The sequence below is a fragment of the Camelina sativa genome, chromosome 17 (genome assembly GCF_030686135.1).
Source record: "Camelina sativa cultivar CO46 ecotype springtype chromosome 17, ASM3068613v1".
Lineage (NCBI taxonomy): Eukaryota > Viridiplantae > Streptophyta > Magnoliopsida > Brassicales > Brassicaceae > Camelina > Camelina sativa.
The window spans coordinates 9,760,356-9,882,610 of record NC_141896.1 but is presented as its reverse complement, the minus strand read 5'-3'; the positions used below and the strand labels follow the sequence as shown (position 1 = coordinate 9,882,610).

General features: G+C 33.4%; 17 protein-coding genes, 2 long non-coding RNA genes and 4 pseudogenes across 29 annotated transcripts; 12 read left to right on the top strand and 11 right to left on the bottom strand.

Moving 5' to 3' along the window:
• Positions 1–931: 931 nt before the first annotated feature.
• LOC104759345 (phosphatidylinositol 4-phosphate 5-kinase 1) lies at positions 932–5,653 on the bottom strand. Its single transcript, XM_010482287.2, has 8 exons — positions 3,570–5,653; positions 3,303–3,467; positions 2,970–3,135; positions 2,644–2,754; positions 2,365–2,558; positions 2,146–2,276; positions 1,966–2,059; positions 932–1,687 (listed from the first exon to the last, which is right to left on the bottom strand). The coding sequence occupies exons 1-8, from the start codon at positions 4,730–4,732 to the stop codon at positions 1,387–1,389; spliced, it is 2,325 nt and encodes a 774-aa protein (XP_010480589.2). The 5' UTR covers positions 4,733–5,653; the 3' UTR covers positions 932–1,386.
• Positions 5,654–12,604: 6,951 nt separating this feature from the next.
• Positions 12,605–13,558, bottom strand: LOC147923454 (uncharacterized). The gene is made up of 2 exons (XM_087496450.1): positions 13,127–13,558; positions 12,605–13,003 (listed from the first exon to the last, which is right to left on the bottom strand). The coding sequence occupies exons 1-2, from the start codon at positions 13,556–13,558 to the stop codon at positions 12,605–12,607; spliced, it is 831 nt and encodes a 276-aa protein (XP_087352576.1).
• A 4,099-nt stretch (positions 13,559–17,657) lies between these two features.
• On the top strand, positions 17,658–19,821 carry LOC109124855 (uncharacterized). 5 transcript variants are annotated; one of them, XR_015587786.1, is made up of 5 exons: positions 17,658–18,044; positions 18,139–18,206; positions 18,322–18,379; positions 18,465–19,066; positions 19,529–19,821. It is a non-coding gene; the product is annotated as an uncharacterized LOC109124855 (long non-coding RNA). The 5 variants fall into 5 exon arrangements; XR_015587785.1 differs by having other exon boundaries at positions 18,322–18,384; XR_015587784.1 differs by having other exon boundaries at positions 17,671–18,044; positions 18,139–18,248.
• A 4,746-nt stretch (positions 19,822–24,567) lies between these two features.
• LOC104756541 (nuclear transcription factor Y subunit B-9-like) lies at positions 24,568–26,540 on the top strand. Of its 2 annotated transcripts, none has more exons than XM_010479147.3 (2): positions 24,568–24,750; positions 25,765–26,540. In XM_010479147.3, the coding sequence occupies exons 1-2, from the start codon at positions 24,699–24,701 to the stop codon at positions 26,430–26,432; spliced, it is 720 nt and encodes a 239-aa protein (XP_010477449.1). In that variant the 5' UTR covers positions 24,568–24,698; the 3' UTR covers positions 26,433–26,540. The 2 variants fall into 2 exon arrangements, with proteins under 2 accessions (XP_010477449.1, XP_010477450.1); XM_010479148.3 differs by having other exon boundaries at positions 24,630–25,044.
• A 3,726-nt stretch (positions 26,541–30,266) lies between these two features.
• LOC147923453 (uncharacterized) lies at positions 30,267–30,611 on the top strand. Its single transcript, XM_087496449.1, has one exon. The coding sequence runs from the start codon at positions 30,267–30,269 to the stop codon at positions 30,609–30,611; it is 345 nt and encodes a 114-aa protein (XP_087352575.1).
• A 735-nt stretch (positions 30,612–31,346) lies between these two features.
• On the top strand, positions 31,347–31,811 carry LOC104756540 (uncharacterized). The gene has a single exon (XM_010479146.2). It carries the CDS (start codon positions 31,347–31,349, stop codon positions 31,809–31,811), a length of 465 nt encoding a protein of 154 aa, XP_010477448.1.
• Positions 31,812–32,370: 559 nt separating this feature from the next.
• LOC104759344 (uncharacterized) lies at positions 32,371–33,052 on the top strand. Its single transcript, XM_019239368.2, has one exon. It carries the CDS (start codon positions 32,460–32,462, stop codon positions 32,844–32,846), a length of 387 nt encoding a protein of 128 aa, XP_019094913.1. The 5' UTR covers positions 32,371–32,459; the 3' UTR covers positions 32,847–33,052.
• A 958-nt stretch (positions 33,053–34,010) lies between these two features.
• On the bottom strand, positions 34,011–35,298 carry LOC104759343 (F-box protein At1g11270 pseudogene; annotated as a pseudogene).
• A 4,524-nt stretch (positions 35,299–39,822) lies between these two features.
• Positions 39,823–41,516, bottom strand: LOC104756538 (uncharacterized). Of its 3 annotated transcripts, XM_010479142.3 has the most exons (4): positions 41,391–41,461; positions 41,217–41,296; positions 40,774–40,837; positions 39,823–40,195 (listed from the first exon to the last, which is right to left on the bottom strand). In XM_010479142.3, coding segments are annotated over exons 2-4 (309 nt in total). In that variant the 5' UTR covers positions 41,218–41,296; positions 41,391–41,461; the 3' UTR covers positions 39,823–39,951. The 3 variants fall into 3 exon arrangements, with proteins under 3 accessions (XP_010477444.1, XP_010477446.1, XP_010477445.1); XM_010479144.2 differs by lacking the exon at positions 41,217–41,296 and having other exon boundaries at positions 41,422–41,516; XM_010479143.3 differs by lacking the exon at positions 41,217–41,296 and having other exon boundaries at positions 41,391–41,463.
• Positions 41,517–42,745: 1,229 nt separating this feature from the next.
• Positions 42,746–51,939, top strand: LOC104759342 (uncharacterized). Its single transcript, XM_087496448.1, is given in 7 exon segments — positions 42,746–43,006; positions 43,167–43,540; positions 43,542–43,579; positions 43,582–43,613; positions 43,698–43,878; positions 51,347–51,536; positions 51,849–51,939. Coding segments are annotated over 7 exon segments (1,167 nt in total).
• Positions 51,940–54,052: 2,113 nt separating this feature from the next.
• On the top strand, positions 54,053–56,097 carry LOC104756537 (uncharacterized). Its single transcript, XM_087494042.1, has 3 exons — positions 54,053–55,288; positions 55,400–55,628; positions 55,733–56,097. The coding sequence occupies exons 1-3, from the start codon at positions 54,387–54,389 to the stop codon at positions 55,889–55,891; spliced, it is 1,290 nt and encodes a 429-aa protein (XP_087350168.1). The 5' UTR covers positions 54,053–54,386; the 3' UTR covers positions 55,892–56,097.
• Positions 56,098–64,590: 8,493 nt separating this feature from the next.
• On the bottom strand, positions 64,591–65,746 carry LOC104756536 (ethylene-responsive transcription factor ERF012 pseudogene; annotated as a pseudogene). Its single transcript, XR_015585939.1, has one exon. The product of XR_015585939.1 is annotated as an ethylene-responsive transcription factor ERF012 pseudogene (transcript).
• Positions 65,747–69,911: 4,165 nt separating this feature from the next.
• LOC147923452 (uncharacterized) lies at positions 69,912–70,996 on the top strand. Its single transcript, XR_015585872.1, has 2 exons — positions 69,912–70,234; positions 70,705–70,996. It is a non-coding gene; the product is annotated as an uncharacterized LOC147923452 (long non-coding RNA).
• Positions 70,997–71,841: 845 nt separating this feature from the next.
• LOC104756535 (transmembrane emp24 domain-containing protein p24delta5) lies at positions 71,842–73,571 on the top strand. Its single transcript, XM_010479137.3, has 4 exons — positions 71,842–72,172; positions 72,657–72,869; positions 72,960–73,036; positions 73,148–73,571. The coding sequence occupies exons 1-4, from the start codon at positions 71,957–71,959 to the stop codon at positions 73,290–73,292; spliced, it is 651 nt and encodes a 216-aa protein (XP_010477439.1). The 5' UTR covers positions 71,842–71,956; the 3' UTR covers positions 73,293–73,571.
• Positions 73,572–77,842: 4,271 nt separating this feature from the next.
• LOC104756533 (WAT1-related protein At1g21890-like) lies at positions 77,843–80,554 on the top strand. Its single transcript, XM_010479136.3, has 7 exons — positions 77,843–78,360; positions 78,446–78,508; positions 78,676–78,792; positions 79,261–79,528; positions 79,620–79,778; positions 79,860–80,011; positions 80,104–80,554. Exons 1-7 carry the CDS (start codon positions 78,158–78,160, stop codon positions 80,321–80,323), a joined length of 1,182 nt encoding a protein of 393 aa, XP_010477438.2. The 5' UTR covers positions 77,843–78,157; the 3' UTR covers positions 80,324–80,554.
• Positions 80,555–80,584: 30 nt separating this feature from the next.
• LOC104756532 (lysM domain-containing GPI-anchored protein 1) lies at positions 80,585–83,048 on the bottom strand. The gene is made up of 5 exons (XM_010479135.3): positions 81,833–83,048; positions 81,374–81,491; positions 81,090–81,251; positions 80,960–80,991; positions 80,585–80,867 (listed from the first exon to the last, which is right to left on the bottom strand). The coding sequence occupies exons 1-5, from the start codon at positions 82,497–82,499 to the stop codon at positions 80,596–80,598; spliced, it is 1,251 nt and encodes a 416-aa protein (XP_010477437.1). The 5' UTR covers positions 82,500–83,048; the 3' UTR covers positions 80,585–80,595.
• A 477-nt stretch (positions 83,049–83,525) lies between these two features.
• On the bottom strand, positions 83,526–85,280 carry LOC104756531 (GDP-mannose transporter GONST5). Its single transcript, XM_010479134.2, has 5 exons — positions 85,038–85,280; positions 84,688–84,937; positions 84,387–84,594; positions 83,953–84,184; positions 83,526–83,874 (listed from the first exon to the last, which is right to left on the bottom strand). Exons 1-5 carry the CDS (start codon positions 85,152–85,154, stop codon positions 83,644–83,646), a joined length of 1,038 nt encoding a protein of 345 aa, XP_010477436.1. The 5' UTR covers positions 85,155–85,280; the 3' UTR covers positions 83,526–83,643.
• A 449-nt stretch (positions 85,281–85,729) lies between these two features.
• On the bottom strand, positions 85,730–86,011 carry LOC104756530 (uncharacterized). The gene has a single exon (XM_010479133.2). It carries the CDS (start codon positions 86,009–86,011, stop codon positions 85,730–85,732), a length of 282 nt encoding a protein of 93 aa, XP_010477435.2.
• A 2,228-nt stretch (positions 86,012–88,239) lies between these two features.
• Positions 88,240–88,941, bottom strand: LOC104756529 (S-protein homolog 21-like). Its single transcript, XM_010479132.2, has one exon. The coding sequence runs from the start codon at positions 88,903–88,905 to the stop codon at positions 88,495–88,497; it is 411 nt and encodes a 136-aa protein (XP_010477434.1). The 5' UTR covers positions 88,906–88,941; the 3' UTR covers positions 88,240–88,494.
• A 954-nt stretch (positions 88,942–89,895) lies between these two features.
• On the top strand, positions 89,896–103,180 carry LOC104759340 (L-ascorbate oxidase homolog; annotated as a pseudogene).
• On the top strand, positions 97,003–100,802 carry LOC104756528 (putative auxin response factor 14). The gene is made up of 15 exons (XM_010479130.3): positions 97,003–97,112; positions 97,488–97,622; positions 97,695–97,813; positions 97,895–97,990; positions 98,096–98,152; positions 98,246–98,389; positions 98,471–98,555; positions 98,633–98,723; positions 98,802–98,966; positions 99,072–99,185; positions 99,266–99,338; positions 99,430–99,568; positions 99,661–100,046; positions 100,172–100,359; positions 100,447–100,802. Exons 2-15 carry the CDS (start codon positions 97,574–97,576, stop codon positions 100,532–100,534), a joined length of 1,794 nt encoding a protein of 597 aa, XP_010477432.1. The 5' UTR covers positions 97,003–97,112; positions 97,488–97,573; the 3' UTR covers positions 100,535–100,802.
• A 4,923-nt stretch (positions 103,181–108,103) lies between the features above and the next one.
• Positions 108,104–110,103, bottom strand: LOC104756527 (urease accessory protein F). 2 transcript variants are annotated; one of them, XR_762309.3, is made up of 4 exons: positions 109,831–110,103; positions 108,579–109,364; positions 108,463–108,500; positions 108,104–108,343 (listed from the first exon to the last, which is right to left on the bottom strand). XR_762309.3 is itself a non-coding variant. In XM_087495267.1 (3 exons), the coding sequence occupies exon 2, from the start codon at positions 109,352–109,354 to the stop codon at positions 108,617–108,619; it is 738 nt and encodes a 245-aa protein (XP_087351393.1). In that variant the 5' UTR covers positions 109,355–109,364; positions 109,831–109,966; the 3' UTR covers positions 108,390–108,500; positions 108,579–108,616. The 2 variants fall into 2 exon arrangements, 1 of the variants encoding a protein (XP_087351393.1); XM_087495267.1 differs by lacking the exon at positions 108,104–108,343 and having other exon boundaries at positions 108,390–108,500; positions 109,831–109,966.
• A 9,363-nt stretch (positions 110,104–119,466) lies between these two features.
• LOC104756526 (vesicle-associated membrane protein 714-like) lies at positions 119,467–120,639 on the bottom strand (annotated as a pseudogene). The gene is made up of 3 exons (XR_015586762.1): positions 120,327–120,639; positions 119,981–120,171; positions 119,467–119,867 (listed from the first exon to the last, which is right to left on the bottom strand). The product of XR_015586762.1 is annotated as a vesicle-associated membrane protein 714-like (transcript).
• Between the last annotated feature and the right edge of the window lie 1,616 nt (positions 120,640–122,255).

Genomic DNA, 122,255 nt, shown 5'->3' with positions numbered 1-122,255 from the left:
TTTAAATGTTATTTTATAAGTTTTTATAATTGTAATATGTTTAAGAATATTATATTATTAAATCTTATGATCTTAAACATGTTCTCCCAATAACTATCTTTTAAACAAAAGATCTTAACTACTGATCTTACATTATTTTCATAATATTTTTACTTTAAGAACACCTAAAATAGTTCCCCCTAAAGATGCCCTAATGAGATTAATTACTTACTTTTGCTGATGTACATTTTTTTGTTTTTTGGGGGCAAATGCTGATGTACATTAACATGTTCTTTTGCAACAAGGCTTGTTTATTATTACCAATGAAAGCAATTATATGGACTGTAGAAAGTATTAAACTTAATGAAAACAAATAAAATATATTTTATTGGGAATAAAATACAATATTGTGTAAAAGCAACTTTGAGAAATTAAGAGAGAATTATAGATGATGGATGCAATGTGGATTGTAGATTAAGTTGGAAAAACAAATCCAAGTGTATTTAATTGAATTATATTGATAAAAAACAAGTTTTGAGCCTTCTCAGACTTTAATTTTGGTTAAATATCTTAGACATTAATTTGAAAAACAGTTACATACTTTGTGAAGCTAATCACATATGAAAACTAGACTAAAGAGATTTTAAGAGAACATTTTCCAAAAGAGTTTGTAAAAAGAATAAAGAATGCAAGGAAAAGACATGTGGTGTTCTGGTTTAGCTTTCTCTACTTTCCATGAAACCAACCCCATTTCAACTCTTCCTTCTTTGACCATTTTTTTCTTTCTTTTAGTTTACTAATTTAACTATTTCGTATTTACTGTTTACCATTTACATTGCTTTATGAACATAGATAGAGTATGTAAGTGGTAAAGTTGCTTTGAAACAAAATTAACAAAGAAAAACAATGGACCCCTTTAACTTTGGATATTTAAGAAGGGATCCTATGAGAATATTGGGATTAAGAGAAGTAGTTAATTGTATTACTTTCTTTTTTCCTTAAATCATTTTTTTCTGTGACTTATACACTTTATCTTATTCCACATTTGGAATTTAACCAAACACAACTTTTTTCTTTTTTACTTGTAATTTCTTGTCTGCCTATATGTACTAAAAAAACCTTCACAATCTATATTCACATATATAAATCATATATATAAACGGCTCACCACAAAAATAAATAAAGCCCCCCCCCCCCCCCCCCCCCCCCTCCCCAACCCACCCCAAAACTTAATTGATGTGATCATCTCAAAAATATACGTGAACAGAATCCCAAATCGCCTTTCTTCTATCTTTGAGATTACCTTTTTTTTTTTTTACCCTTCTCGAGTCAGCTTTTTATCACATTTCCGTTGAGCAAAAACAGCCGAGAATGTTAGTTAAAATATTCTTAGCCTTCTTATCTTTTTTACCCGTCTTCAATGAAGATCCTACTGATGAAGTCTCTGAACCTCTTGGAATAGAGTTTAGGATCAACCGCTGAGATGGAAGCAGGATCAGCTTGTAGTGACTTATATGCATGCTCGATCTTTTTGGTTATGTCGTAGTCTTGCAAGATGTCAATGACTCCAAAGTAGAGAACCACTTCGTACATCTCACCGTGAGATGGATAACTGGCTCCTCCTGATGAATACTGATCAAAATCGCTTCTCCGGACCATTCTTTCTGCTCTTGCTGGCATGTTTGCACCTAATCTGATCGATGGTTTCCTGTTAAAAACAGATTGTAAATTTTGAGCAAAGTTAATGAATCATGAATTGACTGATTCTTTATTAGTAAACAGGACCACATGCTTTGTTTTCACACTCCCCAAACAATATTGCCAAGCAAATGTAATCATTCCTACATTCATTAATATTAATCCGAAACTGAATCTCTCAACCACTCCATGTCTCTACAATAATCAATGGCTATGAATGCAAAAAAGCTTCTCCTGTGAAGTCAACTTCTTAACATTAAAAATTGCACCCGGATCAACGATTATTACCTGCCAGCTAAAATTCGGTCCATGTCTTGAAGCTCAGCCTCTAGGAAGCGACAACCGCGCATGAATTTCTCATTCTGATATGAATCTATCCTACCTGCAAAAGATATTGACATAAATCTCATGATAGGTCGACTTCAATGGGGGACACACACAGATAGAGAATGATGATGTCTACATTACCAGATCTCAAAACGAATGGAGAAAGCCCCATCTTTTCTCCTGTGTTGTCATCACGGAAGTGCACACCAACTAAAAGGCTATAATCCATTATTCTCTCAGCTTCTAAGAACTCACAGTCGCGTTTTATTTGCCTGATCATGAATACCGATAAGAATTAGACATATAAAGCCAAGAGGCCAGCATAAACCAAAAAAAAAAACTGAGAAGCATGGAGCTTACTTCATAAGCTCTTGATACCAGTTTCTCTGAAGACGGAAAGCAAAATTGAGATCAAGGTCCTTGAGTGTCGTGGTCTCATCAATTTCCCCTTCAGGCTTTGCAGTACTGCGTCCATGAGAAGACCCTTTGAGGTCAAACCGTCTCTGGATTCTATACTCAGAGCAGAACAAGTTGCCCATGACGATGAACCGAATCTGTTAAAAATAGGTAAGCAAAACAATGAATCTTCTGGACACTAATAGACTCATGAAGCTTTAGATGAACAAACAAACACAATACCTTTTGGCCACCAACAGGTTTGACACAATGAACACCATAGAATCTAGTCACAAGGGAGTTTTCGTATTGGCAGACATGTTTGTAGTAACTTGGAAGCATTCTTAGAAGAACCTGGATAGAAGAAGACAAACGCTTCAGGTCAAAATTTGATTAGCTAATCACAGACTTAGTGGGTTGAGAAAGTAATGTGAAAGCAAAGAAACAAACAAACAAAAGAGTGTCCAATCCGCTAATTAAGTAAATTAACTAGTACAGACAAGCATTTTCAAACAAGACAAAGAATAATAAGGTCAACAACAAGAAGAGGCAAACAAACAACTACCAACCTTGACTTCTGATTTCTTCACCGTCTTGATCATAAATTTATCATCTTGAGTTAGGTAAAAGAAGCTTCCACTCTTTCCAGGTGAAGACAGTTCGCGGAGAGCATCGTTTCCACAAATAGCTAACATATACTCAGCTGGATCCACTTGGAAAAGCTCTCTGAGACGTCTACATACAAAATTTCCCCAAAAAAGAAACACAAAGCATCACAAATATGTTCACAATCTTATCAAGTAAACCCAGATTTAGGTATAGCCACATCATCAAACCTCAACACATTCAGCAAGTTGCTAAATTAAAACACTTTTTCATAAAAAAGACTCAAAAAAGGTTACCTGAACACTAAAGGGCAATAATCCTTCCACCGGAAATCCACTGACTGATGGGGAGGTGTAGTTTTAGTCCCTTCCGGTGGAAACCTTGTCCAAAATTTCTCCTTTGGATCAAAATCAGTCTGTTTAAGCTCACGAACAATGGAAGCATGTTTGCCGACAGAATACCTAATCCAACCACACACACACAATAAAAAAACCTTCATTTAGAAACAACAGAGAAAAGCCATCACACACACACAAAAAAAAACAAATTAGAGAAAATCTCACCTGATTCCTAATTGCAAATTAAGCATCAAATCATATTTCTTATGCCCTTTAGAAATAGTCTCACCAGGTTTCTTAACCTCACCATTAAACCAACAAGGATTCTTCTTAAACTGCCTAAACCCATCACGTTCCACAGAGATCCTATCTCTATAAATCATGGAAGCTTCAACATTATCAATAATATCACAAGTGATATCACCAGCTTCACCATCAGATTCCCAAATACAAATCCTTGGGAAAACTTTCTCACCACCCAAACTCCCAGCTCCACTATCAACAGAAGACCTCTTCCTATTACCAGCCACAATCAAATCATTCTTCTCAACACCATTAAAGAAACTCCTCATAATATTACTCTCATTCCAAGCACCAACACAACAACTCCCATCACTCCAAGTAAACACACCACTTCCTTTAGGAATCCCATTCTCCCAAAAACCTTCGTATCTATTCCCATTAGGCCAACAAAGCAAACCTTTCCCAGATATCACACCGTTACGCCACTCTCCAGTGTACTGATTCTTCCCGTTTCTCCAAACGTAACGACCTCTACCATCCTGCAAATTCCTTCTCCAAGTACCTTCGTAGAAGTCTCCGTTAGCGTAACGTTTCTGACCATGTCCGTGTTTTCTATCAGCAACCCAAGTTCCTCTGTAAGTATCTCCATCAGCTCCAGTAAAAGTGCCAAAACCTTCCATTCTCCCGGATTTGAACTCGCCTTCGTATGTAGCTCCACTTGGCCACGAGAATTTGCCTTTACCTGAAGCTTTGCCTCGTTTCCAATCACCTTCGTACATGCACCCATCTTTCCAGAGGTACTTGCCGGATCCGTGTGGAAACCCGCCGGAGAAGCTTCCGATGTAGAGATCTCCGTTTGGAAGAGGCTTCTCAACGTCGACTAAAGGCGTGGGAGTCACGCGCCGTGTTGTTCCTTGAGATCTCGATCTCACCATTGGTGTAGATGACTGAGCTAACAAAACCAAACCGTTGTCTCGTCTCTCTACTTCTTCTTCTTCTTCTTCTTCTTCAACAAAACGCAGATTCTTCTTCTCTACAACAACCTTGTTTTTGTTGTTGTTGTTCTCAACGACGACGCTGCTGGTTAAAATCACTTCAGTAGCTGGTGATGCTTCTTCTTCTTCGTCTTCTTCTGATTCACTCATCAGTCATCAGAGAATCTTCACTCCACTCGACTCACAATCTTCCCCAATCTCAGAAAATGTCATTCGTCTTAAAATCTATAAGGGGTTATTTATAAAAATAATAACTGATTCCTCAGATTCCGGCTAAGATCCGCCGTCAAAAGAAAACAAAACCACCGGAGATTTTGAAATGGGTTTGGAAAAAAGGTTGAAACTTTATGAGAAGGGATTAGAGGGTTTGATCAGAGAGAGAGAGAGAGATTTCGCAAGTTTTTTCTAAAATCTGAGAAGAAAAACTTGTGAGATTTCGTACAAACGCTACAAGAACATCAAAAGAAGAAAGATGAAACCAAAAAAACAAAAGTGAGAACAGAGACAGAAGAGACGATACAGCAAACGAAAATAAAATAAAACAAAACACTGAATAAATTTTTAATTTATAAATAAAAAAAAAAAGGGGGAAGAGAGAGAAAGTATTGGGAAGCGGACATAAGAAGCCCACCACCAGCCCGAAAAAAGAAACCACAATATTTAATACAGTAATACTTAAAATTTTGAAAACGACACCGTATTGTATGTGAATACATATACTCGAGATGGTTTGGAATTTGTCTTTGTATAATTAAAAGCGACGATGATGATGATGTAGTTGTAGTAATGTAGTAGTATAGTATGGGATACTCAAATACAATACGTTGAAATATAAATTAAAAACCCACGTAGAAGAAGACCAAATGATTGGTTATGGTCTACATTTGTTTACTCCTTTTTTTTTTTTATAATAGAGAGAAATGATTAATGATTTGAGGATTATCGAGATATCTTGATTAGGAAGCGAGTTTCCAGGTGATTGTCTTTTGTTTGATGACTTGCTTAATTTAATTTATTACTATTTTTATAAATTCTAAAAAACTTTGTTCTCTTCTGTGATTAGAGATGATCGTTTGGCTTGGTGGGTTGGTTTTTAATATATAGTTGTTATCTTTTCGAGTTTTGATTCTCTTCCTACTTGCGATTGATTAATTTAGTTTATAAACTTATATTATTGATATTATTATTCTGATTTGTTAAATATTCGTTTTGAGTTATTTGAGTTCGCCTAATATTCCCATTTTGGATAGTGACAGTAGATACAAAGTGTATGTGTTGCGAATTTTTAAAAGTTGCGTATTGTGTCCGTCAATTTGTTTTTTACTTCGGATTTTTGTCTGTCCATTTGATATTTTTTTTAATCTATACATGAATACGAATATTCTATTTATAGATACATAAACAAATAAAAGTAAAACACACAAATGTTATGAAAATATGCATGTTGAGATATATGTGTATAATTCACTACTCAACCCAAGTATAAGAAAACACTATAAATTCCCCAAATGGTACCTGACTTTTCACTATAGTTTTCCCAAAATAAATAAGGTATCATTAATTCATTATATATTACATTTTTTTTTTTAAGTATTATAGCTAGTTTCCCAAAATAAATAAGGTATCATTATATATTACATTTTTTTTAAGTATCCAACACATGATTAACCCCTAATCTTATGATCTATAAAATAAAATGGTAAACTGTGATTTGCGATGCTAGAAGTAAATCAATTTGATAAAAATCAAATTTAAAAGTTCGGTAGTGTTTCACATAAATAGACATGTTCTATCCTATACGTTCGAGTACTTTGATTTTGAGGTGCCCAATATGATTGTGATTTAAAATAAACCACAACATCATAAAAACTAGGGTGCAACCGTGCAAGTAAACTTCATAATTTACACGTTCTTTTACATGTCATAAACATATAGTTAAGTATACTACCTAAATACACCACACCATTAATTAAGTATACTTCTAAAATTGTATTATACGTGCGAGTGGTCAGTGGACAGTGGTGATTATGGCTCTGGTGGTAGTTTGAACATCAAACGCATTTAGTCACCGTTTAATTAAAATCATTAGTATATAAAATAGTATGGTATAACCGCATTAACAAACATAAAAAAAAAATTTACAAGGGAGCGTAAGGTGTAATCTGAGGTTGAATTTTTTGAAAGAAAAAAAAAAGCATTTTAATCTCTATAACAATGTTTGAAAAATCCTTAAATTCACGATCGTGAATAATCATGTAACATTTGTTTAATTTTCTTGCGTTTGTTCTACGTGTGTTGGATCTATTCCACACTTATTATGTTCTTTTACTACACCGTTTTATTTTCTTTTGGTACTCGAAGTCGACGTTAATGTTGGGTTGGGGTGGATCCCCAGTTAAAACCTATAAACACTCATTAATTTTTGTCCACATCAATGAAAAATCTCACTCGATACATAATTATAAGATATTGGGAAAGAGAGAGAGAGAGAGAGTGTATGGTTGAATGTATTTTCCCCATTCATACGCCATGACGCGTTGGTACTCTACGCCATACCCATACTCCCTCTTTACATCCATATTCAAGGAATCTTCATAGCAAAAACATCAAGTCTTCGCTATACAATCTTATTCTTACTTAATAATCTGAAAGCTCTAGTTTACTCTAGACTACGCTTTCAAATCGCTAAAAACACCCATGATCGATGCCACGACCACGTACATTTAATTTGCGAGCAACAAAAAACACACGGTTATATACATACAGATTAGATACTTTTAGCATACTCAAAAATTTTTGATTCGAAATACTTCGAATCTGATGCTTTCTTTTTTTTTGGTCAACTACCAAATCAAGAGAATCTCTAGAATTAGTTTTCCACTAAACTTTACTTGACTACTGATTTCGAAAGAAACAGGTTTTAAGCTTTGGTTACTTCTTGTTTTGACGAAACTAAAATATTGGTTTTTATCGATTAACCTAACTGGCGGATTCAACCTCGAAGTTGTATGTAGTAGGAACGAGAAGGTGAAGCCAAACAGCTCCTTTTTTTTACAGTTGGACCAATTTAGAGCTGAGCTGGCATACAAAAGTAGGAACACGTATTTATGTTATTGGGCTGTCAAGGCCCATTCTAAAATAATGTCGTCGGTTTCGAAGCATCCACGAACATAAACGGTGCCACATGTTGAAAACAAAAAAAAAGAACATTTCGGCGGTCAAGATTATGTCCACGTCATTTATTCTTCTGAATACTCCACGTGTTAGACACAGTTGGCGTCAAAGATTGCGTTTTCGTAGCTTTGCGCGTTGTACACACGTGCAACGAGCTTTTTGTACGCGTGCGACGGTGAACACGTCGTATCTACTGTGTGGATGACTGATGATGATTCAGCGCGTGACTAAAAATATCAAAAGTTTGAGTTTACCCCATATAAAGTTTTTTGCTGCAAATGTAACCTCCAAATTTTATTTTTATTTTATCAATTTAGCCCAAAATTTAGGTTCAGATGTGGGATATTCATCTTGCTGAGATAAGATTTAAACTAATTTTCAGAGATATTTTATAAAAAGATGATGATGCTATTAAACTCCCCCAAAAAATAAAACTTACACAAAATAGTATTTAGAAGTTTGGTAGGGTTAATCATATAAAACAAAACTTGAGGGGAAAAACTGAAGAAAAAACAAGAAGAGAGACTGATTATGAGCGATGGCCGGTGAATCAGGTAGCCGTCCTACAACAACGTGTGGTTGATTTTTGCAAACTCATACATCTTCTACTCTTCACATTATTGAAATCCCAAATGTCACACTTCTCATTGTCTCCAATATAAAATGCAAAAATATATTACACAACTACACAAAATAATTTTGTAATGTCTATTTGGAGAAAAAAGTATATATATATATATATATATATATTTAATTTACCCCTTCTTCGGACATGTTTATAAGAGAAGAAATATAAAAAAAATCCCCTTTGTAATAAAATGGAAGTACACAATATTGTTTTGTATATTATATAATTTTAATAAGTTGTTACAAATATGTTATAAATTAATTGATATATTAATTGGTTATAAATTAAATAGTGGATGCAACTTTAATTTATTTTTGGAAGATTTTATTTCTAAAAAATTATTTTATATCATCTAACTTACCATATTAATTTCCTTTATTAAATTATCCATCAGATAAAATCTTTTGATATCTAACTTAACATATTAATTTGTTTAATTATCATTATACTTCACCTCTCATTTTTATATATAAGTCTATTTTGTGAAACAAATAAATTAACATATTATTTTAAAAATAGTTTTATTTCCGGATATACCATAAGTTGAATTTTTAAAAACAAATATAAATTGTTCAATCTATAAAATATTCAATCTTTAGTAATATTATTCTTTAAAAATAATATCTATTAAATTGAAATTTTTACTGATTAACGGATCAAAATTTGAATAATTAAATTCAATTTCATATTTTTTGTTGAATTTTATAATTTATATAATATAATAAATTTATAAATTTATAAATTTTAAATAATTTATTAATAAAATGGAAGTATACAACATTGTTTTGTAGACTATATAATTTTAATAAGTTTGTTACAAATAGGTTATAGATTAATTGATATATTAATTGGTTACAAGTTAAATTATGAGTGTAACCGAAATTTATTTTTAGAAGTACGTTGTTTTCAAAAAACTTAAAGAGAATATTCTAAATTTATTTTCGGCAGATTTTATTAGTAGACCACATTGTTAACAAACTTATTAAAGATAATAAAAGCATTAAAATGAATAAAATCTTGACAATTTATCACACTTAAATTTCCGAGATCTTGTTCTCCAATTGAAAATAAAATCTTAATGAGAATCTTCTAAACTTTCAATATAAATCATGCAAATATCTTTTCACCAGAATACATTACTCATATTCAGGGGCGGATCCACCTTGATTAAGGGTGGTGCATGTGCACCATATGATTTTATTGCATAATAATATATTTAAAAAATATTAAAAACAATCATATAAAAAGAATTTCAACTCATGCTCTCGCACGGATCTTAATCTAGTGTGTTATTATTATACCATTGTGTAATGTTTTAAAACGTTATTTTCGAAAATGCTCCAAGTTTTTACTGGTTCAAACATATCGCCGAGTACCAAGGTTTTAGATTTGATCCTACCATCATTGCGAAGAGGGTTGTTAGTTTAGAAGAAATTAAAAGATTTATGCAAATGGGTAATCATTGTGTTTGCTATTTTACTAGTAAGTAAATTATGATACTTGTTGAGGTGAACATAATAGTTTGCAAATATAAACAAAAGATACACGAGAGAAGCTCATATATTCACGTAACGATATGATGTTTATAGAAAAAATTTGTTTAAAAACATAAAATTATAAAGTATAATTCACTTTATTAGTTTAAGAAAACTAATTCAAAAAATCAAGCCCTCAATTTCTCTTTCTTACATAACCTTATAAATTGTATCACACCTCAACATAATCTTATATATAACTTTGCTAATCCTAATTCTAATAGGAATCACTCATATTTAGATATTTCTTAAATACATTTTGATCCTTATCTCTTTGAAATTTAATGTTCATCGTTACGTACAATTGCAAAATTAGCCTACCATTAAACATCTAACCCATTTATAGGTTTTAATATGTCATTCTCTTTTTTCATGGAAAATTAGTCTTTACGTGAATATGTATATAGACATAGTCATAGATGCATGAAATTTGTATTTGAACTTAAAACGTATAATCGATACACACCATAACACCAGAAAAAATATTACATTCGATGTAATTCTCTTCAATCAAAAAATTTCAATATGATTTTGCGTATATTTGACACCCAAAAAATAAATATGGAAGTTACATACGTATTATGCTGAAGATATTAAACAGATACATTATACATATGTATAATAGTGCCGAAAATAAAATAATGGAAGTTTCCATAATTCAGAACATGTGGCATCCGTTAAGCTAGTCCTTACAAAAAATGCTGATATAACCATCACCAGCACGAGGAACAAACTCTTCTTCCTTGTCGAGTAGTTGTTTGTACAGCCTGTTTTGCAAGTTTCTTCATATATTATAAGAGTAGGTTTTTTCGTCGATTTCGAGCACTGATGGATACAATGTTTCACACGTTTCTACATTGTTAGTTGAGCAATATGTACCGAAAACATCATCATCAATACAATTACAACCATGAAAATATTGCATATTTTTTTCAACATTTGAGTTGCCGTAACGTGAGATGATGATTACTACGAATGATATATGAGTATTTTGTAAGTTTAGAGAAAAAAGAATTATAGCTTAGGTCGCAAATGATGAGTAAGTTCAAGAAAGTGTAACAAGTGTAGAGATAAGAATCGAGAGAATGTAGAAGTGTAGAAGAGAATATTCTAAGTAGATGTTGTACACAATTACACATAATGATAGCGATATCCCTTCTTAAACTAAACATGTGATCTTTGGTTGACTTAAGCTTCCTACTTGTCTCAAACTCGCCAACGTCTCTTTGAGGAAGGATCTAGATGTTCCTTGACCGTTGGAGACTTCTCAACATAGGCTGGACTTGTTAATACACTAAATGGTACGGACGGCCCATCTCCTTGTACGGACGGTGTGGTACGGATGGTGTGTGTGTGAGTTCTCATACTCCCCCTCAAGCTTGATCGATTTGATGTCGATAGAGCTTGGACATCACGAACACCCACCTCATTAAAAACCTAAGTATAGAAAACCACTTGGGAAAAACTATACTTAAGGGAAAAAGAGTGTAGGTGTCATGTGAGGGTACTCATGGCCGAGTGAGGTCTCTAAGACCAAGTTTAGAATGAATATACTCACACACTTGTGGACTAGCCGCCTTGGTGAGAATGTCAGCAAGCTGTTCGGAGCTTTTGGTGTGGCAAGGGAGAGTGACACCAAGTTGAATTTGTTCTCGGACCTTATGGCAATCAACCCCGATGTGTTTTATCCTCTCGTGAAACACGGAGTTGGTGGCTATGTGTATGGCTGCCTCATTATCACAATGCATTGTGATAGGTTTCGGTGATTCAACTCCAAGATCCTTGAGTAGAGCTTTAAGCCACATAAGTTCGGTAGTAAGCTTCCTCATGGCCCTATACTCGGCTTCGGCGCTTGATAGTGATACCACCTTTTGCTTCTTGCTTTTCCATGTGACAAGGTTACCTCCAAGGAACGTGCAATATCCGGTGGTGGATCGACGGTCTTCACGGTCGCCGGCATAATCAGTATCACAATATCCCACCAGTTCCGTGTTCTCATTGCGTCCCATCCAAATTCCTTGTCCTGGTGCACCTTTGATGTATTTTAGGATCCGGTTCACCATGTTCCAATAATGGACAGTGGGGTTTTGCATATGCTGGCTAGCCTGGTTCACAGCAAAACAAATGTCAGGTCGAGTAATGGTAAGATATATAAGCTTACCCACTAGTCGCCTATATCGTGTGACATCTTCAAATGGAGCTGCCTCAAGCTCCCCCTTTCCTCCTGCCTTATAGTTTTATTCAAGTGGTGTTGTCACAGCTTTTGATCCAAGTTTTCCTGCTTCACTTAAGAAATCAAGGGCATATTTTCTTTGTGATAAGAATAACCCATCATTAGACCGATATACCTCTATCCCAAGAAAATATTTAGGCTCTCCAAGATCTTTAATGTCAAAGACTGATTTAAGAAAGTCTTTAGTATCTTTAATGCCTACCTTGTAATTTCCAGATATGATGATATCATCAACATATACTAGAATGACTACAATACCTTTGTCGTTTGGTAGTGTGAAAAGAGTATGATCAACTTCTGATTTGCGAAAGCCTCTCCTAAGCAAGGTGGTGCTTAGTTTGTGGTACCATGCTCTTGGTGACTGTTTTAGACCATAAATGGCCTTGTTGAGCTTGAAAAGTTTTCCCGGACTGATAGTCTCTTCTAAGCCAGGTGGAGGTCGCATGTACACTTCATTCCTCGAGTTTGCCTTGCAAGAATGCATTCTTGACATCCATTTGCCAAAGTTCCCAATCCAGGTTAGTAGCCAACGAGAGAACAACTCGGACCGTATGGAGTTTCACAACTAGGGCAAACGTATCAAGATAGTCCTCCCCATACGTTTGTGTAAATCCTCGTGCGACAAGTCTCGCCTTATAGCGTTCAATCTCCCCATCACTCTTGTATTTAATAGTAAAGATCCACCGAGAGGTGACTGTCTTCTTGCCTTTCGGTAAATCTGCCTCGTCCCACGTGTGGTTTTGCTCCATCGCCGTCTTTTCAGCGCTGACTGCATCACGCGACACCTTATGTTCCTTAGCTTCATCATAGGTTTGTGGTACCCAATGTTTGTCCACTTGGCCGAGGAATGCCTGGTGGTTCAAAGGAAAATGAGCAAGAGTACATACGGCTTAAATCGGATGGGCAACAACAACATTGTTGTAGTACACGCGGGGAACATGTTTTAGCCGTTGAATTCGCCGTAAGGGGATAACTTCCCCATGATCATGGGCTTCATTATCATCATCGTCATGTATAATTGGTTCATCAGGTTGACTCTCCTCCTCGAGTGGTTTTGGTTGCTCTTCATTGGACTCGGACGGATCACCGGAAGTAGGCTGAGTAAGGGCTGCCTCTGGACTATTGGGGTCGAGGTCAACAAGTGGAACAGAGTCTCCTGGTGAGTTTGGCCCGGCTGAATTGTCGGCGTCCCGATTGTTTTCGACCCCTAGCCTTTCAAGGATAATACGAAGGTTCTTGACGCGATCAGATGGTGAAATCGACAACACGCGAAGATCATCCCAATTCTTCTCGTCATAATACCCACTAGTTTCCACAAATTTCACATCACGAGACACCAACACTTGTCTAGTCTCAGGATCATAACATTTATAGCCCTTTTGAGTAGTAGAGTAACCAAGGAACATGCTCTTAGTTCTCTTGGCGTCAAGCTTGTCTCGTATTTCTCATGGTTTTAACACAAAACACATACACCCAAAAACACGTAAGTGATCAAAAATGGACTTTTCCTTGTTCAATATCTCAAATGGTGATACATCTTTGAGGATTTTTGTAGGTATATGGTTGATTAGGTAACACGCCGCAAGCACCGCGTCTCCCCAAAATCGTTTTGGAACGTTGGTGTAGAACATCATAGAGCGGGCCACTTCCATCAGGTGTCTATTCTTTCGTTCTGCTACACCATTTTGTTGTGGGGTGTATGGACAGCTTGTTTGATGAATAATGCCATGTTTGGTGAGGTGTTGTTTGAAAGCATGACTTGTGTACTCCCCACCATTATCTGATCTTAAAATCTTAATCTTTGCATTATAATGGTTAGTCACATAATTTTGAAAACTAATGAAAGCTTCAAGAACTCTATCTTTAGTAGGAAGCAAGGTAAGCCAAGTATATTTAGATTTTTCATCAATAAATGTAACAAAATATTTTTGATTTTCTCTAGATAAACATGGGGATGTCCACACATCAGAGCGAACCAAATCAAAACAATTTTCATAGATAGTCAATGACTTAGGAAAAACAGATTTACAATGTTTACCAAGGATACAAGCCTCACACTCATCATTTTTAAAAGAAATACTTAGAAATATTAATTCTAAAGCTCGAGAATGGAGATGTCCTAGTCTAGCATGCCACATAACATTGTTCTCTTTAACATTAATTGAGCTAAAACAAGACAAATTTGACGAAGATAGATTTAGGTCCTTAAGCAAGTAGAGGTCATCTTGGGTGACACCTTGGCCAAGAACTTTACTTGTCTCAATATCCTGAAAATAAACATCATTAGGACCAAATATTGCATATCAGTTTAAATCATTGGTAGCTCTTGTAACCGATAAAAGGTTTGAAGTGAAACTAGGCATATAAAATGCTTTGGATGATTTATCAAATAATTTCAAGTTTCCTATTCCCTCAACCGATACTTTCTCACCATTAGCTATAATCATATTTCCTATAGCAGATTTAATGTCACTAATCAACTTAGAATCACTAATCATATGATGTGATGCACTAGAATCAACAATGAGAGGTTTATTCGGTTTTAAAGCAAGAAAGGAGTTATCGGAGGCCTCCTTGAGGGCTTTGATGAGGGCGTCCAGATCTGACTTCCTTACTAGCTCCAAAGAGGAAGCTAGTGCAGTGTCATTCCCTTCAAGGACTCGATTGTTTGGCTTGGTGGTCACTGCTTCCCCCACCATGGTCGTTTGATGTGCTCTTGGTCCTCCTTGGTTTGTCATGGCTCGGTTGATTCGGAGGTGAGGGTGAAGAATCCAGCAACGGCTCTTGAAGTGGCCAGGTTTCTTACAATGGTCACAAATAGGTGGATTTTTGTCATCGTGTCGGTAGAACCCTATCGTCAATACAATTACAACCATGAAAACATTGCATGTTTTTTTCAATGTTTGAGTTGCCGTAACGTGAGATGATGATTACTACGAATGATATATGAGTATTTTGTAAGTTTAGAGAAGAAAGAATTATAGCTTAGGTCCCAAGTGATGAGTAAGTTCAAGAAAGTGTAACAAGTGTAGAGATAAGAATCGAGAGAGTGTAGAAGTGTAGAAGAAGAAATTATTATTTCTTACTTGATATGGTTCCTAGATACAAGCTAATTATAGACAATTACAAAGAGAATATTCTAAGTAGATGCTGTACACAATTACACATAATGATAGCGACATCCTTTCTTAAACTAAACATGTGATCTTTGGTTGACTTAAGCTTCCCACTTGTCTCAAACTCGCCAACGTCTCTTTGAGAAAGGATCTAGATGGTCCTTGACCGTTGGAGACTTCTCAACATAGGCTGGACTTGTTAAGACACTAAATGGTACGGACGACCCATCTCCTTGTACAGACGGTGTGTGTGTGAGTTCTCATATATTTTACTCTTTGTTTATGATTTGTGAAGAAAATGATTTGGTGGGTATTAATCTAGCTAGGTGAGTTATATAGTAAAACTAATGTTGTCCATTTTTAGCAATTGTTTTTAAATTGGTTTCTTGTTCTCTCTTATGGGATGGTTACAGCCAACAAATTGTATACAACTTAGTTTTGCTTTAATTGTTTAGTTGTCTAAACATATATTATTGGCATGGAATTGCAAATTTTGATATATATATATGGGATTTAGGTTTATTATGTAACCACATGTTGCTACAAATTTTGAAATATGTGTATAGCAAGAGTTTATAATTCATCAAGAAATTATCTTTTAAACACAAAAAACAAAGATTTAGAAACAAATAAAATAAGAAAAATTAATATATATGAAATTCAACTTTTTTAAAAAAATTAATACTAAATTATATTCAAAATAAAAGAAACATTTTTACAACTTGTGATACTGTTTTTGAAAAGAGAAAGTTAAAATTAATAAAATGACTTAAACAGACTTACAAAAAGTTGTCAAAGAAACATATAATCGTATAACATACTGTGAAATTCAACTTTACTCATTTAACATACCGCTTCTATCACTAATCACTTTGAATATTTTACTCATGCACAAATTATAGAACCGAACAAACAATGAAGATATGAATATAAATATGTTCTAGATTAATATGTGTGCACTTCTATGCGAACATGGTTTAATTAGTGGATTCTATTGCATGTATATAGCAATTACTTCTTCTTCTTATTATTCTATATAAGATGGTTCCAAACATATAAATTAAACCACTTAAGGTTTTGCCCAAAAAAAAAAGAAACCACTTTAGGCTTAATAATTTGAAAGAAAGCAAATGGGGTGCCCGTGTGGGTTCTTCAAACATCCAATATTTTGCTCATTTTAATTTTTTTTTTGTAATGGTGTTTATTACAAATACAGGAAGTAGAAATGCAAAGTGATGGCTCCAAATGAGAAGACTAGGCCAACTGGAGGAACAAAGCGGCGTGCTCGTATATATATATATATATATATATATATATATATATATATATCTTTTTTGGGTCAAAATGTTTCTTAAAGTATATATAGTCATTAATCTGGTTATCAACTTTTGGGTAAATACGTATCTGTATGTCCTAAGCATTGCATCACGAATCAATGTAAGTAAAACTGTTATAAAGGCAACAATTCTTTTTTTTATGAGAATGCAAAACCAGAGAGCTTCTTCCAAATTATAGCTACAGATACAAAATATAATACTTATAGGTTGTAAGAATAGAAACTTACAACTTAAATCCTCTTAGTTTTCTGCAAAAATAATAATTAAATATATATCTGCTATTTAGTAAGTAAATTATGATGCTTGTTGACGTGAACATATTAATTTGCAAAAAATAATCAAAGGATACATGAGAATAAATAATTAAGTTACATACATATTATGTCGGGACAATTGCATTTTTAGTACCTTTATTTGCATTTAAATGAGCTCGTAGACCCTATATTCGTTTTTCGAGAAACATAACTACTAAGAGTGCTGAAATTACAGTTGACACCCTTACGATCAAACAAAAAACAGAAGCCAAAATGACAGATTTAACCCGAGGAAGTCTGCAATAGATATCTTTAAGGTTGATTTCAAATTGACGTCAAACGGAAGACTTAAAAGTAAGTCTACTCTTTAATTATAGGTTAAATTTTAATTTTAAAAATTAGAAAAAATAATTTGGTAAACCTATTGACCAAATAATAACTACATAGACTTCCTACATTGTAATAAAATAAATTTACATATAAACTAGTCAAATTAAGGGAGGAATGGCTGATTAGGTTAAAATTATTTGCTTTAGGGTTTGCTTAAGTAGACTTCATCGTAAACTATTAGACTATTAGTGGTTGACTTTGTTATGTCATCAACTATTAATTTCTGGGCATTCGGTCAGAACCGAGAGAACCGAACCAACTAAATCGTAATATTCGGTTTTCGGCAGCATCTGTGAAAAGATTAACAAACCGATCGATAAAACTAATCTGATATTTCGGTTACCAGTTCGGTTCGGCGGGACATAACCGAACGGTTATAATTAACCAAGTTATATATAACTAATTTTCACAAACCCTAATCTCCCTCATTTCTTCCACTTTCACTTTCTGCCTCTCTATCTGGCGATAAGCGATTCTAAAACCAAAAAACCTCTAAATCGTATATTATTTTCTTCTTTACTCTTTTTTCTCTTCTTCATCTCCTTCACACCTTCTTCTTCTTCCTCCCTAGGGTTAAGAGTATTGCAACGACAGGAGAATCATGATACTGGCCGGATCTCTTCTACTCCTGCCACTGCCACGCCGCCTCCACCTCCGCACTCCTCTGACTACGCTCCTTACCCAAAACTCGACTCTACCGACGTCACTCCTCCTCCTTCCCAGCCCATCCCCGCCGCCGCCACCACCATGCCTCCGGAGTCCAATCCTTATATTTTTCCTGCCCCTGTTCCAAGAGTGAGTTCTTCTTCTCTCTATCCGATTTGTCGCATCTAATCCTATTTCTGCGTTTGATTTGTTTAATATTGATTGATCTTGGTTTTGGTGGTAGATACGATGGATTCGATTAAGGATACGCTAGGTAAATGGGGGAAGATGGCTGCCGAAGCTGGTGAACAGGTTTGTGCAGATATACTTGCCATTGTTGAGGCTGGTGAACAGGTTTGTTCTTGTTTTTTGTTCAGGAAGTATCAGTTAAACACTTGACTGGAGTTGTTATGTTCTTTGCTTTCAGACTGGTCTCTTTTCATGTCAGATTAGTTGGTCGGTGGCTCTCTTATCTTCGTCTGCAGGTTCTGTGAGTCTGGCTTCCTTGTCATTTGTGTGTTTTGGCCACAGTTTTGTCTTTTTGACGTTTATTTTTATTTTTTTGTCTAGGTTCTGCAATATCCAGAAACCAAAAGAGAAGCTCTTCTTTGAGCAAGAGCTTTCTATATCTAATATTCATGTCTTTGTCATTTAATTAAATGGGCCTCAGGAAAAAATTGAACAAGGTAGCTTAAGCTGCTTTGCATTACTCTGTTAATGATATAATCATGATATGGTCTATTTGTTAGGAATCTTATACGTAGAAGTGGTTGATATATATATTTTAGGCTACTATCGTCTTTGGTTTTCTTGTAAAAAGTATATTCTTTTTTTGCAAACAGAGACACCATACTAGAAAAGCGTCAGTTGAATTATCGTAATTTGGTAGTTTTATGAATGAAGTTTCCTTTGAGATATTTAGTCTCTGTTATGCTAGCTTATCTTACAATATGAATTTAGTCGGTGGTCCAACCGTGTCGGTGGTCCAACCGTGTCGGTGGTCCAACCCACCCTCTTCTCGCCGATAGTGCTCTCACCACTCTCATCGCCAAGCCCAATGGTTCCTCCCGTGATTTCTTGTCTTCTTCTCTCGGGAGGTGGCAGAACCGTAACTCCAACTCCGATCGTGGTTTGATTCAAGCCTTTAAAACTATCGCCACCATGTCTGAAAGGTAGTCCCATTTTCTGATTTTCGTTTATCACCCCCCTTCTGAGATATTGGATTTGGACTTTACAAAGCATTGAAAACGTTTAGATCACATGGTTTCTTAATGAGAGTACATGGTTTATGCAATGTTGTCTCCGCTTGGTGATTGGTCTTTGTATGTGCTTGCTTTGATTTATATCACGCATGCAATATGAATTTATGTCTGGAGGTATGGTGTCTTTGATTTATATCACGCATGCAATATACTCTCATGTATACAATATGAATTTAGTCTCTGTTAGATCCTTGGTGTAATAGTCATGTTGATCGCTGCAATAAATGCGAGAATTGTTTCATTAACAAGCATTATTACTCTTTCTAGCTGTACTTGCATTATGACAATGATTTAGCAGTTTCTATTCACGTACACTGGTTAAATAATTTTCATGAAATTTTTGTTTTTCTGCCTATCCCCAAATTCAACAAGAGGCCGTGATAAATCTCAATATGTTACTACAACATCAGCAAGCAAGTTGCCTACAGAACTCCCGGCAAAACAGTAACAACCAAAGTGCAAAGACAGTAAGCTCGTTCAAGCTACAGTGGGTGTGAGATGGAGAATGAGAAATTGTTACGAGTTTGTGTTCGATAGTTTGTGTTCACGAAGTTATGTATAAATAATCTGCTCATTTTAATACAACAAAAACAAACCGTCTCTCATGTATCTAAACTGAGTGATCAAGAAGGAACAAAATAAAAAGAGAGTTGTGGTTTTCAAAATGCTCTTCATTTATCATAGTTTGCCAAAAAAGAAACATCATTACACTTTACTTCTTCAACAGATCATCTATCACATTGAGCATTTAAAAAACTAAGAGGATCTGTTCAGGAACTTGTCGACTCTATGATTAGTTGAAGTTGAGAGAAATTTCATGCAAATAGGAGGTTTAACTCCAGCTATATCAAGCACTAAACTTGGCAAAGTCCAGATTCCATCTTCACATATCAAACCAGAAGCCACTGTTGTCGCAAAAGCTTCAGCCTTTGGCGCATCTAACCTCTCCCAGACAAACAAAATAAAACTCCTCACGCACATGTCAATCGCAAAGTTAGAGATAGAATTGTTGTAGAAAAAGTTTAACTTAAATATCAATAGAAAAAGAAAATGAATATAAATTTTTTATAAAAAATCAAAAAAAAATCAATTAAAGACTTTTTCAATTACACAGACTTCACACAGAACTCCACCACGTTGACTTCAAAAATAAGTCTAAGTTAATGACCTAACTGCCTAAGAAAACGAAAAACTTGATTTCTCCATATGTATTATATATAATCATGTCAAAAACATATAGAGGCAAGTAAATAACATATATCAAAGAATACAACAAGAAAATCTTAAAAATTATTCACCAATTTGCAATAATTTGGTTTTCAAATAATACTGACTTCATGTTCACATCAACGAGTAGACATAAAAAAGACTATACGAGGATAACTTCAAATGAAGTCTATTTCTTGGGGTCTATTTTTGCAATTACAATTTTACAAAGCAGACTGCGAATGAAGTCTACCATAACCGGTTGACTTCTTTTGTGGTCTTCCTTTGTTAATTTTTTGGTTAGTTTTGCAATTAAATAGATAAAACAAGGTAGACTTCAATGGAAAGTTCAACCGGTTAACTTCAAATATAGTCGACTATGGTTATTTTTGCAATTGACCAACCCATTGACTTTACAGTAGACTTCTGTCTACTAAGTAGACTTTAACTATCCATCAACCAGAAAAAGTAAACTTCGCCGTGGTTAGTTTTGCAATTGACCAAGTTTGACTTTCGCCAAGTAGACTTCGTATGAAGTCTACATTAATGATGACTTCGTTTGCAGTCTGCCGTGGTCATTTTTGCAATTGACCAACAATTGCATTTTTTTAATAGTAGACTTCTTTTGCAGTCAACTAATAATTTTAATATATTTTTAATATATTAATATTACGGTCACTGCTTAAATAGTTTGGTCAATTGCAAAAATAGTCACTATGGAAGTCTACTCGTTTATTATCGTAAGAAGACTTCGTCCGACAGTCATAACTAAAAAGTCAATAACTTGGTCAATTGCAAAAATACACCTTAGTAGATTGCAAATGAAGTATCTGACGGAAAGATTATAATGCAGTCTGAACCATATTTTTTTGTTTTCAAATGAAATTAAGGAGACTGAAATTGCAGTCTACGGGCTCGAAACTCGATACATTTTTAATTGCAAAACTGACCACAGAGTAGACTTTACATGATATTATGACGGTTAGACTAACAAATGAAGTCTACTTTCGCAAAAAAATCAAGGAAAATCATGAAATCTACCGGAAAATAACCTTATCGGTGGTTGTTTCGCAATGTCAAGCACCGAGGACGTCGTCTTTAGTCACCACAGAAGAAACCCAGCACCAATTTAATCACTATCCAAGAATCATGACATATAACAAGATAAATGCACTTGCAAATTTTCTTGGATTAAAATGGAGAGGAGATGGAAGAAAATGAAGTTCTCATAGCATTGGGTGTTATTTAAGCTCACAAATTTGGGTTGTTGAAGCATTAAGAGCTTCAAATTTGGTTGTTCATGGTGGTTGGAAAATTGATGGTGGTGACACAACCGTAAATAAAAGAAGAAGATGAGGATATGGATGTAATAAACATTTTCGCAAGAAATTCAAATAAATCAGAAATAATGGCATTTATGTGAATACATGGAATGACAGAGGATTTAGTAGGGAGAAAGTGACAAATGTTGGAGAGAGAAAAAGAGGAGTCTAATTTTGCAATTGACTCAGATCAGGGGTCTAATTTTGCAAGTGTCCCTATTATGTCAGTGATTTAAGGTATAATACATATCATGGTGATATCAAACAGATGCATACGTATAATAATGCCGAAAATAAAAATAACATGAGTTTCAGTTGAACGGCAACTTGCATCCGTTAAGATATTCGTCACAAAGATTATCGAGCCAATTTTCACCATCACGAGCATAAACGTTATCTTCATTACTGATTAATTGTTTGTTACAACCTTTTTTGCAAGTTTCTTCACATATTGTAGGAGTTGGTTTTTTTGCTGATTTCGAGCACTGATGGATGCAATGTTTCACACACATTTCTACATTGCTGGAATGAGCAATGTGTGCCGAAAACATCATCGTTAATATAACTACAACCATGAAAACACTGCATATTTTCTTCAACGTTTGAGTTGCCACAACGTTAGATGATGATTACTGCAAATGGTAAATGACTACTTTTACTCTTTGTTTATGATTTGTGAAGAAGATGATTTGGTGGGTAATTAATCTAGGTGAGTTATATAGTAAAACTAATTGTCAATTTTTAGCAATTGTAGTTTTAAAATTTGTTTCTTGTTTCTCTCTCATGGGATGTATACAACCAACAAATTGTATAAAGCTTAGTTGTGCTTTATTTTTTTAGTTGTCTAAACAGATATTATTGGCATGAATAGAAAATTTAGATATACTATTCATTCACTAATCATTTACGAAATTTTTAATACCATTTTACTAAAGTATTTGTAGCAAAAAGTATCTGTCATATAGTAACAACAACAGAAAAATAACTAATTAACAAAAAATAAAAACTGATATTTAGACTTTGAGAGTACTAGTGTTGCTAAATCTTTTGATTGTTATCATAAATTGTCGTTGTAAATGGGCTTGAGAGTGGGATCTTTCTCTTCAGTCGAGGGTGAATTATTAGGTTGTTTCATTCTTAGTTTAGAGATTTTGTAATGTGTCTACAAAATGAAGTTCTAGAAATAATCAGGAAGACTGGATGAGGAAAACCGGATTGGGTTTAAAATTTATTTCGAGCTAAGCTAACGATTTTTTTTCTTTCTTTCCATTAGTTATATAGAAAACTGGTGAGCAAATGCAAATGAAACCTTTGCAACACACAACACAATGCATGAAACAATTATGTTAGAAGTAATTTAACAAGGTATATGTTAGATTTAATGACATAAATCCTCATGAAATATATTTGCTCTTACATAGACATGTAATCAAACAAAAATAAACTTTGGGTAGAAGATATTCATTGAGATACATAATACCAATAATAACTATTAACTAGATTAAGACCCGTGCTAGAGCACTGGTTGAATTTTATTTTATTTATATTGTAAATTTTATATAAAATATAATTTATGTGATTGTTTTTAAAAGTTTTTTTTGGATAAAACATTATGCAATAAATCATATGCTAAATATGAAGACTTGAAAAAGACACATATTTTGTAAGTTTTATATTGTTAATGATTCTAGATAAGTTTCGTGCTATAATACTGGTTAAATTTTATTTAGTAATCTATCTTGTAACCCACTATTTAACTTGTAACCAATCAATCTATCAATTTTGTAATCTATCTTTGGTTAACGTTATGGTCTATCGATAAAATCTGGGGATAATATAAATTTGTAATATTGTGTTTAAAGATCTTTGGAAACAATGTCTGGTTATATAGAACTAAAATCTTCCAAAAATACAGTTTGAAATATCTATGATTTTATTTGTTACCATTAATATATCAATTATCAATTTGGAATATCTCTAATATTTATGTGTAACCAATTAATATTAATATTAATATATGGATTAATCTATAACCTATCTATAACATATTTGCAACTATTTGTAACCATTTATTAAAAATATAAAGTTTACAAAAATTATGTTGTGTACTTTCCTTTTATTAAAAAGGGGATTTTTGTAATGTCTGTAACTTTTCTTGAATTGTTTCTATCAAATTTATCAAAATATAAATGGATTGAAATTAATAAATACATAACAGTACATGAATCGTTCTTAACCATTGTATTGTTGTGGTGTTGGTTTTATAAGTTTATTGGTTCAGTATGTATTAGAAAATGTAAAGCAACATTCAAATGTAACATGCATCTACACCAATATCTTTTGCTACTAAAGTTTTGTAATCTTCCTTATAATATGTTGAATCGCTAATTTAAATAGAAATAAATTAAAATAGTATATATATTTTAAAAACAGTATATTTACAATGTATTTACAACTCATTTTCATAATACATATTTATATATAGTATACCAAAATTACATTTCAAAAAGAATCTTTTCAAAATAATTTTTAATTTCATTAATTACGAAACAATGTATTTACGGCGAAACGGCTATTTTCATTAATTACCGGTCAAATTTATATATAAATAGAACAACGCCACGTAAATCTTTCTCCGCCTTTCGATAAACTAATACTTTCTTGACTAATCATGTTTGTGAAAAATGTTAAAACAACATTTATCTACAAACAAAGAGAGCCTCATATGCATACAAATCTTCTTCTTATCCAATCATTCTTAAGAGTATTTTTACTTAATTAGTGAAACAAAGAACCAATGAGAGAAGAGCAGTGGGGTTAGTTTGACTGGTCACTAAGCCAATGAATTTAGCCAATGGGAAAGAGATATGGCGACCTCGTAAGAACCGCCTCCTTTGCCATTTGTATCATCTCTCTATAAAACCACTCAACCATCAACCTCTCTTGGCATGCAACAAATCACTCAAATAATTATTTTATAAAGAACAAAGAAAAAAAAAGACGGCAGAGAAACAATGGAACGTGGAGCTCCCTTCTCTCCCTATCAGCTACCCAAACCCAACTCTGGTAATCAATATAAGTGGTCGTTTATATATATTCATACTTGCCTCCTTCCATATACCTCTATGCTCATGAAAAATCGGAGACTTGCTTGATGATTTTTATGTGTCTTTCTAACCAAATGAAGTAGAGAGTTTCTCTGTCTTGAAAATTAGATTTTGTGTAGAGGTTTTAGGAATTGCTTGGAGAAGGTGATTATATACATGCATGCATGAGTCAATATTTTGAGCAGCGGATGATCTATGATAGTTCATGTATATGTGTTCATTGAATGTACTCGAGCATGCACTAGAAATATTTGTGAGTATCATTTTCCCCTGTTTTCAAAATTTATGTTTAGTTTTCTCATTGTAACGGCTGAGTTTTTCTCCTTTTGAAACAAAATTCTCGTTTTCTTGAAAACATCTACTCTAAATTAAAAATACATTTATATATTTTTATCAAACATTTATCTTTATGTCTTACTCGTCCCGAGTACTATATATTAGTCAGACTTCTAATTCAAAATATATTGGTATGGATTTTTGTCCATATTTTTTTTTTTACTATATGGATTTTCTTTTTACTGGTTGTCATTAGCTTAACTTTAATCTTGTGATTCTTTTAACGTTTACCATTGGGAACCTTCACATGAAATAAATGTCCACTTAACTGAGTCATACCTTTTTCTCTGTAAATTAATTGATGTTCTTCTCCAAATTTTGAGTTTTTGGTTTTCCTAACAAATTTTTCGGGAATACGCGATTATTTTGAAGTATTTCAAGAAGAGGAAACATCCTTTTGACATTTTCGTTCTAGTATAATTCACAAAACGTAACGGCAAGAATCTGAACTGTCTATTCAACCAAAATTAGACCCCACAATACTTATCTCTTATCTTATTGGTCCGTAACTAAGAACGTGTCCCTTGATTTGATACTTCTTGTTTTCTACTTGTATACAATTTGTATCCTATTCCTATAAATTTAATTTTCGTTTCTACTTTATTAATGAGATAAAATTTTCTTTAACTATGAACAGGATTGAATATGGACCAGCTCAGTAACCCAAACTCAATGACCAGCTCAGTCGTCACAGCCGGTGGCACCAGTGACAAGAACAAGGGTGTAGCGGTCCAGCAACAACCATGTATGGCTCGTGAGCAAGACCAATACATGCCAATCGCTAACGTGATAAGGATCATGCGTAAAAGCTTACCGGCGCACGCCAAAATCTCCGACGACGCTAAAGAAACGATTCAAGAATGCGTCTCCGAGTACATCAGCTTCGTGACCGGTGAAGCCAACGAGCGTTGCCAGCGCGAGCAGCGTAAGACCATAACTGCTGAAGATATCCTTTGGGCTATGAGCAAGCTTGGATTCGATAACTACGTGGATCCCCTCACTCTGTACATTAACCGGTACCGTGAGATAGAGACCGATCGTGGGTCGGCCCTTAGAGGTGAACCTGCAGTGTCGTTCAGACAAACCTATGGAGGAAGTGGTATTGGGTTTCACGGCCCACCACATAGCCTACCTCCTTCGGGTCCTTACGGTTATGGTATGGTTGATCCAACCATGGGTATGGGTGGTGGTCGGTACTACCAAAACGGGTCTGGTCAGGATGGATCCGGGTCTGGTACTGGTGGTTCTTCGTCTTCTATCAATGGAATGTCGTCAGTTTATGACCCATATGGTCAGTATAAGTGAAGATGCATGTAATCATTCTTCCTTTTTTCTATTCAAAGCATGTATTTGGATGAATATTATATTTTTATGTCTTATGAATAACATTTCTATATAATGTTGCTTCTTTAAGGAGAAGTGTTGAATTTCATCAATACTTTTTTTAGAACTGATTTATAAAAAAAAAAAAAAAAAAAAAAAAAAGTGTTTTTGGATTAAAACTCTATGCGACATTTCATGATCATCTTAAGGTTTTTTAATTTTAAAGCTGTCATATTACTTAGAAGAGAACTAAACATTGTGGGAACTATAAGTTTACTTTTTTATATCTGAACCACAGTACAAAACTAAACAAACCAAAAGGTTACAAAACCAAAATAAATGCATTGACCACGTAAACACTTTAATAACCAAAGATTCAAGAGATAATAATAATATGAAACTTTTTCTCCTTTGTGAGAGAGTATGCAACAAATATAACACAATAAAAGTGCTGTGGGCTCAGCCTAAATACCACTTCAGGTCCAAAAACAGAAATCAGAAATAGTCCAGCAGCCCACCAAGTTCATCCTCCTACTCAAACAAAAGGACAAAACTATCGTACAGAGGAAGGAGACCACGAAAGTGTGGAAACCAGCTGGAGAGAGCGGTGAGCTAGCTAGCTAGTACTATCAGACCGTTACGATTACTTCTCTATGTGAGTAGATAGCTGACACATGTTATGATTCTAGAGTGTTCCATATTCTAGAAAGTTCCTCTGTGTTGTATAAGAGGAGCCTCTAATGTAATCACCAAAATGAAACTTTTCAGTCTAAAGATCTCTCTTCGTTTATATATTCACAGTTTGCTCTCAAAGATTCAGTGAGACATGGATGTTCACCGTCGTCAAGTTGCAGCACTGGAGAATCGGATTCGATTGATGAGTCCAGCGCTGTTCATCGTCTCCATCACTGTCATGCTACATCTCTCCTCACCGGTCGGTCTCAACCCAACAAATCCAGCTCCGGGGATGACTCCGACGACGTTTCGAGCCATCAAGATAGCATCTCAGTGTTTATGGCCGTTGAACATTCTAGGCCTCGTCTCTTCTCTCGCGGCGTTGTACGTTCTGGTCAACGGAACTCCGTTGCCAGCTGGTAGGGTTCTACTCCGAGACGAGCGAGTGTCCATCGTCCTTATCAAGGTGGCTTACCTCTCAACGCTTCTATCGTTTTTGTGTCTGGTTCTCATTAGGCTGCTGAGTCCATCAGACACGTTTCTCGCTGGTCTCTTTTTCGTTGAAGCTGGAGTCATGTTTTTGTTCTTCCTCTACTCCTCCTTTCGCTCCGTCAAGCTTCATGCCTAGGCTTAGCTTAAGAGTCTTTGGTTAGTTGTGGTTTTCTGTTTCTGGTTTAAGTTTAATTTCCGGTTATTGTTTTGGTTCTCCTTTCGGTTTAAAAACTATGTTTTATTACTTTTAGTTATTTCTCTAGCAGTTCAAGTTCAATTCCCGGTTATTGTTTTGGTTCTCTTTTGGTTCTGAATAAATAATTGAAAAAGAGAATTTTTATTAGACACGAAAATATCAAATCAGGAGAATCTCGTATGCACAACGTTACATTGATCTTTCACTCTGTTTAAAGAGAAAAAAAGGAGATGCAGAAATATAATTTAGTTTCTTGAGTGTTAGGATAAATACACTACGGTAACGAAATTGAAGGGCGTAAACACAAGCTGGTTTGCGAGTCTCAAGGTATCAATACAAAGTGTCGTCAAAAGTGATTAGCTTAATTAAAAACACTACCTCTAGATATAACCCAAAATTGAGATAGAGGTAGTCATCTCAATCACTACCCCTTTAACTTGTACCTCATTATAGTATTAGTCATCTCTTGACATGGCAACTCGATCGAAACGATACAATGGACAAACATGATTGATCAAAAACCACTTCAATTCACAATGCAAACTATCGTCAAACTCATGTCCACAAGGTAAGGTCACGACTATTTCTCCGTTTTCAAACCCCTCCAAACAAATTGAGCACATGTTGTCATCAGAGTTGACGTCTTCTTCTTATTCTTCTTACATATTTTCCTTGCCAAACGACCAACCGAAAGCTTACATGCCGGTTTAACTAACCGGATGTTATTGGACTCAACTTGATTGGCCTCGCCATTCCTAGGAGGATCAATGACCGTACATGTAAATTAAATATGTAACCAAAACTTCAATAAACCAATCCTACACATGACTATTAAATAGTGCAAGTGGCACTCATATCTACAACATCCTCTTTATTAGCCAACATAGAACTTGTAAAGGCTCTGACAATGTAGAAACAAACTATTATGTTAGGAAACTATTACCCCCCAAAGTCAATTATGGCAGGTTAGATAAACTCATAAACCCCATTCCTCTTAACATACTACAAAATCTCACATTTTCTTCTTGAAATTTCCATTCTTTATATTTCCTTGAATTTTTTTTTGTTGATAAAAACTCAAGAAATGGATGGTGTTCGTCAGTACCGTCCTCGACCACTTCTTATTATGATGATAGCACTCAACGTCATGTTCAACACTCTCAGACCAATTCTCTATCCACCAAATGTCCTCAACGCATCGTGTCCAAAACCGGAGATGATGACAGAAGCGGAATTTCGAGTCAGACAAGTAGCTATAAAGAGTTTCTGGATGTTCAGTAACTCAGCGTTCGTGTTTGCTCTAGCGGCGGCATTAGTTCAAGCCTGGTCGCGTGCAGTTTACGTAGTGGATTGGACGCGGAGAGGCGAAAGAGCCTCCTTCACGCTAGGGATGGTCGCTATGCTCTGCATGTCGATTTCGGGCAAGTGCGCCATGTTTGTTAACTTGTGGCCGTCTTGGTTCCTTTATGGTTCCTCTCTCATTGAAGGGCTGTTACTTCTGCTAACTCTCTGTTTCTCTATGTGATCTCTGTTGTGTTAGGTGGATATCATCGTTGGATGAGATTATGAATCAATAATTTTATGTAATAAGTTCATTAATATCTGTATTTTTTTAATTCAATCTTTTGTGTTTGTGATGTGCTTTGCCTTATTGTACTATAATGTTAGCGTGTGGTCTCATCCGATGATATATATAGCTGTTGGTTTTAATTTATATGTTTTTAGTTTATAACTTGATCCTTAAATAGTTTCATGTAGCAAAAAGATTGAGAAAATGAAAAAAAATCACATATCGAACTAACTACACATGTTGTAGCTTAGATTGGTCGCTAAAACGTTATAATTAAATATATATTGGAGTCGACTGTGACGACATTATAATCCATCCAATAAAAATCTATCGTTTCACATGTCATGAGATGAGGCAATTTTGTTTGGTAAAAGGGGTTATGGGAATTTCAGATGCCAAATGACCTCATAATTTATAAGTGATTTAAAAATCAGTAAAAACAAAGTTTTCTTCTAAAATCACTTACATAAAATGTAGTTTTGATGAGTGAATATTCTTATATCAAATGATTTAGATATTACTAAATCATGTCCATATTTTTCCCTAATGGTAACGCAGAGATCATAAATTTACCCAAGCAAAGCAAGTATCGAATTTCCGGTTCAGCAACAAGGAATTGCCTAACCGGTATTTCATAAGATCCATTTTACTGTGACCAAAAGAGGTCCAGGTCATCACCACTCACGCCCGTCAGAAAACGTACGGTTATTATGACAACCACGGTTCACGGTCAAACTTTTAACCATGGTTAGATTTTCATAAACACTTTATTATGCTTATAAAACTCCAAAACTGGACGTCAAAAAGAAAACAAAAACTCCAAAACCCCTTCAACACAATCATCTTCTCAAATCTTGATTCTTCCTGCAAGATCTCGATCGCCATGAATGGAGGAGGAGTTGTTAATGAGACATGTGAAGCGACTCGTGATGAGGAACGTGAAGAGGTTCTTCGGATGGCCGGTCGTTTCGTCGTCGCGGGGTTGCTTGAGCTTTTGACAAAAGTATGCAAACAAGTAGCTCGTCCAGGTCCAAACCCGACGACGTATTCCTGGGCGTTAGAGTTCAACCTGTGGGCGCATCTGTGTTTCACGTTTGTGGTTTGCAGAATCCTTTGTGCTCCGCGGGCGCTTGAACGCATGAAGAAGACACGAGTAGAGTGCGACGCACAGCTTCTGTTGGGTGTTGTTTGTTTGATAGCCGCCTCGCTCCTTTTCTTCGCTTGTTAATCGTCCGGTGAGTGTTGAGTCATTACTGACTCTGAGTTCTTCCACCGTTCCACGTCATCCGAATCTCTTTTTTTCTCCTATGTGTAGTAACTGTGTCGTTTAGTGAGTGAAACCATCGCCGTTGCTTACGTGCGATCTTATCTCTATCTGCTTTTTTTTTCGTTGTGTTCTTTGCTTTGTGTTGTTGAACAATTATGGTTTCTTGATTGGACGTTTTGCTTAATATTAATGATCTCGTAATAGTAGGTTTAAATCGTATTAGCTCCAAATCGATTCAAGAAAAAAGGCATCATTGTAGTCTATTTGATCTGAACCATCAAAACGCTTCTTCTTTAGTATAAAATCTTACGCAATTTTAGAGTCAGACCGAAAAAGTAACTGCAACGTAATATTATAAGCCATCCGATTAATCAACATTCCACGTGACATAAGATGAGGCAGCTATTTTAAACTTTTAACTTACCATTGGTTAAAAAAGGGGAAGTTTAAACCTTTCGGTAAAATTTTTGTCATGTAACTTTATCGCATTAAGGTTTTTTACCCAAAGGTTCAACCCCAATGTTAGCTTTGACCAAAGAAAAAGGTCAGGTCTTTGCCAGGTCATCATCACCACTCACGCCAAACGCATAGTAAACTATAAACCATAGTCAATAGTTAAACCATGGTTAACAAACTCCAAAACAAAAACCTATTCTACGCTTTTCCTAATCTCTGCTCGCAAGATTCAGATCGCAAATGGATGGTGATGGAGGAGTTGTTGATGAGAGACGTGAAGAGCTACGTGAGAGACGTAAAGAGCATGGTAGATTGACCGCCCGTTTCTTCGTCGCTGTCTCGCTCAATCTTTCCGCCGGAGTCTGCAAACGAGTGACTGGTCTCGACGGTTCGGGAACAGAGAACGGAGACCACGTGGCGTTCTACTGGGCTAAGAAGTTTAACAGGATGGCGGAGATTTCTTGTATGATTGTGATCACACAGATCGTTTTCGCGACGGTGGTGATGGCACGACGGATGCGAAGTCTTAGACGAGACTGCGATGTTCAGCTCGTTGTGGGTTTCATCTGCTTGTCGGTCTCGCTCTGTTTCTCCGCTTACCTTCGCTGGTTCGCTGCTTTCCATCGTTTTCTCTTTGGAAGTTGGAACTGTGCTTTTTTTTCTTTTTCTTTGGGTTTTGTGTTTTTGAACATCACTGTTTCTTGATTCGATCGATGTTTGCATGACTTGATTCCATGTTAGTATGATCATGAATTGCTTAAAAATAAAGTAGATGAATTGACATCGGAGTTACTAGTTTGATCAAGAAAAAAGTTATCTTAGCGTATTTCCGATCAATACAACGTTCCACGTGTCGTTAGATGAGGCAACCTGCTTTAACTTTCCTTTATCAGACTAGTTACTAATTTTTAGATTTATGTAACAATATAATTAAACGATAGTGATAGTCGTATGGTTTATTAATGATATAAGCTGAATAAAATTTCTAGGAACCATCGATATTTTTGTTACCAGTAGTATTTTTTTATTTTATTTTGGGTTATGTAAGCAGTAGTATTTCAAGAAAACATAGTTTTACAGTAACCAAATATTCGTAAAGTCCATATTTAGAAAACTTGGCACGTACGGTTAATAAAACACAAACCACGGTTAGAAAACGTACGGTTAAAAATAAACCATGGTTCATGGTTAAAAATTTAACTATGGTTAGGTTAGATAAACCCCTCTTTTTCCCTCTCTTTAACAAACTCCAAAACCCATCAGACACAATTTTCTCACTTTTTCCCGATTCTGATCTTTTTTGTTTTTGTTTTTTCTCATCGTTTCAAAAGCTTTCGCAAGATTCTGATCGCAATGGAGGTTGATGATGACCATGATGGAGGTCGTGAGAGAAGAGAAGAGACTAGTCGAGTTAACGATCGTTTCTTCATAGCGGTTTCGCTCGTCATTTTCACCGGAATCTGCAAACGAGCTTCTGATTTCGACCTGTCAGATCCAACGGTGACGACGAAGAACAACCACGTGGCGTTTTACTGCGCGTCAGAGCTCAACAAGGTAGCCGGAATGTGTTTTACGTTTGTGATAGTCAGAATCTGTTTATCCATGCTCGGTCTGACTTTTGCGCCGGTGGTGATGCGAAGACTACGAGCAGAGTCGGACATGAAACTGATGATGGGTTCTGTCTGCCTAATGCTCTCGCTCTGTTTCTCCGTTTATCTCCGATGGTTCGTCGTCGGATGAGTTTGATTGAGTTCCCCTGAATCCTTCCTTCCTTCCTCTGTTTTCGATTTAGAACGGTGTCGTTTTAGTGATCGTTATAAACCTTTCATTCTGCTTTTTCTTTTTTTCTTTGGGTCTTCGTTAGTTTGAACATGGATATATTATAAAGGTTGAAACTTTGTTTCTTCGAACATGAGTTTTTGAATACCATTTGATATTGGAGTAAAGTTCTAAGATTACATCATGCATGGTACTCTTAACATATACTATATCTACCAAGTGAAAACAAAGCAGTGTAGTGGTTAAGCATGATGGTATGACCAGATAAAAACGACTAAGAGTGGGCTATGACTCATGAATCAATGAATGAACTATGAAGAATTGAACTTTTTCAACAATTTAATTAGAATGTTTCAATCTCAAGAACAACAACCAAACTGTTTAACACCATAAAGATACTATAGATACGATTATACGAATACTAGTGTTGGATGCTAAGGACCTAAGGTTACTCCTTATTTTCAAATCTAATCAAGTAGTGGTTAACCATGATGGTATGGACTATGGACAAGTGAAAATACTGACTAAGAGTGGACTATCAAACTTGATTAGAGAGGTTTGCCGAATATTAATTGATACTATCGCCATGTTTATCGATCGTAACAGTTTTTTTAAATCGTAGCTATTTAAGAATAGGCCTTAATGTAGTCTATTGAAGGATTCAGTGAAAACCCCTTTATGACAACTAATTTACAAAGAAATCGATATGTGTGGGGTTCTTAGTTTTAGGTTACTGAATCAGTGAATTATCCAAAAAAAGGTTTCTTACTTGAATTGTTCATAACACATATTATTAAAGTTGAATTATCCACAGCTTTAGTAAAGAGCCATCCTAATTTAGAGTAGGACAAAAGTAATAATAGCGTATTGTAAGCCATCCGATGAATCATAATTCCACGTGTCATAGGATGAGACTACTGCTTCAACTTTCGTTTGTTAAATATTAACCATGATTAGGTTTACAATTACATAACCCATCCTCTTTTAACAAATTCCAAAACACTCATAGCAAGTTTCTACTTTTTCCCGATTCTGATATCGACCACTCCTCTTCAAAGAATCGATAACAGGTTCAGCTTCAGAAGAGTCAACTACCCCAACTGTACCAGTATCCTCGTCATGCAAAATATAAGCATAGTTTAAAGACCGTTGTTAAATTCAAATGCAGAAAATGTTTTACATTGGTACAAAAGAAGCTAAATAAAACAAGTTGATTAGTTTGATGAAACAGAAAATAAACTTTGAAAATAAGAAACAGGATATTCAATAATGGGTTCAGGTTCTAAGAGTACTGAATCATAAGATTTGGTATGGAGATCATGCATCACCAAGGAACCACTATCTTGAAGCAATAACTTATTCTCCTCCAGAATTTCAATTGGTGCCAACGGGAGCATCGGGGGGAAGGGTTTCTCCCCAAACAAAGTTTTTACGTAATCTATGGAACACAGTTTCTTCCATGTCTTGTTGCCGCCTGAAGAATCTAACGACCATATCACATGGGTTGGCCCCTTGTTGTCGGATACGCACAAGCGATTGTCGAGGATGCACATGATGTAGTTTCGATAACTTAAAGGTTCACTTGAGCGGGGAAAGGGAGCTTTACAGATGACTTGAAAAGTTTCCGTGTGAAGATCGAAAAATAACACCTTAGTTTCTTCGCAAAGGGTGAGCCAGTATAGTGACCCATCTAAATGCACAGGAGAACTGTCATAATTTATCCTATAAGGAGAAGCAGGGACAACATACCTCCAAGCGTTTGTGCTAAAATCGAAAACTTCACAAGTTGTAACGTTTTCTTGTCCAAATTCGGATGAATTATACAACCATACCGGCTTGTAAGTTCCCCTGAACTTGTCTTTGCCAAATCCAAGATTATGCATTGGGTAGCCATACTGCTTTTTTTCGAACATGTCGATGCAGAGCTGTTGGTAGTTGGAAAGAGGAAAACTTCGTTGCCATCTCGTGGCGGGATTGATCACGACACTAGGAGTGTGAGAACAGTAACTGCATAGAAGACCGTCACAACTACCACGGCAGAGCATTATGTTTGAAATAGGGAGCCTGACCTTAGAAACTACGGAAGACCCCAACAAAACTGTATCCCTTGGAGCTGCTTCATAATAACCATTATTATTAATATTATAATAACCATCACCAATGGATACGCAAAGGACATCTGGACTTCGTGATTGCTTACGACGGAGAAACTGTTGGTCTTGGAAACACCGGGACTCGATTGTCGATTTCCACTTGTTGGACACAGATTTGAATCTTAGGAGAGATTTCACAGGAAGCCTCTCGAGGATGAGCTCTACAACATGGAGTGGTAGCAGCAATGCCTCACTGGAGCGACGATGTCTTTTTACTGTTTTGTTTTGATCACTCGAGCGATGTCTTTTTAACAACATTGTCTTCTTCTCGTTCTCTCTCTAATTTGATGATCAAATACAGAAGAGGACCTCCGAGGCCTTGATATAATATATACACACGAGTTAGGAATCGCAACAAACAAAAAAAATAAAAGGGAAAACGTAAGTCAAGTCGGTTTAAGGATATGGAAATTTAACACTTTTAGTTTTAGGTTTGCTGAATCAGTGAATCATCGAAAATTTTCCTTACTTAATAAATTGTTCTCTCTCACACACACATAACACATATATATATTATTATTATTATTAAGTTGAATTATCCATAACATTAGTAAAGCCATCTTAATTTAGAGGAGGAGGACAAAAGTAATTGTGGCCATCCGATGAATCATAGTTCCACGTGTCATAGGATGAGACTACTGCTTCAACTTTCGTTCGTTAAATTCAACATTAACCATGGTTAGGTTGTACATAAACCCATCTTTTAAACAAACTCCAAAACAGTCATTATTATTATTATAATCATCACCAATGGATACGCAAAAGGACATCTGGACCTCGTGATATCGATTGCTTACGACGGAGAAATTGGTCTTGGAAACACCGGGACTCGATTGTCGATTTCCACTTGTTGGATACAGACTTGAATCTTACGAGAGATTTCACAGGAAGCCTCACGAGGATGAGCTCTAGCAATGCCTCACTGGAGCGACGATGTCTTTTTGCGGTTTGGTTTTGATCACTCGAGCGATGTCTTTTCAACAACATTATTGTCTTCTTCTCGGTCTCTTTCTAATTCGATCAAATACATTGTCTTCTTCTCGGCCTCCCAGGGCTTCATATAATATACACACGAGCTGAGCATATCCGAATCAAGCTAGGAATGGCAACAAACAAACAAACAAAAAGGAAAACGCCAAGTCAAGTCGGTCTAAGGAAATGGAAATTTAACACTTTTAGTTTTAGGTTGCTGAGTCCGTGAATCATAAAATTTTCCTTACTTAAGTTGTTCTCTCACACATAACATATAGTATATTATTAAGTTGAATTATCCATAACATTAGTATTATTAGTAAAGCCATCCTAATTTAGAGTAGGACAAAAGTAATTGTAGCTTATTATAGTTCCACGTGTCATAGGATGAGACTACTACTGCTTCAACTTTCGTTTGTTAAATTAAATATTAACCATGGTTAGCTAGGTTTTATATAAACCCATCTTTTAAACAAACTCCAAAACTCTCATAGATAGATAATTTCTACTTTTCCCGATTCTGATTTTTATTTTTCTTCTCTCTCAATCTTCGTCCCAAATCTCCAATATAGATTCCCGGCGAGATTCCAATGACAAAGGAAGACGGAGCAGTGGAGATACAACGGGAAGAGCAACGTGTGAGACGTCGTGAAGAGATTCGTAGCGGTGGCGCTCGTTCTAGTAACCGGAGTATGCAAACGCGCAGCGGGTTTCGAAGGTTCATATCCGGATCAGGGAACAGAGAACAACGGAGACGCGGCGTTCTACTGGGCTTCGAAGTTGAATAGGATGGCTCATAACTTTTTTATCCTCGAGATTTCGTATTTCTCGTTGCCATGGTTGGTGTTGGCACCATGGATACCGATGCGAAGTGATCAGAGGCAGGTTGAATCCAGTATTCTGTTTTCATTGGGTTTTACCTTCATGATGATCTCTCTCTACCTTCGCTGGTTCGTGTGCGCTTAGTAGTAGTACTACTACTACTACTACTACTACTTCAAAACATTATTGTTTAGATGTTGCATTGAACATGATTTGCTATTAAAAAAAAATATATGAATCGACTTATCGACATGGGAGTAACAAGTTGTGTAACCATATGCAGATATATCCTAAATTGATTGAGCCAAGCTGAATAAAAATTCTCTAGTAACCAACCATATTTGTGTAACCTAAGTTATTGAAATTTTGTAACCAAAGAAGTCAGACCCCTTCGTTTAAGTCCATATCATTATCATGCATGAGTCATCATCAGTCATCCCACAGCAAGTACGGTTACGTAAACCATGGTTAAATTAGTTACAGTTAAGTACCATTGTACATGGTTAATAATTTAACGATGGTTAAGTTATATAAAACCCTCTTCCTCCCCTTCCCTCTTTAACAAACTCCAAAACCTTTCTCTCACATTTTTTTGTTAATCAATCATCGTTTCATAGTCTCAATCTTTTTCTTTTCTTGCAAGATTCCAAAAAAAGTGCAATGGATGCTGAAGATGGAGTTCGTGAGAGAAGAGAAGAGGCTAGTCGAGTTAACGATCGTTTCTTCATAGCGGTTTCGCTCGCCATTCTCACCGGAATCTGCAAACGAGCTTCTGATTTTGACGTTTCGGATCCGGCGGAGACGACCAAGAACGGCCACTTTGCGTTCTACTGCGCATCAGAGCTCAACAAGCTAGCCGATATGTGTTTTACGTTTGCGAGTATCAGAATCGCTATAGCCATGATCGGTGTCACGTTTGTGCCGGTGGCTAGAGCTGTCAAAGTGGGCGGGCTGACCATGGGCAGATCATGTCCAATTCATTATGGACCGGTCATGGACAAGCCCATAATTGAAACGGACTTATGTGGGCTTGGACAACAAAGTCCAAGAACAAAATGGGCGTGGACAGCCTGGACATTGGGCGGCCCATTGGACAAACAATTCTAGGTCAAAATTGATTTGGGGGAAATCGTAAAACACATTTTCATTTTCTTCTAACTTTCTCTGCGATTTCTCCGGCGATACCATCTTCTTCCCTTCAATCTCCATCAATTTCAGGTACGAAACTACGAAACTAAGAGACCCATCTGCTTCTCTTCTTCTCTTTCGATTTTGAGATCTAGGTTTAGCCGATTATGATCGACATAATAACTTTGATTTGTCATTGGTTTATGTATTAACTTTGATTTCGGTATTCAAAATATTAACTTTGATTTGTCATTGGTTTAGGTATGGAAAATTGAAACTTGGCTGAAAGCTCAAGAGTACTCTTATGACGATGTGATTTGTGAGATGGTGAAAGAGATGAAGGAGAAATTTGACAAGTATTGGGAGGATTACAGTGACGTACTTGCTTTAGCTGCTGTCTTTGATCCTAGATTGAAGTTTACTTATATAGAGTACTGCTTCAATACTCTTGATGCGTCAACTAGTAAAGCAAGGGTGGATCACTTGCGTAAGAAGCTGAAGAAGCTTTTTGATGTTTATAAGAAGAACCCGACAAAAACAGCAGCTGGAAGTTCAAAGTCAAACACAACAGTTGGTGCTGGATATGATGTAAGTATTCTGTTCAAATTACTTTGTTTTTGTATCGATTGTGTTTTGAGCTGTTTCAGTTTTGAATCATAATTTCAGGGCTTTTATGCTTACATCTCCCAAACAATTGGTGCTAATGGTAAGTCAGCATTAGACAAGTACTTGGATGAACCGGTTTTGGACATGATAGCATTTAAGAGCTTGGATATTTTGAAGTATTGGAAGGACAATGCAAACCGTTTTCAAGAACTGTCTTCTATGGCTTGTGACATCCTTAGCATCCCTATTACAACCGTAGCTGCAGAATCATCATTCAGCATTGGAAGCCGAGTTTTAAGTAAGTATCGGAGTTCACTCCTTCCTTCTAATGTCCAAGCTCTAATTTGCGCTAGAAATTGGCTTAGAGGTTTTGAAGAGATTGTTGATCCATTCGAAGAAGGCAAAGAAGGACAAGGAGAAGGAGAAGGAGAAGGAGTTTGAAATATGTGTGTCATTGTGTTTGCTTTATTGCTTTTGGATGTTGATCATTGTGTTTTGGATGTTTATCATTGTGTTTTGGATGTTTATCATTGTGTTTTGGATGTTGATCATTGTGTTTGGATGTTTATCATTGTGTTTGGATGTTTATCATTGCTTTTGGATCCATCTTTTATGTTTTATGTTTATGTTCTAAGCTAATTACACAATTTTTTCTCATTTTACAAAATCTGTTATATTTTTGTCCAATGGACACCCATGGAAAGCCCATAAAAAAATGGGCATAAAAAAATGGGCATAAGTGGGCATGGTCGTTAATGGACCGGACGTTAATGGACACGGACACCTATTTGTCCAAAATAAAAGTGGACAATATTGGACGGGTCAAAATGGACGTGGACGCCCATTTTGACAGCTCTACCGGTGGCGATGCGAAGACTACGAGAAGAGTCGGACATGAAACTGATGATTGGTTCTATTTGCCTAATGCTCTCGCTCTGTTTCTCGGCTTATCTCCGATGGTTCGTCGTCTGATGAGTTTGACTTCGCCAGAATCTTCCTTTAGTGAGATAGATGGTTTTCTTTTTTTGTTTCTTTGGTCTAAGCATGGTTTCTTGTTGCTTAAGGTTTGAACTTTGATCATGCCTTTTTTGTATACCATTTGATATTGGAGTTCAAGATTTGATCCATTCATAATATAGATGATCGTAACAGTTTCAGATGTATATCGTATTGTTTCAAATCATCTTTCAGTTTAATATGATCGTAACAGTTTCAGTTTCAGAGGGGTTATAAGTTCTTAGTTTTAGGTTGCGAAATCATCAAAAGCTTGCGTCTTTGTTTTGCTCAAAGCACATGGAATAATCACAATATCTTGAAACAAGTGTAACTTGTAAATGACATCAAAATTACATCATAGTACTCTTATTGAAACTAATGCAAGAAGATTAGGACATCGAAGAACTATCCTCAGTCTCTGTGCTGGTGATTGTTGTGGCATCTTGAGAGTCTTGGAGTAACTTCATTTGGTGTTCTGCATGTTCTCTCTCGCATTGACTCACACCAATGATGATGTCAAGCATTGTTCCGGTTGTGCCAAAGAAGACGAGTGGGCCTAGAGACTTGCGTTTGATGCCCACTGGGATTGCAACCAATGCTCCTAGGACTGAGAATACCCATGTCCCTAGTGCACTGCAGTCACACAAAAAAACCGAAACTTTTACAGTTTAGGATGTTTCAACTTGAAGAACAACAACCACAGTGTGTTTTTTACATTAGAAGATACTAGGTACCAATGTTGGATGCTAAGGTTACTTCTTTTATCAAATCAAAGCAGTGTAGTTGTTAAGCATGATGGCTTGACCAAGTGAAAACCACTAAGAGTGGGCTACTTATGACTCATTACTCAATGACAAAAACATGATTCCTAAATCACAGTTAAGAAACAAACACTTTATACACCACCAGAAGAATTGTACTTTTCAACACTTCAGAATGTTTCATCTTGAAGAACAACAACCTCACTGTTAAACACCATAAGATACACCAATACTAAGTTGGATGCTAAGGTTACTCCTTTTTCTAAATCAAAGCAAGTAATGGTTAAGCATGATGGTATGGAGAAGTGAAAATGACTGACTAAGAGTTGGCAACATAACTAATGACTCAATGACAAAACTATGATTCCCGGTACCACTAGACATATGTTCCTTTCTCTTTCTAATGACTAGCAAAACATTATTGATGCTAACGTGAAATAAGAAACTGACTTGGAAACAGTGCATTCCTCGAGGTGTTTCACATTCTCCTGACTTCCCATCTTTTGATCACCCACTGAAAAAGAAGCAATGCCCAGTTAAAGTATTTCACCAGACAACAGAAACTCAAATGGCATGAAGTACTTCTTGTAAACAGGCTATATATTCATGTGGAGCAAGAAAGCTATAATCTTGGGAACAACAGACTTAAAAGACTAGTGAGCTACAAGTATGCAGATTCATCTCCATGAAACCAAGAGAGTCAAATACAAAAAGCTATCTTGAGCACATTCGAACACAACCATTGGAGCAATCTCTTTGAAGAACGAATATGACAACAAGCAGCACTGAGAAGACAGCACAATAAGGAAAAAAAAAACTAGGAAATGCGAAGAATCATTAAGCAAATTTTCAAACTTTCTGGAATTCATAGCACGCAATGAGCTTAAACCAACTTGTTAAGATCCAGATTCGTGTAATAGAGTAGTGAAGCAAGTTTGCTCAATTAAGAATCAGCACCAAAGAAGATCAAATTCTGGGGAGAAAATAAGAACAAACACAATCACATAACGCGAACACAACGACAACAAAATCAAATACATAATGAATACTCAGAGAAGCGATCATACCCACAAGAGAAACGAAGATTGAGCAAAGTACCTTTCTCGATTTCTTGTGAGTTTGTGTGACTTAATCGATGAGTCGGGTCGGGTTAGGCCATCATGGAGGGAGTGACTTAATCGGGGAGAAGGATACATTATGGGCTTTAGTTGGGCCTTCTCAATTTTAAATCTTTCATGATCGATCACATTTTTTATGTTTGGCAGCCCGTTCTTTTTTTTCATCAAACCAGAACGACGGCGTTTTGGGTTAGGTTGTTTAACACTTACCCCCAAATCTTTCACTTAGAGCAAACCACACACTCACTGTGATAGGCGAGCGAGCGCAACACACGGAAAGTTCTCGAGATTCCGACAACAAGCCGGTAAGGGTTTTATCCAATCCAACCACGGAAATGCTAAGAAATTTTCGTTTCTTTTCAGCCCATCTCTTAATTTCTGAGCTTTACTTTTTTTATTCACAAGTTTGATTTTAGATAATCAAATTTTCATTAAAATATTTTGTTTTATTTTTCGTATTGTTTATGTTTTATAAAAGGGGATTTTCAAAAATACCTTTTTTCTATGTCATTTTTCAAAAATACCTTTTGATGGTATCCATTTTTAAAAATACCCCTTTAATATATAAAATAATAAAATTATAAATCCTAAACCCCAAATACTAAACTCTATTCCTTAAAAACTATACTCTAAATATAAATTGGGAACCCAAACCTAAGAAAACAAATTCTAAAAATTAATTTAACATAGGGTAATTGTGTAAAAGAGGGCAAAAATGAAAATGGTCAAAAAATGGACATTTTTGAAAAGGGGTATCCCAAAAAGGGCATTTCTAACAAATTCTCTTTATAAAACCACCTTTTTATTTCTTTATCTGAATTTCAATATATCCATAATAAACTACTTCATCATTATCTAAAATTTTCCAATATCTAATTTATAAACAGTGATTTTTTAAAATAATTTTCTAACATAAATTAATTTAATTATTTTTGTGTTTATTTTTTAACGTTTAATTAATTATTAATTAAGGGCATATTTTATTTATTTGATCTGAATTTAATCTTTTAGTTATTGATTAATATTATATATAATAAATTAATTCATTATTTTCTTAAAAAAAATTAGCAAAATTTCAAATATCTAGTTTGCACAATATTTTTAAAAATATTTTTTTCAAATGAATTAATTTAATTATATTGTATTTATTTTTAACTGAGAACAAAATAGTCATTTTGTGCAATACATAAGGTACATTTCAAAGACTGAAAAAAATTTAGTATAGATTTCAAATTTCCTATGAAGTTTAAGGTATGTATTCAAAATTTTCCATATGTTTTTATTTTTGTTTTTGTTTTTCAAGGATGGTTAATAGGAAAAAGAAAAATGTCCATCATATGGAAGAGGATCCCCCCTTACGGCCTATTGCTGGTCTTAGACAGCTTTCAAAAAAGTGTCTGACGCGCCTGAAACGGGTGGGAGTGAGTATAATACAGCCTAAACTCTTGAACCTGCTCATGACTGATTACTATTGTCAACGAGCAAAAAGCACTAACCGAAGAGGTCCTTTTTGGCTCAACGATGATGGTTTATTAACAATTTTGATCTGGAGAACGGCAAGAGCGGTATACATTCTTACTCTTGAACTTTAACATATTCATAAAGATTGTAATTCACAATTCACTTCTTCAAGATGTTTCTGCATTCCCAACAAATCATTCTTTAGAAAGCTGCAGATTTTGACCTTTTTGTTTTTTTTTTTTTTTTTTTTAAGCAATCACCTAGCGTTTGGGGAGGACTTCATGGAAATCCTTGGCTGGTTATATTCGAGATCAGCTCTTCTACATCATTTGCTGGGCATATGGACCTTCTGATCTAACCAGTATCATAAGGATTATCCGTGGTTGGGAAACTGAATACATTCCCCTATGTGCATGGTATCTATGCCGACATGTCGATCCAGACATGTTAGGGAAGGATACAGGCGCATATAAAGGTCATGTGTGCTATGGTTGTTCACTTCCTGAAGCTTTAGAGCATATTAAAACAGAAGGCATCCCAAAAGAACTCCCGGACTCCAATACCTTTTTTTGCGATACTGAACCTCCAAGTGTTGGTCTAATGAAGCACAAGATCAAATCTTATCTACATTTCAGCACTCGACAAAGCTCTTGATCACCTTCCCATTCAACCGATTGGTTTGTTTGCCCTCAATTGTGGACGTGTGGAAAGGTAAGATTAGTTTAAGGAGTTGTTTGGTGTTTCTCTTTTTTACTTAGCTCTAACATATTTTTCTTGTTTTTTTGTGTGGCACAGAATGTATACGAAGCCCTCTTGCTAGAGAATTCTTATTTCACGGGCTATCATAGAGTTGTGATTCTACAGGTAGAGATGTATAGGGGAATACAAGTTGCCTTGTGCAAATTGAGTAACGGGGTTAAGGTTGGTGATGATGGATACGTTCGGGTGTCCTTAGAAGTATTGTACATGGTGATTGGTGCTGTAAGACAAGGGGCAAAAACTGTTCGGGGATTCTTAGAATCTTCTTCATTAAGTGTATACACACAATCTTTTCTAAAAAATGCCTTGATTTGTTATTTTCCGTTAGAAACATAAAGAAATCACATCAGCTTAAAAAAAAAACTTGTGAACAGAAAATGGGTTTGATGTCTCATATCTTATATATATATATATATATATATATATATATATATATATATATATATATATATATTACAAATGTGTCCGTTTGCTCATCAAAAGCTTATCAATGGGAAATGGATTTAATATATTTTCTGATCAATTTGATCGAGTACGGTTCCGTGATGGAGAAGAAAGGAATAAAATTAAAGAAAATATCAAGTACGGTTCAATGATCAAGCTTATCACTGCTGAATTATTGAGTTATGTAAATAAAATGTGTGAAAGACAAAATGAATAAAAGTTGTTAATTTTATATTTTTTTTTTCTTTTTTTAATGTACAGTCATACAATCTCTATATTCGAGTAATAAAAGTGTGTTATTTTTTCACTCTCTCTAAGAATTAGCTAGTCCTACCGGAAATAACGTCCAGTTACCTCTCTAATTTTTTTATATTCAAAATCTTTCGGCAAAAGCTATATAGAGGCAACTATATATATAAAAGGCCGCTAAAGCTAAACTAATTAAGTGTAGTGAAAAAAACATTGGAGATATATTAAATTACTCATCCTACTATATTAATTGAGAAGTACAAATATGAAACTAACCTTAAATGTATAAAAAATTATATTCAATTACTATTAGAAAACTTAATTAAAATTAATAAATTAATTAAATAAAGATAAGTAATTAAAAAAACGAAAATTGGGGATATATTAAATAAAAGGAATTGTAGAAAAGTAACAAAAAAATCTATTATAATAAAAACTAATCCGTATTAGAAAAAAAAAATTTACAACTAAGATTTTAAAAATCTTATCAAATAAAATCTACAACTACAAATTTTATCCTACTATATTAGTTAGTGCAAATATGAAACTAACCTTAAAATGTGTAAAAATTACATTCAATTGCCATTAAAAACTTTAAGATTAATTAATTAATTAAATAAATAAAATTAATTAAAAATGAAAATCGGGGACACATCAAATAAAATAAATTGTAGAAAAATAAAAAAAAATCTATTAGAATCAAAACTAATTCATACTTAAAAAAATTAACAGGTAAGATTTTAAAAACCAAATCGAATAAAATATACAGCTATAAATTTTATCAAAAAAAATTTTCACCACAGGTTAAAATTATTACAAACAAGAAAATGAAGCCACAGAAAAATACAATAAATGTTGTTTTCAAAGAGACATTTTAAAACTTTTACTAGCTATATTTAGTTGCTCTTTTTTACATGTTAGTAAGGATTGTGTTTAGTTGACAAAGGTTTAAACAATTTTATTTATTATACACAAATGTTTTATTGACAGGTTTTCAATAAACATTTTTAAATACAAAAATTATAATATAAGCAAACCAAATTTTAATCACAAACTATTATAAATAACATTATAATAAAATAAATTATTACAAATTTTTATTAAAAAAATGTTCAGCCCGCGGTTCTCCGCGGGTTAGTACCTAGTTATATGATAATTATCTAGTATGGAGATATATTAAATTACTCATTATATATTAAATTACTCAGTATTTCAAATTTTGAGGAAAAATATACGTCATTCGTGTTTTATCAACACGCTTCATTATAACTACGGAGATATATTAAATTACTTATTATATAATAACTTGCTTTTTAAAAATTAAATTTATAAAATTATGTCTTATAATGACATTCAAGTTATGATGTAGAATATACATTGTTGAAATAACTTCACATATATAAACTAATATAACATATTAAAAATTTATTTTAAAATATAAAATATATAAAATTTTGTATAAAATAAAATTTAACCAGTGTTATAGCACGGGTACTTATCTAGAATCATCAACAATATAAAAATTATAAAATAAGTGTCTTTTTCAAGCTATCATATTTAGCATATGATTTTATTGTGAATGTTACATTAACTTCGGTCCAAATTTCCAAAACTCAAAAACTTACTAAACCTATTTCAAAAGGACGAGTTTATCTAAAACTTGTTCACAGTTCGTGTTAAATCATTTCTTATAGGTTTTAGACAGGAAAACTTTGAAAAGTCAACCAAAATTTTCCAAATCGATCCAAACAAACCCGTTGATCCTATAGTTCAAATAAGTTTTATAAACTTCTACACATATCATATATTTCAAAATATATAATTTAGAATTTAATTTTCAAAATTATTAAACTCAGTATACGACCAATGTTTTTTTTCCTCTTTTTTTTTAAAGCTTATCGAGGCTGATTTTATATAAATCGTATAGCATGATAATGTTGTTTTTAATGTTCAAAGTTATTAATTATCCGATTCTGGTAAAACTAGGACTATCGCCAATCTTGACTCACAGCTACCCATACACAACTTAAGATTTATCTATGACTGCATACAACGAACATTCGCTCGGATACTTGACCATATTGTAAGTTTGTAACTAATGAAGTTTGACAATCCGAAATTTCTAATTACCTTTCTGGAAGGACAATTCAAGATGGAGGCCATAAAGGACAATTTGTGAAATTACACTCAATTCGGTCTGAACTAATATATGTATATATGACTTATATTATGGCTATTTGATTTACATACAAAAATAAAAACAACAACAACAACAACAACAACAACAGAAAATATCATGCGAACAGGTGGGAGCCATGCATGCGTGTGTGTGCATGTGTAGTAATATAAGTATGTGTGATTCATGTTGATCAGATCAACTAGAAACAAAACAAATGAAACCTTCCACCAACAATAAAAGTAAATTAAATTTGATAAATGCTACTTTGTTTTGTTATTTTTTTTTGTATAAGTGATACTATAAAACGGCGAAACATAAGATAGATAGACATAAATATCAGTACGTTACGTATCTATAATCTATCACTTGGTCCCTCACTTAGCTATGAAATGAAAGTGAATTAATTTTTCCTTTGAACATTGACTTCTGCTATTTTAGAAAAAGAATAACAACAAACGACATGAGACAACAATGTTTAGTTGTTTCAGCCGTCAAAAGTGGCTACTATTCCACATAGAGCGCTCATATGTACCGGCCAGCATAGCCAACGATTTATAATTAAAGAAAGATAGAGGAGACTAAGTTTTAGCTATAAAAAGAGAAACTAAAGATCCATCAAAGAATATACCAAAACACACACACACAGTCTCTCTCTCTCTCTCTCTGATCAGTGTGATCACGTAGAGTGCCTTGAAGAAGAAGAAAAAAAAAAGAGAAATGGGATACCCTTTTGAAAAAACCTTAAGCTCTAACCCTTAAACCCCAATTGTAAATGATGATGGGTTTGATGGCCGTTAGACTTGCCAATGCTGCCGCCTTTCCGATGGTCCTCAAAGAATATTACTTAACATTTATTGGTTTCACACTGTTACACGTTTTCCCCGCCAAAAAGGGAATTTCGTGTTTTCCGCAAAAATGTGATTATACAGAAGTGAGACAAATCAACATTAAAATTGCATCCAATAAGTAAATGATACGTAGCATAACATGTCATATCGACTAGCATGAATCCACAAACCCCACAACATAAATGATATTTAATTTCGTGGTCCGCGAAAAATCTTTTAAGCTAGGTCAATCTTTCAGTTCAGGACCATTTCAAACGCAATCACATAACACGAACACAACGACAGCAAAATCAAATACATAACGAATACCTGATGAAAAAGACCAATCTAATTCATAGAAGCGATCATTCCCACACGAGAAACGAAGATTGAGCAAAGTACCTTTCTCGATTTCTTCTACTCAGAGAGAAATGGGGAAAAATAAAGTCAAGTTTCTTGTGACTTAATCGATGAGTCGGGTCGGGTTAGGCCATGGAGTGACTTAATCGGGTAGAATTAATTTTGTTAACCGGACACTAACCGAACCGAAATCGTATAATTAATTTGACGGTAGTTTTTAATTCCACTACGGTTTGGTCGTTCTCTGATTTTTTGGCTTAATACAACAAGTCAACAAGGAAGACCAAAAACACTACTGTGTAGATCACAGAGATGAAGAACCTCTAAAGATAGAAAACAAGAAACGAATTAAACCTTCAATTCAAAAAAAAAAAAAAACAAAAAAACAACCCAATTTTCTACAAATAGACAACATTTTCACTATATAAATCATCTAGACAAAACCTAACTAAATCATATTGTTTATCATAAATTGTAATCAATATCAATACATTTTAAAGTTTGTATACGTTATGATGGAGGCTCAAAGTTTGAAGAAAACATGCAGTGTTCTGATCATTACGGCTTTGTTGACGATGATGTTTTCGGGACAAATCTCTAATGCGGATTTGTGTATCAAACATTGTGTCTCAAAACAATGTGTTAAAGAGGTGATCAAAAACGCCACTCCTGCCATGTGCGAGGATGCTTGCAAAAAACTTTGCAATGAACAACATGTAGGTCAAGAAAATTACTTTAAACCGGGTCCAAGTCTGTATTGCAAATATTTTGCTAAATGCTCCTAATCTATAATCACAAAAGCTCTCATTGTTTGTTAATTATTTTTCCACCTGATATTAATCCACGCATCTTGTACATGTGTCTTGTTTTCTCAAGTAATAATAATTAATGTATTTTTTCTTGAAACAAATATGCATGTTGTCACTCATTTTGTATCTGATTTTTTTTTACATACATAGGAATCCAAATAATGTAATTTATAAGTTTTTATCGCGTATATATACTAAAGTGTACTTAAAAATCATTGCTACACGGTTTTATCTTTCGGAAATCTTAGATCCTATGCCAACAACTCATAGTACACACACACACAAAAACAAAATAAAATTATAAACTCCGTCAAACAATGTAACTGAAACTCGTTTGGTTATGTATAAACATTAACCTTAACTTCAAAATAATTATATTTATCGACAGGTGGATATTTTTTTAATGTTTGTGTTATTTAGATATTAGAATTTACTTACCAAAAAAAATCATAATTTTGAAGAAATTTGATGTGACAAATTTTCATGAAATATTCTCTGAGGTTACAAATATCCCATATATGGTTGGTAATGGAAAGGGAGAACAACTACCGAAGAAAAACTAGAATTGTAGAGAAGTAAAAAAAAGAAGAGCGACAGAGAGAGACTCATTCGAAAAACCACACCGGGTTGGTCGCATCAGGCTTCATATCGTACGTGGATGGGTGTTGTCCCTCCTTGTCCAAGATAAGAGTCGCAGTGTAGGAAGAATCATAAAACACTGCATGATTTAGCTACACAAAACCTAGCTAAATCATATTGTTTATCATAAATTGTACAATATCAATACATTTTAAATTTTGTATAAGTTATTATGGAGGCTCAAATTAGTTTGAAGAAAACATGCAGTGTTCTGATCATTACATGCAGATATGTGTATCAAACATTGTGTCTCAAAACAATGTGTTAAAGAGGTGATCAAAAACGCCACTCCTGCCATGTGTGAGGATGCTTGCAAAAAACTTTGCAATGAACAACATGTAGGTCAAGAAAATTACTTTAAACCGGGTTCAAGTCTGTATTGCACATATTTTGCTAAATGCTCCTAATTTATAATCACAAAAGCTCTCATTGTTTTGTTAATTAATTTTCCATTTATATATTATCAACATCTTGTACATGTGTCTTTTTTTCTCAAGTAATAATTAATTAATATTTTTCTTGAAACAAATATGCATGTTATCACTCATTTTGTATCTGACTTTTTTTCATTCATAGGAATTCAAATGATGTAATTTATAAGTTTATATTGTATAGTGTACAATCATTACTTCACGGTTTTATCTTTCGGAAATCTTAGATCCCATGCCAACAACTCATAGTTACCACACACACACAAAAACAAAAACAAAAATCTAAACTCCATCAAACAATGTAATTGAAACTCATTTGGTTCTGTATAGTCTTGACTCCTTCTCGTTTGACTTGACTCTCAAATCAAAATGTGACTCTTTGTTAAGACGAATTTCATTTGTTAAGGTTTTGGAATTCTAAATCGAAATATATTCACAACTAATAGAAAAAGAAAAAGAAAAAAAAAAACATCATATAAGCATACACGCGCGTATGATAAGAACTCATAACCTATAGAGGAACAATTATTTTCATTTTATCATTTACATCTCTCTCGGTCGTTCATGTTTCTCCACCCGCTAATCTTGATCACTAAGAGGTTCTGGCGTCTCTGCCTCAACTCCTTCTCTTCTCCATGTCTTTGATAAGTTCTTATTTATCACTCCTATATATCTAATCTACCTTTCAAATTCTCTGGGTTGTCCTTGTTGAGCGACGTAATTTGCATATAATCAGCCCCGGCGCTGACCCGGTGCCGGAAGTGCATTTGCACCATGTCAACCAATTTTTTTTCTTTTCTTTTATCTTTACCCTAATTATTATAAAATCTGAACTGAATCAATAAAACTATTTATACTTTAACCTAAATTTAAATATATTGTTTTCTTTTGGCAATCTATAGTTGTTTTTCTAGTTCTCATCAAAATCTGGTAAGTAATTCGAATTTTTAGTGGGTAAAACTTGTTTTTTCTCCAAAAAAATTCAAATATTCAGTGATCATCGCACCGGGTGTAGCTGATGTTTAAGCCGGCTCTGCATATAATCAACAACAACTCTTACTTCCTCGTTGATGAAAGATACATGGATCTGTTCTTCTTTGATCTAATGAAAGATTTGAAGGCAATGTATCATCATCATGGACTCCTAAATGAAAATCATGTAATTTCCAGCTATTTAACAAAACTCCAATTTGAATGCCTTGAAAAGTGAAAACACACATATATATATATATATATGGCCAAGAGTTTTTATTTATTTTCTATCTTGAGAAAATTAATATTACGCAACTACGCGTAATAGATATATCTTTTCTCACATGGACTGATGGACAAGCTTAGGGTCCAAAAGAATATTACGAGAGAGTTATTCAAAAATAGGTTTTCTTAACAACCCGTAAGAAAAATAAAACGGTCACTATGATATTGTTTATTTTGTTGGCTTGTAGCATATAGTTACGCAGATAGTCAAACCAATATAGCACCTAAGAATCTAAGATGTCCAAAAAAAGAAACCAAGAACAAATTAACCTCCAACAGTTAAATAACTTTTAAAACTGTTAAAATTTTGTTTATATAAATCTCCTAAAACCACCCATCATTTTCACCAAATCATCTCATTGAAAACTAGAACTACAGTAAAAGAAAAGTTTTTAGACTTATCAGAATACCAACGAGATGGCGGGTCAAATGTCAAAGAGAATATGCAATATCTTAATGATTATAACGTTATGTACGATGATGTTTTCAGCACAAGTCGCTCATTCGAACAAGATAGCGCTAGATGTATGTCTTAGAAACTGTGTTACGAACGTGTGCATGAAGACCGGCAAAAAAGCAACTCCAGCCAAATGTTCTGATGCTTGCAAGCAAGTTTGTGATGGAAACCCATACAATAATGAGGAATACTTCGTCCCTGGAGGTAAAAGTCCTGTGCAAAGGTTTTGCGAGCAATTTCCCCTGATATGTTAGTAAAATGGTAAGTACCAAATTAAGCATACAAAAAAAGTTGTTCCCTCATTTAATCTATAAACAATTTGTTTTTTTTTTTTCTTCATATCATTAGTTTTCGAAAAATAAAAAGTTGTCTTATTTTATTCATAAAATGATGTAAGTTATCAATCTTTTTTTTAATAATAAAAAATAGATAACTTAAATCATATGCTTATGGGCTTTGAATGGAATGGGCCGAATAAGCATATGAAGTCCACTAAAGCTTGTTCTGCTTCTTCTATTCTTGGTTTTCTTTGAAGCTTCGTGAATCGTGAGTCTTTGTTTGCGTGGAGCTCAGTTTCTTCCTTTGATATTGTTGCAAGTTGGTTACGTGAGTCGTTAAGGGAATAAGGCTTCGAAGTGTGAAGGTAACGGAAGAAGTACAATACATCATGATTGTGCTTTCTCTTCCATGATTTCAATCTTTAATTGTTTTATTGTACATGCTACGTAGGATGTGATCATGCCAACTACATTTATCCATGTAATTTACTAAACATATATAACATTTTTGGTTTAAATATCATCCAGATCATTTCATTCACTTAGAAATTCGTCAATATTTACAGCATGTATATATGTATTATTTTATGCGTGAAAAAATGATTTTTGCATAACTCTGAAAAGAAAAATAAGAAAATTCACATGATTCCAGTTTGATATAATAAAATATTAAAATTTGACATGTAAAAAAAAGCAAGGAGATTGCTAAGCTGTGATAATTTCGAATGTAATGACTAAAATGCATATATACGCATGGCTCTCTGTTGCAATTGGCCTTTATCGTAGCCGAAAGTTAAAACGGATGAGGAGTTTTGACTTTAGATCTCATTTGAAAGAGATGTTTGCTTAAATGATAATATCCTCTTTAATCCATTTTATAATCCAACGTTGTTAGCAATAAAAAGTAGTCATGAATTAAAAAAGCTATCAAATGGAAGCAATATCATGGCAACTATACTAAAATTGTTGTTGTGATTTGACTAGTAAGAAAAAGATTGTTGCACTCTCTAGTCTCTACGACGTTTCAATTCAATCTAATTAGTACAAAAGAACCAAACTATTTTATATATACCATACACACACACTTTGATAGAACTTTCTAAACCATACCAGAAATTAGATGAAACAGTGTAATATACATAGCTTGTAGTTAAGTTATGTTGTTTGAAATATAACTAACTAATCTCGGAGGCTAATAACATCGAACTACACCAAACAAGGATGTTTGGTTAAAATGGGGGTTGTTCACGATTTGATTAGATCCAACCATCCTGCTCTCTTTTTTCTAGTATTTTCTTGGCCATTAATATTTTGTTTGAAAATAAAAAACAGATTCCGTGGATAGTAATTGATCGCGGGTTTCAACAATCCTGCAGGCAGATCACCTACCAGATTTCTTACCAAAAATGAAATGAATTCAAACGTTGTTATTGATACACATATTAAGTTATTACTACTCCTATATGCATGATTAGTATAAAGCTGGCTTAGGGGTGATGTTTATGTATGTTTTTTTCTTTTCCTCCAAGGGTGATGTTTATGTATGTTATTAGTTATTACTATGAAAAGTTTAATTTAGATCCATTGAATTGATCTGGTTTTTAATTTAGATACATTTTTATAAAAGTAGTTTATAAAAATGTATATGCTAAAAAGTATTGAGAAATGGCAAAATTACCACAAATTGTTTTTTATATATTATTAATAAATTTACCACTAATTGTTTATTTTCCCAATTCCCTTTGTTTTAGACTTTAGATTGTAATTGACCTTTAGGTGATTAAATTAATATAATTAAACTATTAAGAGTATTAATCTGAAGATAATCCTTTTGTATAAAACTTTGTAATTTTAAAAGAAAAAAATATTTAGGTTAATTTTAATTTGTAAAAGAAATTAACCAAAAATGGTTTTTTGTCTATGAAAATAATTGAAAAATTAAAATTGAATTTAACAAACTAAATAAAATTAATCTGGTAAACATAAGTTATTCCTATGTTAAGTGGAAATGTAAAGCTGGCATCGTGGTGGCATTTTGTATGTTTTATAAAAAAATGATTAAATTTAGACAAAACTATTAGCCTAATCCGATTTGAATAGAAAACAAATCTTAAAAAAAAAAAAAACATAATTCTAAAGTTTCTTTTGATGTCCAAACTAATTTAACAATTTTATCAAAAAGCAGAGATTTTTTTTCTGTAAATCAAGAAAAAATAAATATATACTGCGTAAAAATAAAATATTATTAGAGACTGTGTTAAAAGTAAATGGCACGTGCCAGCTTTTGCAACAGTAAAAGCTAAAAAACCGTTCATGTTTGGATCCGTCGACCAATGTATATTCCCATCATCACCGGTCACACAAACATCCAACGGCTCTCCTTCTCCTCTTTACTTAATCAACCGTCAGATCTTAATCCAACGGTTCTTATTAAATCTAATCTCATCTCTTTCTCCTCTTTAAATTAAAAAGCCCAAACCCGGTCCATTTCTTCTTCGCTTCCTCTCCCCTTTCTCTCTCTCTCACTGAGCTTCGCCGTTTTTAAAAAAAATTCTCCGGTACCGGAAAAATTAACAACGAAGAGAGCCAAATAAAAAAAAATCACTGTTTATAAAAAAGTAATCTCAAATCTCTCTCTTACTCTCTAACAGAGTCGTGCGTGATGCTACTTACGGTGGTGAAGCAGCGGTTAGTGTACTCTCGCCGGAGAAATCGATTATGACCGGAATCTCACCTCTGTTTTCGTTTCGATAGTTTCGAACTTTTGGTGTTTTTTTTTTTGTTGGAAGAAGAAAATGGAGAAACAGGCGGCGAAGCTAACGAGGACGCAGTCGTCGTTGCTCCGGTCATCTTCAAATGTCCGATCGTCTTTTCAAAGCTTATCTTCAATCGTCGAAGGAGAGCAACAAGATCTAGAAGCCGGAGAGAAAGAAGAGAAGCAGAGACGAAAACCACCTAAACCATTCGGTTCATCAAATCCTAAAACCGGTTTAACTCGGATTAATCCCGGTTTAGCTTTCACCATGGTCTCTCTCTCTTTCCTCAGCCTCTCCTCCTTCTTCTTCTTCGTCGTCTTCTCACAAACCGATGAGATCCTCACATCGGAGAATCTTTTGCTAGCTCTCATCTTCGTCGCCGTAGCTCTCTTCTTCGCTTCCAAGAACATCGCACTCCTTAACCAAACCGTAATCGCAATCAAACAAATCTGCGACGAAACCACCAGATTCTTAGGGTTTCAAGGAAGAAACCCGAAATCTAAACCGGTACAATGGTACATCGGAGACGATACCAACAAACCGGATAAGAAGGTTGTTGTGAAGCGATTCGTGAAAGAAGGTGTTCAATTCTACAGTAATGGAGACTTCTACGAAGGTGAATTTCACAAAGGGAAGTGTAATGGGAGTGGAGTTTATTACTATTTCGTGAGAGGTCGTTACGAAGGTGATTGGGTTGATGGGAGATACGATGGTTATGGGATTGAGAGCTGGGCTAGAGGGAGTAGATATAAAGGTCAGTATAGGCAAGGTCTTAGACATGGTTATGGAGTTTACAAGTTCTACACTGGTGATTGTTATGCTGGTGAATGGTTCAATGGTCAGAGTCATGGGTTTGGTGTTCAGTCTTGTGCTGATGGTAGCTCTTATGTTGGAGAGTCTAGATTTGGTGTTAAACATGGTCTTGGATCTTACCATTTCAGGTATGTTCTCTCTGTTCTGTTTTTTTTTTTTTTTTTTTCATGAGTGAATCTTGTTTTGACAAAAAAGTAATAATAGACATTTTTTTTTTATACTCTGTTGTGTTTTGTTAGAAATGGAGATAAGTATGCAGGGGAGTATTTTGGTGATAAGATTCATGGGTTTGGAGTGTATCGGTTTGCGAATGGACATTGTTATGAAGGAGCGTGGCATGAAGGTCGTAAACAAGGGTTTGGTGCTTACTCGTTTAGAACAGGTGATGCTAAATCTGGTGAATGGGATTCAGGGAGTCTTGTAACTTCTCTTCCTCTTACGAGCGAGCCTGTTTCTAGAGCGGTTCAGGTAATTTTTTTAAGTTGAAACCCCGAGTTGTTGACTCGATTGTTGTTGGAATTGACACACAAAAAAAGTTAAAAAGTGAAAAACTTTAACTTGAAAATTTGCAGGCGGCTCGAGAAACAGCGAACAAGGCAGTGAATCGGAGACGGGTAGAAGAGCAGGTGAGCCGAGCCGTGGCTGGAGCTAACAAGGCTGCTACGGCTGCAAGAGTGGCTGCGGTTAGAGCTGTTCAGAATCAGATGGATGGTAAATTTTGTCAAAGTTGAAAAAAAAAAGACCAAAATGTAAAAAATCTTTTTTTTTTCTTTCTTTCTTTTATTACCAGTCTCTGTAACCCTGATTGAGCTATATAACCAAAAAAAAAATGGTATAGCTTCTTTCAGAGGTTTGTAACAGAGAGAGTAATTTTCGATTTTTACTAATGTAACAACAATCTGTAAATAGTTGAAGAAACAAGCTGGTGTTTTTATTATTTTTTGTTGTAAATCAACGGCTTAAAATGAATCTCTTTCTTTTTCTTTTTTTGGTATATGTTTTTAATCGAATCTTTGGGAACAAGTGATTTTGATTGATAATATTATGATCTTGATCTGGATCACTGACAATATCGATTCCCTTTAGATATTTTAGTTATAACAATAATAAAAATGGCAAATTGTTTATTCGAGATTAAAAAATAAGTATAACTTTTGGTTTTGCCCAAGAAAAACAAAATTTTTTGGGAGGGAAGCATGAAGAAGATTCTTTTGTTCGGCGCTAAGCATTGCGATTTCCCAAAAAACTATCGATTAAACAAACATCCAATGTCGTGATCCAGAGATATCAATGGTCTATGTTAGGAGACTTACCTGTTCTAGATGCATACTTCTATTCTATTCTGGATGTTTTAAGTACCGCCAAATTCTTATTAATTTGGCTATAAGTTCCAATGCTTTTTGCAATATCAATCTTATCAGAGGCAGTAGTTAAAATATATGTCATTCACAAAGCATATAACGTAAGTTTGCTGGTGAGTTTTAAAATTTGTCTGTTAACTACATAGTTTTAGTAATTCTATGTATATTCATCAAAACGTAGAGTTTCCAAGTCGGCGTTGATCTCAATGCATGTTTCGTTTTGAAATGGATCACTTAAAAAAGGCAAATTTGAAATCGTTTTCTTTTTTGGTTACTTCAAATTTTGAATTTTCTAGGTGACAGCAATGTTGTACTTAGTTTTTCTTATTATGGATATGGATAAGAATTTAAAAGGGAAAATGATTGCCAGCTACTTAAAGTATACACCAACACATAGCCACACATACAAACAATATAAATGTCTTATTAACTACGTGAACTATTGTCATCACATAAGGACATCCATAAACAAACATATGTTATGTCTACAACACCATAAACATTCGAGGTTAGCCAGAATCCGGCGTTGACCGGTATTGACCGACGTTGAGCCATATTTACCGGTGTTGACCGGCATTGACCGCTGTTGACCAGAAAAAAATATTCAAAAAAAACAAATTTCCTAATAATAATAATTTTTATTTTTATGTATTTTTGAAAATACAAAATTAAAAATGATATTTAAATAGAAAGAGTATAAATTTGTTATTGTTTATGAAAAAATCTACTACACATCAAATTTTGGTGGTATAGTTTTATTATATTATTTTTGGTATATTTTCTGTATTAAGAAACAGACAATTCGTGGGTTCACACTTACGGACTAACCTCTCTTATTCATCCCCTTTAAATTAAGGAAAAAAATCTTAATTAAAGAAACAAAATATGTTGATCAATCAATTTTAAAATTGTTAATTTTAATATTATATTATAGTTTTTAATTATCACATATAAAACCCTAACCATTTATTATAAACTCAATGAGAGTTGTTCACCCCTAGGCTTAACAAAATTAGTTACTTTATATACCACAAATTTTGTTTTTCATATTATTTTTATTTTTATTTTGGTAAATAATTTTCTTGTATCTTTTTGTTGTTATATGTTGTTTTTGTAAATTATACAAATCATTTATTTTTTTTAATTTATTTATCAAAAATACATAAAAACAAAATTGTTATAATTTTTAGAAAAAAAAAAAAAAATATTTTTTTGAATACTTTTTTTGGTCAACGCCGGTCAATACTGGTCAACGTCGGTCAACTCTGGCCAATGCCCGATTTCGGCAGACTTCGAATGTTTATGGTGTTGCACATATAACCTATGTTTGTTTATGGATGTCCTTATGTTATGACAATAGCTCACGTAGTTAACAAGACATTTATATTGTTTGTATGTGTGGTTATGTGTTGACGTATACTTCAAGTAGCTTGGCAATCATTTTTTCGATTTAAAACTACTCAATCAATCATAGAAATAGGTTATGGTATACTTTTTTCTAATTATAAGTTTTGGTTACGACAGGAACACATCCGATGCATAAAATACATGTTTCGTCGCATAAAAGAAATGTTGTAGAAGCCATGTGTCCTTATCGATCATCATATATATATAGTCTAGATCGAGATATATCATTTCTGATTTTATATTATCCTTATCCTTTCGTTTTCTTCTATTTTATATTTAGTTATAGACGCCACTGATCACATGGTTTCTTGCTGGATTGGTCTCCCTTCGCATCAATATACTCCAAACAAATATTGCAAAATATTTCAATTTATTTTACCCAAAATATTATGAATTTGTAAACTAAAAATAAAGTGTTTGATTCAATTTTCTTTATAATGCTTTCGAAACTTATTCCAAAACCTTATCAAGAAAATACAACACATGTGACATTATAATATTATATATATAGATAATATAGTGCACCATAGCATCCGAGTGGGTTGAGTAGGCTATTCGCTAAGAAAAATTAGTACTACTAGTAATTTACCTTCACATAAACCACTAGACTGTAGCCTAATAATAACCAAATAATTCAACGTAGGTTACTCTTTTTCACGGAAATTCAAAAATATTTGAAATAATTATTCAACATAGGTTACTCTCTCATTCACGAAAATTCAAAGATATACAATAATTCAACATATTTGAAATGGATCACCAAGTAACTTGTATGATTTAACTAAATTCTTATATTTATAAAAAGCGAGATTTCTTTCTTTTTTTTATAATCTTTGTTGTCTAAAAATAATACAATGTTAAAATTTTCATAAAGCATCTAAAAACAATGAAACTCAATTAATATTCATGCAAAAATTATTCAGATTGTTTCATTTTTTTTTCTTAGTTTTACTCATAGAAATTATTGAACTTTTGCAATATTTTCAAAATATTAGTTAAATCTTATACTTCTGAATAATACTAGACTTTGGAATATTTAAAAATCTTGAATGAATTACACTAAGTTTGAAATCTTTGAAGTATAAATCTATATATACATTTTTGGAGACAATTATAAAATAAATCCTCAAGTTTAGTACTATTTACAGAGAATGCCACTGACATTAAATATTTACTTAAATTTATTTTTTTAATAAAAGCTAATTGTTATACATAATAATTGTTAGAGGAGCATACGCCATAAATTTTGGTTTAATTGTTATAAATAAATTCGAAATGTATTTATAGAAACTAATTAGTTCTACCTAAATTATTAAATAAAATAAATATACCTTTTATATTTTAACACCATTTAAAAAAATGATTATTTCTATGTTAAACTTAATAAAAATTAAAATATTATGAATCTTTAGATTTATAAATGTTAAAAATCTCATAAAACAAGATTTATTTCAAATCGGGTTATAGCAACATTAGCATAAATTTTAAATTTTATTAATCAAATGCTAGAACATAGGTTAAATTTTAATTAATGTATAAATATAAGGGATAAAGATTTAAAATATACAAAACATTAGTCATATACTCATATATATATACATAGTTAGTCTACTAATTAAATTATATTTTTCTTTTCTAAAATAAAATATAGTTCCGCGGTGTACCGCAGGATAAAATATAGTATTACATATACAAGAGTATCATATCTTAATCTGGAATATTATTAATCCTTTAAAACAATTTTCAAAAAATAAAAAAATAATTGGAAAGCGTCACTTTCATTAATAAGTTTTGTATTCATGTAAAACTATAGTTGTAGTATTAATTTTTACAGCCCGCATGTAATTGTCTGACAGCATTTTGACTCAAAAATGTTGACTTCAAACTTGGAAATCTAACCACTCCACACATAAATTAATTATCCTGCAGATATAGAGTATTTACTGGTTTACAAATTTCCCATAAAATAAAAAAGTTCAGTGCCTTCAAATATCCCAAATTCCCAATGCATCTATTTTAAAGTTTGAACTAATACATATTATATCTTCATATTGTTTAGGTAGACTGAACTTTTTTTTTTAACAGCAATTTTTTTTTCTTAATATAGACTGATCAACTTTTTTAAACGAGTAAGCTTTTTTTTTTGTGGTCAATTATATTTTAACTAAACGAGTAAGCTTTTATGACAAAATGTAAAACCTTAGAATACTTCTAACAAAAATACGTGCATGAAATATAATTTAATTCCTCGAAAATGGTCGACGACACCATATGAAGTTTACATAACGTATTAAATATAGAGGCATATACGTACCGTCAATAATTGATGTATAGAACCTAAATTTTCTTTAAACAATCAAAATGTCGACCTATATCTTTAATTATTTGCTAGTATTAATTAGGATATAGTATTTTTTTTAAAAACATTAAAAATTGTGGACGAGAGAAGTCAGCAGAGGAATGCTTGTTTCGGCATGCATGTCTCTGCCTCTTTGATTGCGAAATTTATTAAGATGTAAATAGTTGCATATAAACTCGAATAATCATTGTTATGACTTGTGCGTTTTAATTTTTAATGTATTTGAAATTAATTGTTGTGCATATACTGTATATATCTAGTTTAATACAGATTGTTACAATTAAATTAAACTAATGCGGTGATTGCTGAAATTGTTGGTCCAATGGGTGCCATCCACTGACAGAAAATTAATAATACCTTGGTCAATGTAAGTCTTCGTAGTTTTACAGTTCTACAAAATATTAGTATGAGACTAAATTCTCCCATTATTTCAGCACGTACTACACCTCTCTATGTTATAAAGATTGGGCATTGGAAACTATTATGTTATACTCCCTCTGTCTCATGAAGATTGATGTTTTGAGACTTTCACATATATTAAGAAAATTTTTAGTTTTTATTTGTTAATTAATTTATAATTATTTTTTGGTAGAGAGAGAAAATATAAATCAATAACAATTTAAAAATATTAATATTTTAAATGATTACTTCTTGAAATTTGCAAAACATCAATCTTTGTGGGACAAAAATATATCCCAAAATATCAATCTTTGTGAGAGAGAGGGAGTATGCTATTAAAACTTCAGACCCCAACCACTGAAAACTCGACCCATACTTCATACTACTACTTACTTGACACAAACCATATTCGGTTCGGTTTATCCTATACATAAAGATATATGCGAGTAGATACATTGAGTTGAGATAAGGTGGCTATGATTAACGTTGGAGATTTCTGTGAGCGCATATTTTTGTGAGTTTATTTTTAACTTCACATTATTTGAATTCAAAAACAAAAAATGAACTTAGAAGTGAACCTCACCAATGCTTATGCAATCATCACACTTGCAAATAATATTGAAATTTATCTCTTTTGTGTTTTTTATTTTTATATTGGAGCATTGATCTCTTAACTTTAAGCAGGTTACTACAAACATGCAAGCAGACAACATAATTACAACTTGCATTATTAAAACAAATAAAATTGAAGTTGCCTTTTCAATTTTGATGTTCTTAAATTTGGAGTTTGCCAATTTGCTATGGGCCATTGCCAGTTGCCCAATTAGTGTTGGCTCATCTTCCGATAACATTTTTAATGTAGAACATTGCTTACAATCTAAACAACCATCTTTCTCTGCAGATATTGTGGGTTCCAATATAATCTTCAGCAGACTATACTAACTGAAAGTGTTTACCCTTATGATTAAAAGTGTAATTATTCTTAATAATCCTTATAACATAAATGTGCTAACGATATAGAACATATTACAAATTTTAACCTATTTCCTTACTTAGGTTGGTTTTTTTTTTTTTTTTTTTTTTGCTTTGAGCAAAACGAACACAATTTTATTTAAATCTGAAACTGGTCCAGTCTCTGTGGACAAAATCTTTTATAAATGTGTGCCAATTTATTGCCAAAAGATTTCTTTACTAATGATTTTCACAAATATTTTAACAACGAAATTTAATGAACTCCCTCCGGATAGAAAGAAACAGACATTCAGATTTTTGCATGGGTGATGGGTTAAAAACCTCTTAAGAACTCCACATATATGTCTGAATATTTCGTAATTGAATTGTGATTAAGAACAATGTAAATGTCGTTATGATTTAAGATCCGATCATAGAATATCAATTATATTGTTATATTATATCGTTAAAAGACAAAGCACATATGACCTTAACTTTAACTCAATCATACATGTATAGAAAGTTTTCGATTTTCTTTTACTAGCAAACAATTCTTTGCTACAAAGTCTATTTTCTCCAATACAAAAGTGCTTGGAATCACATGTTTGGTAATGTAGCTACTGATTTTTTAAAGCGACCAAAAATATAAGTTAGTATTTTGTTTTAGGTATTTTATTGGAATAATTTTTTTTTTCCACACGACAAGTACATGATAACACTTTGTTATCCGCCGCCAATTCTTTCCGAATCAAGATAAGTACAAATAGAAAATAAAAGTCGAGCGAAGACACGAACAAATACAATTTTTTTGGAAACTGTGATGCATAAAGCAAACTAAAAAACCTAATGCTGTTGACGATATTGACTTCTATTTATCCTAATACTACTGCTACATGTTATCATAAAGGTAAGGATCTGACCATGGTGATTCACTTTGTTGTAAAACTTATTTCTTTTTGCTTGTAACTCTATATATATCCTATATCCTACTTTGTTGAAAAAAAATCATCACAAGTTATCCTATTTTCTAAAACTTCTCATCATCATCATCTAGAATTATTTATTATCGATTGAACCGTATATTTTTCTGATCTGAAAACTGAAAGATGCAATTCTTATACAGTATAACATTTTAGTCCATTAAACTTTGTTAGCCTCATCATTTCATTTGCCTATTATATTCAGAAACTGGAGTTAAATAGTTCAATCTGGGTTGATAAAGCCTTAGCTGAACCAAATTATGCAGGGCTTCTTTCTAGCCATGTGCATTTTGCAATACCTTTAAATTAACCTAACAGATTTAAAGTTCTATATTAACTTAGCCGATAGTTTTAAAATATTCATTACGGTGGCCTAAATCGATAATGGACCCAAGACCAAAGCCCATGTATCCGAATCACATTACTAAAAAATAAACGCTAAAATAAATATAGCTTTGAGCAGGAGACGACAAGTCATGTGGCTTCAAGGTTTCATCCCAAATGAAGTTTAGATGTGCCTTTGACAAAGAGATGCAATATTAACACTTTGATGTGATAAGATATGAATATTATGAATCATATGAATGTCTTATCAAATCACGTTATCTTCTCGAGTATGGGGTCCCATCTTTTGTACTGTATTAGTTTGGCCCTCAAATTTGTGAACAACCCATTTAACTATGTTTTTTTTTCCTGTCTTTAGCTATTAAATAGCCGATAAATGTCTTCAACATTTTTGTTACATTTAAGACCATAATGTATCGATACTAAACACTAAACTCACATGATCTCATCATTTATTCTTTATAATAATATATATGGTGTTCGTATAATGTAGATTCATGGGATATGATCACAATACTTAAACAAGTTCATCTACGCTAGCCAACAAATAATATCGAATCATACACGCACACATGCACTAGGAGGTAACAGTTATGCTTGCGCAAATTCATGTGTATTGAAGAATGTAAACTTGTCTCAAAAACGATGTTGAAAATAAGAATAACAGTTGGAGCAAACTTGTGAAAAAAATATTCGAATGTTATTATTTTGTGTTTTTTTTTATATATAAAAATACGAATGGTGATTTCTTCAAGCGTAGGTGATTGTAATAACATCAATACACAGATTTTGAGTTCGCAAGTGAGATGGAGGACCTAGGCTTCTCTTTATGTAAAAAACCTGAGTAACTCTATTTACAAATTGAAGCAAGGCAGGACTCTTACTATTAGCTAGAAGTCTCATACATTTTGGTGCTATAAAATATCTGATTAAAATTAAATTGAATCATATACACTATTGTAGTTATATCCCTTGACTGCAGTTCTGTCTCCATGAGATTCTTTCCCAAAAGAGGAAAAATAAATAAAATTAGAAAAAATATGTTATTTTAAGTTCAAGTTTCAAAGATATGAACTTTGTCCCCAAGCAATGTGTTGCATTATTTGCCATACCAAACTTTTCCACGGCACATGAAACAGTAAGATTCCTCTGAGAGTATAGTACTACACATAATACTATTTAATCGAACTATTTATGAATCATGAAGGACACATCGGGAAAGAGTTGTTCAGATTTGATTAGCACATTAATTTACATATAGTTATCTTATCATCTTAAGAACTTTACTATCATCAATAATGACTTCTAAGTTCTAACTAATGATGCTTGTCAACTAGTGAGGGAAAAAATGATTGTAAGTTATTCACATCATCGCCTTTACTACTTACCAAAACAGGAATTAACAAAAAAAAAAACAAAAATAATGTGTTGGATTGCAAAATCATCACATATTGGTAGCAACTTGGCACACATATATACAAGTAAACGAGTTGAAGAAAATGATACAAAATCTCATATAGTGAATTATCAGATTAGTCAATACGACACTGTTTTATTTATCATTTATTGTTAATGAATTGATTAAAAAAGGAAACTCCACACATGAAAAACAGAAAAAGTCAAAGAAGTGAGAAAAAAAAATCTCTTGTTCATGTGAACTTCCCAAGTTGTATTATCGAGTACATATAAAAACCTTGAATTATTGTATTACTATATTCGTGTCCGTCGTCAATTCTCTCCAAGCAACAAACAACTTGGAAAATAATAGTTACGACAAAGGGTAAAATTAATTAACATATTTTAAAAAGAATTGAAAAAATGATAGAAATATATATATATGATAAACTAATTAAAAGTATGTATTCTGGACCGTCGGATTCAACTGAAGCTCCAAAGTGGAATGTCACCATCTTCGTACGAGTATTCATCGAGCATCGTCGTGAAGTTTAGTTGAGGAGAGTAATCAAACGGAGCTCCATCATCGAACAAGAACATTCCATTATGATCCTGATCATACCATGATGATGATGGATCCATCAAAGGCACATGATTGTCCACGAAAGATCCTAATAGAGATTGCATCCCATCATCATCATTATCATTATCATCATGATCGGACGGTGACGAGGCGGCTGATGAAGAAGAAGGGGCAACAAGGTCAAATGAGTTGGCAGCTTGAGCGGCGACTCTTTGGATGGATTTGGGGGACATAAGGGTCTTTTCGTCTAAGATGTCATCAAGAAGATGATGAGAAGAAGAGGTAGGGAAGTTGAGATTGGCTTGAGGGCCTTTGAGACACAAGAGTGCAACATCGTAAGCCCTAGCAGCTGCTTCAGCTGTTGAGTAAGAACCTAACCAAATCCTTGTCTTCTGATTTGGTGCCCTGATTTCAGATACCCATGACCCCCAACTTCTCATCCTCACTCCTTTGTACTTCTTAATCTTACTCTTCTTGTTCTTCTTCTTACACGACAACGACGAAGACGAAGAAGAAGATGAAGATGAAGAAGGAGATTGTGATGAAGAAGACAAAGGCATTTCCTTCTTCTTGTTGCTTTGGATCTTCCGTTCTTGTTTCACCATGGTAGTGTTGATTTGCACAATGTGTTAGTATATATCGATCAAGTGAAGAGATTGGTCGTTGAGTAATTTGTTTTTGTTGTTGTGATGGATAGAGATTTTTGGATGAATGATAAATGTGAGCTAAGGAGATTATATATAGAGATGGGATTGATTTGGGAGGGGTATGGGAGACGAAGAGATGAAATATTTGTTTATTGATATAAATCTAAAATAGGGTCAAATGAAATATATTATGGTTTTCTTGTGTATGAATCTGACATTGTGGTGCATGACAGGTGTTTTTCTTCTATTTTCTCTTTATCTCGCAATTGGCATTAATACAATTTTGTTCCTTTCTCATTAAAAAATAAAAACACACAAAAATATAAAACAAAGAACTTAAATCTTTGGAATTTAATTATTTATTCGAATTCGGATGCATGTTAAGGCTTTGTCCAAGTGAACAATGAACCTGAACATGGCTTTATTTTAACATTTTGCTAGTTCTGCATCTTCTTATTAAAAAAAATACATGTATATAACTAATATTCTTGGTATTTAGAGGAAAAATATAGAAACATATAATGATTTTGATTGGCTTTTTGTGGAATCACAAATACATCTCTTTGATTATTCGATCACGTAAACTTTGTCTATTGCATATTATTGTAAAAAGACAAAAAAAGAAAAATATACATTTTTATTATACAGTTATAAAATGAAGAAAAAAAAAACAAGAAAGCCTCTCCTTAAATTTACAAGGACCAATTTTTAACCAATTAAATTTTCAATATTTTCCTTGTAAAATATTTTTAACGGTTTGTATTCTTACCGAACGGAATTGGAATTGTCCAACAGAAATTACTGATAAAAAATAAATTACCGAATGGAGTCAATTTTGACAGGAATAAATTAATTCGGAGTGTATACATATTACATACATATTGTAGTATTAGTATATAGCTAGCTGTGTACGGAAGCCACTTGATGAGCAAATCGAGGAGAGATGCTAAAATAACCTATAGTATATTTTTAGGTTGAGATATCAAAATTTTCTTTTATAATTTGACTATACACGTACCTATCATCACTATCAGGAGATTACGAATTACAGCTACGTTTTAACTCGTTTATACGAATTTTCCAAGAAAGAGGCCCCCATTTATGGGTTAGTTATGTTTATTCTTTACCTATAAAAAAACTAGTGGGTATTAATTTGTAGCTTATTATACGAAAAAAAAATTCTAGTATCATGTTTCTATAATTTAAGAAAAAAAATTGACGGTAAATTCTCCAAACGTACGTGCACAAAAATGTATATATATATCCAGTTTATAAAAATTAGATTCACGAACTTTTTGGTTTGATTGTACCAAAGTCTAAAGAAATGTCTGGCTTGGTTTAATCTGTATGACAACTTGGTATTGGATTTTCATCATCGTGGCTTGTGAGTAAGTTACGCGTTAACTAAACAGAGACGTCGAACGCCACAGTAATTAGTATAAATACGTTTGATTGTATTATAATCATCTGGTAATATTTATAAACCATAAGGCAACATGTTACATACAAATGCTAATAAAGAGGACTGACATTTTTGGCCTTTTCTTACATCATTAAATAACATACGTACATATATTACTAAATAGATTAGGATCCGTTGAAATTTCTTTTATTTATATTATAATTTTATAATAATATACGATTCTGAAGATCATGATTAATGCTAGATTATGACCTTAGAAACTTTTAAAATCAATCATATAAATGATATTTTATTCTAAAATTATAATATAAATAAAAGGAATTTCAATCCGTGCTCTAGCACGGTCCTAATCTAGCATTAAGGTTTAATTTTAAATTTCTGAATACGATCCCGAAGATCACGATTAATCTTGTTAAATTAGCGAGATTTGATTACTTTTTATGATTGTGAGTATATTTTTTATCCCTTTAATAACTTTTTTTATTGATGTGGTTTATCAATAAAATATGTGGAAAATAAATTGGTAATATTGTGATTCTAGATATTTTGAACCATATACATGATCTTCCGAAATAAAGTTTAGAATATCCATGAACTATCAATTTAGAATAACCCGTTTAATATTTTCTGCTACAATTAAGGTTTTATTTGTTACAATTAATATATGGATTAATTTATAATATATGTATAACCTATTTGTAACCATTTATTAAAATTATAAAATCTACCAAAATAATGTTGTGTACTTCCGTTTTATTATAAAGAGGATGAGCCAATTAAATTAGAGCAATCAATTAGCGGACCATTGATTAATCCAAATCATCATCAAACTAATTAGTTATGTGATAATAAATCTCTATGAAAAGGTCAATATGTACTGAACTGATCGATAGTAGCAATCATATTTAAGAAAAATAAGAAACCTAAAGATACAACATAGAATACATGTATCTTGTTAATAAACATAAAATACCAAAGCAAACAAAAGTTTACTAAAGAATAGTGAAATGAAAATAGCGAAAGCGAAGAGTGAAGTCAGAAGAGTGTGGGAGAAGGTGATGATGCTAATTCGATAAGAGAGTGACTTCAAATAACAGCTGTTCTCACTCTGTCACTTTGCTACCCAAATCCAAACCGCGTTATCTCTCGTCACACTCACTCGTGTATCTTCCTAAATTCTGAAATCTAATTATTTTTTTTATTTTTCAAATTCATACTAGTTGATATCAACGCTAGTAATATATATATATATATATATATATATATATATATATATCATACATATCGAAAATATATGTGCATTCCAAATTTATAATACCATCGTCTTCTCCACATACAACTTGTGTTAGTTTTTTTTTCCATTTGTCTTTGAGTTATTTTTTTTTTAAATACTAAAATCAAATTAATTAAGCTCGATTTAGTTCCTACTGTCGATTTAGGATTTCGAATTATGAAGAAATTTTGTCTTACATAATTTTAATAAAGTAGCTATAGCAGCGTAATATATAGGAGCAAACTGTATGTAACTTGCCATATGCTAAAGACTGGTGGTATAAACAATTGAAAAAGGGAGAACAAAAAAAACAGTAAAGCATATATAGCTTTAGGACACGCAAAGAGCACATGATCGTATGTAAGAAAAGATTGGAGATGACATGTTCTTTGTGGACAGCCTTGACTTTCTCACAAAGCCTAAGATTAATCATGGGATGGTACTTTAATTTGTTGTCTTCGTCTTTAGATTTCACACTTTGGTCTTAAGCAAAACTCTCCAAGATGTCAGAGATCAGTTAGAGAAAGAGAGAGAATATGGGCAGTTTTTGTCAGCTTTCCAGCCAAAACATGCGTTTGCATGACGAGACGAAGCATCTCGATCGTGGCTTCTTTCAATTCAACTTTTTTGAGTTTTAACACTTATTTCATCTTTGGCACCTACGTGAATGTCCTCTCTTGAAACTTGAAAATTAAGCAATAAAATTAGAAAGCTAACCAGCAAAAAAAAATATGCTAAGAAATAGATTCTTAGTTTCTTAAAGTTATCACATAAAATAATATCTTATTATATAAAACTTAGTTTTCAAAATTAGTTTTTCAAATAATTGCGACATGTGTCAAGTATATTGATAATATTTTGATAAATGTAAAAATAAATTTTATTAAAAAATTACAGGAAAACTTAAAAAAAAATAAAAAAATAAAAAATTACAATTAATATTTTTGAAAAGTATATAAAACTAAAAATAATATATTATATGACTAATTCTAATAGGAAAGTTATCTATTAATTTACTAATTTAAATAGGAAAATATGTACAATTATTTTATATTATAAATATTTATAATATATCTATAATATAATTTATATAACTAACTCTAGTAAGAAAGTTATCTATTAAATTACTAATTTTAATAGAAAAATATGAACAATAATTAATGAGAAAATATGTGTAATTTAATTGCAATTATTATTTATTATAAATATATAATAAAAAGAAAGTTTTACAGAAAAGTGATTAATATATATATATATATATATATATATATATATATAATTTGATGTGTTAAAATTAACATACAATTGAAAATATATTGTTAATTTTCCTTTTTGATTTCTTTTTAGATATAAATTTTTTAAAACGTGTCAACATCTAATCAACATATTAACAAGTTTTTTTATCAAAACCTAAAAAAATCACAAGTAACATCTTATAATATAAAGCTTAATTTTTTAAAAAGAAAAATTTTAAATTTTAAAAATACTAAAGATAAGAAAATTTATATTGTGACAACATGTTAAAACTTAAAACTGTAAAAACATAATTATAATATTATTTTATAAACAAAATTTTCGTTTAAAACAATTTATAAATAATATTAAAACTCTTTGCAAACCCAAAACAGAACCGAACCTGAGAAACCACAAACTTGGTCGTTGTGCAGAAATTGAAGAACTTTAAAATGAAAAAATGGAGATTTTAGAAGTAACATTGGTCAACGTCTTGTTGCGGTGTCCAATGAAGAACATCGCGAGATTCAGATCAGTGAGCAAAGAATGGAAATCTATAATAGATTCAGACTTCTTCGGAGATCTCTACATCTCTTTCAACTTATCTTCGTCAACTTCATGGTCGATCATCGAAAACAACCCTCACAAACTTACACTTGAAATCGTCAGCCATCATGGATGCGAAAGATGGGTACTTTCTCGTTCTCCAGGATCCTTAGTAAGTTTCTTTGCCGAGACGACGATCACTTAATTTTAATTTGTTAGATTTTATGAACTTTCAATTCAAATTTTATTGGTGAACAATGGATTGACCATGTTCATTATACTTTACGTTAGGTTTTAGGATCAAACATGTCCTGTTTAGATCACCTTATCTGAGTTATATTTGGATTTTGCATGCTAAGTTTCATAGATTTCTAATTTACTATCAAATGACAATGAGTGATTGTTTTATATTCCATATTATTCTAATGTGAGAAACCTAACATAGTTTTAACTTATAACTAACAAAGAAATATTAATTTAAAAAAAAACAAATGTGATCTTTCTTGATGTATGGAAAATCCAATATAATGCATGTATTTATTGGCACCGTACTCTCTCCGTACCAATCGCCAGAGATGACTATATAGTCTCACCACGGTACAGTCTCAACCTCAATAGTTTATACATTTATTATCTGTGTAGATTGATCATAACAATATCGTCGGAGTATTATAGAATGGCATAGAAATTTCGAGGAAGATGAAGGTTTTTTATAAAATTATTATTTCCATTAAATATGTACGTTGAAGGTTCAGCCATATATAATAGATCCAGTGAACTAGGTTCAACCACCGAATCAATTTTTTTTTTTCTTTTTGTATATCTCAAATCTATGATTTAGTCGGTTTTGAAAATGTTAAAAAAGATGTGGGGACATAATATACGTTAGACCCCATACACATTTGTTTGGTAACAAAATTCATATATTTTGTTTTTCGTCTTCATCGAACACACACATATCTATATTGGAATTTGAGTTAATAATATAATGCCGGCACCCATACAAGTGAGTAAAAGCTATAAAGGTCAATCTTATACTTGTTCCCTCTACCTTAGAAAATATACATGTCTTCTGTTCATGTTCTCCTTAAGTATTTACCGTTTAGTAAAAGATTGTTAATCAACTAGGAGTAGAAAGAAACAAGTAAAAAGATAGAAGACGAGTAAAGGTCGTTGACAAATTGAGAAAAACGAAGGTAGGTCGGAAGGCATTGCAAGCCCAAATTATGAATTATCATCGGTCATGTAGATTAGTCGTTGGCCCATTTAAAAGTCGGTTTGTAATGCACTAACCAGCACTAAGCAGGCCTGATGATTACAAAATATTTAAATTTTAATGTTAGTTCACATCTTTAAAGAAGAGAAAATTAATTATTCCTTCTCTTGTTTTATGTTTGCAATTACAAATATCTAAAACCATTTAAATGCAAATATTGATACACAATTTTGTGATTTTAGATGATTACAAAACAAAATAAATTCCAATAACTTGGTGTTGAGTTCATTTACCTTCATAATCACAATAATTTCTTCATTCAATGTTTGTACCTGTATTATAAACGATGGTAATTAAATGCAAAAATAACAAAAAATGATATGTTGAAAAATAGTGTTAGGCCCATAAACGAAAGCCGCTAAATCAGTAAGAAGGTTAAAAGGTCAACACAATGACGCGCCACCTTCTTTAAAGAGATATGCCACGTCGACAATTCTTCAGAATATGATTGGCTCATCTTACGTTGAAACAAGTCACCAAATCCCACTCGCACGATTTAAACACGCGCGCGCGTGTACTCGCTCTAACTCGTTTGTCTTCTTCGTTTCCTGTTTGGTTTTTTTGAGACTTGGTTTGACCTTTTCTCTTTGGCTTCTTCGGACCGTCGCTGCATCTCCGATGGCGATTACTAAAATTGCTCAAGTCTCGTGGATTCTTACGTTTGTATTGTTGTTGCTGACGGTTAATTACGGCGAAGCTGTATGGTTGACGATTCCGGCGACGGGAGGGACAAAGTGTGTCTCAGAGGAGATACAGAGCAACGTCGTCGTTTTGGCTGATTACTATATTGTCGATGAGCATAATCCTGAACACACTCCTGCTGTTTCTTCTAAGGTATGCTTATTGCTTCCCGAATTGTGCTTCAAAATTGAATATTTTTTAATTAATTAGGAGATTGATGATTGGTTCAATGATTGTGGGTCTTTACTTCGATTCTAGGGTTTTGTTTTGTGTTTTTAGTAATTAAATTGTGTAATCTCTGTCTGTGACTTGGTACGGATCAAACTCATTGATATGTGTTGTTGAGAGAGCAGTTAAATTTTGAAGATAAGGGTTGATGTGTGTTAGGGTCCTCTGTTAAATTTTGAAGATAAGCAGTGTATTTTCTTATAACCAATAGCTAATCATTGAACACAGATGATTGAAGTTGGTGCTTCTTCCTAAATTTAGGATAATCAGATTTGTGATTTTTTTTTTTAGAGATTTGAGGATGTAAATTTGGTTTGTATGGCTAATGTGGTTCATGTAGAGTTTATCATTGGCATAAGGTTTTTCTTATATGGTGTTTTTGAAATTTCTGTGATGACTTTGTGTATAGGTAACATCTCCTTATGGGAACAATCTTCATCATCAAGAAAATGTGACACATGGTCAGTTTGCGTTCACAACTCAAGAAGCTGGTAACTACTTGGCTTGTTTCTGGGTTGATGCTAGTCTAAAGCTAGCTAATCCTCTAACCCTTGGGGTTGATTGGAAGATGGGTATTGCTGCCAAAGATTGGGACTCTGTTGCTAAAAAGGAAAAGATCGAGGCAAGTCTTCTTTTCTCATTGTGACACATATTTCCCTCTTTCTTCTTTCTGATATGAAAACTTCACTGTTGTGAATGTGTGTATCTGCAGGGTGTTGAGCTTCAGTTGAGGAGACTCGAAGGATTGGTGCAAGCAATTCGTGAGAACATAAATTACATCAAAGACAGGTATGTGTTGTTCGCCTTGTTGAGTGTTACCTCTTAAATTCTGTGAATCAAATTTGGTATGAATTGGGACAAGAACATAGCGATAACAAGCATATTTTGTTTTGGATACAGGGAAGCTGAGATGCGGGAAGTGAGTGAAAAAACCAACTCAAGAGTGGCTTGGTTCAGTATAATGTCACTCGGGGTCTGCGTCGTGGTTGCTGGTACACAGATATTGTACCTCAAGCGGTATTTCCACAAGAAGAAGCTCATCTAAAAACTTGGCTTGAAGGGTACCTACTATATATATAGTAACATCACACATCCCCCACCTTGAAAAGAGGGATAAAGGATCAAGCTTGTAGAGTCAATTGGTTAACGCCTTTTCGTTTACATTTCAGTGAAACTTTACTCTACTATCGATAGTTACTTTAGAGATCATTGAGTTTGTGCACAGATCGCTTTGTGTTTGATTGATCTCTGTTGGATTAGACAAAAATACAGTAATGTGACAATGTACCAAAGTTTTTGTTTTTGTTTTTTTTTGTTTCTGACATTTTGAGGTCATCTTAGTATCTGAATTCCGAAACACATCTTATAGTATCTGAATTCCGAAACATGGATGCTAGTTAACATGCTTATCTATAATTGTTGTTAGCTAATAATTCAAGATTTAAATAAAAGTAAAATTGGGTGACGTGATCGTTGCAAAGACGACAGATCTGATTATCATGTGGACAAGCTTCTTTGTATGTTATGTCCTTTTCTGTCATGTGTGGGAACAGTTATTAGACATCGAATCGGAGCAAATATAATACATGTTTATTCATAATGGAAGAACCAATATATGTGGTTAGGTCATCTAAGAATTTACCACTAGTTTATTGACAACACTCATTTTTATAAATGAATACTACATGTCAAGTCAAGCTAAAATATGTATATTTGTTCTCTTTTTTTTTTTTTGTCTGAATTTTAGTTTTACTGTTGTTTTGCTGATATCATCATCTTGTTCACATATACAATGGATCTCTAATTTAATAACAAATAAAAGTTAATGCTAGGAGAAATAATAGAAACTGGAATATCTATAATATTGATTAAAATAAGAAGAGGTGTAATCCATTAGCCCAAGTTATGGAATGGAGTCCAAGCATGAATCCAACTCCATGTTTCTTTTCACTTTTGCCTAATCTCTTTCGTACGTCATCGTACGAACCTCATACGACTTACCATTACCATTAATCACTTTTACTTCTGTACACGGTAAAATTTATCTGTTGTACATTGTTTATATCTTGTAGACAATTATGCATGTTAACGAAGAACGAATCATTGTAGTTGACACAAAAAGAACATAGCATTCAACTCAACATTGAAATGAGACACATCTAAACTCGAACTAATCAATGCGTTAACCCCGTAGGAATGTATCTTAAGCAAACAGTGGTTATATATTATATATATTCTCATTCTGATTATGTTAATATGTTATAAGATTCCACTACCCATGAAAACAGAACAAATATCCAATTGGCTGGTAATGGGTTACATACCACGTCATTGTTGTTTGTGACGCAAACTCGCAAAGTGTGAGAATTAATATCTATAGATTCGCAGAAATTAATTCCCATATCGTTCTTATTTGCATAGCTAGTAATCAAATCCTTAACACCTTTTTTTTTTTGGCATCAACGTTAACAACTTTTTAAAAAAAAATTATTTACTTCCATATAATCTAGAAGTTCTTATTCCTCAAATAATTTCTTATTTAATCATTAAAAAAAAAACAGAAGTGTAAAAGTCGATTATTTTTAATCTAGATATTATATACAAGATCTTCACAAGCAGTAGAACCTCTATAAATTAATATTCTTTGAATTAATACTCGTTATAAATTAATAAATTCTTTTGATTCCGAGTTGGGCCGGTGTAAAAACTGACACATTTCGATAAAATAATAAATTAATATTTTTTTAAAACCCAGTGTAAAAATATGGTCCCATCAATATCATAAATTAATAATCAAGTAAACTAATATATATATATATATATAATATCTAGTGAAATATATAACTATATTGTTGTTTGCTTATTATTGAATTTGTATTCTTGTTGGAGCTTATCTATAATATTTCTGACTGCAACAAAACTTCTAGTGTTGTTTTCCCAAATTGCATCCAAAAACCATAAAGAGTTTTATAAACGATAATTGATTCATTACATATAACTTGTTATTAATGTACCAAAATATCTTCTTTAACTTCATCATACTATAAAAAATAGTAAGAGTGATTTTTTCTTAACTATGAACTTATACATGTATCATTGTTACGTTGATAATCTAGTAAATTATTGGCATCCATCCTATTACGATAGCCAAAATTATTAATCAAATCATCAAATTCAGTTTATGAATCGTCAACTTCATAAATTAATACTTTACTAATTTATCAATAAATTAATAATTATTAATTTATCGATAAATTAAAACTTCTATAAATTAATAAAATTTCATGGTCTCGACATTATTAATTTATAGAGGTTTTACTGTATTAGCAAAACTTCTACGATGATATATTATATCCTTTTGGAACGAACGATTAATATGAGAACTGAAAATGGTACATCGATATATCATATAAACCCTTAAAATGGTATCACATGGAAAATCAAACTTTAGAATAAATGTGAAATGCCCGTATATATACTTTGGAGTAATAAGTCGCATCCAACGATATATAAGATATGTTGGAATAAAATTTCGTCGATTGAGAGGGAACAGAGTACATAAGAAGAAGCATCTAAGTAACGTGGAAGATTGATGCCATGCTTAATTAGCTTAAACAAGAGAACATAGAATGTAGTTCCTTTTACTACGTTATGTTTCTTTCTTCTTATATATTTTTTTTCTATAAAAAGAGATATACATATTTATACTTACAGTTACAGGTATAATTTATCAATTTATTTATTTTAACATGCAGAAATAAACGTAAGTGTTATTGCCCCTATAGGCCATGGTTATATTCAGATTTGCTAATTGTTTTCTTTTGCATGCGTATATGTTTGTTTATAATTTTTTAAGGAACACAGAGAAAACCAATCTTACCAATCTTGATCTAATATGAATATAATATAATGGGACACAAAAGCAGGCAGCCTTACTGATGACGAAACGAAGAGCACTAGTAGCCGCATCGCATTAGAAGGACCTAACCACGCTTGTCGTTTCATGGGACGAATCACAACAAAATGCATCACAAAAAGCACATTTATTTTGCTTTTGCTTCATTAATTTAGGTTTATTGATCATTTGTTTATGGTACTCTTGATTACCCGTACAAAAACGTGGTTCATTTTTACTCTTACTATTTAATGCATGAAATATCCAAACATCATCCCTTTGGAATGTTTTCTTGATTATTTGATATATAAATTTTTGTACATTAATAATATAGATTATGAATATGATCTCGCATCTTTTTTTAACACCAAAACAAAACAAAAATCATAAATTATGAAAATTAAATATAGAAAATACAAAAGCACTAAATTTCTTGTAACGTCCTCCTTCAGATCCATATAAAAATGTAATTTTCGGGCTTCTATAGCTAATTATGATTACATTTTTCACAAACAATATCAAGAGAAACTGGCCAGCAAATTTAATCCGTAATATTATTCAAGCTGTGCATATATATATATATATATATATATATATATATATATTCCGCCAATCAAAAGAAAAAATCAGATCGATTACCATTGATAGTCTAGAAAAAATCAGATCGGTTACGTTTTATCAAGCTGTGCACAGTGCACTATCATGTACTTCGTCTTTATATGTGGTACGAACTAACTATAAATTAGCCTATAGAAAATATTAGAATGGATTAATCTTTGGACGAGATGGTGTCCACTCTTCAAATCACCACAATGTCCCCTATCTGTTTTCGGCGACAAGATGAATCGGTTTATGCTCCCATTTATTTCAAGCACTAAACACAACCATCATTCGCTTCTATATTATGTTAAATATAATATTAAAATCAGCTATCTCATCGGATAAAATTCAATATTTTTGGCTCATTATCTACACGACACAACGGATCATTCACGCAACAGATAATTCACATATGGCTCCACAAAAATGAATTCATAAAAATTAATATAATAAAATTGTTGGAAAATGAAAGAGTCATGTGTCCCGTTAATTCTAGTACTTAAACATATTCTGATTTTGCACATATATAGATAGACATATATATTCGTGGTTAAAACTTGTTGAAGGTGCAAAAAATTATAGTCACTCACGTTACTCATTGCAATAAAGGTTGCATAATGGTTTATATATAAGGTTGCATAATGTTTTATATTATAACTAGAGGTGAATTGTTTCGTGAATATTCAGGTTGATACTAATTTTTCTTTTCCTAGATTCGACAAGTGTGATGAGTGGATAAAAAATGGATGACGTCTGAGTGGATTGTATATCATACAAATAAATAATGTAAGTGCATGCTTTTTGATTCTTAGAAACTACTATTTGCTTATAACTTACGAATTATATATATATGGTTCGGCTTGAACGTTAAAAGTCTAAATAGAATTTGGTGTATATTGGTACATTACACGCTTTTTATTGGTACGATACTTTATGATTCGTTATCAAATATAGTAATACTACATTGACGAGAACATTCTCATTATAGTGATCTTAGATTAATAATCCAGCCAATCTTATTTATCCAAATATCCCACAAAAAATGCGACATTATACGCAAGTGTTCACAACCAATAGTCTTTTATATAAATTAAGTAGGTACGTAACCAACGAAATTACGACCTAATCCGGTTTTGATTATCTAGAGCAGGAGCCAGGAGTAGAGTTAGCCACACATAATGGATACGTACTTGGTAACATTTAAAAAAATCAATATTTTAAAAAGTGATATGCTAAAATAACGAATGGATGGTAATATGCACTCGTATATTGCTTTTTGTGTCAGCACAATTTGGCTATATAAGCAAGTACCCTCTTGTAGTGTAAAATCATTCACAGATCATAACTAAGTACGCTTGAATACATCCAAAAACACCAAGAAAGAGAAACTTAGAGAGAAAGAGAAAGATATAAAAATGGGGAGTGAGAAAATGTGGGGAGGGTTAATGAATAGAGTGAAACCATACTTAGCAATGATATCTATGCAATTTGGTTATGCTGGTATGTACATAATCACCATGGTCTCTCTTAAACATGGCATGAACCATTACATCCTAGCAGTTTATCGCCATGCAATCGCCACCGCCGTCATCGCTCCGTTTGCTCTTTTTCATGAAAGGTATATATTTTCTCATTTATTTGTAAACCGGCTAATCATTCCGGACTGAATCTTTAACTTTGTTTTATTGATATGGTTTACGCAGGAAAATAAGGCCCAAGATGACGTTCCGAATATTCCTCCAAATTGCGCTGCTCGGTTTTATTGAGTAATACTCTTTAACTGTTCTATATATATCACACACACACGACAAAACATAGGAACACTCTCTCTCTATGTTTTGCTTTTGTAGTTTTTATATAGTTAACGCAAATATCAGTAGTAATAATTTTTGTTAGAAAAGTTAATTAATCATGAGGGTCGATAAAATGACAGGCCGGTGCTGGATCAGAATCTCTACTACGTCGGGATGACTTACACCTCAGCAACTTTCGCTTCTGCTACGGCTAATGTCCTTCCCGCCATCACCTTCGTCTTGGCCATCATTTTCAGGTTTACATTATTTAAAAAAAAAATCTTTTACTTATATTCATCAAACATGTCATGCTTTTAGATTCTTATATATTCCATCCCAAAAAAAAAAAAAAAAAACTATTGTTATGATCAACTTATTTAATGAAATTACCGTTAGAAATTTTTTCTCTTTGATAAAACTATACAGATTTATTTTACTTTGATTCTGATCTTGAGAATAATTTTTTACTTTTCCCATACCGTGGGAACAAGATTAATGGAATCATAGGAAAACACAGTTAATATGTTCGTGGAACTTGATACCACTTGAATAATTAATTAATATAACCACCAAAAAAGAAATATACTGGGTGAGATCATCACTTCCACTTACGTAAGTTGTCATTATAATGTATACGGAACATATAGAACATTACTGTTTGATCATGCACATATAACTAGATATAAAGCTCGTTTATTTAACGATTGTAAAAAAAAAAAAATCAGATTAGAGAGCGTGAACTTTAAGAAGGTACGAAGCATAGCCAAAGTTGTGGGGACGGTGATCACAGTATCCGGAGCACTTCTCATGACTCTCTACAAAGGTCCAATAGTTGACTTTATCAGATTCGGCGGTGGCGGAGGAGGAGGTAGTGACGGTGATGGTTCCTCCCACGGTGGTGCAGGAGCGGCGGCGATGGACAAACACTGGATTCCGGGAACACTTATGTTGTTGGGAAGAACTTTTGGTTGGGCCGGTTTCTTCATTCTACAAGTGAGTAGTACCAATTAATTTACAATTTCCCGGTATATACACACATTTAACCAAATCTAACCGGGTTTTGTCTTATTACGTTAAAACGCAGTCGTTTACACTGAAGAAGTACCCAGCTCCGCTGTCGCTAACAGCTTTGATATGTTTAATGGGAACGTTAGAAGGAACCGCCGTCTCATTGGTAACGGTACGTGACTTGAGTGCTTGGAAGATCGGCTTCGACTCTAACCTCTTCGCCGCCGCTTACTCCGTAAGACTCCAATCATTTAATCTAAGTTTTATACTGTTAATGATTATTAAACTAATGAAACTAAAAATTAATGGTGATTAGGGGGTGATATGTTCGGGAGTGGCGTATTACGTGCAAGGAGTAGTGATGAAAGAAAGAGGACCAGTTTTTGTTGCGACATTTAATCCACTTTGTGTCGTTATAACTGCTGCTCTTGGTGTTGTTGTCTTGTCTGAAAGTATTCATCTCGGAAGGTATTTATTTATTTTTCTATTTGAAAATCAGTATACATATAAAGTTTTTTTTGGACCCAACTAAATTAATTGTTTCTACTAAATTTTTCCAGTGTGATTGGAACGTTATTTATAATCGTGGGCCTATACACTGTTGTATGGGGGAAAGGCAAAGACAAGAGAATGACTGATGATGACGACGAATATAGCAAAGAACTTCCGGTTAAGAGTCCGGTTAAACCAATAGATACCGGTAAAAGCTTAGCCTGTGAACCCGAGATGATAGCTAAAGAAGGCCAGGAGACTAATAAGGCTACTCAAGTTGAGGTTTAAGGATATTAAACGGAGATGAATCAGTCCCATCTTTCCCTTCTCTGTATATTAGTCTATGCTTTTGCTTTATTTGCTTTCCAAGGTTAACAGAGATTTTGGCAGATCAATATGTAATATTACGAGATGAATTAATCATCTTATAAGTTAACTAAAAGTTTTTTTGTGAGATATGTAACTTCAAAAATAATTAAAGAGATCAATAACCAATGTTTTGGTTTTACTCATCACAAAGGGGTTTTTTTAATGCGCGGAAAATAACAATTGTTGTTGAATCAAGATGAGAAAACAAAGGAGAAATAAGCAATGGAGATGAGAAATGTGATACAGAAGTGGCTAACTGAGGAGGAGGCGGTTGAGACGCTACCTGCTGGACCATTAGCAGGGTTACCTGGGAAGGAACCACCGCTTGAAGGAAGCACAGATGATCTTGGTGAAGATGCTATTGATCCAGGACCATCAAAATCCGGTGAAGGTGCTGGTGCATACATTAGATCCTTAGGAACGGTATCAGGTGGAGCTAGAAGCGGCGCAAATTGTTGAGGTCCTGCATTTTTTACCATTGCACTTACATAAGATCGGATGATATTAGCACCTGGTTTATCCTTTAACCAGATATATGGTTTAGAAAGAACTTACCGGGACATCGGGGTTGAAGAGACCTGGTCAGCCTATCAAACGAAAGAGAAAGAATTGGTAAGTAGTTCAGAATCATTAGTAAGGGTATTGTGAAAGAGGTGAAAGACAAGGTGAATTGTATTTTACTAACATGGTCAAGATAGTGCCGTTGGCAAAACCATTGTAATCACAGGTTGTAACATTACAGCCAGCGCTACTCTGCAGCACAGTGATATTACCAAGCATGAGGTTGCTGTTCCTACACTGCATACTTGAGCATGAGACGGCTAAAGAAGCAGGCTCACAATACAAACTGCATCACATCAAACACACACACAAACACCACAAGTAAGTAAAAAATGCAATCACAGAGGATTTGATTAGTAATATCAATCAACATAGCTTGAGAGAGGAGAGAATCTTAGATATCATTACTTGCGACTCCCAAGCGCACAACTGCATTGCACACAGTGACCTGCAGCTAGAGCGTAGCTACCATTTGGAACAATCAATCCGAAATCTGATGCATAGCTGGGGAACTTTGAAGCGCAAGCTGAGAAGAGGTGAAAATACAACAGAACCAAAAACATTAAAACAACTGTTATTGTTTGCTAAAACTCAAGCAAAAAAGGCCACAAAAGAGGCAACACTTTTGGTAGCTCAAACACATACAACGCCAAAAACAATACCTTAAACGAGAATCAAAACAACATAAAGCAATCAAACAGCAACTAAAGAAACAATCAAAAGTCCACAAAGCTACACCAAAACAAAACTCCCAATATGGTAAACAGATTTGACTGTAACTAACAATAAAAACAACTTCTCTCACTATAACATAACCCTAAAGATAGAAACTTTTGATATTCCAATTTCAGTATTTAGAGACCTCACCTGACAAAGGAACAGCAAGAATATCTCCAGAACTAACATCAGGACCACCCATAGCATTCACATTCATCAAATCAGTAATAGTAGTCGAATACCTCCTAGCGATTCCGACCAATGTATCAATCTCCCTCACAACATACGACAAGTAAACAGCGGGCAAAGAATTGTCGGTGCCATTGAAACAAGCGCAAGGCAAGGGTATAACAAGACTGGTCCCAACATCGAGCAAAGACGGGTCATTGACGGAGTTAGCTTCCTGGATCTGCTCGGAAGATACCAAACCTCCGTAAACAGAGTCAGCAATGGATCCTAGAGTATCTGAAGGTCGGGTCTTGTAATGGGTTGAGACAGATTTCCTGATACCGTCGACGCAGGAGCAAGTGATTGGGATTTTGAGGAAGAGCTTGGAAGGAAGGATGTGGTTCTCGACGTCTGGGTAAGAGATATCGATGGCGTTAGCTAAAAGGACAGAGATTGGGTCGACTTGGAAGAGAGACGCGACTTCCGAGACTTTGAGGTCGGTGTAGAGTGTGTAGCCGAGTAAAGAGTTGCAAGTGTCGTTGCTTGAGCAAGGCTCGATTGTTGATTTCGCCGTCACTGTGTAGACGAGACTCGAAGCTAGAAACAGAGTGACGAACAAGAAAAAGGTGGGCTTTTCTGGGTTTCTCATTGTTCAGACTCTCTTTCTAGGGTTTTATGAAATTTTGAAAATCTCTCTTCTAGGGTTTTTAAATCTCTCTTACAGGACCAGTGACAAGAGAGAGTAGTACAATAAGACAAAGAATAAAGTTGGAACTATCCGAAGATGAATCTGGAAATTTTAGAGGTTTGGTATAGAGAATCTCTGTGTTTTCTTCTAGAAAGAGAGAGAGAAGAAAAGTTTTACTTTATTTTTTGAAATGGAGAAGAGAGAAGAGAGGTAAGGAAGAAGGAGACAAGTGTGTTGTACAGACAGACAGAGAGTGAACAGGAAACGGTAGCTTTGCGATCTCCAAGACATACATCTCTTTTTTTATTTCTTGAAGCTGTTATGACTGATTTGCCCTTTACTCCTTAACTCCTTTGACCTGTTTCAGACAACTGTAGAGCATGAAGATTTTTGAAGGACATGGCGGTAAATTCAGCAACATAAGCTGAGGCCCACTTAAGAAAAGGAAAGCCCATTTCAACTTTTTTTTTTTTTGGAGAAGCGAAAGCAACGAATTTTATTTAGCTGTTTGAGAGCTTAAAGAGCCGCCGCATTATTATTCTTTCCCCTCAGACACGGTCTTAATGCTGTCTCTTTCTTGTACTAATCGATCATTGTCAAATTAACGTTGTTAATAACTTTGATCCTTCAAAGATTCCCCAAACTGGCAAAAAAAACTTTCATGTTTTAAGGCCTTGATCTTAGAACATGGGATGTTTTTAAGGTAGGGGGTTTTGTTTCTGAATTAGCTTGTCAATTTGGTATACATATGTGAAATCAGGCCTTTGTGAAATCAGTAGCATAATTCAATACAAAATGAGCTTGCTTTATGTATCTTTTGTGGTCATCTCTTAGTTGGTTTTTATGAGGATTGACAGTTCTATAATATGGGATGCAACTTATTATGTAGCTCTTTCAAATGTACTGATGTAACTAGCACGAGGGGAAGAGTAACTAACCACATCAAATGGTATATATATTGAATTTTTCTCTCTCTAATTTCTCTGGTTTGAGTAAATAAATGGAAACATATAAGTTAAACTAAAGTCACTTGGGGTTGCTTCAAGATCAAATCTAAACTCCTTTGGTTAAGTACTTCTCAGTCTGAAGAATGTACCGATGATATTTAAACTTTACTCTCCAGTTTATCATTAACAAGAGGAATCAGTTCTGTTTTGTTCCTTGGTGTACGAGGAGTACGAGGAGTCCTGGGAGTTCCCGGTTGTTTCTGAGATAGCATGTGGCTTACATATCCATAAAAAGTGCATCCCACTAGGGTGATTCCGCATCCTACAGCATTCATTGGTGAGATCGGGTTTCTGAATATCATCCATGATACCAACACAGCCACAGCAACCTGCAAATCACATAACCATCCATCAAAACAACATTATGTTTGATTCAACTGTTATGGGGTTTGCAATTTGTTCTTTACCTTGAGGTTTCCAGCTACATTGAATGTGACTGCTGTAGTGGAGTGAATGACATAGAAGATGGAGAAGTTAAGACAGAAAGCTAGAACACCTGAGCTGAAAATAATCATGAGAGCCGACCATGGAGACGGGTGTGCTTCAAACCAATCCAAAATTCCATTCCCTTCGAGTAAAAATGCTGGTAGTCCGAGAATCATGGTCGCAAAAGGCGCCATATAGTACACCGTGTTTATGCTAAATAGAGAGACATAACAATGAGGAGGACACAGACACTACACTCAGTTCCATGAATTAGAAAAACACCAAGTTAAGTGATTCACAATTGGACAATGAGGCCATGACATGAACAATCCAACTGTAAGTTCTCATATTATCAGCACCCATCATGTGAAACTGAAGATTATAAACCTCAGAAAGCTGAACACTAATGACTAACCTATCAAATTTGTATCCATGAAGAAGAGATTCAGCAAGAATGGTCTTTGTAGAGGTAGCTAAACACCCAAACAGAGCAGCACAGAATCCAAAAACATTAAAGCTAAGTTCTGTAATAGAAGTCAGAAGTATCCCACCAACAATAGGCACCAACGACGCCCAAATACGCCAATCAAAATATTTCCTCCATACCAACCACTGTAACACAACTGCACATTACACACAAAAAATAAACACAACTCAGAAAACAAAAACAAGACCACTCCCTTTTTTACTCCCAATCTTTAAAAAAAACTCAAAACCTGTTGTTGCAGGAGTGAAAGATTTGATAGTCTGCATAAAAGAGACAGGAATGTATCTAAGACTGATGTTTCCCAACACAATGTTGATACAGAACACAAATGACATTGGAAAAATCCTCTTCCACCGGTCTTCTGGATCAACCACAATCAAAGGTTTAAGCTTTAAGACTTTGATCACAATGTAAGCTCCAATCGATGAACATATGAAATGAACACATGAAACCGACAACGGAAACTTGAAATCCAGCTTCTGGGGAAACAGAAAGATACCAAATTTGAAACACAGATCAGATTTAAAGCTACGTTTTTAATAATGAAATTTAAAAGGACGAGACTTTTTTAAAAAAAACCTGAAAGATCCATTTGTTCATGATGATAACAGTAACGTTGAAACCCCACCACTGAAGAATCGCTAACAGAGATCTGAACATACTCCATTGTTGCCACAGACTACTTCCTTCCTCCATCCTCACTCCTTTTTTTAATCTCCGTTCGATGATTCGTCAAAACGTAGAATTGGAGCCACGAAATCAACCAAAACCCAAAAATTTTTTGAAGGGTTTTGAGAAGAGATGGATCCAAATTTTTTAGGGAATGTGGCAATGCCAAGGCTAAATAAGAAACCCTAATTAAAGCGCGAGAGGGAAGAGTGTACGTAACGGTAGCAGTATTATTCTAATCTCTCTCTCTGCTTCATGCTTATATGCGATTTTTTCTCTCTTTCGTATGTTTCCATGTAGTTTAATGCATATATCGTTAATGTTTATACAAGTTACCATTATAAGTTGTTACAGATTAATTATAAATGTAACTAATTTAGCTTTAACAAATTTTCCACATATAAGTAAACAGTTTTAACAAAAAAAATAAAAAAGGTAAACAATTGAACAAATAGTTGTTCACACACAAATCAAATCACTAGTTTAAGTATCTTGAAGGATAAATAAAGTACACTTGAAAAATTTATTGTTAAAAAAACACAAATATATATAACTTATGCATCAAGAAAAAAAAAAAAAGACAATTTGTAAATTTTGGTAAATTAGGTACATATCCAGCTAAATTGTCTGCAAAACTTTTTTATGGGACTCTCACCTGGAGGGACAATGTATTGCCCACCGCTGATAGGATCACATAGCATCTTGCAAGGGTTATCACATATGGCTGGAGTCGCTTTTTTTGATGCTTTCATGCACAGGTTTACGACACAATCTTTGACACACGCGTTGGAATAAGAAACTTGTGCTGAAATTGAAAACATCATTGTTATTAGAATTACAATAATCATTAAACTGCAGATTTTCTTTGATACTTGAGCTGCCATGTCGTTTTAAGTATCGCGATCTCTGCAAACTTATTGTAATGTTTGATTTTTTTTTTTCTTTTATTTTTTCCCGTAGTGCGTTTTGAAACGAGATGAGTTGGTGAGAATGTTGGGTTGATGTTTGATGATTTATATAGTACAAATAATTCTACCAGAATTTAGTAGTTACTATATTTAGGAGGTCAAGTTGTTTTTTTTTTTTTTTTTTCATCACTTCTTATTTGGTAAATATGTCGATTGATTTTTGAAAGACTAGATGTGTTATACTGTTTTGGCCATATAATTAAACAACTATTTGCTGTGCATAGATAAGTAATAAGTAACAGTAATTGCTAATATTTAAATATTAGCCTAAACAACACATATCTAAATGGCATTTTAAGTTTACGTTGATTTTAGTAATAACTCAACATATATAATCGTGCTATGTACAGTAATTTTTGGTTGACTGCCAAACTAAAGATAAAAGAACGCTATGTGAATGATATGGCTTCGTTTTGATATAAATGAGAAATTTATAAGTGGTAGAAAAAAAAAACATGAAGCGAGCGAAGAGAGGAGCCAAAAAGTTCATAAATTGCGGTGGTAAAGGAGAAAGAAAGAGAAAAAAGGAGAGAGTCTGAATTTGAACGTGGAGAGAATCAAATTAATCGTATTTAGTTATCATTCAATAAACTGAAAACGTTGAATAAACTGGGTAAGGTGAAAGGTATTAGTCCATTCTGAATCTGAAACGATTTCAAGATTTACATATATATATAAAGTTTCTTTCATAAACTCACAAAATAAGTGTTTTCACAAAATTAAAAATCCAAATAATTTGATTTTTTTTTTTCATTTTAAAACTCATACTAGATTAGTACCCGTGCATTCATGCTAGAGCACTTTATTTCATATAAAATTTTTGAATAATTATATATATATATATATATATATATTTTTTTTTTATGTTGTATTAGCTTTAAATCATAGGCCAATTTGTGTGATAACCAAAATGATAAATAAAATAAAGAATATAGCACATATTTTTTTAAATTAAGAGAATAGAGTTATGGGTAGTTAAAATTACACTTTTAACATTTTGATGGTAGTGGTGGTAGAGGAGGATGGTGGTGGCCGGAGGAAGCGGTGGCCGATGGCCAGAGGTGGCGGTGGCCAAAGGTTGCGACACTGGTGACGGTCAGAGGTTGCGGCGGTGGCTGGAAGTGGCGGTGGCCAGTAGCCGAAGGTTACGGCGGTGGCCGGCAGTCGGAGGTTGCGGCGGTGGTGGTAAAGGGATAGTAGTGGTGGAGGTGGAGAAGATGAGGATAAATTTGATAATAATACATAATATACATAGAATATGATAGATATGTAGTTAGTATAATTAGTTTTTGAATTAAAGGATTTTTTTTGTTATACATTGCAATTCCTTTTAAATCATCTTATCATATAATTTTGACATTCTATATTTAATCCATTGTTTGAAGATCATAATTTATTCTATCATACACAGCACATTATATTTAGAACATGTAAAATCAATAAAAGATCAAAATTGATTATATGATCAGAGCAAAATTAGGAGAAATATAACATAAAGTGATCGTTCAAAGATGGTTTATGTAAACCTATACATATTATATTAAATTTAAATTAAGTATATATAAAATTGAGATATATAAGATTAAATCAGTGGCACAACACGTGAAATGATGAATATATATTTCATACACTCGTTTGTGAATTTCATATGGTTGTAAAAAAGCTACTAATGTCAAATAGTAACTTAAAATAAATATATTTCAAATAATAACTTCAATTTATGATATTTATTCAAATGGTAAGAATTTAATTATGTAAATCTTATAAATAATAGGTTACTTTGGCAAATGTACTTCCGAGTTAATAATAGGAGGATGATCTTCTTATTAAAATGTTTCAAATTATAAGTGAAAATGATTTCAAGTAATATATACTTTGCACAAAAAAAATATTTAAAGTTTATTGGTCAAACCCACGATTGTTTATTAGTTTTGGGTTAGAATTCTATATACACTACAATTTTTTTTCCTAACAAGTTTGTCTATATTAATCATTAATAATTTGTAATATCTGACAATCAAAACCAGTCTTTGGTGTAGAAATTTTTTTATCCACCGGTACGACTAAAGAGATTCTTGTATTTTCTAGAAATTTTGTAAGATGTAAATCATTATCTTATTTAAAATACCATAAAAAAATTAAAATAATATAATAGAAATGTTACATAACTATTATAAATTTACGATCGATACATTATATATTTTGCATTGACTAAATGTGTACAAAAATTAAAGAAAGAAAGGAAAATATGCTTAAAATAATAATGTTAGAGATCTAAAGTATATTTTTTTGGTTTACATAACTTTACAAAATTTACTTCATAATCGAGTTTTTGACGAGCTTCAGTATTTGTTCTATAAGATTGATACCAACATAACATGTATTATGTTAACTTCCAATTATGCACCTGTTAACTTCCAATTATGCACCTTATGGATTGGAGCGCTATTTATCCTAAAATAAATTCCATCTTCCTTAACTATCCATTCATATATGCTTCCCTGAGGTACTCTTTGGGATCTGGATTTATACACATCAAATTTTTGTTCAAACTTATAGTTAGGCCCATGTCTAAAAGTACACCAAAAAAGCGTATTACGTAGCCAGGTCTCTTTGATAGGAAATTGATATAATTTTCCATACGGCACATATTGTGGTCCTTTGTCGATACTTCCAGATTTACAATGCACAAAGAGGGTTGTGTGTTTGTGATTGGGATCGAGATTGTTCCATATATTGAGCTTGTTTTCGCGCGCGAATATAATGGTGCATTGGCCATAAACAATTAGAAAAACTAAGAGATGTTTCATTGTTTTTATTTTTAGATGTTTTGATTCTATTTTTCTTGTGTTAAATTGCTTTGGTGCTTGCAATATTATTTATACACTTAGATTGCTATTTTTGGATTTGCATTTTCTTATCACCAGGCTTTTAGGAATTTTTGTTTATTCATGATTAAGTAGAAAAATTAGTGTTTAAAATATTTTTGAATTTTGACTAATTTGAGGCTATCTTGTTTACTAAAACTTTTGAACCACAGAAATTTATGTGGTCTCCTGATGGGTTAAATCCGAACAACAAATATATCTTTGCAGGTGAATAACAGTCACAATAATATATCTGGAATTATATTGACGTCAAATATATTATGATGAATCAAGCCGAGATGCTATAATATATATATATATATATATATATATATATATATTTCTTAACTAAAGGCAAATTAAAAAATAATTTCTTAAATTTTGGCGAGGACACATCAACATTTTTCAGAGAATGCTTAACTATTAATATATACAAAGGATTAAGACATTTTTATTTTTCTTCCATAAAATCTTTAAATGAAAATGCCTAATTAAATATTTTACACAAATAATTCAAAATGCCTGATTAAATCGTAGTACTTTATACTCCCTCAGTTTCACAAATAATATCATTTTAGAGATATTTTTTTTCTCACAAAAAATGTCATTTTACATTTCAAAAAGTGTTTTAATGCTAAATTTTCTGTTTTACCCTTAAACCCAAAGCTGTTTTCATTGAATTTAATTCATTAACTATTTATTAAATGGGATAAACATGTATAATTCAAAATTTTTTAATTTGTGTGAAATGTGTCAAAATGATACTCTTTATGGAACAAATAGAGTATATTGTAATAATGCATTTATGAATAATTTGTGTAATAGATATTACTCCTAAAATCCATCAAAATTTTTGATCATTATTAAATCATGACTTCTAAAATCCACTATATTTTGGAATTCATTATTTTTCTATTTTGACAGATTTTTAAAATGATCTTATTGGGAAAGGTAACCTATTATATAGTAGTAGATTAGATTGTATCTGCATTGATTTTTAAAAAATAACAAAAATAATAAAATGTACTTTTATTTATCTATTTTAATACTCTACTTTAATTGGAAAATTGTATAAAAGAAATTAGTACATGTTTTGATAAAAAAAAAATTTGTTTGTGTGCAAATCTTAACTTAACATCTTAACTTAATATGTTAAGTTAGATATCAAAATTTTTTTTAATATGGATGAATAATTTAATAAAGGAAATTAATATGGTAAGTAGATGATATCAAATGATTTTTTAGAATACTCTCTTTAAAATTTTCGGAAATAAATTAAAGTTACACCCACTATTTAATTTGTAACCAATTAATCTATCAATTAATCTATAGCCTATTTGTAACCAATTTATTAAAATTATATAGTCTACAAAACAATGTTGTGTACTTCCGTTTTATTATAAAGGGGATACCTAAACATTGTTACTTGTTGGAATTTTGAATTAAGTTTTGTAATCTCTCTCCTTGTAGGATTTGAGGGCACAGCTCGATAATGGTGGAAATCTTTATTTACCAGATGGAATTCTCATCAATGGTCGCGGTAGTGGCGTGCGCCACCCTAAACGTTTAACCAGGTTTTGCTCTTTCATCACTTCTTTTGTCTCGCTTGTTTCTTGGTGATTTTCTAACAATATATAGTATTGATAAGTTAATTATGATGTGAAACTTTTTTTGTAGGTAAAACATATAGACTTAGAATATCAAATGTGGGATTACAGAACTCTCTCAACTTCCGAATCAAAAACCACATGATGAAGTTAATTGAGGTCGAAGGAACACACACTATTCAGACGGCCTTCTCTTCGCTTGATGTTCACGTTGGTCAATCTTACTCGGTTCTTATTATCTTGTGATCTCTAGTAGGTTTACCTCGAAGATCCTCACCGCTACGGGTGTTCTTCATTACAGTAATTCTGCTGGACCTGTTTCAGATGGACCAACTCAGTTGAAGTGGTCTTTTGACCAAACACGATCCATCAGGTATTTTTTATATTAATTCTTGGATTCAGTGACAAGTACTATAGCTGATTTTGCTCACTTCATGGTGCAAAAACGTTTCCTAGCTCTTTTTTCGTGTGTCTTGTAGGACCAACCTTACAGCAAGTGGACCAAGGCCAAACCCACAAGGTTCATACCACTATGATAAGATAAAGATCACTCGAACGATCAGACTTGCTAACTCTGCTGGACAGATCAAAGGCAAGCAACGATACACCGTGAATAGTGCATCATTTTATCCAAAAGACACCCCTTTGAAACTAGCAGACTACTTCAAAATTGACGGTGTATACAATCCTGGAAGCATACCTGACCATCCCACATATGGAGCAATATTCTCAGTCACTTCTGCAATGCAAACTGATTACAGAGCTCTATTTTTTTTTTCTAAGAATGTAAATATTTCATTAAAATGAAAACAGTTCAGGTTTACAATCAAAAATTATAAACCTATACAAATGGTCCCATGGCAAAAAAAAAGGTAAAAACATGGAAGCATAAATTATAGTATACAAATTTCGGTCCATCCACTCAACCAACATGTTGAAGCTGAAGGAGGTAGATGAAGCGATACGATTTTGAAGTTCTTCCTAGATAAGTAGCTGAAGTAGAAGGTTGACTGCAACTTAAAAACACCAAATTGCGCTCGACTCTTACCACTAGAAGCCTTTCACTGGAGGTCCGAGGATGAGCTGTCAACGGCAGAAACTCAAAGTCCTCGATCACATACTCCTCCCGCATCATGTGAGAGCGAATCGTCAATCAAATCCATGAGCTTTCCCAAAATGGAACCTCACGAACAGAATCCTACGAACGATGTGAGCTCCCTATACCAAGTTCATTCCCCGAAGTCGGCTAGCGCAGAGCATGATTTAAGCTACTCATAACCACATCGAACACCATCGGTCTTACAAGCTCCTCTAGAGTACAAATAAAAAAAAACAACCAAAGGCGAGAACTCATCGCAATACTAACTTCAACTCAAAGCAACCGCAATAGTTAGACACATTCAAAACCAGGCCTTGAAGCATAATCAACAAGCTAATAAATACTAGTGACGTCAACAAATGAGACAGCAATTTAGCCACCACCGGAAGCTATACCATCACCAAAATTCAACACCACCGTAGCTACGAAAGTCATAATCTGAGAACCGAGACGATGCCATACACTTGACGCTTCAAACATGGGCACCCTCTTACAAAAACTGAAAGCTGTTGATGAGAACATGGAAAGCTCGACCAACGAACATGGACGTGAGGATAAGCTCGAACTAGAGGAAGCATTGGAGGAGCAGCTTGAACTAGAGGAAGCACCGGAGGAACAGCTTATACCAGTGGAGGAAGCACTGATCGTCCCGGCGGGTCCTATAACAAGGTCACGGTAAAGGAGGTTCAACCAAGCCATTAGTGAACTACTCAAGGAGCTGGACAAGAAGCTAGAAGACGTGGCTCAAACCACTTTCACCAAGCTCACAGCTCAAGGTGCTCGGTAAAGGGTAAAGTGTTGCTTTGGTGCTCTTTTTCCCTTGGTCAAGTTTTGTCCCATTGGGTTTTCTTGACAAGGTTTTTAATGAGGCCTAAGTAACATTTTCAAGCCCCCTTTGCCAGCCCAATTCGTGGTCCAAGGTTCCCCACAAAGGCTTTGGCCCATTTTCTTTCTATCTCTTTGCATTTATTGCTTTGTAATTTCCAAGACTTTATGCATGAGCTTGCATGAGTATGGACTCTTGCATGAGCTCGACCTTTTCTCCTTCTAGACTCTTCTTCTTCGTTCCCCTTCTTCTATTTAAACTCCTTGTATCTCTCATTTGTTTCTCATCAAACATTTTAATCAAAAACCTTTCTTTTACTTGTTTGATCTGAGAAGTGTGTAATATCTTCTCAACTTGTTTTCTTCTTAGTGTGTCATATCTAAGTTGAATTCGAGCCTGAAGTCTAAGAGATTTCCATCTCTCTTAGAAGTTCATTTCAATCCCTTTTTCATCCGCTGCATCATTTCACCATTCTATCTCTTTCGATCCGCTGCATAAACCACCCCTTCACCTTCCATTTGATCGATCTATTGCATCTTCGTCCCTTCGTTCATCATCAATCCGTCTGAATCATCTTTCAAACCTTGCGAGTGTGTTCTTGGGAGCAGATTCCTCTTTAGGAGTCTATCAGCTATCCTCTAGCAGAAAATGCAAACAGAAAGATCTCATCGTGAAGGCAAGCTAAATCATCAAAGTTAGAGATCAGATTGAAGTCGTGAGGCAGCGGTGCCCTGAAACCTATCTGAAGGAGGGAATCAAGAGCAATCAATGAAGACCACTCGATTCCATCAGCTCCGACAGACGAGACGATCCACACGGAGGGGACATGGGCAACAAACGTCAGGAACAATGCCGTCAACCAGCAAGAAATCCCATCGGAGATAAGCCCAACCACCGGAAATTGCAAGTCGACACGGCCGATTCCAAGCAGAGACTTGAAAATTGAGAAACCCAAAGAGAAGGAGACGCCACGCCGCAGCAACGTGGTGCAGGGCTTGAATCCAACGCAGGGTTTGCGAAGGAGGAGGAGTAGATCTGAAACAGACCCTCGCTGGTCGACGTCGTGAGACGCAAATAAAAACGCTGGATCTCCGTCGAAACTTAAGCCGTCGACTAGCGAAGAGAGTCGAACGGAGGAGTGCCGTCAACACCACGAGGTGGCCGTCACACGCAGCGGAACTACTCCCCTTCATGGCGAGCTTCAGGGCACTTTAGAGGCTTGTCGATTCACACAAGTGCCAGAACCTGAGCTGAAAAGAAAAATGTGGTGGCCCTCTCACAGCGCCGGTCAAAACCGAACACCGGAGAGGCGAGCAAGATGACGGCGAGAAAAAACTTTAGGCTTTAGGTTAGAGAGAAATCAACGTATACATACTGGCACAATCAAAGTTTCTTACTAATGATAGAATAAGATGGTCTTAATCCATCTTCTGTCAAAAATTCGAAAATGCTATAAAATCTGAAAGTATGAAAGCATATATTGATCATATTCTATCTCAATACATGAGCTACCTCTTTCATCATCAACACCAAATATTTTTTGGGCTTGGAACTCATGTCGGGCGCCTTCAAAAACAGGGAATGGGGTTCATTTCTTCCTTCATGTAGTATAAGAAAAAAAATTTGTTGAACAGTTTTTCAGATCCTACAATAAACAAAAAATATATATATTTTTTGAATGAAAGAGAAAAAAATCATTAGTTTATTTTTCTACATTAACACAATTAAAAGATTAAGACCAACTCCAACCCATCTCCATTTCCATCTGCATAATAGAGTTTGGAGTCAATTTTACTCCAACCCATCTCCAAAATAGAGATCTCCATTTTTTTCTCTATATTTGGAGACCTCTTTTTTGTCTTTACACTACAATTTGGAGAGCTCTATTTTTTACTCCAAAATGGAGTATGGTTGGAGTAAAACCCAACTCCATAATAGAGTTACTCCATTTTGAAGAAAAAAATAGAAATATGGGTTGGAGATGACCTAAGAAGATAATCATAGAATATGAAAAAGAATCTAACCACTTGGCAAAAAATTTATCGTTGGTGCAACTTTAAACAATTTATGCTTATGATTACAACAAAACAAAACAAGAAAGCAAAAGCTACCTAGCTAAAGGCAGGATGCCTTGGGAAGGGATCTAACTAGACGAGCTAGCGAAGACGCTTAATCAATGAGAGTTGATCCTATATAAAAGATTAACCCGACACTGCCAATGACATTTTCCCATGAGTCCATGACATTGGCTCCTTTCTCAATTGCTGGAGGTCCATGCGGAGGATTGATTCCATATTTATTTTCCTATCAGAACATACAATGAAAACTAAAGTCATGAAATGATGGAAGTATGAATGTAAGGATAAATAAAAGCTACAAAAAATAAGCATAAAATTCATGTTAAGAAGAGAGATCGGGTCGAGCTACGTAGCTAAAGGTGGGGATTCCTTGGCAAGCTAGCAAAGACGCTTAATCGATGAGAGTTGTATCCTATATAAAAGATCAACCCGACACTGCCAATGTCATTTGCCCATGAGTCCATGACATTGGTTCTTTCCTCAATTGCTGGAGGTCCATTCGGAGGATTGATCCCATATTTATTTTTCTATCAGAACATACAATGAAAACTAAAGTCATGAAATGATGGGAATATGAACAGTAATTGTTTTAATTTTGTAAGGATAAATAAAGCTACCAAAAATTGAGCATAAGGTTCATGTTAAGAAGCGAGATCGCTCTTCCACGGCTTTGATCGATGAAACCAATTGTAGCATAATCCAACCCCGTTGTGAGGCCAAACCACTACCATCGGTTCAAGCACGTCTCCACATGTTTTAGATCCTAGATGAACTAAATTTGTAGAGGCCTATTGACAATCACTTTTTCTTATATACCGTGAGATATAAAGCTCATAGGAACTGATTAAGAAACAAGAGAAGTCTTATTCATGAATCATAATCAAAGATGAAAAAACAATGTTTTGTCTCTAGGACTGCACCCGGATTCCCAATCCCTACACAAGATCCACAGAAAAAAATTTCAACGGAACTCCATAATTCTGACGAGACAATCGGCGTAGAAATCGCTCCTTACAAAAACTCCCACAAACACACCAAACCCTACCTCATCTAGTTACTGAGTCGCACAACCAACAATCCCTAGGGACCGAGTAACAAGAGAGGTGGGTTGGAATATTTGATTCCGTCCAGCCATGGACAACACTTTCCCACAAATACTTCAATTCACTATCAATTCCTCTAGCGCCCCCGATGCCCACGACATCACTTCCGTCAATCTCTCCTTATCCAAACCTAACTACAGCTGTCCTCCTAGGACCCAAAGACACAAAACAAGCTGATTTCGACCGACACCACCTTGGTGTCGCTCGACACCACAACTTTTCCACAAAACTGTCTATTCCAGATCACAATACAAACACTTAACTAAAACAAAAACCAACCGTTACTTTCACAAACCCAACGTTGGATATGGAGCCTGTAGCACGACGAAGCTCTCCACCAAATTTCAGCCAAATCGTATTCCGTTTCATCCTCCAAACGTTGCTCCGAAATAGCAATCCCGGACCAGTTCACGCTGTCGAACGACACCAAGCCTGAAACACTATCCGAAGTCGATTGCAAGCGCCTCTCGGCCACCAAATCCTAACTCGATGACCAATACTCTTTTCCGCACGATTAATCACATACCTAACATATTCACAAGGATAACAACCATAAAAATAACCCATGGATTCTTCTTAATCCATTTTACCCATAACCAATCCACCACAATCATCCCAAAAACCTAGATAAACCTAACATCAATCACTTACCTTGGATTAGGAACGAAATCTGAAGAAGGAGCAACAGCACACCACCAGCAGTGTTTCTTCCTCCTCCTCCACGCCACAGCATCACCACTCCACTTCATTCTCATTCCCAAAACCATCTTCTCACCTTCCTAACATCAAAAGATACTCAAATCTCTCTTATTTTCTCTAGGGCAGGAAAACGGCTTGGAAAAGGACCAACACGAAGTAGGCGTTTTCCTTTTATAGGAACCTTTAGGGTTTCTCCAAAACCACTAAACCGCACAAAGCCGGAAAACGAACAAAACCGAAAAACTTTAAACAATATGGTGTTGACCGAATCCCTACCTCCAAAAACCGAACTCGGTCCACGGGCATTACATCAATTATCAAGTTTCTTACCATATTGTTTAATTTTTACAATTATAATGCAGATTTTGTTTTTGGTAACCTAATCAAACCAACATCTAAGAATGTTATTAACTTCGTTAAATTCGTAGTCAATATAATAGGGATGTATTACTAGTCAAAATAACAATAAATTACCCTTTTTGTAGTCAAAATACTTTTACTCTAGTATATCATTTTTAGTAATGTAATTTAATTTATATTTAAAATGTTCAAATATAAAGAAATCTTCAATGAACAACTTCAGTATTGTTTTCCTATAAATACTTGTCCAATCGAGTTTATAAAATTCATCACAAAATAAAATAAAATCAATAGAGATCCTTTAAGGAAGAAAAGTAGTATTCATTTATTTTAGCTTTCAGAAATATCAAGAATTTCTCTCAATTTCATTAGATATAGGTATTCTGCTAATTCTATATACGATTAGTTTGTTGTTTCTTGTTGTCTAAAATTTCATAAAATCCAAAGCTATGTTTCTAGCATATAGCTTTGAATAAACAACTTTTGAATGTGAAAAAGCTTTAAATACTCAAACTCATTTATTGATATGAATTTGTTTTTGGTATTGATGTGTGTTTTGCTTATCTACATAGAAAATATTTGCCAAGTAAATTTTTTTTGTTGAAAAATTTAAAATTTAGTCAATTTTTTTTTTGGTTCATAAAATAAAAGATATAGTTCCTAAGTAAATTAATTAAATTGAGTTGAAAATATATTTTCTTTTATCAACAAAATTTGGTTTGCTTTATGTGCCATTTTGTTTTCTCATGGCAGAGAGGGAAGTGGAGCAAAAAAAAAAAAGTGGTATTAGTACTGTTGAAAGAACATATTTTGGTATATTGATCTTTGCATAAGAACTGATGGAAAGTGGCAACGTTGTGAATGAACAACCTGAATTATCAGGCATAGGTAAAAAAAAGAAATAAATTTGTTTCTTATATTTTAATTTTAATCAATAATATTTTTGTTTTTGTTTAGTAGTTGATGAAACCAAAAGCTATATATATGAACAATTATGGAATCTGTGTGCTGGACCTTTGTGTAATCTTCCAAAACTTGGAGATAAAGTTTATTATTTTCCTCAAGGCCACATAGAGTTTGTAAGTCCTCTCCGTTTCTATCTATTCTCTCTGTTTTTTTTTTCTTTATTTAGTCTTTCAACATTTTGATTACTTTTAAAGGTTGAGGCATCTACAAGAGAAGAGTTGAATCAAATCCAACAAAATTTTGATATTCCTTCCAAACTTCAGTGTCATGTTATTGCTATTCATCGTAAGGTATATTATAGCGAATACACATGAGCAACTTTATCTTATTTTTGTATATTTTAATTTCACTATTAAAAGAAGTTATTTGTTAATTGGTTAATGTTTGATTTTTAGGTGGAAAAAAATACTGATCAAATTTATGCTGAGATCACGTTGATGCCAGATACAACAGTGAGTGAAAAAATATCAAATTTTTACTTTTTAGTTAATTGTAATGTTCCTCGAGTTATCTCTCACTGATTTTCTAATTTTGTTAATGTTTAGCAAGTTATAATCCCTACTCAGAATGATAGCAATGATAGGCCAAAAATAAATTTTTTTAAGAAAATTTTAACGGCATCAGATACAAGCACCCATGGGGGCTTATCCGTTCCTAAAAGAGATGCAACTGAATGTCTCCCTCCGCTGGTATTTTTGTTTAGTTTCTCTATTAATTAAATTCAAAATTTAAGGTTTCACTTGAAATTTATGTACTAAATAATGACGTAGGATATGAGTCTACCTGTGCCGACACAAGAGTTTCTTACTAAGGATCTTCATGGTAATGAATGGAGGTTCAAGCACAGTTTTAGAGGTAAGAGATCCTTTTATTTTCAACAATATATGAAAATTGTGATGAAGAAATAATAGCAATATTCTTGTTGCATGCAGGGACACCACGTAGACATCTCATAACTACAGGGTGGAGTGCATTCGTAACAACAAAAAAATTAGTTGCTGGTGATGTTTTGGTATTTGTTAGGTAAATAAATTAGTCTTTTTAAAAAAATCTGTTTTGGGTCAAGATAATTGGCTTTAAACTATTCACTTGTGGTTTCAGGGGAGAAAATGGAGAGTTACGAGTTGGTATCAGACGAGCAGGACATCAACAAGGAAACACACCTTCATCACTAGTATCAACAGAAAGTATGAGACATGGAGTAATTGTTTCTGCAGTTCATGCTTTTCATAGAAAATGTATGTTCTCTGTAGTTTACAAGCCAAGGTAATTTAAAGAACCACTTGAACTAACATTTATGATTCTATTAAAAATTATGATATTAGCTTCTTTAACATATATGTTTATATTTTGGTTTTTGATATGTATCAGGTCAAGTCAATTTATTGTCAGTCACGACAATTTTTTAGATGCTATGAACAAGAAGTTCAATGTCGGTTCACGATTTACAATGCAGTTTGAGGGTGAAGATTTCTCTGAAAGAAGGTAATACCATATGATAACTTGTTTTCTTTTTCTTTTCTTATCTATTCTCTATCATAACACATTTTTATTTATTAACTAAGATATTTTGGGACAATTATTGGAGTTAATAATTTCTCCCCTCATTGGAAGGATTCTGAATGGCGAAGTTTACAAGTTAATTTTCTTTCACACTTTATAACATTACTTTAAATTACAATTTTGAGTGCAATAAATAAAATATCACTAATTAACTCTAATTTTGCAGGTACGATGGGATGAATTTGTATCCTTTCCAAGACCTAATAGAGTTTCCCCATGGGAAATCGAACATTTAACACCTTCTTCAAATGTTATCCAATCATCTTTGCTGAAGAACAAGCGTTCTCGACATGTTAACGAAATCGGTAAAAGAAACATAGACATTCTAATAATCTTCTATTTAATGAATAAAATATTTCTTTTGAATACTTTCTCACTATACATATTACATACATAGGTTCATCATCATCACATCGCTTGCCTCCTATATTGATCGAAGGCCAGGAAATAGGACAGCCAAGCATGACCTCTCCCATGAGTATTCCTCAACTCAGTAATCGTGATGCAGTTGAAGATGCTAAGAAACCTTCTAATGGGATAATGAGCTATTCTGTCCCATCAATGCCTGACAGATATTACAATAATGATCAAATGATTACACCAATAAAAAAAAATATAACCATCAATGTAGGTGGTAGTTGCAGATTGTTTGGAGTTACTCTGACCACTCCTTCAGAGATCAAAGATCCTGTGGAACCAAATGACTCATACCAAATATCGGATACTTCAAAACTCTCTCAAGAGAGAAGCAAGCAGTTTAATTCTATTAGAAGTTGCACTAAGGTAAGCATAAGATCACCATATTCTTACTCTTTATATATGAACATGTTTGATTGACAAAAACAAATATATGAACATGTTCATTATATTCTCAACTCACACAATTTTGATATGGTGTTATTGAATAGGTTCAAATGCAAGGTGTAACTATAGGAAGAGCTCTGGATCTTAGTGTTTTAAATGGATATGATCAGCTAATACATGAACTAGATAAGCTATTTGATCTCAAAGGAAAGTTGCAAACCCGCAACCAATGGGAAATAGTTTTCACTGACGACGAAGGCGATATGATGGTTGTTGGAGATGATCCATGGCCGTAAGTCTTCTTTATCTTTTCTGTTTATAAAATATTTGTTAAAATTTTAAGAGATAATATTACATTTTTGGCATTGTGTGCATATAGTGAATTCTGCAACATGGTGAAAAAGATATTCATATTGTCAAAAGAGGAGGTCAACAATTTGAAGTCTGGAACCAACATTTCAAGCTGAATCAATAATTTAAAGATCTTCTAACATATACCACCATAAGTAAAAAAGAACTATCCATGACTATGTTTTGTGGTGCAATAGAGGTAAAAATAGTTGGAGAGGATTTTTTTTTTCTTTTTAAGTTGTAATTTTTCTCTTTATTTCTATGATGTCTTCTTCTGTTTTTTTTTGTTATTGTCAACAACGTTAATTGTTGTTGTATGATTCTATATTATGACATCTCTATTGTTCATTTATAATAATAAAAAATCTCCTTCGTCGTGTGATATAATGCTTATGTCTTCTGATGATATTTTTACTTAACCTATTTTATTCTAGTATTTGTAAAAACGAAAACCAAAATGTGGCTCAAATTTTATTATATAGTTCTTTAGATTGATCAATAGCTACATTATTATTAGTATGTTTATCATCATATAGATGTACTATGGAAAAATGCATATAGTCAAGTAGTTAACTGTCCACCTTTTTGATATTTCTTACCAAAGTTTGACTCCAGTAATTCATGTTACCTTGTGACATTCTTTGGAACAATGGGTATTCATATAAGATAAAACAGAATTCTGGTAAACTTTTGAAAAATGAGAAGTATGAAATCTCACTTTGCATCGATCATTTTTTACCCTACAAATGGAAGATTCAATTCTTATAGCAAGCATTTGCAACGTCATCATAACAAATTCAAGAAATAATATTTTTTTCACTGGTTTTGGGGGGAGTTTCTACTTTGTAGTACAATAAAATTTTGTTGATATAGTCTAAGGAAGATCAGCCCATTCTACTCCAACAAAACTAATAAGTCGACATCTTATGTTAACCAAATTCATAATCTACTGAATTCATCAAATGAGGTGAGAAAGGCAAAAGAGAGAAAAAATAATGGAAATAAGTCATCGTCGATTAGAGAGTAATGGCATCATTAGGATTCATATTTGGAGAATCAGAGTAATTTATTCATTTTCCTGAAAATTGGTACACATGGACTGTATAACGACAAATTTCTCAACAAAACACACTTGGAACCAACAATAACATTGCATTTTTGTCTATTTTTATTGTACGTTTATAGGTTTGTAATAAGGTTTCAGGTTTTATAAGGACTTTCAAGAGTCTTTACATGTTGTAACAAAAAGGGACAAAAGGCGAGAAAAAGGGTTTCATGACAATTTTCAAAACATTAGAAGTTTGGCACCTGTTAAAGACCTTCCCAAACACCAGATGTTCAAAATCTTCTTTGAATGGTGCTAATTACGAAAGATGTTCAAAATGAACCATAAATTAACGTATTCACTCTGATTTGGTTCTATGCTTCAGGCATAATGAGCTTCAACCGGTTGGTCGTAATCTTGGATAAGACCTTATAAATAATGTTGCAACAAATAACTGGTGGATAGTCTCGCATGTTTGTTGTGTCGGTATCAAAGACAAAGTTCTGGCGTTGACACCACAAGGCATGAATACATACACGGAAAAATATTAAACAGCCATGACAAAATCTTTTCCAAAAATATCACAATTGGCTTTAAAAATATTTGTCAGATGACTTATTTTGTGACATTATGGTTGCTTCTCAATTGGAACTTCTACAAGAGCCTCCACAAGGTATTTGGGCTATAGATGTTTTATTGATGGCTCTTGAAAGGATAGTGATTTTTTGTAGGAATAGGGTGGTATTATTCCCGTTGTAAAGACCCGTCGCCAACCATGGGGGCTGCAAATCTCTGTCGTAGTTTGTCAGCTTTACACGCAGAGGTGGAAGCACTAGTGTGGAAAATGAAGTGTATGATGAAAGCAAACAAAAGAGATGTGGTGTTCGTAACCGACTGCTCAAATTTGGTGAAAATGGTATCTTTTCCAACCGAGTGGCCCACCTTCTCAACCTACCCAGAAAAGATTCAAAACGATAAGAAAATTTTCACCAAGTGGCTTCACGCGTCCGACTTCCGCTTTTGTATTTGAAAGTGATCGAATATATATAACCTAAAGCCTAAAGTTTACAGAGCTTTTGTGGAGATTGTTTTTGAGAATTGGGAATATATAGTCCAGAGCTGGCACTTTGATGGTTACTCTTTCTACGTGGTTGGGTAAGCTAAGTATTATCTTCCAACTGTTGTCTTTCATCTTCTTTTAGGACTCTTATTTTCTTGAACCTAAAACGCCAAAAATTGCGTCCATATATATGGTAATCAACTAATAATTCTCTAACCAAGAAAGGGTCCAAATTTGTGCACTTCTTCTAACTATTAGAATGGAATTTGGGAAGTGGAGTGCTGACAGTAGAAAAGTCTACAATCTAAACGATGCAGTCTCACGCTGCACTGTTCAGGTTAAAGTCCTCTAAAGTTTTAGATTTTGTTTTCACAATTGGCCATAAAAGTTCAGAATGGACTTGTGTAAAACATTGACCGTTGAATGAATATACATAGGTCTATCCAAAATCATGGACTGCGATATACATATCTCTGGACAATGTAGGAATGTGGAACCTGAGATCAGAGTCGTGGGAAAGGCAATACTTGGGACTTGGGACAACAATTCTACATGCGCGTTAACACAACTTCCACTTCTCTCAGAGATGAATACTTGATTCCGAAGAACGCTCTTCTTTGCGGCAAGGCCAGTGGCCGTCACATAGCGCTGACGTGAGTGAAGTGAGACATCAATAGACGATTGCAATGACTTGCTGAAAAACAGACTGATATTTCTTTTGGGTTCTTGGACATATATGTTTAATGTAATTAACAACATATAATAGTCTGTATTAAATATAAAAAAGGAGTAAAATTGCAACTAAATTTGAAGTACTATATTTTACAATGTGCTATGTTTAGAACACTATGAGGCAGCTGAGGTTACAACGTATGCTTTCATATATAGGTATTGCTGTAATAATTTCAGGGTATAACGCATTAAATGATAGATTATTTTCTACATTGAAATATGACAACGAGCTAATCGATATTGGTAGGTTAATTAATTGGTATATACTGCAAGCCTCATCGATTAACTAGGATTCACAAAATTATTAACCACACTACGAAAGATAAAAATGCAATCGAGAGTTGAAATCTAATGTGTTAAGACTTGAAATTGTGCAGCTACTGCGATCTAGGCGGTCAAAAGAATTAGTGTACCTAAAACTCGTTAATCCATAGACGTGACCCTAAATTGAAACTTAAACTAACAAGTTATAGTCCAAACGTTAAGAAAGGGTCAAGCTGATTTGTAGAAAAAAAATTATTTATTGATCAATATATACATAGCATATAGACATATAGTACTGAAATCTACGTACATAAATCTGCGTATATTAATTGTTTTTTTAAATGTTATGCAATATGGGGACTAAATAATACAGTAAAAACAAACTTCCAGCCTTCATAGAAGTAATGATTCATTATAGAGACATATAGGCGTTTGACCCAAAAAAAAAGAGACATATAGGCTAGCTTCATAAACCATGATCAATAAACCAGAATGTGGCTTCGATCGCATGCATGCATAGGATCAAGCCTTATATCAAAAAAAGGTTTGTTACATTTCGACTAGTTTGATGACTTAGATATTGATCGATCTTTTAATTTGAATAGTAAATATAATTTGCCTGACATATACTAAAGTCTACAATACAAAGAGTAGTGATTGCTAGTTGTCATACAAAATAAGAGTTTGAAAATAGTGATTAAGGAATCTACATTTGTAAGGTAGGCTTGATGTTCACGATACTAAATCTTAAGGGATCTATAACCTTAATTAGGGTATGGGTGAGAGCTAAAGTCAAAACTAATTGCTATTGTCATACAAAATTACAAATTACGATCAATTTATTTGGCAATACGACGACGACATAAGAATATCATGAGAATTATTCCTCAAATTTTCAAATTATTAAGAAAAAATGGAGAATGAAGATTAACAAATATTATTTTTTTAAAAAGAAACATGAGATTCACATAAATATAATCATAAAAATATTTATTTTTATTCAAATATTATATCCTTTAGTGACCAGGTAAAACATATAAGTAAAACCAACAACGATCTATCAAAATGATAGTAACCTAATGTTGGAATCAAAAGGACTAGATAGTTGAAAATCGTGATAATAAGATCGAAACAGCAAGACTCTAGACTGTGAAAAGACGAACACATACACAATCCGCCATGATAAAGGTTAAAAAGACCCAGATGATTTCCACCATAATCATTCCACTGACAATGATGAAACGCAGAGCTCCCTTGGAATGACTTAACCAAACAATCACAAAAAAAGCATTCGAGAAAATGTTAAAGAAGAGAGATAACTTCAAACAAGACATGATGAATCTTTCGGCCCTTTGATTCCAAGGATGATCAGTCGGATGGGAAGCTTGTTGAGCTGCGAGAAGAACTGACACTGGGGGGAGAGCAAGTAGAAGTGCTAACTGACTCAAAGCCTTAAAACACTTTCCTGCTACGTGTATGCGTCGAAGGTCTGTGGCTGTAGGCTCTGGATCTGATGGGGTAAGACCAATCTGTGGTACGAGCATGAATGCGAATATGTTGAACATGATGACGAAGGCTAGTCTCATACGACGACCACGATTGTCCACGACCAGATGATGTAGGCGATCAATGTTCATGTCTGAGCTAAATTTGAGATGAAACAAAAGTGAAAAGAAAAAGAGTTGAGAGGTTTTTGTAGTCAAGATGAAATGGGATGTGTCACTTGATCACATTTGGACAGCTTCATTTATAGTAGTTAAATTTTGGGTTACAGAAAGACCTTGTTACATATTTGGTTCTGTTTCTGACTTTCGGTTCAAATTTCTGATTATAACCGGTTTAAAACCTATCGTCCAAAACATTATTGTAGTGATGGTGGATGATAGTTGTAAATAATTTTCTACATAGATGTGTGAGTCACACCTAATCTTTTCACGAATTTCTTCATCAGTATGGTATTTATAGTATAGCGATCAAGAAATTTTGTGCATACGTATGGTATTTATAGTATTGATCAAGAATAATGGAGCATAGAGGATGCTCATTTCTCCACAACAAAAAGAAGCTAGCTGTTTCCATAATAAAAAGTGCAAAAGATAGTAAACAACTCATCTTTACATTTTCTTACCTCACGATGAAAAGTTTATGAGTTATCAAGAAATTGTATTTTGAAAAACAAAAGAAAAAAGAGAGGAATATTTCTTCATTTAACGCACCGCTTCTATCACTAATTTTCGAGCACTTTGAATATTTTTATTCATGCATGCACAAATTGATAACCCAACAAGCAACACAAAAGATATATATGAATGAATATCAATATATGTTGTAGATTAAATTAAAAGTGTGCACAATTCAATGCGTGCATGGTTTAGTGGATTCTATTGCAATTCCTTCGTATTCTTATTTTAAATAAGATGGTTTTATACATGACAAACTTAGAACGCAATATTTGTGTACATATATATTTGGTTTTGCTCATAACTATATCTATATCTACAGAACACAGATGCAAGTTAACAAAAAGAAAGCCAAGTAAACGCGTTAATTTCACAATGCAATCTCACAATCGTATATTCGTATCGAAAACAGAGAGATATATAATTAGTTCAACTCGATTTGATTTTTTTACACGGTTCAATTCAAACCAAACGAGAACCGACCGGGTTGCTTCTAAGCCGAACAAAACTCTTTTGCGGATACAAATGATACTTTACCAATCGTAATGTTGTTTTGTTGACGTAGACAACTTGGTTTATGGACGTATTTATTCATAAGAACAATGAGTAGTCGAACACGCGTACATATTATGTCGACGGTTATGGTGATATCAAATAGATAAATACGTATAATAATGCAGAAAATAAGATAACATGAGTTTCTGTAATTGGTAATTCATCAAAACCAGTAGCATCCGTTAAGCAATGTAATTTTGTTACAGGCAAAATCGATAAAGTATCACCATCACGAGATTGAAGGGTATCTTAAAAAGACGAAGCTCCCCGACCCCTTGCGAATCTAGTCAAAATTTTCCTTAAACTTTATAAAACCATTAATCTGATCATCATATTTTGGGTAAATACGTATGTGTATGTCCAAACATTACGTCACAAATCAATATAAGAAAACTGTTAAAAAAGGCAATGATTCTTTTTTTTTATGAGAATGAAAAATTAGAGAGCTTCTTCCAAATTATAGCTACGAAATATAATACTTATAGTTTGTAAGAATAGAAACTTACAACTTAAATCCTCTTAGTTTTATGCAAAAGTAATAGTTAAAAATGTGTATGCTATTTAGTATGTAAACTATGATGCTTGTTGACGTGAATATATTAGTTTGCAAAAATAAGCAAAAGATACACGAGAATGAATAATGGAAGTTACATATGTATTATGTCAATGATATAAGGTATAATACGTCTTATGGTGATATCAAACAGATACATACATATAATAATGCCAAAAATAAAAATAACATGAGTTTCAGTTCAACCAGTTGCATCCGTTAAGATATTCATTGTCACAAACGAAATCGACAATAGGATCACCATCACGAACTCGAACATGATCTTCCTTACCATTTTGTTGTTTGTTGCAGCCTTTTTTGCAAGTTTCTTCACATACTGTAGGAGTAGGTTTCTTCGACGATTTCGAGCACTGTTGGAGGCAATGCTTCACACACATTTCTACATTGTTGGAATGAGCAATGTGTGCCGAAAACATTATCGTCAATATAACTACAACTATGAAAACACTGCATGTTTTCTTCAACGTTTGAGTTGCCATAACGTGAGATGATGATTACTGCAAATGGTAAATGAATACTTTTACTCTTTGTTTATGATTTGTGAAGAAGATGATTTGGTGGGTAATATTGGGTTAATCTAAGTGATTTATATAGTAAAACTAATGTTGTCCATATTTAGCAATTGTTTCTAAGTTTGTTTCTTGTTTCTCTCTCATGAGATGTATACAACTGGCAAATTTTATACAGCTTAGTTGTGCTTTTATTTTTTTTGTTGTCCAAACAGATATTATTTGGCATGGAACAGAAAATTTTGATGTCTATGTTTGGTTTTTTCTGTAACCACATGTTGTTACGAATTTTGATATATATGGCAATTGAGGTTATGTTCTATCAAGAAATTCTTTTAAACACAAGAATGAAGGAACAAAGAGTTAGAAACAAATAAAAAAGAGGATTAATACGAAATTCAAATTTTCTCATTTAACATACATCATCTATCACTAATCTCAGTGCACGGTATTATATAACCGAATGAAGATATGGATATCAATATCTTCTAGATTAACATGTGTTCTACGTGAGCATGGTTTAATTAGTGGATTCTATTGCATGGTATAGCAATTAGTTTTTCCTCTAATTCTATATAAGATGGTCTTAAACACTCAAGGCCGGCTTAATAGATGATACCTAAGAATGAACAACTGAGAGTTAGATCGTTCCTAAAAGTTACTTAAAGTTCTTCACCAATGTGATATTTATATAGTTGAGATAAGACTTCCTCCTTAAAAAACAACACAAGTCATCCATCTTTGTTCTCTTACATGAGGTGTTCTCTTATTTTGTAATGGCCGGGGCACTTTTATTTAAACGGAAATGAAAGACAAATAGCGTGTGCTAGCTACATATCAAAGCGGTAAAGAGAACAGGCCACAAAGATAGAAAAGCTAAAAGTGAACTTTGCAAGAAGATTAATCAGAGGGCAAGCATGATAGTGGGCTAAACTCTTTAAAAGACGATGCTCCCCTTGGGAATGAGGGTGAGACTTGTTTTCATTTGTAGTCGATGGCATAAAACCTTCATGAAAGAAGAACTCACAATTAGGAACACAAAGAAATGCTGGTTTCTTCTTCAACCTTGTTAAATTACTTTATCAAAGTTGTTCAAGATCATGATTACAAAGCATTTGACTGTACCTCTTATTTTATGTAAATGGCTTTGCTCACAACTATATCTACAGAACACAGATGCAAGTTAACAAAACAAACAAAAAAAGCCAACTAAACGCCTTAATTTAACAAAGGAATCTCACAATGTGATCACAAGTCATGGTTTAGCTAAGGAGCTTCATCAAGAGCAAAACAGTCTGGAAAACAAGTAACCGTGACAACCTTGCACAACGTCCAGTAAAGGAGACGTCTGACACGCTTCACTAGCTTCACGATCCATCCATTTCTCTAAAATCGTTTCAGCGACAATAGCAATGCGATGCTGCATCACCGAAGCACCCATCGGTCCAACTAAGTTCAATCTCGTAGCAGCCGAGACAACATCTCTCAGCGTTACAAACAGATAAGCTCTCTGAGAAGTCTCGGAATCCATGCAGAGTAGACCACACACAAGCCCAAATATAGGTGCATGGTGGAAACACACGTTCTTGGACCCCAAAGAGGCGTCCCGAATCGTTTTCAGATTAGGGATCTCAGTGAAAACCGAAGCAGCTATACGAAACAACGCTGATCCTTGTGAAACAGAGGCCTTCGAAGAGACTTGGTTGGTTAAAGTGGCGTCAAGAGTTCGGTCTAGTTTGTGCCATGTCTCTAAATCAGGAGACTTGAGAGCAGAGTAGACAAAAGGAAGCAATAAGCTAGCCGTGTTATCCAACAGATGAATGATATGAGTTTCCAAATCTTCAGGAGATGAAACTAAACGAGTCTGAACAGCTGCTTCAAGACCAAAGGAATGAGCAAACCCTCCTGTTGGTAAAATTGAATCAAGTAATTGCCACTGACTCCACTGCGTAATACAAGATGCTCTTAACAACGCAACACCCTCGCTTCTTTCGTTTTCCTCAATCGTTTCTTCCATCAAGAGAATGCTGAAACAGAGAATTAACACACAAATTATGCATTTGTAATACACAGAAACCATGACAGCTCAGATCAGATTACAGATCAGAACTCAAGAATCATCTTTGTGAAACTTCAGAGCTCAGATCAGATTACAGATCAGACAAGACAACGAACTTGATCATATATATAAAGAGTAGTAGTCTCTGTGATACCACCAACCACAATCTATGAATGTGATTAAGCAAGCTAGCGATTTTTAAAAATTTGAGATAAATCTAAGAACAGAGCTACAACAGTGACTACAATATCAAAGATTCTCCAGAAAATAGAAAAGTCAGAGTCTTTAGATTCAAGTGAGCAAATTGATCAATCCAAAATATAGAAAAAGGAGAACATGAAAACAGAGTATGCTCCACGAGAAATCTAGAACCTAATCAAAATCATAAGATCTGAATCGAATGAGTAAAGCTTCTTTTCTAAAAATATAATTACCGAGAGGCGTAGAACGAAGATTGAGTGATATAGAGAGAGAGAGAGACTTCAGACTTCAGAGTCTCCTCGACGGATACAGAGGCGGAGGCATAACTCCGGCGGAAGACGAGACTAAGGCAGTGAATGGAAGACACAAATTTGCGGTTTTCAGGAAAAAAAAACCAAAACCGCCAATGTACACCCAATCAGAGCAAAAATAGTTAATATGTGTTTTTCAAAAAAAAAAAAAAAAAAAACAAAAGCGGAATTGTCCAGCAGATAATGCCATGGACCGCCTTTCAAAAGTATAATGGGTAATAATACCCAGCGGTTTTTGGAACCGCAAACAGATAATGTTTTATTTAATGCTTTATTTAATTCTATATAATTGTACTATATAAGCGTATGTAACTATACTCTATCAACAAGCAAAAAAAAACATATCTCATATATTCCTTTTCTCATCTCTCTCGAGATTTCACCCATCACTTTGGTAATGTTTTTTTTTTTTAATCACTTCTCATATTTTATCATTTCGGTAATGTTTTTTTTAATCACTTCTCATATTTCATCACTTTGGTAATATTTTCTTTTTATTTTTTTCTGATGGATCGATCTCATTTTCTTTTTTTAAACATATCTCCTATTTTCTTTTTTTTTTCAATCACTTCCCAATTTTATATAGGTTTTGTTTAATATATTTTCTTAATAAATTAATAAAAAATACACTTTTAAATGCTGTTAGATTTTAAATTTATAAAAACTGATTTAAAATGCAGTTTCCATGTTATGGATGCTAAAAAAATTTCGCAGATGTAACGACTGAGACGAACAATAACCAAAATTTTGAGTATGATATAGGTGACATTGGTGCAACAGAGATAGCAGATGGAGAAGCTATGATGCAAATAAAAGATACTATTGCAAATATGTTATGGGAAAATCAAAATAATCGATAAGTTTTTTAAAAAAATTGTATCTTTATATAGTTGAACTTTTTATCAATATGTCAAAAAAAAAATTACTTTTTGATCAACTATAGTATTTAAAGTTTATAAATACAATTATTTTTATTATTAATTCATAACATAAAATAATATACAAACATACTAATTATTAATAAATTTATTTATTATACATATATGTAATCTGCACCGCTTTTTCTTTTTTTACCATTCACACAATTAATATTGAACCGCAAATAGTTTTTTCACCAATCAAATATCATTCTGTACCGCTTATTTTGTATAAACCGCACTTGTCCCGCAAACCGCACGTACCGCAGTTGAACCGTACCGCACTCCAAAACCGCTTTCCCCGCACAACCAAAACCGCGGTCACCATTCGGATTATAACAACCCACGTCACAAACCTGGTCATGCACTCACCTGCACACCACAAACAACAATTGAGATGCGTAAGTATTATCACAAATACTTAGTGAGGCAATCCTCCCATCTACTGGGCTATACACACAAGCAACTGAGAAACCAACGCTTAACAAATGACAACCAAACACAAACAAACCAGGAAAAATCACGAAACAAGCAACTTGGTGTCGACCGACACCAGAGAGGTGTCGATCGACACTGGCCAAACATGGTGTCGACCGACACCTAACTGGTGTCTATCGACACTCCCTTCGCAGACGCGAACTGCACGAATCCGAACGACGAACCTCCGTTTCAATCCGCCTACAATCTGTCCCAAACTCTCCCAAAAGCCTCAGGAACCTATAATAACCATAACACAACCACCACAAACAAGAACAACACCACAAAACACAACAATCAAGCAAACAAAGGATTCTCAAGCTTAGATAAGCCATGGTCATGCACTCACCTTATCAACTGATTATAACAACCAATACAACCAGTTGAGACTCTCCTAACGTCTGAAACAGCCCAGCAACGCCCTACAACAAGCCATACAACCAAAAACGACTTATAGCAAAACTGGACAGAAACATCAGAAAAGAACAGTCTCAAAGACGAAACCCTAAAATAAAAACCAACCGTTAACTACCAAATCGCTCCGGTGAAAGGCTACCCCTAGACGTCACGAAGCTTCCCACAAAATTTCAGCACGATCAGGCACCACACGAGACCACGATCTCAGTTACAATCTCCGATGGTCCCAACTCGCGTCTGAGAAAATGTGTCTCACGAAAATACCAATAACTCATCGAGTTTAAATCCAAATCTACTTCTGTAAAAAGGTGAATGACGATGAAAGACTTGGAATAAACCTACTAAATTTCATTACCTTTGAAAACGATTTGATATGCCGAAACTGATTCCTCCCAAACCCTAACGATTCTGATCTTTCTCCTTTAATCTCCTTCACACCACAATAGGCTCTCTCCTCTCTCTCTCTATCTCTGAAAACGGCGACCAGACACCCTAAAACCCTTAATTTGTCGCTTCTCCACTAATATACTCGGTTTAGATAACTAAACCAAACCAACCAAACCAAAATTGCGAATTAAAACAAACCCGACGAACCCAGAAATAGTGGTGTCGATCGATACCACAAGGGTGTCGATCGACACTCCTACCAAAATCGCATAATCCGGTTCGTGGATGTTACAGAATTATCGAGAGGCGTAGAACGAAGATGAGTGATAGAGAGAGAAACTTTAGCGTCTCCTCGACGGATACAGAGGCGGAGGGATAACTCTGGCGGAAGACGAGACTAAAGATCGTAATTGTTAAAATTTAATCCTATTATCATGTAGCATATTACAAAAATGTCATTACATTTTAATTAAATAACTAACAAAATAAAATCTTAAATTGGTTTATAAAATAGGAAAAAATAAGTTTGAAATTGTTTAATAAAATTAGTTAACAGATTCTATTTATTGTTTCAGAAATCTTAAGAAACAATAACAAACTATTTAGAACAATTATAAAACCTAATTTTATTTATAAGACTAAGATTAAGTATTTAGATATCTAAATCGTTTAACAATGACAAATATATTTTAAAACTAAGATACAATATTGCTTATATTTAAAAAAATATATATCTATATACTTATTTAAGTAATGTTGTTAGAACTGTAACCAGCTTTGATGTGGCATATTGCAAAAGCATTGTATTTTAATTAATCTAATAACAAACAAAAAAAAATTCTATCTTTTACAAAATAATAAAACAATATTTTAAAAATTATTTAATGAAATTATTTAATACATACTATTGCTTCAGAAATTTTATGAAACAATAACAAAATATTTAATTGGCTAAAATTTTTTTTTTTGATACGCGATATTCACTATATAAACAATACTAAGTGTATTATGTTGACAATATACATATACATAATCTAATTATAATTTTCATATATAAAGTTAATATATACTAACATCTTATACCAATAACTGCAATTTGTAAATTTGGTATATTAAGATCTTTAAACACTATCATATCAATTTGTAATACTAGATCACATGTCAATACTTGTTGTGTTAGGTTTTTTATAGACTTTACCGAATGTTATTTTTGTAGATTTTTTGTTTGGGAATGTTTTGTTGACATGCCATAGACGACATTTGCTTTATTTATGGAGGTTTTTTACTATTACATAAGAACAATGAACACATACATATTTTAGTGATATCAAACAAATACATACATACATATTTTGTATATGATTAATTATGTAGAAAATAAAAGAATAATTTAGGAGTTTCCGTAATTTAGGGCCATGATGGCCATTTCAAATTGCATAAATTCCATTTACATGGTGAAGGTTTTCTAAAATTATCTTCATGACCGTTTTGTTGTTTCTTGCAGCCTTTTTTACAAGTTTCTTCACATACTGTAGGAGTAGGTTTCTTCGACGATTTCGAACACTGTTGGAGGCAATGCTTCACACACATTTCTACATTGTTTGAATGAACAATGTGTGCTGAAAACATCATTGTCAATATAGTTACAACCATGAAAACACTCCATGTTTTCTTCAACGATTGAGTTGCCATGTTACAACTCTTTTTCTTTTTCACCTCTGTTTATAGTTATGAAAAAGATGATTTGGTGGGTAATGTTGGGTTAGTCTTGGTGTTTTATATAGTAAAATTAGTGCTGTCCATTTTTAGCAACAGGCTTTAAATTTTGGTTATTGTTTCTCTCTCGTGTGATGTATACAGCCAATTAACTTTGTACAATTTAGTTGTGTTTTACCTTTTTAGTTAACAGATTACTACCATGAAATAACAGTTTTTGATATTTATGGCGTTTTGGTTTATTCTGTAACCACATGTTGTTACAAATATTTATTTGTGGGAGCACATATATATATATATATATATATATATATCAATATTCAATAAAATATATATATATATATATATATCAATATTCAATAATATATATATATATCAATATTCAATAATATATATTGGAATAATCTACTTAAATGCATGCATGGTTCAGTAATATATGTGAATGAATGCGTACCATCATTATAACGTATTAACGTAACAAGATCCGAATCCAAATCTGTTAAACTTGATCACAACTAACAACATCTCTTAGCTCAAAAGAAACGTAACTGTGCAGGATCTCGATCGATATCGCTATACTGTCGTCTTATTCTATTTGTTTTCTTTCCTTTTCCCATGTGACGCTAAATGTTCGATTAAAAACACTTAACAAAAAGAAAAACTTTATGATTTTTTTTTTTAAATTAAAGACTCTCGAACTGAAAATAGTGAAGTGGCCCACAAATATGATACAGTAAAATCTTAATAAATTAATACTCTTTAAATTAAAAAATTATTTCAGTCCCAAGTTGGTTGAGTGTAAAAAATAACAGAATTCGATAAAATAATAAAAATAATAACATGTGGAAATCTTACGTAAACATATGGTCCCATTAGTATTATAAATTAATAATGATATAAACAAAAAAATATATATATAAGAAAGATTAGTGAAATTTGATTCTAGTTCTAGTGTTATTTTTCTATTCTTGAATTTGCATTTTTGTTGGAGCTCATATATATATATATATTTTTTTCAAAAAAATATGTGCTATTACATATGAGGACAACGAAGATCATATATAAAGAGTAATAATCTCTATGATACCACCAACCACAATCTAGGGATGTTATTAAGCAAGGTCTCAACTTCAAACAAAAAAAGAAGTGATTTTTAAAACTTGAGATAAATCTAAGAAATTGGAACGAGCTACGACAGTGACTACTATATCAGAGATTCTCCAAAAAAAAAAACAAAAAATCAGATTCTTTAGATTCCAGTGAGCAAATTAATCATTCCAAAATATAGAAAAAGAAGAAGATGAAAACAGAGTATGCTCAACGAGAAATCCATAACCTAATCAATCATAAGATCTGAATCGAATGTGTAAAGCTTTTTTTTTAATAGACTTACCGAGAGGCGTAGAACGAAGATGAGTGATAGAGAGAGACACTTTAGCGTCTCCTCGACGGATACAGAGGCGGAGGGATAACTCTGGCGGAAGACGAGACTAAAGATCGTAATTGTTAAAATTTAATCCTATTATCATGTAGCATATTACAAAAATGTCATTACATTTTAAGTAAATAACTAACAAAATAAAATCTTATATTGGTTTATAAAATAGGAAGAAAAAATTTCGAAATTATTTAATAAAATTAGTTAACAGATTCTATTTATTGTTTCAGAAATCTTACGAAACAATAACAAACTATTTAAAACAATTATAAAACCTAATTTTATTTATAAAACTAAGATTAAGTATTTACATATCTAAATCGTTTAACAATGACAAATATATTTTAAAACTAAGATTCAATATTGCTTATATTTTAAAAATATATCTATATACTTATTTAAGTAATGTTGTTAGAACTGTAACCAGCTTTGATGTGGTATATTACAAAAGCATTTTATTTTAATTAATCTAATAACTAACAAAAAAAATCTATTTTTTACAAAATAATAAAACAATATTTTAAAAATTATTTAATGAAATTATTTAATACATTCTATTGCTTCAGAAATTTTACGAAACAATAACAAAATATGTAATTGGCTAAAAATTATTTTTTTTGATACGCGATATTCACTATATAAACAATACCAAGTGTATAATGTTGACAATATACATATACATAATCTAATTATAATTTTCATATATAAAGTTAATATATACTAACATATTATACCAATAATTGCAATTTGTAAATTTGGTATATTAAGATCTTTAAACACTATCACATCAATTTGTAATACTAGATCACATATCAATACATGTTGTGTAGGATTTTTTTGTAGACTTTACCGAATATATAATTAATGAATTTGATATTGCACCCAAACCAAAATAGTAGTACCCGACTACGGGTCAAAATCGAAGTATGAATTTAATTGAATTAAATATATAGTATATTTATTAATTCAACTTGATTTGATTTTTTACCGTTCAATTCAAACCAAACGAGAACAGACTGTGTTTTGGTCTAAACAAAATCACCAATCCTAATGTATGTAGTATATTTGGGTCTTTTCTTTTATCTTGTTTTTTTTTTGGATTGTTTTGTTGACATGCATAAACGCCCCATCAATTGTACAATACCGACCTAACAGGACCAGTATCCACCATAAAAACTACTTGTTTTATGGAAGTATCTATTTCATAAGAACAATGAAAACATACATATTACATATCAGACGAGTATAGTGGTATCAAACAAATACATACGTACATATGTTATATACGTTAATTATGCAGAAAATAAAAGAATAATTTAGGAGTTTCCGAAGTTCAGGACCATGGCCACCAGTTGCATAAATTTTGTCTACATGATGTGGAGACATGCGAATAACCAGGAGGGATAATAAAATCATCTTCCTTATCGATTAGTTGTTTGTTGCAACCATTTTTGCAAATTTCTTTACATATTGTAAGAGTAAGTTTTTTTCGGTGATTTCGAACACTGTTGGAGGCAATGATATAGTATATGGGTCTTTTCTCTTATCTAGTTTCTTTTTTGTTTGGGAATGTTTTGTTGACATGCATAGACGACACTTGTTTTATTTATGGAAGTTTTTTACTATTTCATAAGAACAATGAACACATACATATTATATGTCAACGAGTATAGTGATATCAAACAAATACATACGTACATATTTTATATACGATTAATTATGTAGAAAGAAAAAGAATAATTTAAGAGTTTCCGTAATTCAGGGCCATGATGGCCATTTCCAGTTGCATGAATTCCATTTACATGGTGAAGGGGCAACCAAACCATCTTCCTTACCGTTTTGTTGTTTGTTGCAGCCTTTTTTGCAAGTTTCTTCACATACTGTAGGAGTAGGTTTCTTCAACGATTTTGAGCACTGTTGGAGGCAATGCTTCACACACATTTCTACATTGTTTGAATGAACAATGTGTCCCGAAAACATCATCGTCAATATAGCTACAACCATAAAAACATTCCATGTTTTCTTCAACGATTGAGTTGTCATGTTACAACTCTTTTTCTTTTTCACCCTCTGTTTATAGTTATAAAGAAGATGATTTGGTGGGTAATGTTGGGTTAGTCTTGGTGTTTTTTATATAGTAAAATTAGTGCTGTCCATTTTTAGTAATAGGCTTTAAATTTTGGTTATTGTTTCTCTCTCGTGTTATGTATACAGCCAGTTAACTTTGTACAGCTTAGTTGTGTTTTACCTTTTTAGTTAACAAATTACTACCATGAAATAACAAATTTTGATATTTATGGCATTAATTTTGGTTTATTCTGTAACCAAATGTTGTTACAAATATTTATTTGTGGGAGTACATATATGTATCAGTATTCAATAATATATATTGGAATAATCTATTTAAATGAATGCGTACCAACATTATAACGTAACAAGATCCGAATCCAAATCAGTTAAACTTGATCACAACTCACAACATCTCTTAGCTCAAAAGAGACGTAACTTTGTAGAAATCTCGATCGATTGCTATACTATCGTCTTATCCTATTTGTTTTCTTGCATTTTCCTATGTGATGCTAAAATTTTCAATTGAAAACACTTAACAAAAAGAAAATTTTTAGGATTTCTTTTTTATTAATTAAAAACTCTCGAATTGAATACAGAGAAGTGACCCACAAATATGATATACCCATACCATAAAATCCCATAATGGCAACATGACTTGAATCCTACCCAAAGATTCTCCATTCCTCACATGTGCTCATTCTTTTTTGTTTTTGTTTTACTTCACTTTTTCTTATGTAAAAAAAGGTCCTTTCTTTCATAGTGTGTTCTCTAGTTAACCGTGTAGGACTACTTTCATTACCTCAAAAATTGATAAGATTGTATAAATTACAAGGATCAATATGGCCATGTGAATATTTATCAAGAAGTGGACTGAACAAGACTTTTATCGAATAAATTAAGCAACAACAATAAACTGAAATCTATGTTCAGGCATAACGTTGTGTTTAGGGAAAGCTCTTTAGTTAATTTAAATTGTTTACATATTATTAGCAAAACTATAGTTTTACAAGCCCAACACCCAAAACAACTCTTTTCAATCAACATTTTCACATTTTTTCTTTTGGATCAATAATGGATATATATAAACCACTCGGACAACAAATAAATAATGAAATTTTCTTAATTATGAAAAGTTAATTAACAATCTCTTACTTTGAAAAATTCAAAATATAAATAAACCGATGTTTTCTTTTATTTTTAATTTGTCATGGTCGGACCCATCCAATCGAACTGGTCCATATTGGTTTGAGAAACACTGTTATTAATTAAGTCATATACTACTAATAGCTTTTTGATCATTGTGAGCAGTATAGTGTAAAGGAAGTATGTGGGATGGTCTAACTGAAAAAGTCATGATGCATTGAAACTCATCACTACGCAAACATATCACCTGTCAATGTTTGGGTCTTTAGGGCATGTGCATCAGTTAGGACTGATATTTGGTCCTTCAAATATTTTATTCTTATTTTAAGAGTTTCTTAGGTTTGGTATAGCATTGGTGTCCTTCACAGTTGGTCCCCTGAAAAAAAAAATAGTATTTTTAATTTAAAAAATTAATTATTTAAATAAATAAGTAAAAACATATTAAAGTTTTAATTTAAATAAAACATATAACATTGACATTAAAAACATAAGAAAATTACAAAGTTACAAAAACTTGAAAAAAAAACAAAATATACAATTAAAACATAAAAGATAAATCATAATTGGATTGGATTGTTTTAGTTTTAGTGGTAAATCATAATTCTAATGATCTTCTCCAATGGTTTCTACAAGATTATTGCAAAACTTGCAACATGTTTTCGACATAATATTTTCCCAAGTTCCTAATAAGAACTTAAATTTGCGACGGCTTACATAAGTCGTAACAAGTTATGACAAATTTGCGAAAAGAATGTAGTAGCAACTAATATGGTTTAATTAATGAAAACAGAGACAGGGATGAAAAGAGCAAATATTTGTAAATCAGAAATGTAAACCAAGATGAAAACTCAAAGTCAATTTTAACAACATAAATAACGAATATGTGGATTGTATATTGCAAATGCAAGAATTATAAAAGAAACAGCAGATAGAGTATTGGAAATACAGGGAACAAACACCCTCAAGTGACTAAAATCTACAAGACAAGGCAAGTGTTCAATAAAACCTCTGTATCATTTTGACATTTACAAGAGTTACATAAGCGAGGAGGACCATCCATGACATGTAACCTCAAACTCACTCTCATGTTCATTGCAAAAACCAAGACTGGAAACTGAAAGGATGCGACTGAGTTGATTTACAAAAACAGTGGTCTGTTTCAGGTGTATCTAGTAACTACCAAAAACCAAAGAAAATCAAGAGAATCAAGAAGAGACAGAGATCCTTAAAAGAGCTTAGCGTTTTTCATCCAAAGAGCTCGACGGAGGCGCTTAGATTGTTTCCTGAAATGAAATGCATTATCTTTGCATTGTTGCTGTTTTATCAACAAGAAGCTCAATCCTATCACCTCTCTCCATTATCTTCTCAATGTTCTCAACCATGACTGATCGAATCTGTAAAACCCGAAAACACAACAATGAGAAAGCTAATACACTTAATAAGAATTAATACACATCCACCAAAAACAGATATAGAGAAGCATATGAGCTAAAGAAGAATTGTTTACCTCACTGACTTCTCCTCTAACACGATTGAGAGTATCAACACTAGGATTACTAGAGAAGAACTCCATCTGCTGATGCAAAACCCTTGAGAATTCATCATTCATTGCATAAGCTGGAGCCTGATGCGCCACTTTTCTATAGTTTTTCATAAACCTCATATGAATATCTTCCAAATACGAAAATGGAATCCTCCCTACAAAATCCAATCACCACCAACACCAACACCATAAACATAAAGAGAAGACCTTAAAACTACAAAATCAAATACAAGAAAAACTTCAAATCCATGGCAAATTTCAATAACCATAAATCTCAAAACATATCCAACGATTGGGAGAAAAATCTTACTTCCGAAGGTATCATTGGCCATACAGAGAAAGGTAAGACCATAGGATCTAAGAATATGGAAGATGTAACGGTCTAGTGAGAAACAAAGTCTTTCATCGGCCATCTCCAGTGAAAGCTTCTCGAGGATCCGTCGCACCACGGCGCCTGTGTTTCCCGTAACGGCGCTGAATTCCGCTAATACCACCTGGTGAGATTGGAACCGGCGGATACTCTTCTAGATGATACCGCAGATTGATTCGTCTGACGAAATTAACTACCGGGAAAACAAGTCTCCGTCGAGAGAGAAAGAAACAAGAAAGAGAGAGTCGGAGATAAAAAAAAAAAAAAAAAAAAGAAGTCGATGAGGAAAAAACAACACAAATATCTCACACGCAGACACGTGTAACGACGGACAATGGAAAAAACGTCCCCTACGAAGGAACGTTTCTTCGATATATATCGAAATTAGATTTAAATTAAATCACTTAATTGCAACGGACGGTCTTCAAGGACACCGATGCAAATGCCCTTAGCTCTTGATATTGAAGCCTGTCTTCTTCTTTTTTATTTTTTTTTAGATCACGTGAACGCTCAATTTTTTTGACCAACAAATCAAATGGACCCCTTTTTATGTTCACATCCAAAGAGACCCCAACTTTTAAAAATGAGGTCAATCTAGCTCCCAAACTTTAATCATGATTTATTTACTTACTAAATTCCCATTTGGATAAGCACGTGATATGAAGTTTGTGAAGAGAAATAGTAGCAGAAGACTTATAGTTTGAGCAATTTTCAAGATGATTAGCAAATAGGGAGAAATTTCATCAAACCCTAAGCTAAATCTGATCTTTTGTTTCGCCCAAAGAAGAAAGAATTGCATATGAAGCGATATATAGTCTTGATAATGGAGAATTGCCCATGTGATGTGAGAGAGCCATTTTATAAATTGATCAGAAAACATAATAATTCTCTCACACGGAAATAAAATGACAACTAAAATAATATATACAACACATGAGTCTATCCATTTAATTATCAACTCATTTTGGTTTGAGCTGAAATTTCACAATGATTTATATATCCATTAATTATAGAGAAACTACTTAGAATATTACATAAAAATAGGTTTATTACTAGACTAACACGTTGAGATTTCTGTCTTACTAGAATAACACATAAAAGTTTACAAATTACCTCTATACCTGAGTTGTGTGTTTTATTACGTTTTATGTCATTTCTAATTAAATTTGTCTTTGATTATCAAGAGAAAGAAACAAAAAAACTTTGATGAATCATTCTCATTTTGTTGGGATTCTCTTAAATTTGGGTTGGTAAAAAATATCAGATTGACGTAGTTTCAGATCTAGTTTTAGATCAAATTTGAGTTGGTAAAAAACATCAGATTGACAAAATTTGGGTTCACTTGCTCTCTCAGAACAAAGTTTCAGATCTAGTTTTTTGTCTGAGTTATCGTCGGAGTAGCAACAACAAGAGTGAGCAATCTTTCACTCCCGTCAGCGCAGCGGTGGGTTTCTGACAAGCAACGCGGCAGTGACGCATCCACGGTGGCTGGGACGTGTGTTGCAGAGCGGCGGTTCTCTGGAGTCGACTCGGAGGTTTCTGATTTCTTTTGGGTGTTTCTTGTATATATCTCTTCTTAACGCGTCTCTGTCTCTCGCAGGTGCTTTTTGGAAGCGTGGCTTTCGACTCTGAAATCGCAACTTCTTCTAGGGTTTGATGATCTCTATACATTGATTTCTACATTCTAGGGTTTTTTTTCTTCACTCGAATTTCTTTTAGTTCCTATTATTGTTAATCCAAATTGATTGATTGATTGTGGATAACCCAAACAGAGAAAAGTGAAGAGTGAAGAGCGAAGAAGATTCAGAGCAGAATTAGGGTTTCCGATTGATTAATTACCCAAACAACAACAACGACATCTTCAATTGT

Bases quoted from the DNA above. Each gene is read 5' to 3' on its own strand.
- LOC104756537 (XM_087494042.1), top strand. From the start codon at position 54,387: ATGGAGAAACAGGCGGCGAAGCTAACGAGGACGCAGTCGTCGTTGCTC. The intron at 55,289-55,399 runs GTATGTTCTCTC...GTGTTTTGTTAG, and splicing joins CTTGGATCTTACCATTTCAG to AAATGGAGATAAGTATGCAG. The intron at 55,629-55,732 runs GTAATTTTTTTA...GAAAATTTGCAG, and splicing joins CTGTTTCTAGAGCGGTTCAG to GCGGCTCGAGAAACAGCGAA.
- LOC104756528 (XM_010479130.3), top strand. From the start codon at position 97,574: ATGGAAAGTGGCAACGTTGTGAATGAACAACCTGAATTATCAGGCATA. The intron at 97,814-97,894 runs GTAAGTCCTCTC...TTACTTTTAAAG, and splicing joins CTCAAGGCCACATAGAGTTT to GTTGAGGCATCTACAAGAGA. The intron at 98,556-98,632 runs GTAAGAGATCCT...TGTTGCATGCAG, and splicing joins GTTCAAGCACAGTTTTAGAG to GGACACCACGTAGACATCTC.
- LOC104756529 (XM_010479132.2), bottom strand. From the start codon at position 88,905: ATGAAACATCTCTTAGTTTTTCTAATTGTTTATGGCCAATGCACCATT.
- LOC104756527 (XM_087495267.1), bottom strand. From the start codon at position 109,354: ATGGAAGAAACGATTGAGGAAAACGAAAGAAGCGAGGGTGTTGCGTTG.
- LOC104759344 (XM_019239368.2), top strand. From the start codon at position 32,460: ATGGAGGTTGATGATGACCATGATGGAGGTCGTGAGAGAAGAGAAGAG.
- LOC104756540 (XM_010479146.2), top strand. From the start codon at position 31,347: ATGGATGGTGATGGAGGAGTTGTTGATGAGAGACGTGAAGAGCTACGT.
- LOC147923453 (XM_087496449.1), top strand. From the start codon at position 30,267: ATGAATGGAGGAGGAGTTGTTAATGAGACATGTGAAGCGACTCGTGAT.
- LOC104756538 (XM_010479142.3), bottom strand. The intron at 40,196-40,773 runs GTCAGTTTCTTA...GTGTGACTGCAG, and splicing joins GAGGAATGCACTGTTTCCAA to TGCACTAGGGACATGGGTAT.
- LOC104756532 (XM_010479135.3), bottom strand. From the start codon at position 82,499: ATGAGAAACCCAGAAAAGCCCACCTTTTTCTTGTTCGTCACTCTGTTT. The intron at 81,492-81,832 runs GTGAGGTCTCTA...ACCTCTTCTCAG, and splicing joins TCTTGCTGTTCCTTTGTCAG to CTTGCGCTTCAAAGTTCCCC. The intron at 80,992-81,089 runs GTTAGTAAAATA...TTCGTTTGATAG, and splicing joins AACGGCACTATCTTGACCAT to GCTGACCAGGTCTCTTCAAC.
- LOC104756531 (XM_010479134.2), bottom strand. From the start codon at position 85,154: ATGGAGGAAGGAAGTAGTCTGTGGCAACAATGGAGTATGTTCAGATCT. The intron at 84,595-84,687 runs GTTTTGAGTTTT...TGTAATGTGCAG, and splicing joins TTTCACTCCTGCAACAACAG to TTGTGTTACAGTGGTTGGTA. The intron at 84,185-84,386 runs GTTAGTCATTAG...CTCTCTATTTAG, and splicing joins CATGGATACAAATTTGATAG to CATAAACACGGTGTACTATA.
- LOC104756541 (XM_010479147.3), top strand. From the start codon at position 24,699: ATGGAACGTGGAGCTCCCTTCTCTCCCTATCAGCTACCCAAACCCAAC. The intron at 24,751-25,764 runs GTAATCAATATA...AACTATGAACAG, and splicing joins GCTACCCAAACCCAACTCTG to GATTGAATATGGACCAGCTC.
- LOC147923454 (XM_087496450.1), bottom strand. From the start codon at position 13,558: ATGTTCCTTGGTTACTCTACTACTCAAAAGGGCTATAAATGTTATGAT. The intron at 13,004-13,126 runs GTTATCCCCTTA...TTGAACCACCAG, and splicing joins AAGCCCATGATCATGGGGAA to GCATTCCTCGGCCAAGTGGA.
- LOC104756533 (XM_010479136.3), top strand. From the start codon at position 78,158: ATGGGGAGTGAGAAAATGTGGGGAGGGTTAATGAATAGAGTGAAACCA. The intron at 79,779-79,859 runs GTAAGACTCCAA...AATGGTGATTAG, and splicing joins TCTTCGCCGCCGCTTACTCC to GGGGTGATATGTTCGGGAGT. The intron at 80,012-80,103 runs GTATTTATTTAT...AAATTTTTCCAG, and splicing joins GAAAGTATTCATCTCGGAAG to TGTGATTGGAACGTTATTTA.
- LOC104759345 (XM_010482287.2), bottom strand. From the start codon at position 4,732: ATGAGTGAATCAGAAGAAGACGAAGAAGAAGAAGCATCACCAGCTACT. The intron at 3,468-3,569 runs GTGAGATTTTCT...TGGTTGGATTAG, and splicing joins AATTTGCAATTAGGAATCAG to GTATTCTGTCGGCAAACATG. The intron at 3,136-3,302 runs GTAACCTTTTTT...TTTTGTATGTAG, and splicing joins TATTGCCCTTTAGTGTTCAG to ACGTCTCAGAGAGCTTTTCC.
- LOC104756535 (XM_010479137.3), top strand. From the start codon at position 71,957: ATGGCGATTACTAAAATTGCTCAAGTCTCGTGGATTCTTACGTTTGTA. The intron at 72,870-72,959 runs GCAAGTCTTCTT...GTGTATCTGCAG, and splicing joins CTAAAAAGGAAAAGATCGAG to GGTGTTGAGCTTCAGTTGAG. The intron at 73,037-73,147 runs GTATGTGTTGTT...TTTTGGATACAG, and splicing joins ATAAATTACATCAAAGACAG to GGAAGCTGAGATGCGGGAAG.
- LOC104756530 (XM_010479133.2), bottom strand. From the start codon at position 86,011: ATGGCAGCTCAAGTATCAAAGAAAATCTGCAGTTTAATGATTATTGTA.